The sequence below is a fragment of the Macrosteles quadrilineatus genome, unplaced genomic scaffold (assembly GCF_028750875.1).
Source record: "Macrosteles quadrilineatus isolate MER2022 unplaced genomic scaffold, UCM_ALF_1.0 Scaffold_4__1_contigs__length_99947679, whole genome shotgun sequence".
NCBI lineage: Eukaryota > Metazoa > Arthropoda > Insecta > Hemiptera > Cicadellidae > Macrosteles > Macrosteles quadrilineatus.
This window is the reverse complement of record NW_026542597.1, coordinates 50,325,943-50,470,121: the sequence shown is the minus strand read 5'-3', so window position 1 is coordinate 50,470,121 and position 144,179 is coordinate 50,325,943. Positions and strand designations below refer to the sequence as shown.

The window sequence follows — 144,179 nt, the reverse complement described above, 5'->3', positions numbered from 1 at the left end:
GGAGGGTTTGCATATTAAGGAGATCTATTAAGACCAAAGGCATTTCGACCGCAAAATGCAATTGTAAGGCGGGAAACGCACACAGGATTCAGCTAAGGAGGGGGCGGCTGAGTCCAAATCCCCGATCCGGACCACAACCCCCCAAGAATGGAGCGCGTGGCTCCAACGAATAAAAGATTTCCCTGTCTCGACCAATCACGATGTTGTTTCCCTCGATACAAGACCCTTCGTAACCGTAGAAATTTTCAGTCGACCGTTTAGGGCACTCGTGGATACCGGCGCTATGGTCAGCCTCATTGGTGACCGTCTCGCAACGTTTTTACAATCCCGAGGGGTCCCGCCTATAGACAGCGATGTCGATATAAGAATGGCGAATGGCATGCTGTCTCACATCACGACTGGATACCGAGTTCGCGGATTATTCGGCGAACTCGAATACGAATGGGACGCGTTGCATGTGACGGGATTGGCTTGCGATTTAGTCTTAGGAATATCGCAAGTTAACGACCTCGGCTTGGTGCGATTTGAACTCACTGTAGAACGAGGTCCTGGAGAATGTTCCGGACCCACCGACGACGTAGCTGCGGTGAGTAGGCTGTCGGTTGATCAGAGCGTGCGACTAGAGACGTTTCTAGCTAACGAACTCGCGCTCTTCGATAAGGTCAGCGGCAAAACCCACCTTATAGAGCACGTGATAACTCTTAAGGAGGGTGCCGAACCGGTGAAACAGCGATCGTACCCACGTAATCCGGCAATGCAGGATATTATTAAGAAAGAAGTCGAGACCATGCTTAAGGATGGGGTTATCGAGCCTGCGAATAGCCCCTGGAGCTCTAACATCGTGATGGTTAAGAAATCTTCCGGCGGGCTGCGACCTTGTGTAGATTTGCGACGAGTCAACGAAGCCTCGGTGCGTGACGCATATCCTTTGCCCCGAATAAATTTTATCTTGGAGAAATTAAGGACGGCAAAGTTTATCAGCACCCTCGACTTGAAGCAGGGCTATTGGCAAGTTCCTCTCTCGGAGAATAGTAGGCCAATCACTGCTTTTACCGTGCCTGGACTTGGTGTTTACCAATTCACCGTGATGCCGTTTGGCCTCCATTCCGCTGGTGCTACGTTCCAACGACTCCTAGACCGAGTGATAGGCCCGGAACTTGAGCCCTACGCGTTCGCCTACCTCGACGATTTAGTTCTGGTATCTACTACTTTCGACAAACACCTTGACCTGCTACAGGAGGTATTCGGTAGGCTAAGAAACGCCGGATTACGACTAAACCCGGAGAAATGCAACTTCTGTAAGACGGAACTACGATACCTCGGACATATAGTGAATGATCAGGGCATAGGCACCGATCCCGAGAAGGTAGCTGCCATCAAACACTTCCCCCGACCTATCAACGTCAAAACCCTGCGGAGCTTCCTTGGTTTAGCCTCCTGGTATAGACGTTTCGTCCGTGATTTTGCCGCCACTTCTCGACCTTTGACTCAACTTTTACGCAAAGATTGTAAGTGGAATTGGGACACAGAGCAGGAGCGGGCTTTTGAATCTCTGAAAGACAAGCTCGTTACCGCACCGATACTTGCGTGCCCCGATTTCTCAAAAACATTCGTCTTGCAAGTTGACGCTTCCGATTATGGTCTAGGCGCGGCGCTCACTCAGGACAACGACGGGAAGGAAGCTGTAGTAGCGTATGCCATTTTACATTTACATTTGTTGTCATGAGAGCCGAAGCCCCCTGACTGCTTACCCGGTACCTATCCTTCAGGACATACCCGGGCCCCATGATGTAGGCCGAAGCTTACGCATCAACCTTTAGCACATCATGGGCGGATGACTTAAGGTCATCAGGCTCGCCGGCTGCCGAAGCAGACCCTTCGGAAAGAGGGTTGCCCCTCAATCCTAACCAGGGATTCCGGCTGCTTGTTTAAGCGTCACTCCACCTGGGTTCCACTAGGTCGGAACCTAGAGGTCCATAGTAGAGCGCCCCGACGCATTTAGTGCAAGCAACACTCGGGACCTATGTCATCCCTGACAGGCAGAACCCGCCATCAATAGCCAGGAGGAAGGGGACCATCAGCACGCTGACGGGGGGAACCCCAACCTCCCATTTACACCGCTGCCCGATCGAGGCCTGACCCATTGCTGGGAACCAGAGATATCCAGAGCGATAGATCCCCAGATACCCCTGGCGGGCTCGGACCCAGCACCCGATCTACTTCGTTTGCCCGTCAGACCCAACATCACTGCCAGGCCATCAGGGTTTCCCAAAAGGAGGCAGATATAGAAGTGGGACCCACCCGGATGAACCTATCCACCAGAGGTGGCGACACCCTTGACTCAATTGAGGTTCCGGGAAGAACCCCCCACACTCAAAATAACCATACCGTCCGTGCTCAGAGACAGGGATAGGTTTGCATAAGTACCTACAAACCGTTGCCCTCACACTGCGGAAAGTTACGTTGCCCTTGAGTGTCCCCGTGAGCTGCGGGTACTTGCCCGTTTTCACCTCCAGGAAAGGTTACTTCCAAAGTCGAGGATTTGCCCACTGAATGCTGGTCGCACACAACAAGCAGGCCGAAGCCCAAAGAACCACAGACACAGGTAGGTTAGAGATTATGATGTACTTCCATCTCTCCTAGAGCTAAACACCCCTCCATCCTGGATAAAGGAATGTCACTGGGACCCGATGCCCAGTCGACCATGTCTGTGGCCAACTTGAAAATGCCGAAAGCGTATGCCAGTCGTCTTCTCACTAATCAGGAGAAGAACTACTCTACGACCGAAAAAGAGTGCCTGGCACTCGTATGGGCAGCGAAGAAGTTTAGGCCGTACCTCGAAGGTTACCGGTTCGTAGCCGTCACCGATCACGTGGCTCTCAAATGGTTGTTGCGACATCCCGAGCCAACCGGACGGCTAGCGCGCTGGATAATGGAGTTACAGCAACACGACTTCGAAGTTAAGTACCGCAAGGGGACCCTTAACCGTGTTGCTGATGCCTTATCCCGTCAACCGAACGTCCCGGTAACCCCCGACGTGAACGTCACGTCAGCCGAAGGTCGAGGCGGTACGGAAGCCTCTAGCGACGCCGCACCCTCTTCACGTGACGACTGGGTAGCCGTCCTGTCGAGTAAAGTTAGGGCGAACCCTACAAAGTACCGGCATTACAACGTTCGAGGGGATAAACTTTACAAAACGAAGACCAATAAGAGCAACGGGGAATTGAGCTGGAAGTTATGTGTTCCAGAGGACATGCAGGCCGAAGTTCTGCGCGAGACCCACGACCTGGCGATAGCCGGTCATCTCGGTGTCAAGAAAACCTTGGCGCGTGTGAACGAGAGATATTTTTGGCCTGGCTGGAGGAAATCCGTCAAGGCATACGTACGTTCCTGCCGAAAGTGTCAAGCATACAAGGTCCCTCAGGATAAGCCGGCCGGACAGATGTATTACCGTAACCCTAAGGGCCCATGGCACGTTATTTCCACCGACTTGATGGGCCCGCTGCCTCGTTCGAAGAGCGGAAACACATTTATTCTGGCTTTCCAAGACGTATTTAGCAAGTGGACGGAGATGTGCCCTATCAGATCGGCTACCGCTAAGAACGTAGCGTCCAAGTTTAGGGAGCGAATTCTCCTGCGATACGGGTCTCCAGAAGTCTTACTTTGCGATAACGGGGTCCAGTTTGTGTCGAAAGTGTTTAGAGACTTGGCTGAGGATTGGCGCATCGAATTTCGCAACACGGCGCCTTACTCTCCTCAGTCGAACCCCATTGAGCGCCAGAATCGCGTGATCAAGACAATGGTGTCACAGTACGTGGGCGAAGACCATCGCACTTGGGACACGCATCTGCCTGAGTTCCAGTTCGCGTTGAACTCCGCGATTCATGATTCGACTGGATACTCTCCGGCGGTCCTATTACTGGGCAGACAGCTGCGCCCACCGCGAGCCCTGGCGGATTCCCACCTGGGTCTAGCCGAAGCGTCCGTCGACGAGTCGTTGGAGGATATCCACGACCAGCGTCAAGCGCGGTTCCGCCATATCTACGACAAATGACGTAAGAATCTGGAGGCTGCTTTCCGGCGACAGGCCAACTACTACAACCTACGACGCAGGCCCGCGAACTTTAACGTAGGAGACGTGGTGCTACGCAGAGTACGCACGCTCTCCTCAGCCGCTGATTCCGTCGTAGGCAAGTTGGCACCGAAATTCCGAGGGCCATGTACAATACGAGGGCGGATTGGGGCGAATCTATACTCCGTCTCAGACCCCTCCAGCAGATCTTACGTGACGGTCCATGCAAAAGATATGAAGCCGTTTGTCGAGCGCTAGAGTTAAGAAGAGTTTTTAGTTTCAGTTTTGTTTTGTTTACGCTCGAGTGAGCTTCGCGGCAGACGCCGACAATACCCTAGGTTTGGGTATTCTTTTTTTTCTTTTTTTCCGTTTTTCTTTTTTTTCTCTGCGAAGTAAGAAGGGGGTGTAACGACCCAAAACCCGTCAAGGGGTAAAAACCCGATTTTTAAAAGTTTCATTTTAAATATTATAATTTTCTACGTTCGGGGTAAGCCGCGCCCGCGTTGTCAGCGGCATCGTAGGGGCAATGGTCCTACGTCATCGTAGAGGGGATGACGCTAGTTACCTACCCCGCCGCCAGGGGCGATGGCGAAGAAGGACCAGAAGAGCAGACCTCACGGTCAGTCGTCCACCCGCTACCGAACCGTCAGTACGCTTGCTGTTTGGAGACAATCCAACAGTCTATAACCTCCTAAATTCTGGTCAATTAAAGATTTCCCCCGTTCCTGGTAGAATCATAAGTCATCAGGCTAGTGTGCTACCGAATTTATTTTGTTTAATCTCATTTTTAGAGAAGTTTTATTATTTTTATTTTACTGTGCCGCAGTCGCGCGCACCCCGCACGCTTATTCACGTACGAGCACACTACCTTTTGTCTTAAACCAGCTTCGGAAATCAGTTAAGTCGCCGGAACGGTTTACATACGACTTACCCCGTTACCCCGGACCGTCCTACGTAAATTTGGTTTAAAAACCCCGTATCGACTCTGGTGATCGACCGAGTCTAATTTTCCCGACAAGTTTACTTTGGTGATTACCAAGTATAACGACCGAATCACGTTTTAGTTTAGTTAGAATTAACTAGGCTTATTCGCATTTCGATAGATTATTCAAAATTCTAAATTAACTTTACATATTTTTCGAGTGGCTATGATGAGCACTTGTTGAAGGTAAGCTTAACATTGTAAGCATTATTGTTGTAATTAATATTCTGAGCCAATAAACTCGAAACGATAATTAATTAACGAACACGTTAGAGTCCTGGACTATCTCATAGTAGGCTAAGCTATCTGGTCAAATATAGGGTGTGACCTAATATCTGGTGAGACGACAATCACGTACTTAAAATCTCAATTTTGTCTCTCAACCCGAAATTTCGTCATATCTAGGTCAGTGGGTAGAGATCAGGTGGTGCAGTGTGTTGTTGTGCAGCGTTGTTCAGACTCAGCAGATGACGTGGGGTCGCCGCCTAGTAGAGCAGATGACGGAGGTCAGGTTCTGATGACGGCGCGTTGTGGAGTCGTCACTCGTTGGCGTTGTCTCTGTTGAGCTGAGCTGTAATTACAAAACAAAGAAAAAATCCTGCTGCTTTACTACTTATGTGGGGGGGGGGGGGTCATTTTCCCCTTTAATTAAGAATAATGAGTGAGCTAATAACTAATATGATTTGAACTATTTTGACATTTGAGAGTAGTTTCAGTGACACGAATTGCTGATAAATTGTTCCTTGTTCTTATTGTCATACACATATGTTTAAACTACAAAATTATTTGTTTTATGAGTGTTAAAACCCTTTATTCCTAGCTAACATTGTTATTTATTACTACTTTATTTGTAATAAGTTTATAGTGTTCCATAATGTTATATATATATATATATATATATATATATAAATTAGTTTATCCTTTTTGACTTAAGTTATATGTATAAGTTATAAGTTTATATGATTTATGACTTTACTAGTCTCATATTGGTATTATTTAATTGCTGAGCTCAGTCTTCATAGTGGTTTCTTCTCTTAGAGAATAATTTCCCTAGCCAAATAATTACGATTATTCGTTGATCAGGCTAATAACATAATATGGTGAGAAAATTCTCTTATTTTAAGAGAATTTTTTATTGTCTAGTCAAACTAGTTTTTTTTGTGTTCATAATGTAAGGTCATGAACATCCTCATGTATATATTGATTGTCTTGGCCAAGTATTTATTTACAATATTGCATTGAACTAATGCTTAAGGCGTCACTATCGGGAATGTATTTGTCATGTAAGTTGTCGTTTATACATTGCATGGTTAAGTCTCAACATATTGACATGGTAATCACGTTTTGTTTAATATAACTAAGCACACTGAGTGCACTAGAGATAATGATTAAAATACGATAATGTGTTCTTAAATATACTTCCTATTCTACAGTGGCCACTTTATTTACAATTATTTACATGAGTCTCCATTTTCGGTCGTGCGTGAAGTGTGGTTGTGTTTTACAAACTTAAGTTGCTTATCTTATAACAAGGAAAAACTTATATTTTAGTTCAAGGTTGTTTATATTATTGTATTAATATTTAACGTGTATTGACTGTTTCTCTAAGAAATCGTTACAAAGAATAAAATAAACAGTTATTTAGGCTCTAAATGAACTCGGTGTCACTGAAATACTGTTGTTTATCACATTCTTTACTTACTTTTAACACAGTTGTTTTAATCTTACTCAATGTGATCACGCCTATGATATAGTTTTAATCTCTGTACATGTATATTATCTCTAACTAATTTGCCATTCTTGAGCATTTCTATTTCGTAGGATACTGGAGTTAATTTTCTTATTATCATGAATGGACCTTTATATTTATAAGAAAACTTTGTTGTACTGTCCCTTAAGTTCTTCGGAAACCAAACAAGAACTTCGTCTCCTGACTTAAATTCTAAATCCCTTCTATATTTATCATAATAATGCTTTTGTTTAGCTTGTTCTTTTCTTATCAAGTTAGGAACCGTTTTTCGCACACCTTCTATTATTTTTAAACTATCTAAAATATCCTTTTCTATGTTTGGGAGAACTAAAAGTGTGTCACTTGGCATTTTGGGCTCAAATCCAAAGAACAGGTAACTAGGCTTATAATTATGGGAACTATGAGGAGTGTTATTGTATACAAAGACTGCTTGTTGCAGGTAACTTGACCATTGTGAAGGTTTATGCGTTACATAGTGTGAAATTATGTTAATTAAAGTTTTATTAAAGGATTCAACTAAGCCATTCACGTTAGGCGAATAAATTGATGAGAAAATCTGGCACATGCCTAAAGCTGTATGCAAATTGTTAATTACTTGCGCTGTAAATGTTGTGCCTCTGTCGGTTTGTAAAATGTTAAATACACCGTAAGTATGAATGAGTTTTAACAAACATTTGGCCACCGAGGGTGCATCAGCTGATATTAAAGGAAATACAAAAGCCATTCTTGTGGAGACACAAGCTATGAAAAGAATATATTTATATTTATTACTGGGGCAAAGAGGTCCAATTATGTCTGCTTGTATTCTAGTGAAAGGGTTGAGGGTTGGGGCAATGGGTTGTAGGTAACCAGCAGGTTTTAGGTTAGGAGTTTTTCGCTTTTGGCAGCTATCACATGATCTTATATATTGTTCAATGTCATTCCTCATTTTGTACCAATAATATTTATCTTTGATTTTTCTGTATGTCTTGTCGGCATTTAGATGTCCTCCTGACATAAGGTCATCATGGAAGTTTTTAAGTACTTCTGCTCTCAGTTGTGGAGGGAGTACTACTGCATAATTTATATTTACCCCTTCCTTTGTTCTGTAAAGAATGTTATTTAGGATTTTGAATTTTTTCAATTTATTTCTTGCTTTTGTCAATGGGTTCTCAATTTCAATTATAAGTTTGTTAATCTTGTCATCTTTTCTTTGGAGCTCTGCTAAGTCGACATGAATTAATGCATTCAGGGTTTCAATTTCTATTGTATCCGGTTCATTCTTCTCTTCTGTGGAAATAGGATTTCTGCTAAGAAAGTCTGGTAGTGTGAGTGTTTTTCCTGCCTTGTGGTTAATTTCCAAATCATAATCGGCAATATGAAGAGCTAATCTTGTTAATCTACTGGAGGAACCTTTGAAGTTTTTGTAAAACTGTAGTGCTGAGTGGTCCGTATAAATATGAATTTTTCTCCCAAGGCAATATTCTCTCCATCGGTTTAATGCAGTTACTAATGCGTAAAATTCCTTCTCACTTACACTCAAGGAAAGCTGTGTAGGTTTAAGTTTTCTGCTGAAGTACTGGACAGGATTTTCTTTTTTGGTTTCTGGGTCGTAGTTACAAAGAACAGCGCCAATTGCAAAATTGCTTGCATCTGTGTAAATTCTAGTTTCTAGTTTGGATTAAAGTGAGCGAGAAGAGGTGCTGTTGTTAATATGGTTTTCAGTTTATTGAAGGCGTTTTCACATTCTTGCGACCATTTAAACTGTTTATTTTTGTTGTACTCTTTAATGAGGTTAGTGAGCGGTACAGCTATTTCGGCAAAATTTTGAATATGTGATCTAAAGAAATTAAATGCACCCAGCGCTGATCGAACTTGTTTGATTGTTTTTGGCCTTTCAATTTTGGAGATTGCGTCTATGTTCCTTTGAAGTGGTTTAATTCCGTGTTTTGTTATTTCATGGCCTAAGATTTCAATATTTTCAGACATGAACTCTGACTTGTTTGTATTCAGTTTTATGTTGAACTTGTCCAACTCTCGTAGAACCGTTTCCAAGTTATCTAATTGTGATTGAAATGAATTTCCGAGAATAGCCAAATCGTCAATGTAAACTTTTGAGAACAAATGTTTTGATAATATTTTGTTTAATACTTTTTGAAATATTGCTGTGCTGTTGCACAATCCTTGAGGTAATACTCTATACTGATATTTTCCTATTTCAGATGCAACAGTCAAAATATGTCTGTCTCTAGGATCTACTTCGATTTGAAAAAATGAATTTTTTACGTCAATTTTGGTAAAGTATTGCATGCCAGATAAAGACGCTAGTACTGTGTCGATTGAAACCATGGGGAATTGTTCTTGTGCTATTCTTGAATTTATTTGACGTAAGTCAGATATTAATCTTTGTTCGTGACTAAAAATATGGGAGATTGGAAGTCTGTGTATTCAGTTGCTTCCTCTAAAACTCCAGCTTTAATCAGCTTATCTATTTCTTCCTGAAGAGCTTGTCTTTCACATATAGGTTGTCTGTAGGGAGGTATATAACAAGGTTTGGCGTCTTCTTTAAGTTTTAATCTTACAGGAGGCCATGTGGATTGTGTGAGATCCTCTGTTTTGTTCGTAAACATGTGATTGTATTTGTTTAAAACACTAGCTACTTGATTATGCTGGTCCACGGTTAAGTTGGGATTGATGTTTAACTTGTCACCGTTTTTGTCAGTTACTTGAGTTTTGTCTGGGTTTTGAGTATGGACAACGTTCTGTTTACATAGTTACTCCGTATACTCGCACTTGTAGATGAAGATGATTGGGGTTTTGCGTTGCTGGGTTTAAAACCAGTTTTTAAATATCCTAATAAAGCATTTTCCCTAATCTTTTTGCAAGAGCTTCCTGAATTGTAAACTTGAATACATTTTTTGTCAGTATGAAAGTCAGTGCCAATGTATACATGTAATTTTCGTCTATTTTGAAGATCCAAATTCTGTTCAAATTCAAATGTGTTGATACTATTTGGTAAATCAATTACTTTTAAATGTTGTCTGGGCTTTACAAAATATTCTTTGTCTGTTCTAACTTCAGTTATTTCTTCTGTATTGGACGAGTCAATAACGGATGAAAGAATATGTTTCTTACCCAAATTTAGTATCCAAGACGTGGACATAGGAATGATATCATAAATGTTTCTTTCGCTGTTGTAAATACGAATTTCCTTATGTTTGAAGGAAATCTCAAAGGTTATGTTCCAGTAGAAATTTATTTCCAATTATTAAGTCGAGTGCTAGGTTATGTACTACTAAAAATGATGCGGTGTAGGGTTTGTCATCTATAATCATAACTAAGGAAGTTCGACCTAATATGTTTATTGGCTGATTGTTTGCTGATACTATTTTGGGCAAATTATCTGTTTGCATAGTTCTGTTGCCTACTAAGTTTGCATTAATGAATGAATAATTGGTGCCTGTGTCAATGTGACATTGCAAATTGCCGCTTAGCCCATCTATTAGTACATTAAAGTTTAATGTAGAGCAAGCTGCATTGTCTTTGGTCCCAAATAATATGTCATAAACTTCTACAAGAACAGATTTAGATTCTCTTTTATTTGTTTTAATTAGGCTTCTTAGGTTTAAGGTTTCGGCTTTTGCCTTTTCATTACTGTTATCTATAATTTGAGATAGTGTACTTGCTTCATCTAGTGATAGAAGTTTGTGGGTTGATACATTATCTGATTTCATTACTGAAGACTGATTTTGAAAGTTAACTTCCTGTTCTTGAGTTAACAGTAATTGTTCATTTGTTAATGTAGTTTCCGAAATATTACCTATATTATTTTCTTGTTTGTTTACATCATGCACGGATACTGAAGAAGGTGTTATCTCAAATGGGGAGGTGAGCAGTGAGTCGCTGCACTGTCGACCTTGCGGACTCATGGAATTGTGCGAATGCGTGTTGTACACAATGTCATCTCGTGTTACGCACTGCCGTGTTGCCATTTTGTTTGATTCAACCAGTGTTGCCAAGTCTTCTAGTTGTCGACTTGTGTAGTTTTGTTTACGCTTTGACTTGAATGATTCATCTAATGTGGGAAATGTTTCATTGTATGTTTTACCAGGAAATAAGACTTGATGGCAGTTATTCTTATTTTCATAACATAATGTTTCACCCTGGTATGGAGACGAATCATCATTAAAAACATGATTATTGCTGTTCTGTGTATACATTTTGTCGTAGGACTTATTATGCTAATGGCGAGATGCCTGGTTAAGAGATTCGTTCCGGGCGTCCCGCCGACAACCTAGTTTTTTTGATTAGGTTGGCTTGGGGATTTGTTCCGATTTCTGTCATAACTGTTGCTTCTGGGCCTCGATCTGTTTGAGTCCTGGTTACGGACTGCAAAACTTGTAGCAGATGGATTTCTTTTATTAAAATAGCAGTTTTGAGTTGAGTGATTATCCATTTTACAAATGTCACAATTGAATCGTCTCGCCTGGTGTCTGTAGTAGTTGGACGTGTAGTTTCTCTGATAATAATGTGGTTGTTTTTGGTTATAGCTTGGATAGTATTCTCTTCTGTTATAATGCCGTCCTGGAGAAGGTGAGTTTCGTCTGTAATATGCCTGACCAGTGTTTCTTCTGGGTGATCGACTATAACGTCGAGCCGAAGAATCATGCTTAACCTGAGATATATCCATCCTGGGTGATGGATCTCTGCTAGTTTTATAATTTACTTTCAAATCATTTACAGCTTTTGTTAAATCAGTTATTGCGTTTAGTAGTTCAGGGGTTTTAGCTTGTTGTTGAGTTGAATTTGTGTCAAAATGTACACTCTTTGGCTTGGGAACTTGTATTGTGCTGGTACATTTTTCAACAGGGTTAACGCTTTGTACATAATCAAATCCATAGTGCAAGTTGTATTTTCTAGTGTTTTGTTGCTTGAGGGCATGGCTTGTAATTTAGTTAGTCTTTCTTGGAATTCCCGCAAATTTGAATTTTCCATCCTAACAATTTCATCAAAGTAGTTAGGACGTAAGCCTTTAATAGTGTAACTGATTATTTTTTCATCGTCCATGGATTGATCTATTTGTCTACACAAGCTACGAACTTCAAAGAAAAATTGTAAGGGTGTTTCATTTTCATTCTGAATCATGTTGTCAAGGGTAGTTTGAAGGTCAAATTTGAATCCAGCTTGGCCAAATGATTTTTCAAAGTTACTTTTGAGATCATCCCAAGAACTGGTGGGCTGAGTATCCATAAAATCGGAATACCATTCATATGCTACTCCTGTTGTGTAAGTTCCAAATAAATCTAGTTTAGTTCGATCTGACCATCGATTGCATTTGGCTGCTAGTTCGTACTTTTTTAGAAATTCTAAAACATTCTCATGCTGTTTACCACTAAATATTGTAGGCTTTACAAGGGGTATGTTTTCAGCATTGGGGTCCCTTGTATTACCCAAATTTTGTATGGATGCTAGTCTAGATGTAAGGATTTTCTTTGAGATAATAATCTATCGGGTGAGCTAGTCTTAGTGTTTTCGTAGTTAGGAATGTTAGAAGCGGTGTTAGAAGTTTGCTGTATAGGTTGTATATAGCTTTCGGCTATACTGTCGTAAATATTCTCTGATGCTTCTCTCAATTAATTGTAAAAGTTGTGGATACTCTTCACCATCTCTTTCCGAAATACTACCGCCTTGTAGGAAATTGTGTTAAATTGCTTGAAATACAACATCTCGTTTAGCTTTTTTGTAAATTTCTTTAACAAGTGATAGTTTCTGCCTAAGCTCAGCGACAGTAATGGATTGGGGATCTGATGGGATTTTTAGTTTATAGTCCCTAGCTAATCTAAGCGCATTTTCTTTGTTTAGAGCGTAAACATCAATATCAATAATTGAAAAATCCATAAATAATTTATCATTTAAAAACTTAATTGACTATTAACCTTGTTGTTTAAATAAAGGAAAAAAATTGATTTATGTGTTTAAAACTTATTATTATAGTGGCAGAAAAACTATTTATTCATAGGACCTTTATTTTATTTAATTCGTTTAACTACTGATTAGTGTTTTTATTTTCATCTTAAATATAGGTTTTGTCATGCTTTATTATACATGATCTGAGATTTTAGGCATTGTAGACCTACATGGACATAATCATTATCTTAAATTAATTTATAGCTATTGTGCATGACCACATTGTGCTCGCAAACTCAGGAATAAATTCCTATCAAACTCCAATAACCATTTATCCAGAAATCATTCCGAATTAACGGAAAAAAACGGCCTCCACCATGTAACTCATACACTTTTCGTGCATGAGTTGTAATGTGTATCTTCATACACATTGATGCATCGGCAGCTGAACGTTACACCACCGTGGGACAGGAAATGTATAGACGGACGGGAAGTCATGGATAGGATTACTGAGATCCATGGAAGTATATGATGTAGTTACCCGGCGCCTCCACCATGTAACTCATTGTTGTAATTTTAGTATAAATAGTAAATACAAAAAGTTAAAATACTCGCTTGGCTATTGCGTAAGGGCCGGGACTGTGAATAAAACTAGAGTTACTAAATTAATTTACAATTTAATGAAAAAAGGAGAAGATAAACTCAATCAAACAAAATACAATGATAATATATAAGTCTAATACAGTCAAACAAGGGGGAATGAACCAGCACAGTGAATAGTTAAATTAATAAGGTAAATTAAACTTTATCCTATCAAATAAATTGGTAATTGGAGTTTAAATAAATAAAAAATGTAAAACAAAAAATAAGATATTAATTATCGTTCAAATTTAAGAAAGTGAATTGAATAGAATTTAATCAAAGTTTGAAAATCTAACTTCTAAAGCCTTAAATCATTTATCCCTGAGTAAGCGAGCAGGACTTACATTTTTAATTTAAATAATTATAAAATTGACATACTTTAAGGGTTGATGCACTGGACACTTCACAAAACAATTTTTAATCTGCCTTCAAAGGCAACAGGCCATGGTAAAATAATTAGACACACTTCACTTCGCGAATCACTCGCGACCGAAAACTTCGACTCCCGAACGCGGTGACCCGACCGAAGACTTCCTGGAGACTCCCTTTCCTGGGTTTTTTGGTGGAATAGACGTCCCCCTTGTCCGCCTATAGAGACAGCCAATCAGAGGGTGTGATCGTTGGTTAATCTTCTCTGATTGGTTAAGACAGTCCACGTGGACTTGATGTGCGGATGTTAAAAGGTACATAGCTTGCAGATTGTCTTCTGTCTCTCTCCACGATTGATGCATCGGCAGCTGAACGTTACACCACCGTGGGACAGGAAATGTATAGACGGACGGGAAGTCATGGATAGGATTACTGAGATCCATGGAAGTATATGATGTAGTTACAAAATAGTTTAAGTAAATCTGCATTTCTATTCATAAAATTTTACAATTCAATTGAGATATACTGCGAAGTATTATTTTATTTGCTACTAAACCCAAAAGCCCTGATCGTATTTTTCCTTTTTAAACCTTTAATTTATAAATTTTGTTTTTCACATTATTATTTGATGATAAAACAATATAAACGTTTTTGAAAAATGCTTAAGTACCTGAAAATGTGACCTAACCATTATACCATGAACCATGAACCATGAACTGAATCGGGTCAGTGAATATAACAACATTGAACAATCTAGTAGGGCTTACATGTGAAGCACTATGTGAGTTACTTATCCATAACAATCTTAGTTTATTTAACTTTTATTTAACAAACGTTTTATTTCGCTAAGTTGAGATTTTATTATAGCGTAACAGCAGTTTGAAGTTAATTTCAGATAAAAAGCATTTATACTAAGCTTGAAATTGCAGTCTATAGTTGGAAATAAGACAGTTTTTAGCAAATTAGAAGTAGGCCTACAAAAAATACTTTTTACAATATTTTATACATGTTTCTTATCATATATGAGACTTATAAGAAATATGTTTAAATTTAAAACACTACTATGCATAAAACAACAATTATAGGATAATTTTTTAAAACATAAGACAAACATTATAGCAAATGTTTATCCGTAAATTATTAATTTGGGAAATTCTAGTAATTTATTAAACAACAGAAATTGAATTATTAGTAATAAGAAATATCTATATGACCTATTTAAGGGGCCGTAAGCACGAGTACATTATAAAGTTGTTGGACGCATTAGTTACTAATGTGCAAGATATGGGGAGAGACATCTTCATAGTCCTAATTAATTTACTCAATTTTGTCACAGCCAACATTTAAAGCTGCTTAAGATCACAATTAGCTTCTCTCTTAGAAACGAATCAGATCCAAGCTAGTGACGTTTCCCTTCAAGACTAATTAGTGAAAGACAACGATGTAAATAAACTCGTTACACAAAGTGATTAGCACCAGTTTCACTTTCAACACAAAATAAATCTAATATAAATACACAATCATTATAGACTTCCTTTTTTATTTCTAGTACGTATTTCAATATGATTGTAATATTCAGTTTAACCCAGTGATGATAATGATCCATGTAAACATATAATGGTGGTTCGGAGCTCATTGACATTTCATGAGTCCATCTTGAGTTATTATTTTTGGCAAGAACTAAGGTAGGGGAGTTTTTTTTTGTTTTGAAAATATTACTGATGAATCAGTGACTTCCTTCCACTAACATCTACATAACAGCTTTCCTTTTATAACAATAATTTATATGCTACTGTTTATATATACACTAAATAATCTGCATGGGTGTGATGCACTCATTATTTGCAATCCGTCATGTTTTGGTGGACATTACGCAATTTATATACTGATTTTATGTTGTTAAGTTTGATAAGTAGATCTAAATAGCATATCCTTGTTGTGCGCATGGATCATACCTGACTTACCCTGATTATGTGTGTTAAATATTATTTTCCTAGGGCTAGTTAAAGTAATTGAAGATTTCATGACAATTCTCGCCTTAGAGGGCTATATTTTTTACTTGATCAGTGAATCTATGGTGGGATCTGAAACAATAGGTCCTGCTATTTAATAGAGTATACAAAAAATTTTTGTTGGAAGATATATCCACCTAAGCTTTCATAACAACATTTTAATATTATTCATATAATTATTTATTGTTTAATTTACATTTTTTATGTTACAATATTAGTTTTGAATGATTTTTTTATGTTTGGATATTTATCTTGAGACAAAAACCAATATTTACTGCAGCGAGAATAAATTTCCTTACAATTTTGTACGGAAAAAAGATAAAGTAAAACATAGCTTTGATTTTAATAACAATATTATATTAAGAATGAAACGTACGGAAATCTTAAATATATATAACATTTATTTTCAAAATATTAAATTATTTGTGTACTAATAAAACAAAATGCTATATACAACCACTATTATTTCAAAGTTCATTTGTATGGGAAGTTTTCATAACAAAGTCTAGTAAATTAAGGACCAGCAGAGATGCGGAAGCATAGCCCCAGTTTTTTATAGTGGTCATAAAAGAACGCCACCACTTGAGGCTGGCTGAAGTGGCACGTTTTGTTTCTAAATTTATAATTCATGGCGAGCCGTACTTCTTTATAATTCGGCTTCAATGAAATGTAAAAAACGTTGTCTTCATGTTTGTTATCATAAGGAAAATAAGATAACATTTTTTTCAATTTAATTACCTAATTAAAAGTGCATAAATAATAGGCTACATTACAGATAGTAAAACATGTAGTAAAACTGCAAATTCATTACATTTGTTTTGTATATGTTTAATGTGTTAATGTTTAATGTCTTATACATTGTAATGTACTACTTTTAAAGTTAAGTCCATGTTTTTAATTTTTTTTCGAACAAAGTCTACACAATGAAAAGAAATATTGAAACTACACAAGGGATTGATGTCATTTTATAATATAATTTAAAAGGAGTGTGAATAAAATGTAACGTATAGTTAAATTGACTGTAAATCCTTAAACTAAATAAACTATATATTTCATGATCCATATACATCAACATTACTCGCTACAAACACTATCAACAGCAGCACTATGAGGTAGTGAGGCAGTTTCTCTATGTAAGATCTTTTCGTCAATGTCTTGTTTTGCGAAAAGTATACAGTCAAAGACTTTTCTCATAGGTACCTTTGTATGTTTATTTAAAAAAATTTGTAATACTGTATAGCTGAAGCTATATAATTCACGATGGTTCATCAACGTAATAGGTTTTTTTACCACTAATCAGCTTACAACGAGTAGTCAGCCTTCCACGAATTGTGTATTTCATTTATATTTGCGTTATTATAAATTTTGTTCTTGATGATGAATCTAAGTTCATTTATATATCTCTTTATAGTTTACATAAACATCAGGCCATGTCTAGTAAAAATTTCACTGAACGACAAAGGAACATATAAAGTACCGTCAGGAGGACGTTTGTATCTGATGCATATTTATACACGTAGCGTGTTGCTTGTAATTGGCATTAGCTATTCATTGAAACTTGCAGAGCGCTTGCCGTCACATCAACTTTCAAACTCAAAACTACTATTTTTAAGTAATTATTCTTCTAAAAGTTATTAAAAATAAAACTGGTAAAATAAAAAAATAACATGAGATAACTTTTTACTAACTGAATAAACTTCTTAATTAATTTGTAGTGTAATAATTAGGTTTTTGCACCAACTATTAACAACAATATTCACTACCACTTTTACGTAAAAGAATTCAATCCGTGACTATCTGGACGTTATTAGTTGCTATAATAGTTTTTCGTATTTTTACATCCTAATGATTAATAACTGTCCATATTGAACAATTTTGAAAGATCATAGTATAGCGTTATGGTTTAAAAACAATAGGATGATAATGTTAAAGGAAAAACAAATACAGCTTACTGTTTTGTAATAAAGTGTAGCCAGAAAGGCCCTAACGGAAATAAACAGAAGATTTATAGCCGGATACTTTGTACTTTAATGCATTCTGTGATGTAAAACGTTATTTTAAAATACGTTGATATTGGCATAGGTTTTCATATAAATTTATTACCATACTAGGTTTTTAAAAATATTTTTTTTTTACTCTTTCATTTCCTAATTCCTAATAAGGGCCATGGATAAATTGATACATTCAACCCCTATCTGGAACAATCAACCCACAGTTGTCAATCTCAGAAATGACAAGTCATTAATCAATCATAGCGTGTGTCAATCAATGTTTCAATCATGTCAACCACCTGACCTGGCCTACTTCAAGTTTATATAATCATATTTTACTCAATAAGTATCCCATTACATGAGCTATGGTTTAATATTGTGTTCCACAGTCTCAGTTATTTGCTGAAGAACATTATAAATCAGCATGATACATCTACATATCACACCAGCCGGAAATATTTAGCTTACCATTGTATCGTATAAATACACTATTTCTTTCTAATGTTTTGTACCATATTATAATTATTTTCAAATATATTGTTATTCCTAGGCCAATCTAACCAACGTAACAACAGAAATAAAAAAGTCACTTACAATGTTGGTTAATTTACATTTTAGGCAACGTATAGTTACGAAAATAAATGCAATATTTTTTTATTTAAAATATAACATTTGCACTAACGAGTTTTAAACGACAATAAACTTTAAACACTTTTAACTCAATTTATAATTGATTGTTTTAGTGAGTGAGGCTAATAAAGAGAATATCCGTAGAATATATATATTTTTTAATTCTAAATGTAGTTTTTATTTCGTCAATATCATTTTTCTATTCACTATTCTAAACTACTTATTCTGTACATGAGATATGTCTAGGATTTTTATTTAAGTTGCCCTAAAATATTTTATGAGAGTTGCAGATTATACAATCCTCTATAAAGAGGAAAAACGTCTTAAATATAAAAAATCTAGTTAGAAACCGTATCTTTACTTCCGCCTTGGTCGCTTGAGGCGACCTTATTACAAAGATTACACATTAGGAGAGCGGGTTTGGATGAGCTCCAATGATTCTGAAAACTGCAATCTTTGCTATAAAAGTTTGCTATGCCTATGAAACACTGTTTACGGTACTTTGGAACTATTTCTGTCTACATTGTTCATATTTAGGTTAATGAATCAGTAAATAAATGGGGTTTTTTTTACTGCGGGAGCATGATTATAATTATCATTGACACGCAGCATTATGTAGGATTGAAACCAGTTTGAAAACTATTTCCGACTATTAAAATCTGGGTTTATTTAAGTATTACTCTATCTTTTCTCTCTTTTTAAATGAGGTATGTTACATTTTATTTATTTATTGTTCTTGGCAAACAGATTTTTCCAACACAATAGTAGTCTAGATATTAAAAAAAGTATTTTGTAATATATCTTACTTTCATGTGGGTGTGTAGGGGATAAAAGCTAGTCCTTTGTCCCTCAAACCGTTCCTTTATCTGAGGAATACATCAAAACTCAGACAGTTACCTTGTAATTGAATATTTTGTCACAGTGGAAGAATGTCATTTGATAAAATATTTTCTCGTTGTTATTTCAACTAAGCTAATGAAGACTGATGGGACATACATGAATAGTTTAACAAAAGTTTAACAAGGCTTTTAATGGACAAAGGATTACCATGCTGATTTGATTAGAAACAAGTCACAAGTTCTGTTGGTGTGAATATTTTGTATTTAGATGTGCAAGTACAATATACCTGTAAAGCTTAATAAAAATGAAAGAAAATCCAGTTGCTATTGATTTGAATTATTACAAGATTACGGTAATAACTCATCTGGACGATAATAATATTATATCATTTACTAATAAACAGCACACACTGCTGAATGTATGTAAAATAAAATAACACAGTTATAAAAAAGCTAAATATATTTTAATACTTTCCTGGGAGTAGGCCATATTTCAGGAAGTAAGGCTTACATAGTAAATAAGGCCGTATTCATAAGCCAGTAAAAAAACATTCACTGTAGTTGTCAAGAGTTTTAAAAATCTATCTTGGCGTACTTCTCTTTAAATCAGTTAACTATCCCAATTATTACATAAATAAAAATTATCAGTAAAATATGTCAAAAGTTATAAATTATAGACCAAGTAATCACGTATGATTGTGTTATGAACATTTGACATTTACTGACAAAAGTTAAACTACCCACTCTATTTCAGAAAATGTAATCACTGTGGAAAAATAGCTGCCATTGAGCTTACAGCTGAGTCCTAGCTCATCTACTGTTGTTACTTTCACCGAACGTTATAAATGTATTGCTAAACAAAACCGGATCATATAAATGGACAGTTTTATCTTTTTCCTTATCTATGAGACCCTTTTGCCCAAAAATTATTCTCGTCAATCAATCTATAGTTGTGGTTATTGTTAAGGGAACTAAATAAAACTAAAGATAAGCTTTTAATCTACAGGTTGTTTCTTACGGCAAATAATCATTAGTTTTATTTATATTTGAACTTAAGTGCGCAAGCATAGCCCTTTCTGCTAATAGCTGAAGCGTCAGGAGTCAATTCTGTAAATAAAAGACTAAATTTATATAAGTTTATACAATATTGAGATGAATAACGTTGGTGATATGAAACAAGATTCTACGTATTTTAGTAAAAACGCATCACTTTGGGTGTTTTAAAACTGTATAACTGCTATAAATATAGCAGTTAACGAACTTGCAACTGGGTTTTAATTACAGATTATTCTTGGAGTGGAAAAACAGTAATGGCATTTTATACGTAAATTTATAAGAGAAATATAAACATAATGCTACTTGAAATATAGCTTATCTATAATTTATTTATCATAAGAAACGTTTTCTCCATCCTCAATATACAGTTTATTGTTATCTTAAAGATACATTTTAAGGAAGATCTATTTACATGTGCTTATCAAATTTCTAATTGGGTTTGAGGGCTAGTTATCAGTAGAACTGTGCTGAATCTATTTAAGAGTATCAAGGGTAAATATCTTCAAGAGGAGATATCTTCAAGTTGACTGAAAGCTCAACTTCTAACAATTTCCCAGAATGAATCAAATACCATCGTGACAGTAATATCCTCAACTTGACAATATACCTTTGTGCAGTAATAAGTAATGATTCTCTAAATTAAATTGAAATACTGTACACATTTAGAAGATATAAATTACTGAGAAGGGTTATTCTCCAATATGGCCGACAACTTAAATATTCTTTATAGGAACACCCTTTAAGATTATTTTAGAATGTAAATGCGATTTTAATACGTTTTTATCAATGACATTTCCTCATCTGTAAAACTATGAACTCAGGAATTACAGCGTGTTACACATGAGGAAAATGGCTTTTGGTGAACATTATGCATCCTACAGTTCATAAACAATTAAGTTTAGAAATAAAATACAAAGAGTAAATAGGTCTTAGACTTTCATCCACATTCCAAAAACACCATACAAATTACTAAGTGCTCCAATTTTATTGAGGCCAGCCTTAGTGGAAAATGGGGGTCAGATTTTTGAAACTTTCGGAACCATCCAAAAAATGCATCTTAAAACATAATAGGAGTGCCCTATAAGATATTAACTATCCTTCTCATAATGAAATGATAGCCATTAGTTCACATATGAGACAGTCTGTATTAGTTTGACAATTCTTAAGATTAATGTATTTGCGTTAAGTTTTACAACAATGATTGTGGGTTTACGATTTATTATGACTAAAATAATACTATGAACTTGTATTTCTATTAAGAAACTGCTTGCAACATAATATCTCCTGTTTTCATATTTGTGACAAAGGCCCTATAACTGTTTAACCTACAGATGTAAACTATTTAAATGTAAACTGTAAAAAAGAACCATAAGGCCTTGAGTTTGCCTCAATACTGAATGATTTTCATTTGATTCCATTTCATTATCGAACACCATATCGAAACAGATTTGTGAAAACCAAGGTTATTGTCAACACCGGTCGATAAAATGATTAGTCTAAAGCGTTCAGTACGACTATTACTAAGAATACATACTTAATATGGACTAAAAATGTGTAATATTTTTTCCATAATACGACTTATTAATGAATCACTAAAGAATCAGTTCATCCTTAAGGAAGTGGACAATCAACTACTTTGAGGGGATTTAGAGAAAGTAAACATATAAAATAATGATAACGATGTTGAATATTAATAAAACTAAAATGCTATTTAAAAAAAATCAACATTTAATGGCGTTGTTTGTACAATTAATTTACATCGTTTATTGATTTATAGGCATTGGACGACGATGTTTGGTTTTTGTAAAGCTTTTGTTTAGGCTTAGAAAAAGAAACGTCGTGCAAGCTTTTTGTGTTCCAATAGAAATATATCACGGCCTTGCAAAATCTTGAGAGTTGTGTACGACTTTTAAGTCTTAACTTTATATACGAGAATTTTTTAGAATAAATAGAAAAGTTAGGTATAAAGTGAAGTTGGGATATAAAACTGGACCAAAAAGAGCGCTGCACTCGCTCTTGAGAAATCGTGTTGTTTATTTTGATTTATCGCTTTAGGCAGGGTAGGGGGGTAAAACCTCAACTTTTCATGTCCAAACACAGCCAAATTTATAAACAGAGAGTTTGCCATATTACGTTAAGCAATTAAAATAAAGGTCTTAACAATATTTGAAATTTGTGTTTGTTATTAATCAGTAGTTAAGCTACCACTTAATTGTACTATCTCAAAAAAAAAATTGTCGTTAAGTTTTAAAAGGATTTTTGTAAATTATTATTTGAATCAAAGTGAACTAATGAATTAACCAATGCATGAATTATTACAAAAATGCATTTTAATAGGCCAAGTGGTGCACGTATTTTAGAATGACATTGGTAGCAAAAGAACAGGAAAATACATTATTAATTTCTTTCAATGTTTTTTTTTCTTTTAAAGTAAAATATCATATTACTACGCGCACTAAGTGTACGTTTTATGGTACAGGAAATTTGAATTGTAATATTGATTATGTTTGTATTATTTCATTAAAAAAAATATCTATTGCGATACTGTTATATCGTTTAAGTATTTATGCAAAGATGGTGGCTGACGCTTTTATAATAACATGTCATCTGCACCCAAAGTATCACAAAGATAAATTATTTCAGTTCAACAGATATCTAGTTCTGTATAACTGGGAATGTTGTTGGATACACTTGTACACTTGTACAGTTGTCTTTCATGGAATAAACCTTTTTAAAGAGTAACTCAACTAATTGCTTAGAAAAGTATAGATGGTTATAATAAATATTTCAGATAGTTTAAAATAGTTTAAGTAAACCTGCATTTCGATTCATAAAATCTTTCATTCAATTGAGATATACTGCGAAGTATTATTTTATTTGCTACTAAACCCAAAAGCCCTGATCGTATTTTCTTTTTAAACCTTAAATTTATAAATTTTGTTTTTCACATTATTATTGATGGTAAAACAATATAAACATGTTTGAAAAATGCTTAAGTACCTGAAAATGTGACCTAACCATTATACCATGAACCATGAACCATGAACTGAATTGGGTCAGTGAATGTAACAACATTGAACAATCTAGTAGGGCTTACATGTGAAGCACTATGTGAGTTACTTATCCACAAAAATTTTATTTTATTTTACTTTTATTTAACAAACGTTTTATTTCGCTAAGTTGAGATTTCATTATAGCGTAAAAGCAGTTTGTATACTAAGCTTGAAATTGCAGTCTATAGTTGGAAATAAGATATTTTTTAGCAAATTAGTAGTAGGCCTACAAAAAATACTTTTTACAATATTTTATACATGTTTCTTATCATATATGAGACTTAAGAAATATGTTTAAATTTAAAACACTACTATGCATAAAACAATAATTATAGGATAATTTTTTAAAACATAAGACAAACATTATGGCAAATGTTTAACCGTAAATTATTAATTTGGGAAATTCTAGTAATTTATTAAACAACAGAAATTGAATTATAAGTAATAAGTAATATCTATATAAACCTATTTAAGGGGCCGTAAGCACAAGTACATTATAAAGTTGTTGGACACACCAGTTACTAATGTACAAGATATGGAAAGAGACATCTTCATAGTCCTAATTAATTTACTCAATTTTGTCACAGCCAACATTTAAAGCTGCTTAGGATCACAATTAGCTTCTCTTTCAGAAACGAATCAGATCCAAGCAAGTGACGTTTCCCTTTAAGACTAATTAGTGAAAAGACAACGATGTAAATAAACTCGTGACAAAAAGTGATTAGAACCAGTTTCACTTTCAACACAAAATAAATGTAATATAAATACACAATCATTATAGACTTCTTTTTTCAGCGAATTTCCAATATAGGGAATAAGCTATTACCGTAGTACTCATGGTAAGACCTGGACCCGGGATGGATTTAATTTTTCATTTTGAGGTCCCTAGAGGCCAAAAACGTAACATGAATCTGTTCAAATTCATATAAACACACTAAAATCTACATAACAGTTTTCCTATTATAACAATTTATATCCTACTGTTTATATAAACACTAAATAATTTGCACGGATGTCATGCATTATTATTTGCAATCTGTTTTGGTGAACATTACGCAATTTATATACTGATTTTATGTTGTTAAGTTTGATAAGTAGATCTAAATAGCATATCCTTGTTGTGCGCATGGATCATACCTGGCTTACCCTGATTATGAGTGTCAAAATTTATTTTCCTAGGGCTAGTTATAGTAATTGAAGATTTCATGACAATTCTCACCTTAGAGTGCTATATTTTTTAGTGAGTCTACGGCGGGATCTAAAACAATGGGTCAAGTTATTTAATGGAATAAATTATTTAATTGTAGATGCGATTTCCGCCTTCGAATGCCCATTACAACATTTTAATATCATGCATACAATTATTTATTGTTTACTTTACACTCCCAATGTCATAATATTAGTTTTAAACTATTTTTCATGTTTGGATATTTATCTTGTGACTAAAATCATTATTTTCTGCAGCGAGAATATCTTCCCTTACAATTTTGAATAGAAACAATGATAAAGTTAGTCAAACATAGCTTATTTTAATATATTGAAAATGAAACGTATGGAAATCTTAAATTATATAAACATTATTTCCAAAATATTTAACGAGTTTATGGTGTACCAATTTAAAAAATTACCGTGTACATTTTGTAATGATTTCAAAGTTCTGTTGTATGGGAAGTTTTCATAACAATATATGGGTATAGTAAATAAAAGACCAGCAGAGATGCGGAAGCATAGCCCCAGTTTTTTATAGTGCTCATAAAAGAACGCCACCACTTGAGGCTGGCTTAAGTGGCGCGTTTTGTTTCTAAATGTATAATTCATGGTGAGCCGTACTTCTTTATAATTCGGCTTCAATGAAATGTAAAAAACATTGTCTTCATGTTTGTTATCATAAGGAAAATGAAATAACATTTTTTTTCAATTTAATTACCTTATTAAGTGTGCATAAATAATAGGCTATATTAAGGATAGTAAAACATGTAGTAAAACTGCAAATTCATGATGTGTGTTTTGTATATTTCTTGTACATTGTAATGTACTACTTTTAAAGTTAAGTCCATGATTTTAAGTTTTTTTCCGAACAAAGTCTACACAATGAAAAGAAATATTGAAACTACACAAGAGATTGATGTCATTTTATAATATAATTTAAAAGGAGTGTTCAAATGATTTGTTAAGATGTATTTATTCGATAAATGTGTCATAATTATTCACTTTTTTGAACTGTGAATAAAATGTTTCGTATAAATAAACCGTTGACTGTAAATCCTTAAACTAAATAAACGATATATTTAATGATCTATATACATCAACAGTACTCGCTACAAACCTTATCAACAGCAGCACTATCAGGTAGTGAGGCAGTTTCTCTATGTAAGATCTTTTCGTCAATGTCTTGTTTTGCAAAAAGTATACAGTCAAAGAATTTTTCTCATACTTTTGTATATAAAAAATGTGTTATACTGTATAGCTGAAGCGATATAATTCATGATGGTTCATCAACGTAATAGGTTTTTTTTACCACTAATCAGCTTACAACGAGTAGTCAACCCTTAACGAATTGTTAATTTCACTTATGTTTGCGTGATTATAAATCCCGTTCTTGGTGATGAAACTAAGTTCATTTCCTTAAATATCTCTTTATAGTTTACATAAACATCAGGCCATGTTTAGTAAAAATTTAGTTGAACGACCAAGGAACATAAAGTGCTGCCAGGAGGACGTTTGTATCTGATGCATATTTATAAACGTAGCGTGTTGCTTGTAATTGGCATTAGCTATTCATTGAAACTTGCAGAGCGCTTGCCGTCACATCAACTTTCAAACTCATAAACTACTATTTTTAACAAATTCTTCATCTAAAAGTGATTAAAAGTTAAACTGGTCACATAAAAAAAACAACATAAGATAACTTTTTTACTAACTGAATAATCTTCTTAATTAATTTGTAGTGAAATAATTAGGTTTTGCACCAACTATTAACAAAAATATTTACTACCACTTTTACGTAAATGAATTTAATCCGTGACTATCTGGACGTTATTAGTTGCTATAATAGTTTTCGTATTTTTACATCCTAATGATTAATAACTGTCTATATTGAACAATTTTGAAAGATCATAGTATGCCGTTATGGTTTAAAAACAATAGGTTGATAATGTTTAAGTAAAAGTAATTAATACAGCTTACTGTTTTGTAATAAAGTGTAGCCTGAAAGGCCCTAACGGAAATAAACAGAAGATTTATAGCCGGATACTTTGTACTTTAATGTATTCTGCGATGTAAAACGTTATTTTAAAATAGGAAGATATTGGCGTAGGTTTTCATATACATTTATTACCATACTAGGTTTTTAAAAATATATTTTTTTACTCTTTCGTTTCCTAATTCCTAATAAGAGCCATGGATAAATGTATACATTTAACCCCTATATGGTAACAATCAACCCCCAGTTGTCAACCTCAGAAATGACAAGTCATTAATCAATCATATTGTGTGTCAATCAGAGGTTCAATCATGTCAACCACCCGAGCTGGCCTACTTTAAGTTTTTATAATAATTTCAGTTAATAGTAGGAAGTATCTCACTACACGAGCTATGGTTTAATATGGTGTTCCATTGTCTCAATTATATCCAGAAGTACATTATAAATCAGCATGATACATCAAAGGACCGGAAATATTTAACTTACTATCATATAGTATAAATACACTATTTATTTTTAATGTTTTGTACCATGTTATACTTATTTTCAAATATATTGTTATTCCTAGGCCAATCTAACAAACGTAACAACAGAAATAAAAAGGTCACTTACAATGTTGGTTAATTTACATTTTAGGCAACGTATAACTACGAAAATAAATGCAATATTTTTTTTTAATATAACATTTGCAAAAACAAGTTTTAAGCCACGATAAACTTTAAACACTTTTAACTCAATTTATAATGGATTGTTTTTAGTGAGTGAGTCTAATAATGAGAATATCCGTAGGATAAATATTATTTTTTAAATTCTAAACGTAGTTTTTATTTTGTCAATATCATTTTTCATGCAACACTGTGCAAAACTACTTATTCTACATAAGGCTTCGTATGTCTCCTACTTTTATTTAAGTCGCCCTTAAAATATTTCATGAGAGTTGCAGATTATACAATCTACTATAAAGAGGAAAAACGTCTTAAATTTAAAAAAAAAATCTAGTTAGAAACCGTATCTTTACTTCCGCCTTGGTCGCTTGAGGCGACCTTATTACAAAGATTACACATTAGAAGAGCGGGTTTGGATGAGCTCCAATGATTCTGAAAACTGCAATCTTTGCTATAAAAGTTTGCTATGCCTATGAAACACTGTTTACGGTACTTTGGAACTATTTCTGGCTACATTGTTCATATAAAGGTTAATGAATCAGTTAATAGATGGGTTTGTTTAAAACTGCGGGAGCATGATAATCATTATCACCGAGAAGCAGCATTTTCTAGGTTTATGAACATTTTAAAATTTATTTCCGACTATTAAGATCTGGGTTTATCTATTGCTACTCAAAAGAGTATCACTTTATCTATTCTCTCTTTTTAAATGAGGTAGATTACATTTGATGTATTTATTGTTCTTGGAAAAAAGATTTTTCCAACACAATAGTAGATATTTAAAAAAGTATTTTGTAATATATCTTACTTTCATGTGGGTGTGTAGGGGATAAAGGCTATTCCTTTGTCCCTTAAACCATCCTATATCTGAGGAATGCATCAAAACTCAGACAGTTACCTTGTAATTTCATATTTTGTCACAGTGTAAGAATGTCATATGACAAAATATTTGCTCGTTGTTATTCCAACTAAGCTCATGAAGGATGATGGGACATTCATGAATAGTTTAACAAAAGATTAGCAAGGCTTCCAAATGGACCAAGGATTACCATGCTGATTTGATTAGAAACAAGTCACAAGTTCTGTTGGCGGGAATATTTTTGGAAGCATTCATTTATATTTGTATTTAGATATGCAAGTACAATATACCGGTAAGCTTAATAAAAATGAATTAAAATCCAGTTGCTATTGATTTAAATTATTACAAGATTACGTTAACAACTCATCTGGAAAATAATAATATTATATCATTTACTAATAAATCCCACACACTGCTGATTGTATGTAAAATAAAACAACACAGTTAAAAAAAGCTAAATTTCTTTTAATACTTTCCTGGGAGTAAGCCATATTGCAGAAAGTAAGGCTTACATAGTAAATAAGGCCGTGTATTCATAAGCAAGTATAAAAACAATATTTGTACTGTCAAGCGTTTTACAAATCTATCATGGCATTGCTTCTCATAAAATCAGTTCACTATCGTAATGATTACATAAATAAAAATTATCAGTAAAGTATATCAAAAGTTATAAATTATAGACCAAATAATCACGTATGATTGTGTTATGAACATTTGACATTTACTGACTAAAGTTAATCCATCCACTCTATTTCAGAAAATGTAATCACTGTGGAAAAATAGCTGCCATTGAGCTAACAGCTGAGTCCCAGCTCAACTACTGTTGTTACTCTCACCGAACGTTATACATGTATTGCTAAACAAAACCGGATCATATAAATGGACAGTTATCCATATTTTTCCTTATCTATAAGAACCTTTTTCCCGAAAATTATTCTCGTCAATCAATCCATAGTTGTTGTTATTGTTAAGGGAACTAAATACAACTAAAGACAAGCTTTTAACCTACAGGTTGTTTCTTACAGCAAACAATCATTAGTTTTATTTATATTCGAACTAAAGTGCGCAAGCATAGGACCTTCCTGCTAATAGCTGAAGCGACAGGAGTCAATTCTGTAAATAAAAGATTAAATTTATATAAGTTTATACAATATTGAGATGAATAACGTTGGTGATATGAAACAAGATTCTACGTATTTTAGTAAAAAACTCATCACTTTAGAGTTTTTAAAACTGTATAAATGCTATAAATATGGCAGTTAACCAACTTGCAACTGGGTTTTAATTACAGATAATTCCTGGAGTGGAAAAACAGTAATGGCATTTTATACATAAATTTATAAGAGAAATATAAACATAATGCTACTTGAAGTATAGCTATCTATAATGTATTTATCATTAGAAACGTTTTTTTCCATCCTCAATATACAGTTCGTTGTTATCTTAAAGATACATTTTAATGAATATCTATTTACGTGTGCCTATCAACATTTCTAAGTAAGTTTGAGGGCTAGTTATCAGTAGAACTGCGCTGAATCTATTGAAGAGTATCGATCTTCAAGAGGAGATATCTTTAAGTTGACTAAAAGCTCAACTTCTAACAATTTCCCAGAATCAAATACCATCGTGAGAGTAATATCCTCAACTTGACAATATACCTTTGTGCAGTAATATGTAATGATTTTCTAAATTCAATTGAAATAACCATTTCGAAGATATGAATGACTGAGAAGGGTTATTCTCCAATATGGCTGACAACTTTAATATTCTTTATAGGAACACCCTTTAAGATTATTTCAGAATGTAAATGCGATTTGAATACGTTTTTATCAATGACATTTCCTCATCTGTAAAACTATGTGCTCAGGAATTACAGCGTGTTACACATGAGGAAAATGGCTTTTGGTGTACATTATGCATTATACAGTTCATAAACAAGTAAGTTTAGAAACAAAATACAAAGATTAAAATAGATGTTAGACTCGCATCTACATTTCAAAAACACCATATAAATGACTAAGTGTTCCAATTTTATTGTGGCCTGCCTTTGTGGAAAATGGGGGTCATATTTTTTAAATTTTCTAAACCATCCAAAAAATGCATCTTAAAATATAAAAGGAGTGCCCTATAACATATTAACTATCCTTCTCGTAATAAAATTGTAGCCATTGGTTCACATGAGAGACACTCTGTATAATATTAGCTTTATAATTCTTAAGATTAATTTATTTGCGTTATGTTATATAACAATGATTGCAGGTTTCCGATTTTTAATGACTAAAATATTACTGTGAACTTGTATTGCTATTAAGAAACTGCTTGCAACATAATGTCTCCTGTTTTTCATATTTGTGATAAAGATCCTATAACAGTTTAACCTATAGATGTAAAATATTTAAATGTAAACTGTAAAAAAGAACCACACGGCCTTTAGTTTCCCTCAATATTGAATGATTTTCATTTTTATATAATTTCATTTTCAACCCATCCAAACAGGTTAGTGAAAACCAAGGTTATTGTCAACACCGTTCGATAAAATGATTAAATTGATTAGTCTAAAGCGTTGAGTACGACTATTACTAAGAACACATACTGAATATGGATTAAAAATGTGTAATATTTTGTCATACTATGAATTATTAATGAATCACTAAATAATCAGTTCATCCTTAAGGAAGAGGACAATCAACTACTTTGAGGGGATTTAGAGAAAGTAAACATATAAAATAATTATAATGATGTTGAATATTAATAAAACTAAAATGCTATTTTGAAAAAAAAATTAACATTTAATGGCGTTGTTTTTACAATTAATTTCCATCTTTTATTGATTTATAGGCGTTGAACGACGATGTTTGGTTTTTGTAAAGCTTTTGTTTAGGCTTAGACAAAAGAAACGTCGTGCAAGCTTTTTGTGTTCCAATAGAAATATATCACGGCCTTGCAAAATCTTGAGAGTTGTGTACGACTTTTAAGTCTTAACTTTATTTACGAGAATTTTTTTAATTTTTTCTATCAATTGGTGGTTCACAGTCCAATCAATTAGTTTGATGTTTTAGTTAAAGGTAAGGCGGAAACGTGGTTTTTTTCTTCAGGAAAGCTCTTAAAGCATTATAATATGTTGACCTTATGTTCAGAATAGAAATCTGTTACCTGTTCTATGGTAGCTTCCTACTACAGAAATTCAAAAATAACTCTAAACACCTTAACTACTAAAATTGTGTGAATCAACATTCAATTTTATGGCTTTGTAAACGATAAACCAGGGCAGGTATTTACAATTCTACCGAGTAAAAAAATACAATGTGATTTTTTCTGTTTAGGATCATGTAAGCATGTAAACGTATACAGAACGGCAACGATAGAAGCTATTGCAGCTAAACACACTACACTCTCCTCTGCGTGTGGGAAAGAGGCGTGATGTAGAGTAACAATAAAGCCAAACGTAAAATGTATTGATCTTCACTCGTTGGCCTTTGAACTATATTTGTCATACAGTATTCATTAAGTCAATAGAAACGAAATAATATTGTATTAAGTAATTTTATTTTACATTTTGTACAAAAAAGCACATGTTAATTATTGTCGATAATTGCTGTTGTGTTTTGGTTTGGTTTTATTTATTTAGGACATCTAGTAATAAGCCTTAAGAAACACGGATAAAACATTACCATAACATCCTTATTCAAGATCAAAAATAAGTTAAAAGAGCGAATTTCTGTGCTACTTCATCAACCCCATTTTTGTTTCTGTATTGTTACCTGATTATTTTAAATCCTCATAAATATATTCCATGTATGCAGAATTTAAAATTCTATTTAACCTGAGGGAAGGAAAACCATAAAGTTCTCTTAAAAAGGAACTTTGGCATTTTGGCATTATGGGAAGATCTTTTAAACACAATAACCCACTTTCCAAAGCATAACAAACCACCTACACAATAAGTGAGGATTATGTATTATGTTAAGCTAAAAATAATGAAAAAATTGCTCTTGTAAAGTCTCTTCGTTTGTTTTAGACTTTTATTTATTGCTCGGAGCAAGACAGGTTGGCGAAACTATCACTAACCTTATCGTTCAAAGAAGGAAAATCTTGCAAAAAATGTATATTCGTATTTTCCTTTTTCATGATAGTTTTATAGAAACATTCCATAAGCTCAGTCCTAAATTGACTTTAAATGTAATAAAGTCTAAATATAGAACAAGATTTACCATTTTTATTATTTCGTGTTGGTACTACTTTGAGATTTTTGTGTTTTCTTTGTTGCTCTTAAAATAATCAATGTAATGAATTGTTGGAATTATAAAAGTTTAATGTTGGATCAAACAGAGTGACCATATCACATGCATATTTATAGGCTTGACGTTGAGAGACGTTTATTAATATAATATCTATTAGCTATTCACTATTCAGTGTTCAGTGTCCCAAGGGAAAACTTTTAATACATTCACTTTTTAAATTTTACAAATGTTTTAAATATAAATATTACAACACCTATATATGGTAGGCAAAAGTATTTTTCTACTTGATTACGATACTGACTGTAGACGACAGTCCTGTAAAAACTTAATAGAAACTTAATTTGCAATTTGTTTATTTAAATAACTTACTCAAGTTTGGGAACATATCTCATTACAGTTTATGAAATGCCGTAAAAAGGTGTAATTAAGTGAACAATACATGTTGTCGCGATTGATTCACCGAATTGTTATGCTTCTATTGAAAAATTTGGTGATTTACAATTGGCCAACATTATTACTTTTTGAGGCGACTTATTATATGAATGTAACACACATGTTGATTTAATTCTTTTTTACCTTACAACTATTGTAGACTTTACCATTTGTTGTAACTTTTTATAACTTATAAGTCTGTAGCTTGAAGTTTTAGAATAGTTTGTCATATGCACTCGCAAATACGCATAACGTATATATTTACAAGGATATATGTCGGTTCAACAGATAAGTGGTCTAACACATAGTTACTGTAACAACCTCAATGCATGTCGTGAAATGCTGTTAGATACAAATATATTTGTACTTCTTGGAAAACCCGCTATATACTCTGGAAATAAAATATTTGCTAAGCCAAAAATAGTTTTCCTCCAATTTATGGTTTCTATTTGATAGAGAATTACTCTGCAATGTAATATATATCTAAATGAAAACGTAAAGATCGAAACACACAAAAAAAGCTTAGAGTTATTTAGATTCTAACATTAAATATTAAACATAGATTGGTAACTAAATGATTAATATTTGTTTGATAATATGCAAGAGCACGAATAGTTAAATTTCTTTTACTTTTTGACACTTCAACCTCAAATTCTTCACTTTCCTTAAACACTTTGCCTCTATGACGTAGGTCTAATAGTTTTTAAAACCAAATATAGCCATGATTCTTGATATTAAAATGTCTTAGAATAACATTATATGAACACGTCTTAGCAATAAATTACAACTTTAATATCTCTCATTATAAACCAAGTATAACAAATTTAGGAATAATACACGTCCAAAAAACAATTAAAATTTCAAAAGTGATCGAAAAATTCAAAGATGTATAACAAATGGGAATGAGATATCGTATAATCTTAATTAACTTCAAAGCTCTACTGGCAACATTTAAACCTGCTTAAGATCGTAATAGGCTTCTCACTTTAGAATGAGGCAGATCCAAATTAGTGACGTTTATCTTTAAGACTAATTAGTGAAATGAAAATAAAGTAAATAAATTCGACACTTCGCATTCGCAGTGTTGGCATACTGAGCACCAGTTTCACTTCATAATTGTTCAAGTTAACATTGAGTTAACCAATGATTGTAGTCAACGCTTAGAATACCCTTATGTAGTACAGTATATTGTATACAACCATATTCCTTGTACATACTTGAATACTACATATTTGAATTCGTACTTGAATAAATGTAAAGCTCACACTATAACCTTTATGAAAACAAACATCTCCTTCTAATACTACTCAAATATTCACTTGTTTTGTGATGTATTTGTACATATTGTATAAGGATTCAAATAAAGAAAAATGCGTTTTAGGTATTGGCTGCATCTTTTAAATTCTAAGTGACACAGCAGTATTTTTGGCCGTTTTACGAACTAACATACTCTTAATAGGATGCATTTGAATTAAATAACAACCTATTATTTTAGTATTGTTGAAAAATTGATCTTTAAAATTGGGTATAATTGATGTGTTTATTTCTTAACTAAGAGATAAGATGAATTTTTGATAATAAGTAACAAGCAAGAGATATTTTTATTCTAAAATTATACCTTTAATAAAAATGTATAGAAAGGACCATTTGCTAATTTAGCCTGACGTTAATTTCAACTCAATACAAAGTACTAACACAATTGTACTCTAATACATTTTAACACAGAGGAGGTAAAGTTTATCGAGTGGAAAGCTAACAGTTCCTGCAGGAAACCCATAACGAAAAAGCAGGTCAAGGATTACGATTGACATGGACATAAGTATTCCCAGAAGGAAGAAGGTACTTCGTTTCTGATGTAGGAAAGATGCGTAGGCAGGGGTGACTTCAGCGCTTCGGTGGCGGCGTCTGCAACTAAAGACGGCGACAGCAGGCCAGTATGCCGCCAGCGCGGCGTTCGGCAACATTGAAATACACCGCGCCGATCTGCCATAAAATACTCGCGAGTTGAAATGTGAAAAAGCCAAAATTTTGGTAATGCTCGCTGGTGTGATTAAATTCAAACTATGGTGAAAATGCATCAACGTAACCGGATAGTGGTGTAATTGTGGATAATTTTTGTGTGGAAGCTGTTTAAATTCGTGTAACCTTAATGATTGGTAGATATTATATAACTGTTTAAAATGAAAAATATATTGCTAAAACAAGGTCGTGGTTGAGAAAGTGTGTGGAAAGTTGATTAAAACAATACAGAAAATTCTTACGCTTGATTCAGCTAAATAAAAAACCAGGAGAAAACTGAAAGTAAGTGTTTCAACATTTCAATAATATTCCTAAGTAATAGTTTTGTTAAATAATATGGAAACACACATTTTTTTTTCAAACATATGTGATCACCATATAAATAAACTTAAAATAGCAACAAAAAATTTGTCTTAAAAACTTCAAAGAATACCACACATGTAATTACAGAGTATAATATATTTCCGATATAATTTGCTTAAAAAAAATATTTTTTCCATTACACAAGTCAAAATACAATTTTTGAATGTTATAAAATTTTAACCGTATTTATAAAAATGCCAATGTTATTTTACACAGATCTAACCATAATGTGGATATAGAGGAGCAGTTCTGGTGGAAACCGGTCGATAATTGTGTTAAAAAGTGGCAGGGTCAGCTAGATTAGTAGACTCGTCAAGCATGTCTAACATATCCCAGATCTTAGCTGGCTTACGTCTCGTCATAGTGATGCAAGATTTGTCATAGTTGACATTGATTTTAAGTTGGTCAATGTCCAAGTCATCTGCTAATAGGTGTCCATTTGAATTTGTATAAATAAAGCAATCATATAAAAATAGCCGGACTAAAATAGTGATCTAGTAGCAGCCAGTTAGTTGTTGAATGATTAAGTAATAAAATCTGGTAGAAGTGACATTTTATAAATGTAACAATGACAATTATACTGTAGCTAATATAAAATACACGTATATAGATCCGAATATTGCAGATAGTTAATTATAGTGATTTATTCCATTTGAACATATCTATATTCATTCAACAATACAGTTTACACAAACATCAATGGACAAATATAATACATAGTTTAAAAAAACACAAATTGTGAATGAATGGTGAGGTACCTATTTTTTTGTATTGAGGTACCATAACTTGGATTATTCCAATTACTCCCCTAATAAGTATGACTAAAACCTACTTACCAAAAAATCAAAACTACAATAATTTTTCGGATTGCACCATATAACTTTATTTTATAAAACTATACTGCAATGCATACTTGCCCTATATAATTTTATTTGAACTAATACTTTGATAGTAATTATTACGTAACGGTTACATATTTACGATTGATATTTTACACTGTAAGTAGATCTAAATTTAGCACTTTGTATATCTACGGTATATTTACTTTGTAATCTGCAGATTTGATTAAGGTCAAGTTCCCTTGTATCCTATGACAATGCAGGCAATTAAGACTAGCTATCCTAACTATTGCTATTATTACAGAACTGTTAATATAGTTGGTGCACAATAAACTAATTCCATTTAATCCTTTTAAATCCCACTAAAATTACCTTTGAAAACAACTCTATACGAATATGAGATACAATAACTCTAAGTTTACTAAATATTGGACTCGTTACAAACGTTACGAAACTACGAAATACTCAGCCTTTACCATATTCTAGGCCTGCGTGTAAATGTATTCCAACGTATTTCGAGTTTGCTGCCTTCTGTTTCCCCAAATACCACACGCGAATGGAAATAATAGACTACATGGAGAAAATTCAAAAGTAAGAAAAATGCTACGGACACAAGTTAAAGAAAACCTGATATGTAAAATATTGCTTCATGTATTTCTTTTAGCAGATAATAATCTTCTGCAAAAAGAAAAAAAAATCCAACATTTGAATATATATGTATACTTAGCGTGAATAAAAGGTATGTAGACAAATAATATAAATCAATAGACTTGACTTCATTACGTTGTAAGTTAATTAGCGTCATTGGTTATTTCCTCGATTATAAAAAATAAAATTTAATAATATTTATTATTTCCTTCTAAAACATTAATATATCAGCCTAAATTACCAGTTTGGTGGCTTAGGAGTCAAGAGACAAATGTTACCAATCTACCAATGTGTAAAACGTGTACAAATTTTTGGTGTTTCGTGGCTTAACTTAATCTAACTTAATGATTAACTTAACTTACTGAAGTATCGAAAAAAGCGACATCCCACAGACATAGAATTTTTTTTGTTTGTTTTATGGTACTCCCGGTAAACGGGAAAAAATTAAACATGCCATGAAATACGTATTAAAACACTCCACCGTCTTTTAATATTCACAGTTGAAATACATTATGCAATAAAGAACATTTCCTTTATAAATTTTCATATTCCACGTTCCTGCACAACACTCATAAGTTTCATTTCAAATGCGAACTCACGAATAGCAAACACTCTTTGAATAATGGCATGCTTAGTTCTGATTAAACTGTTAATTTAGCTGTAACAATCATTTCGGAAAGTTGAATATTTTATAACATGTTATACATGTGTTGCATTGGTTTCCACGTTTGAAAGATTGGACTGAATTATTAATAATCTATTGTCAATGCTGTGACTGTGTTTATGTCATGTTCTATACATTTTACAGGAATCTATAATTCATTGTTTTACATTTTCTTTCGTAAAAAATACATCATGATATTTAACCATATCTAAGTGATCACTTTCGCCGGTTTCAAGTTTTATGTATTCATTCCGGTATGTACGACTAAGGCATAGATTAGTATTATCATAATTTTTCTCATTATTATTCTTTTTTTGACGGTTACTCATCACTAAATAATATACAATTACTTAAAAAGCGGTAGCTACTTTTGTCATAGCTAAATAAACTATGACCTACGATTAAATATAGCACTTTTTTTTCTAAATAGTGTATTATTTAGTGTCGAGTGACCGAAAAAATAACAGTTTCATTTGTATAATTTTTTGTAGTTTTATAGTACATTGTTTTACTCTGAGTAACTATTACGCCACTAATAATTAATAAGTAAAGCGTAGTAATAATGCAACATATACGACTACAAGTATCAGTAATTCGTCATCATCGTATATTCGTCCAACAAGAGAAATCAAATAAATAACTATTACAATTTAATAAGTAAAATAACTAAAATGTTGACAAAAAATATATTTTATGATTTAATGTGATAACATAATTAAAAAAAAAGTATTTGATCAGCTTTGATATACTTAACATCAAAATATGGGTTTTGTAAGAAATGTTAAAAATTGAAATAGCTGCGTGTTATAAGCTGCGTTAGCTCCAATAATCTTGTGAAAGTTAACTAAAGTGAGCTCAAACTTTACTTGTCCTCTAAAGTACTCTTATTGAATACTCAGAAGTTTTAGAATCTCATTATTAACAGTTTAGGAATTCACTTGAGGTTTTCAATCCTCTTGCTGGATTTTAATTGAATTTTTACAAGAGATGTTTTTGCAACCCTTGAATTGGTTTTAACTTTAAAACTCGAAAGTGACGCAGCTTGCATTATAAATATAGGGAATAATCATTCGTTAAGGATACCTAAGGTTTGTGAAAAATCTAAATCAATGATAAATCCTTACGAATAGTTGTAACATTAAATTAAATGGTGATATTATGTAGGTTGTATCATTATAGATTTTATAATCTAAATCTGAGAAATTTCGACGGCAAATAAGTAAATAGTCAACTGTTAAATAATTTATATCTTCCCTGACTAGACAATGTCTAGAAATCATTGACTAACGTTAAGAAAATGTAGAACATCATGAATTCTACAGAGATTCAATTACATACATTCGTTCGATATATTCCTTTAAATCGTATTCAGAAAAAAATATTACATAGGAATGTTGTATGGGTTTATAAACTTATTAATACTGTTTTTAAATGAGCTTAAGTTTTCAAATCTCTTTTTTATTATTTAAATAGTCTTCCTCAATAGATTTAACTGATTTTAGATACAGAGTTTATAACTACGTGAGTCTGAGTTACCCAGTAGCACAAGCATTATATATTTCCAGTTTTTTAAGAAATTTCGGTGTGATGTCACTTTCTTTTTTATGTTTTTATTACAAAATGTTGAACGATTTTTACTAGGTATAATAATTGAGTACTATGTTTTTATTTGCATGTGAATTAAGTATTTCGGTGTGAAATAAATATATAAAAATATGTAAAACCAAAAATAATAAAAGTACATGTGATTGATGCATTAGACTACAAGTGAAACTGACATATATTCAAATAGCTAATAGACTACAAACATCAAATTGCTTTCAAATAAAAAAAAAACAATTATAAGCAAAATTATTTACGAAAATATTGTCGGGTATTGTGACGATTTCTTATAATTTATTTGAAACAAAAAAATATAATTGTACGTTAATTAAACTACTGTAACTGCTGTTTGACTATCTAAATTTTAGAGCCCATTATACAACCGATTCAACTCCAACGACTTTCATAAGAGCCAGGCCAAACCGTGCTACTACTCTAGTCGCTACACTTTTGTATATTTTACACCAGAAACTTAATCTTTATTCATGATCCGAGCTCGTAGGTGATGATGTAGGTCTTGTATCCACTAGAAGTAGGCCACCATGACTTATTGTGTCACCCCGGTCCAACACTGGTGCGATGCCAAAATCCGCTTCTAGGTTCCACATTCTTCTCGACCCGCCCGTTGTTTACTACGCTTGGAAACTAATCCCTTGCGTAAATGTCCCCTGAAGTGTAAAGAGAAGTTAATGTTGCACGTTGAAAGCTGGGTGAAGAAAAGCGGTACTTTACATTTCATGGTGCAAACAGATACAATGTTGCAAAAATAGAATACCGTTGATAGGTCACTTAATATTAAAATTATCGTGGTGGATTTTGACATCTATAGTGCAAGTGAATAAGCTAAAAATTAAGTGCATTGAAGGGTTCTCTTCAGAAATTGAGATTTTTAACATTATTGTGACGTAAAATGTACACAATTGGTATGTTATGAGTTCTAGTATGGATTTTCGATGCCAAAGAAACAAAACATTAAACAAAATAAATAACTGGTAAGGTCTATTCCTGTTCAACTATACTCTACCAAACAATAACGAGGTCCAACGATTATGACTTTAAATCATCAAACAAAGTATTTATTGGTTCCGATTGATTGTTTTAGAGTGAGGTTCTACAACTATACACTTACCACTTTGGGAAAAGTTCACTTACTACATAGAGAACTGTCCGTTATACAGAAATTTTTTTTTACATAAAAAGGGGTTTGGTGATTTCTTTATAATCGGAGCATATATAAACTATAGGCCTGAGCGTGGAACCTATATTAAAAAAAATAATAATAATATGTAGGTACATTTATTTCAAATTATACTAAGTTAGAACTGATGTGCAACCGGATGTGAACCCACGCTATTAATGCCGTTTATCCGAATTATTTTGTGCTATTAACTAACCCACCACCTCATCATTATGTAATAAATGATTTTATTTCAATAAATATATATATCATTTTGAGCATTAGCCTTCAGGCAGTAATAAAGAGAAACTCGAGGGGTCGACCTCATGAGAAGTTTATACATCGGCAAACGAAGCCTCAGTAGGGTTTATTACACCCTAAGGCCGCCATCATGACGACAAGGCTAGTTCTTTAACTCCTACTCTTATTACAAATAAGAAATTTGACCTGCTTCGCAATGCTACAGTCCGAGAGTATGATATCAGTATATGTTAAAAAAGTTATAATGATTACTTCCTCACGAATACTGAGACATATTTTTTGATAATTTAAAAGAGTATTTTGCAATTAAATATTTCTTAAAACGTAGTACAAGTAATTTTGTCCGCTACTTTATATATTTAATTATTTTTATCACATAAGATTTGAAAATATATCAACTTAAAATATAAGATTAATTTATATTTGCAGTTACAGAATTTGGTTCACCCAAAAAGATTTTGAAGCAGCAAAAAAATCGTGTTGTTGGCCTCCAAAGCTCTTGCAGTAATTAATAGTGGGCTGTAATAGTAGTTTACGCAACGATCACGTAGAGATAGTGATAACGACACAAGTATGGAATTTTGTTCATTGAAGTCCGAAGAATTAAAATGTTACTTCTTTTCTCGCAATTCTTGAACCTCATTGGTCCGTTACCCGTGTTGTTAAGTAAAACTATGCTGTTATTACAACGAACAATGCTTTTAAGTGAAACTTTTTAATTCCTAGCACTGAACTGAAACGGCTACTTTAAAAAACGGTCGTAGGTCATACTGCAATAAAGAATGCTGTTTTAATACATGCGTTGTGGGTCTGAAGTAGACTTTTTACAAAATGTTGTTTTTAAAAGGTCATCCTTACATGCAAAATATATTTATTTTATAGATTAGTTTGTTTATTAATTATGCAATATGACAAAATATTTAGGGCAAAGAATGGTTTTTAAACTATCACTCATTTTCCGTCCTCGGTCCTCGGCTTCGCCTCAGTCCCGAAACCTGAGCTCGGGTCGAAAAGAGTTACTTTAGTGATGAAATATAGGCTACTATTTCTGCCGGCGTAGACAAAGTGATTCGTGTAGTCTGTCTAGGCTACTAGTTTAGTTTAGAGTCAACGCCGGTATGCTAGACACAGTCTATTTTTCCATACGGAATTCACTACAGAAACAAGCTTGCAATTAATTATCATATTTTAATGATATTACGGTACAAGAATTCTAAATTTAAACTAAAACACATACTTAAGGCTTATTGTCATGTTTTGTTTGGACTTTAGACTATAGATTGTATTTACATGCTTCGACGAAGTTTTTTATGATCTATAAGCAGAAAAAACGTCCCATTTTATTTATGACAGGGAGAACAGTGGGTGAATCGTTTTCTAATTTTGTAAATGTCTCCTTAATACTCATGATTTAGTCGCGAAATAATAAGCGAACTTTAACTGTTTACTTTGTACCGTAAATCAAAAGAAATACTAAGGTAACATTGGTGTAACCATAGGGGATTTTATTATTTTCAAATTGTCTATATGTTATAAAATGTTTTGTAATATTCCCAAACAAAATTAAATATATGTATAGTTTTTCTTAAAGTTTTATAATACAGTAAACATTAAATTAATTTATTTTACTCAGAGAATTGTATTATTATTTCGGAGTCAAATTAACTTAGTTATAAATCCAGCATGTTTATTGTATCAAAGCAAATAGTCCAAGTGTTAACTAACTGGTTAGGTAAGATATTGTTTTTATCCATTAAACTTCCTATAATTAATACTACTGGATTTTTATTTATAAGTAAACAAAGTTTATAAAACATAGAATCTTAAAAAATTTACCTCATGCAATATAAAATCAATATTAACTTGATTTTATTTAATACATTAGGAAAGACTTTTGTAAAAGGATATTCAAGCATATTCAATCGATAGGCATTACACTTTAAAAACCCTTCGACACTTTTACTTAACTTAAGATAAAAGTAAAACGCAAGAAAGGTCAGTTTGCCTGCAAAGGCTAAGTGCTAAACCCTTTTTCCATCATAAAGAGGCTTTCTAGGAATATATTTTTACCTTGTAAGAAATATGATACTTTACCCTTAGTGTTCAAAAGCAACAGTTGATTGCACTCCTTTTGAGAACTTTAGAGTGGATTTATTACTTGTTTATATTGAACAATCTCTTGTTATTTGTAAAAAAAATTCTATTTTGTGTTTATAGACTAAAGAAAAATTCAAAAATCGCGAGCAAATATGTATAAAAACATTCCTAAGTTGATTTTTGTAAAATTGTGTAGCCTGCTGACATCATATTTTTACACTTTACAATTTGTTGAAGGAGTGTATAGTTTTATATATTTAATTAAACACCGTATTAAACAAACCTATCTACATGAGCTGACTGAACCTATAGCTTACAAAATTACGATAAATGATAGTATATTACAGTATTACATATTAAGATGATAACTACAATATAGTGACCAGTTTTCAACCACATAACAAGCTCTATGCTGGCAGACGTATGGTAATCTAGCATTATATTACAATACGTAAACCCGTTATCAAGTTGTCAATGTCACAGGTTAAGAAGGCTATTTTCAACTTGACAAGTTGAAAGTCATCAGATATCGCCACTATACGAGAATTACATGACAACTTTCTCAACCCATTGCTTAATACACTACAAATCAAATCGAACCGTTGAATAAAATATAATTTCTTAAGAACTATACAAATCAAACTGAATAGCTTCAAAAAGTGATAAATCATATTGAAACATAACTTGCTCTAAAATATGTGATATTTAAAACACTCAACAAACTTTAAAAATGCCGATCAAATACTGGAATCGTTCCTTAAACGCAGCCAACCCTTTTTTAACGCCTCGTTTACATACATTACATTATCGCCGGCTTACGAGACAAAAAGTACTTTTTAATCAGCACTTTACTTGTAATTAATTTTTATGCAAAGTAAATCACATAAGTATTATTAACACCAGAATCAGATATTTACACTTAAATGATTTAACAAGATTAAATTCGCCTACTAGATCTGATGATGATTGGAGTGTCCAGTATCCAATTAAAATCAACCATACTATTATATTTCATATATATTTACGGTCTCGTGTAAACAGTACGGGTTTAAATATATGTTTCAGGGGTTATTAGACGTATTTCATTTTCTTCCCACACAAAGCACATAAACGATCTCGTCAGATATATAAGCATTCAAGCAATGAAATGTTAAGCTTGTAAACCATAGATTCGTTCAATAAATTAGCATCATTTCAGCTAAGTATTAGCGTGTAAATGTTTATGTTTGTTTTAACTGCAGTTTTATGGCAAGACACGTTATCTGCCATTGAGCTTTACCCTCTCACGATACCATAAACGGTTGTTAAACGGCAACAAAACAGTTAATGGATCCTAAATACGCCATTTATTCTTAATTTTATTCGCTGCTATTTACAACCATATCTTCTTGTTATACTAACTATTCAGATTTCTTAGTTGCCTCCATAATGGTAAACAGTTACTTCAAGACAACATGTGGTGAACGATATTATAATTTACAATCAGAAAAAAATTACTCTGCAACAAATTAGGTTGTAAAAATAATGCTCAACAAAACATAATGCAATAATTTTACGGTCTTAATGAAATAAAGTACTAAAAATGAATCAAAAAATGATAACACAATTAAAAAACTCAAACTATAAATAACATTTTGTCATACTAATAATTTGTCTCATTAACTCATTTTACTATAATCGTACAATGGAAAACGGATATGTAATTTACAACAATCCATCAGTTACAGTGCTGAGTTTTCTGTTGTGCACACTTCATTGTTTTATATCACCGAAATAAGTTTGAGAGCGTGGTTAATAAAAAATCAACCTGTTTATTATTATTAAACCATCGGTCCCAAACTTGGGAAGCACATTTGGTTTACATAAGTAAATAGTGTTCAACTACGCATGTAAATATTATTACTAGCTAGTATTCAACATTTAACATAGATATGTATTATAATAAGTAATATGGATTTGAAAAGAGTATTTACAGTTAGTTGCCTAATAAGTAAATGCAGCACTAAACACGAAATACCAATCAGGCCTAAGTACATTTTGACAATCAGAAACCAAGCAGAGTTGAGTTAAGGTCACTGACAACATTTGTTTTGTCACTGGAAAGTTTTGGCTCCCAATTCTGGTAATATTTTACAGCTAAGTAGGACAGACTGACTTATTTTTCATAATGACCGCACTGCTGGTCCCACTACCCGCTATATTCTCGATACTCTGTATTTCTGTATCAAAAAATATGAAAGGGAACGTACTGTGATATCATTGATTGACTTCGATTTAGTCAATTAAATTAAACAATTCTAACTAAAATAAATGTGTGGTAAAACGTGTTAGAAAAATTCTTAAGCTGAGAAAATCGCTTTTAATATCAACAGTTTAGGGACCTGTAATCCTAAATATGCAATAAAAACTGTTATAAAAACTGTACTCCCCATGGTTTGGTTTACGTGTTTTGCTAATTCTGCCTCACTAGGTCAACCGATTTGTCATATGTTTGTATCGCGAAATACTTAAAAGTTGCACAACAAATGTTGAAAAAAATACTTTGTTTTGAATTTGTATAAGTATTATAATGAACGTTGAAGGATAGAATATACAAGCGAACTATTCGATATAATACTGGGTTAGTTAAATATAGGAAAAATAGATGTCAAAACGGATGTGATTTGTCATCTTAGCAGCATTTTCAAGTTTATCTTAAGCAGAAGACAGCCCTTGAACTAGGATTTATGGAAGATTCTTCGCAGACACCATCATTAAATTAATTGGAACTCAAATTACTGAAAAGCGTCAAAAAAGTTGCAAACTTTTTATAAACGCTGTTTTTATAAAATTATCAAAACATTTAATGGCAAGAATTAAGTTTATTATTACTTTTATTAATCTTTAGTTTAATCTTTATAAAATATTATAAATTATAAAGATATATAAAATATAGTTTATGACATCCTGCTTTATTACATTTGAATGTAAAATAACACAGTTACAATACTAATGATATACATATGTTTGCTTGACAGTTTTTTTAGATTACCAGTTAGCACTAGATAGTACTAGTAGTATTTGTATGATTGTCGGTAAGTTTCAGATTACATTATAAGGAACTTATTACATGACCTTTTTCAAAACAAAAAGACCCAAGTTTCCATAAAGGATAGGACTAAATCAATAATTTTCGTGAAACTCAAAATGAAATGCCTCATAAATGTTGTATAATTAACAGCTACATCACTGAAATATTCTGATACAATGGGGAATTATTAATATTGCTTAAAAATCTTCTCAAATTAAAATTAAAGCATGTTGGTATCAACAAAGGATTTTTTTTTCTTTTCACAGATTAATTTTGTTCTATCCGTAAACAAAACCTGATATGTTTTAACTTTAATCTATGTATGTACTATAATTTTTTCGTCTTACAGTCTGTAAAAATACACGTTACAAAATAAATTTATTATTTTGAACTAAACTCGATAAAAATAAGTTTATGTTTGCCCACAATGTGCAATAGAGCATTCCCTGCAATGTCTGACCAAAATTCAATATCACCAATAACATGTGATATTAGCCTTCATATTTCATCCTTTAAGACGTGAAAATGATTTTGCTCCTACACTATTACGAATTTAACATTATATTGTGTCCATAATGTAAACAACATGATCAATATTCTGAATGTAATACAAAAATACAATAAAATGAATATAATACAAAATAATAGAAATATGTATTTTTTTACCATAATATGTTAACAAAAATTGCTGGATTATTTTTAACTATGCAAACTGAGGACTAGACTGTTTATGTATTTTTTGCAACATTAACATAAGGTAAATTTTGTGTAATGGTTAAGGTATAACATATAACATGTAACGGAATAACATATAGTTTCTTATGTTTTCTCATAAAAGGTCATGGTTTGTTAACCTAAAATTGAATCACCTATTGACTATTGCTTATTTTCAACATTCCAAGTTTTAGTCATAACAACAAAGATTTAATTTCTTATAAGTAGCTTATTTATAAGGTAACAACTATATTTTTTTTCTGTGTGTGCAAAAAAGTTGTGTGACTGAGTATACGATAACATTATCAAATCCACTGGTGTTTTTCATAGCTTGAAATAAAAAACAAAAATCAACCTACTAACGCAAATCTATTATAATAAGGGCTAAATTAGTTTGCATCTAATCTAGTTTTTTTTTATTTACTAGTTTTATTAATGTTAGTTACTTATTGACATAACACCATAATATAACAGTTTAGTTTAATGCAGATTATACAAACAACAAAATATTATTGATGGATTCCTAAAGTTAAGGTTGTTCTGAAACTTTGTAAATTAAACTAAATTATACTCAAGAAAACAAAGGTTTATTCCACTCAAGTCGATAAATAGTATAGATTTCATAATATGATATATTGTACGTCTATATCTTATGTACGAATAAGGAAATGGAAGATATTGTATAAATATAGTCGCTGATACAATCAATGTTAAATGCACTGCTACATACTACATGCGCTGCTGTGGCACATATAAACTAAACTATAGCTTTTGGAAACTAAAACAACCACTAGTTTAAGAGGAAAAGTGCCAACAAACGTTCAGGTTTAAGCAGTGCTTATCCCTGGTAAGTCCGCCCGTGTATTGTTGTGAGCTCATAGGATTGTGAGGATACCGGACCTGTCCACTATAGTAGCCGTACATTCTCTATCAACTAGTACTGTTGTAATTGCACAATGTTGTTCATAACTTCAACTTTATCAACCATCCTAACAAATAATTCTTCCCATCGATTATGATATGCAAGATATGTGATGGTATGTCAGTTTATACATACAGTTTTCCCTGCCAATAATTTACGAGATAGCAATTATTCCAGCATAAAGGAACGATTACTTCAAAGGTGTTCGATTTTATTGATACTAAGAAACGTGTAAAACAACTTTTGCTTGAGTGATTTGGTGTGGTGAACAAATCCGATCAGATTATGGATGGAAGGTGTTTGCACCAGGAAAAATCTTTTTTATTTGCTATTATCACTATGAATTTAAAAAGTAATTTTTCTACGGTTTGAATCAGCTTAATGAAATGCAGAATTAGTTTTACAGTGTGTTACCGAAACTCATTAGCTACTTACGCGTTAAAATTATTAAAACTGTAAGCTTATTCCAGTGTAAAAAAATAGAGATTGGATTGAATGTTTTTTGTTTTGATCTACTCTTGTACCGAAATGCCCTATTTGTTGTAAGCATTGGGAATAAAAAATAATGCCTTTGTGTTCCTCTTAGAAAGCATTTCTAGAGAGTCTAGTAATAAATTTAATATTCTCATTTCTTTTATTATAATTTCTTTCTTAAATTTTAGTTTTAAGAAATCAGCTAAAACCCCTTTGCGTTGCCAGCCTTGTTTGTGTTCAGATGATATTTTTACTGAAAAACATTTAGGTTTATAGGAGAAAAATTATACGGTGAAGTCTGCGTTAAGCAAATTATTTTCCTACAGTTACCTGACAAATCAGGGTTTATTGCACTTATTATAACACGCAAAGTAGCTGATTCCTTAATTTACTTACTTTCCCATACTCTTTTCACTTTTACGTACACATTTATCTTTCCTGCACTTCAGTAGGCCTATTTAAACTAAGCCAACACAAAACGTTGTGCATGCATTAGGTCATAGGCTCATCTAACGCAAGGCCGCGGCATTGGTATGTGGCAACGTCGCAACGCCATGCCTATTTTCATGGTAATAAAAAAATAACAAAAGTGTTTACATAAACATTTCATATAATGTCCATTAAAAATTAGTGCAACAGCTGTTTGGGTTTGGCGTGACGGCGGTAATGCCACTTTTTTCTCACGGCCTTGTATTAGGGAAGGCTATGCTTAGGCACGTAATAAATGTGCCTACGCTTAAAAACACGTTGACAACACTAGTACTGTCCGCGAGAGTAAAGAAGTCCCTTGAGCCAGAGCGATACGCAGCTATGTTTGGAGGGTATCGCGCACTATTTGCAGGCGCTAAGCATCTAAATGCCTCGCCTCGATGTCTGTCTGTAAACATAATTACTCATATCTTTGTTTTGGTAAGTGGATTATCATCATGTGGTAAACAGAAACACATCATGTGGTTTGTTATTTTTCAGTGCAGTCTCGTATGATTGCGTATTGGAGTTCTGTTTTGTTTTGGACAGTCCTTGCAGCTATGGATTTATCAAAATGTGGTGCTACTATACTGTATATATTGTGGAGAGAGGGATTTAATTAGACGGGTGATTTAGTGTTGTGACAATGAATGTAAAGACAAAAAGTGATCAGTGCCGACAGAAAAGGCAACAGAACGTGCCGCAAACTATTGTAAAATGTCATAAAAAACTATTAAACGAATTAGAAAAGCCTGCAAACATACTCCGGAAAACTTTGTACACTCGGGAAAAAACGCAAGAAGGCTGATCATTATTTATAGACCCACTTTCACTCGTGTTTTTAACGTTACTTTCAGAAAATTTAAACAGTTGATAAAGCAATACCAAATATTGGTTTGTTTATGTAGGCAAAATCTAAAAAAGATGGTTAACACTCTTTTGCCGTGGTAAATAACGTAATGATGGATTTTCGCAGTTGATAAACATGGAACGAAAACAGGTTATTTCACAGTAGTGTAGCGAAAAAAAACTATTATCTGTTTTGAGAGAAAGGATTAATTTTAAATGGTACGAATGGGCACTTTGGCGTCTTTTCAAAGATATAGGGTTAAAGTGGAAGAAATGCGATTCCAAAAGAAAATGTTTGATTGAAAGGCCTGACATTATTAATTGGAGGTTTAAGTATTTGCGAGAGATGAGGAAGCTAAGGGAACAAAATAAGAAAATGTTCTATCTGAACGAAACTTGGATGGGCAATAATTTAACGTTCCAGAAATGTTGGCAAAGTGTAGACGTCGATGGTGTGTTACCTGATATGAACGCGTCATACCGCGTGAAGAGTGAAGACGGCTCTAATTGTCCCGCGAAACGTTCAAGCGTAACGCCTTCAAACTACGAATAGGCCGGAGCTCAGGGGACTTCTTTACTCTCGCGGACAGTAAGTCAATCAGCTGCTGCAGTACTTATTTTTCATTCAACGCTTTAGACGCTTGGCCTATTATTATGGAGTGTTAACATAACATTACCGACCAAAATTATATTAGATTTTGATTTATTATGTTGTGAAACCTTTTAAAAACCTTTCGTGCGTCAACATTTCTCTCAAGTGCAGCATAGTCTATTTGAGCACTAGTTGTACAAATAACCATAGTATGCATCTACGTAATGCTAGGAAACTCTATTTAGAATTTTCGACCACCCTATCCTGAGAAAGAGTTAACCTTTTTCTGTTAACATATTTCTACTTAACAAGGATAATGTAAACATTTTATAAACAGATGTTGTCCATGGTTTGCAAACTTACAAAATTTATCATGTTATAAAATTTTTCTTTTTTCATAAAATTTACATTTAACGTTTTTAACTTGAATCAGTTTTTAGGGCTATGGTTATCTTTCCGAAAGAGCTTTTTAATAAAAAATACTTTTGTAATAATTTTAAGTAATTTGATTTTTTATATGGATGCGAAATAGTTTTCATTGTGTAAAAGAAACTATAATTGTAAGAAACTATTTTTGTGTAAAAAATAAAAACTATTTTCATTGCAATTAATTACTGATTTGTTTCAAGTGGTTTAAGGATTAATACCTTGAGTAAGTTGAATGCTAGTTTATATCGTTAGAACTTTGGTTTTTATGAAAATTCAGTAAAGTATTGAAAAGAATTTATTGACGAAAGACATTATATCATAATTGCATTGATGTGTATAAGTCTAGTTAATCATTTAATATAAGCGTATTTTAAGACGTTGTATTGACTTAATCTGTATCTTAACGATGCAATATTATAGACAATTTTAGAGTAAAAAAAAAAACAAATATTTTGGTTATAGTAAAAAATATAAATTATGATTGCAAAACAACGTATACTAATTTTACGCATTAATAATAAAAAAAAAAATAAAATGTAATCCAACACTAGAACAATCCAACACAAGCGAAAACGTAAATTAAATACCAAGGTTTCAAATGCCAGAAAAGTACAGTATAAACCAAAATTTGATAAATAACCAAAAGTGTGTTTAAAAAAAGATTATTTTATTACCTGTGATGGTCAATTAAGATAATATCATAGTTTAACTTGGTGTAACATTTGATTAGAGATACGTTTAAAACGAATAGTTGTTATTTACTATATGCTTAAAATAATATAATTAACACGACATAATTTCAAGAAGCAACATATTTAAAACAGACAAATAGGAGTCAGCTGATGTAGCGATGGATTTGTGTAGCAGTGCTGGCCATCAGTTTGTTAACAATTGCGTTTAATAGGCTTGGCTTGTGTAGAGGCTGTTACAATCACTTGGAACTAGAATATTGGCAGTTGGTGGTTGAGAAGGTTTACGTTTGCATACGATCTTAAATAATAATCTTGATCAAGAAGAACGGTATTCTGTGACTAAACTAAGAACATTAAAGTGACATTTGACCCAAGAATATAAGTTTATAACAGCTAAAAACAAAAAAAATAAATGTTACCGTTAATATCATTAAAGAATATATTTACATTTACTATATGCAGATGTAAATATAAGTTTCATAGTATTTTAGAGATATTTCGTTGATTTAGCTCTTTCTTACTGGACAGCTGCCATTTAGCTAGCGGTTCGAGCTCATGAACCATTAGGCAAAACTAAACCCGTCCATTACCCACCGACAATGTTTAAATAATCATTGCATTTCATTTTAATTTTCATTTCTTTTTTATTTTCCACGGCAATGCCATTTACAAAATACAATCAGTTAAGATTATAATAAGATTATATGAATATAAAATATTAAATTATAACAAAACAACATATCATCAGCAATAACAACAATACAATCGATCAACAATAACAGCTATAAACTATGACATAACAAAAACAAGGCATAAGAATAATAATAACAATAACAATGATAATGAAATGTGTCTGAATCGTATGGTAGGATGTCTGAGTTTGATCTGTTGTATTCTAATGTAAGTGGTGTAGTTCTGTAGTATATAGTAGTATGAAGTCTGGTGTAAATCTGTATTTGGATGTGAAGTGTAATGTGGTGTGAATTAATTAAACGTGTAGGATTTTATGTTTAAGGGAGGCTAGACTGTCGCTGTAGAGGTCAACGTGAGTTGAGAATTCGTTTCCTAGCCGTTGGAGTCGGATCATCGGACTATTACCTAGGTAGTTTGTTCTGTACTGCGCCCTGAAGAAAACATCTGTAGACCTGGTACTGCCTGGAACTCGAAATAACAGCTTTTCCAACAGCTGAGGAGAATCAATTTTACCATTGATCAGTTTTAACAATAAAGCCAGGTCTGCAACATCTCTTCTCTTGGCCAGAGTATAGAGGTTCAGCAGGGACTCAAGTTCTTCAACTGGGACGTCTCTATAGTTGTAGCCACATCTAACTCCCATCATTCTTGCAAATCTTCTCTGAATTCGCTGTAACCGAGAAACGTAGATGTCATGGTAAGGTTTCCAAACCACCGACGCATATTCCAAAATCGGGCGTAGGAGTGTCTTGTAAAGGGTAGTTAGAGTTGTTATTGAAAATCCATTTTTTGACACTCTGAAGATCAGACCGAGGATTCCACAAGCTTTCCTGCAGATTTCATCTACGTGGTGCTCAGGCGTAAGGGAAGAATTCCAATAGACTCCGAGGTCTTTAATTACGTGGCACCGGCTCAGGGGAGTACCATCCAACCGATAATCTATATGTACAATAGCTTCACGTCTTGTAAAGGATATTACATTGCACTTAGATACATTGAGATACATCAAATTCTGCTTGCACCAAGACTCGATGCCAGCGAGAGTTCTCTGCAAAGATTCACCATCACTAACATTTCTGATCGTTTTAAATAATTTTATATCATCGGCAAATAACAGGTATTTGGACTCAATTACTTCCCCTATATCATTTATAAAGATGTTAAGCAGACAAGGCCCCAAGAGAGATCCCTGGGGAACCCCTGATAAAACTTTCATGGGTAGAGACTCAGCATTTGCAAATCTGACTATCGAGTGTCTATTCCTCAGGTAGTTGTCAATCCACAATAGAAGTTTGCCAATAATGCCATACGCCTTCAGTTTAGCAATAAGATGATCGTGGCTCACTTTATCGAAAGCCTTACTAAAGTCGAGAAACAAGGCATCAACTTGGGCTCTATTATCAAAGGATGAATATATGTACTGCTCAAAGGTAATTAAATTTGTTACTGTAGACCTTCCCATAGTAAACCCGTGTTGTTCTTTAACTATGAGACTTCCAAGTAGAGGTCTGAGTCTATCTAGGACCAAAGATTCAAAAGTCTTAGCAATGGGTGACTGGATGGTAATTGGTCTATAGTTACTGGCCTCAGACATGTCACCAGCTTTAAAGATTGGAACAATGTAGGATGTTTTCAAGGATGAAGGAAAAATGCCCTGGCTCAGGCTGTGATTGAATAGCTCAGAGATAATCCCACAAAGAGGTTCACTGCATTCACGAAGAACAATAGCAGGTATGCTATCTGGACCACAGCCCTTAGCGACATCAAGTTCTTCCAACTTCTTCCTCACCTCTTCCGGTGATGTCTGGACACAAGCAATAGAAATGCTAGAGGGTTTATCAGGATAATCAGGAACGACAGATGGAACATTGTTGTAGACACTAGCGAAGTGGCGGGCGAAAATGTTGGCCATAGTTCTAGGATCTGATGATTCCTCAGCACCCAGTTTGATTCTAGTTGGGATGGATGTTGACTTCTTCAGTCCGTTCACATAACTCCAAAATATCTTGGGATTGGTAGGAATAACACTATCTACATGTGCAATATCATCATCATGTAGCACTCGTACATTGGGGGAGGAGATTCTAAAGCGAAAATGTTAGTTCTTTGAAAATAACGTATGAAATGGTCTCATTGTCACCATTCAATCAATAAACTAAATCCCACAGTACAGTACTGCTTATTTTGGTAAACTTCGGTTTTTTTTATTGGATCAACACATATTTAGATTCCTGGAACGATATGAAATTGGTGCTGATGCACCTGTTGTAATATTGTTTGTATATTGTAATCATGTAGCACTCGTACATTAGAAGACAGGGATACAAGAGTGAAAATGGTAGTTTTTTTTTAGAAATGCCGTATGAAATGGTTTCACATTCACTATTTAATCAAGAAACAAAGTCCAACAGTAACACTTATTTTGGTAAACTTCTGTTTTTGTAACCGATGGGATCCAAACGTATTTATATATCTGGGGCGATATAAAAGTGATGCTGCACCAGTGAAATATTGTGTTTGGGTCTTTGAAGTATAAATGTTTCGAGATTATCAAAAGATTCTTTCAATTGCATTTACCTTAAAAAATATCAATATTTCAAGTCAATTATTAGCCAAAATGGACATAACATTTTAAGGTACTGTAGTGATAAAAAAATAATTATTTTTTTTAATGTCACGTATTGAATGTGATATTATCATTTACTTATTATAAATTGGTTTAAATACCTGCTTCTAGTAATCCAATTGTTGCAATTTCTGTCACGCAACTAGTTTCGACTTCATGCAGAAGTCATCATCAGGCGTCCAGTGGATGTCAAAATAATCACTTCATCTGAAGGTCGTCGATTCACACATGGTACATTCACACGCAAACACGCACACGAACACGAACATAGACACATAAAAAAGGTACTTCTACATGAGGACTTCTGCATGAAGTCGAAACTAGTTGCGTGACAGAAATTGCAACAATTGGATTACTAGAAGCAGGTATTTAAACCAATTTATATATTCAACGTAATCCGGAGGCTAACATCAAAAATGAAATTACTTATTCCTCATTTAATATTTTTACACATATACCAAATGTTCTTTAGTCAGCAAAACGAAATTGTTAAATTAAGTCGATTTAACAGTGTTGTTCTGTTAGACAGTCAATGCGAATGTAAACGCTATGAATTTTCCAATGACTATGAATACAAATCAATATTTACTCTTAAAAGCCAAACTTAAGAACTTTGAAGTATTGAAACGAGAATAGTTCTAAAAAACATCACCAGAGATATCGCTTTATTTGTGTGAAATTTGAGTCCAATAAGTTTCATAATTATTTCATTTAGTTCGTACAAATACACCGACTGACAGACAGACAGGTATACACACAGATACCACCTCTTCTTTGTAATATTATAGATGGATTGCACTTAACCGTTGTTTCATAGCTATTCAAAAAACTTTCTAGGTATTAGTTAACAATCAATTGTCAAATTTTTTTATAATTGATACAATTAATTGACAAGGTATGGATAGAAAACCCAAATTTTACTTAATAATGATAATAATGATACTTGGATTTATTCTCTATATCCCAGTCATTAGCAAAATATGAAACGACTGTGAACAAATGGGACTAATATATTGTGGGCAAGTGTTAATGTAAAATCAATATTGGTTAATGGGTCTTATGGCTTGGACTTCCTCACGTTAACTTGTTGAAGTAACTTGTATCGATGTAGGGACTAAGTGATATTACATTTACCAGCTCTATGTATCAATTTGTATTTCAATAATACTTTCCTTCTTTCTGTAGCTTTCATATCTCGAGGAATGTAGCGTTGCCAGTTTATACATTAGTTTATTATTTTTATTAGTAAATAGTGATTTGGGTGGTTTTCTTGTATATTCATAGTGATAATAGTATATTTAATCACTAGGGCCAAGAGTGACTGTTTTCGACCCAAGCTGAAGTTTTTACTATAGTCATTATTTGAATAATTGCGCATTATTACAGTACACGATGATTTCATTCTCCTATTATATCTATTGAAGGAGAATCATGAATTATGAAATGCTTGCTTGGTATATTGAATGTGAAAATTGGTTCCTATTGAAATCACTTGCCCACTTAGCTTTGAGTGTGTAGATTATTATAGCATATGCCCCTCCTATTATGAACTTCTTATTTTATAATTCATGTTATAAAAGGACTAATGGTAGATGATAACATCTTTTCACGAAGATATTTAAGAAATAAAGTTGGTACGGAATATACTTGGTATTTTAAGTTTCTCAACACAACTTCTGGCTTTAAAAGCAAGCCGCATGGCATTTTTTTAACCTCTTATAATATACTCGTGGACGTATATGGACAATAAATAGGTTGAGTATGTGCCAAAAACATTTCCAATTTTAAATACCATAAATAAATATGATAAATTACCATAACACAAACCTAAGAATATTGTTTTAGTAAAATAATTGCTTAAAATGTAAATTAATTAGATAACGTCCAGATAACTTATCGCTGAATAAGAAATAGGAGTTTTGTAAACTAGTTTGTAAGCAGGTTATGTCAGGTAATTTAAGGGTTATACCCCATTTTAGAGGATATTGTTTCAACGTAACCTGTGCTAATAGAATATCAGGTCTATCATCGGACATCAAACTTCGTGATTGAGTTTTGTTCGTGTAATGTACGAGTATACTTGTTATAGCAATACATTTTTAACAGTCAATTTTAAACTAAGACAAAAAAAAACAAAAAAAAACTATAGCTTCTATTATTACAAACTAATACTTTCATACATACTCGCTGAGTTAAATAACTAATACTGGAGTTAATTAACGAAAACAAGAAACAAATGCTATCAATTTGCTAATAAAAAGGGTCAAGGAAGAAGATAAATTAATTCATAACATTTCCAACTTTAATGCGACATTAAAATTATTGCTACACAAGGAAGCCCTATTCCATATCTGTATTTTGAATGTGATTGTGATTTTTCCCACAATATGTGACTGGTGATGAAAAGAAGTATATTTATTTTATAAGTGCAAATCAAAGTGTTATAAGTTAAATAATAAAAAAAATAATAACAAAAAACATGATAAGAGGTAGTATAGTTTTACATATTTGACGTTTTGTTAAATCCTGATTTATTTATTGTAAAAAACAGTAAAAGTAAATATCAACAAGGTATTAAAACATCACGTGCAATGGGAAATTTAATACACAAAGGAAAAGTTTTCAAGGCTAAACTGATTTAACACTGGTGCGTGTGAACCGTCCATACTAGTAGTCCTAATTGGTGGCGTGCTCGACAACATAAATCCTTCTGGTGTCTTTTTGATATAAAAAAACATCTTTGCCAAACAATTATGGGGTTAGACACTTAATAGTGTTTAAACAAAACAAAGTAACTTCGACTCAATTAAAAATGCCTCTGGCTTAAAAAAAAAAACATTGATGAAAAAAATGTAATGCCTAATAAAACTACATAGCTTTAAAGACAATTTATTGTAATTCAAAAATCCTTATACAAATGCGATTTTATGCCTCCATTGTGATGTTTGCTGTATCACTTAGTATCGCTTCCGCATTGTTCATGCTTATTAAGACTCTTTCTGCCTGTATAAGATCATAAATGAGATAGAACACTGAACATTTTTATAAGTGAAATGATGAATATACAGAAATGTCTGCGATCAGTTCGATTCACAAGGAATTGTTTTGATCTTCTTCAATTAAAATTAAAATTTTATTATTCAACGATTAGTTCTACTTGATTGTAATGCATTTACATACAATAAGGGATTAATTTTGTATTGTGGATGATTGAATCGTTTACTCCTATATCCTATCCACACTCTTTTATGGATGATATTATTGTAATCACTCAAAACACATTCATCGATTTTCAATGATCTGTTCTATTTTATGAATCACTTGAATTCAATTGGGACTCGTTTATTGTTTCGCTGGATATATTGGGGGAAACCCTTCATGTGAACTGTGTAATGAAGACAACAGCTGAAATGTCCTTTGTTGTATTGGATGTAAACAATTAGTTAGTTATTTTAATTACCTAGTCCATCCATGACAGTTTACTAATCTATAACGATTCTCATATCTGATCATCAGCTCTAAACATCTGTATATCTTTAAAAAAAAATATACTATTAAACAAATTTACACGTTATAACTAACGTACCGTACTTTAGATGAGCCTGTCATATTTTGTGAGAGGAAATCTACTTCTTTATTGTTTGAGAAGCTTAAGATCGAACTTTAACCAACTAATCCTACGAAATGTTTTAATACCATTGCACTACGTAGTCCAAGCGGCGTGTAATTTCATAGAACCATATATTTTAATTCATTTTTAGCAAGAATCTTGACGTTTACAAAGTATACCTCGTTATATAATAAAACTGTACATTGTGAAAGGTAACGGTTACAATCTTTAGACGCCTTAGTAGCTGCAGTTTATCTCTTGTCCAACTTAAGTGCTTTGTCTGGCAATAATGGAACTGCCAATCCCAACCTAGCTGTGACAAGGAGTCCGATCACCATTCTTCATCTCTAGTGGCAAATTTCATGTAATATATTTATAACTATCGAGTTTATTAGTTACGGTGGTAGATTCACTAGGAATTAACTAGGAAATTCACTTAGGCCGTTCAAGCGATTAAAAAATATTGTATATATATATTCAAGCTACATACTAACTTTTTGTAAAAATTATTAGAAAAAAATCAGTTAGATAGCCACATTGAGGAATTAACAGGGGTTGACACTCAAATTTTCATTACTGTATATATTTTTACGATTCGCAATACTTTATACTTATAAAAAAAGAATCATAATAATAAAAGGTATAAAATGCGTTGTAAAGATTTGCGAACCGTTTTTAAGATCTGAAACTACTTTATACGAACCAGTCATTAAGTTACTTTTATATTTAGGTATTTAAGTAAGGTTTTTGCTCTGTGAAGTTTGCTTACCATTACTTCTGTAATAAAACTTTATAAATGATGCACCTTTGAATTGATCACAGATATAATATTTGTATTTAAAAACAGTTGTATTACATATGTGTCTCTGTCACGTCGTCCAAGCAATGTTGCCAACTTTAGACTATGTGGAGCCATTCTTTAGATGCACAGACCCAACGTTGCTTGTAATATACGACCTGTGCTGCGACAAGAATAATAATAAGGACAACCCCACGACTAGGGGTATTTTATTGTTGTGAGAGTTTAATATAAAAATATTTAATCAGAAAATAGTCGTTAAAATATATCTTTTTATTATGTATCCTCACCATTTATACTTTTGTAGAGTAAAACATATAAAATTTGTTTTTATTTATTTCAACAATATCATCTCTAGAAAATCGGTTAATATCTATTAACGTGACGCATAATCATGGATTACATTTTTAACTAGTTATATTGAGCTAATTTTATAAGGTGAATTTAATAGATCGCCTTTCCATCAACCGTATAAGTTTCCAGGTAAATAAAAGATCCGATTTTAAAAGGTTAAATGGTAAAAGGTTAAAAAACGGGAGGCCTAAGCAACCTCCCATCTGAACTTATGCAAAACTAACAATAAAAGAAAGAATGATGCTAACATAAAATATACAGTAATACTGTATTTTTAGTATGTAATTATTACTGTTCCAAAACAGCTATTTTACATATTGTCTTTATTTATTATGCTATTAACTATGAGTTATCATCTGTCATAGAAAGTAATTTTTAAGGCTCACAGGCTTTTGGTGGGATTACACAGCCTATGTATAGTGCAAATCCAACCGATCCAACTGCATCCCCGTGCAATCATAATACACTGATAATATGATGTTACAGCCTTTTTACTATATTCTCCTGCATAATTAATATTATTGTCAAAAATTTACAATACCTTGTGCATGTCCAATGAAACCACGGAAACCTTTAACTCCAAACCGCCGCCTTCGAAGTGGCAACGTCACAAGTATAGTTGTAACAGCTGTTTTCCTTAGAGTCAGCTAATGGTATTTGTGTATTGTTTTACAACACAAAAGCACTTCAAATGTACAGAAATAGATTAAATTTATATTGTTTTGGTTTTCAATTCCATGTTTTATTTTCAATATGTTAATAATTTTAGTGCATCAATTTAAATGAATAATACACCAACTAATGAGCTGGTGTCACCTGTCTGCCATGTTATCTAATGGGATGTCTAGCGTTAAGCAACACTACTTGCGACGTTGCCAATTCTACCAGGCTCACGATAAACTTGTTTTATTGTCACCACTGCCTAGCGACTATTTATTATTATTTTTGCTGATTCCTTAAATTATTTCTTCACATAGCTTTAATGTTGTGGTTGTGTTGACTACTTAGTGTGCATAACTATTGTGGTAAATAGCGGCAATAGGGTATAAAGGTGGTGAAAAATGGCGTTCGTACCACCGACCGAAATGGTTTTGCAGCCCTCGATCGTTTTACGTTCTCGACTTACCGGTACGAAATATACCGTAAGGAATACATTTTAGGAAATTGTTTTGGTCATGTAACCACAAAACTATTGTACAACGTAACTCTGCTTATAAACTATAACTTAACACAATTCATCAGAGCTATAAATTGTCAAACCACGCCCCTGATAATATAAACTCGGTAGCGTCATTTATCTCATTGAATTATATTTTTCTTTAGCCATTGTAGTTAACAAACTATCACAACATCAGTTTTTCTGAAAATCAAGCATCTGTTTTTAGAAATATTTAATTTGTTTATAACTGTAAAGGAAATACCTGCAGTAAAAATTTGTTCCAAATATAAAGTAAATATAAAGAGCTCTAATATCAAACAAACTCTGTATTGAAATTCAATACATCGCATCGTCTTTGAGGCTAGAAACAGAGCCAAAAATGTTTTTTGGCTTTATTTCTAACCTCAAAGAATTACTATATTATTACATGCTGTAAGGTGAGCCAGAAATAATAATCATTACTATTATAAAATTATATTTTCTTCATATAATACCGGGTATAAAAAAAAAAAAAAACATTACCATTACCGTCACGAAATAAAATGCAAAAAAAAGGCAAGTCATGCACTTCGATACCATGGTGACTTAACTGTTATTTTCAAAAGTGTATCCTACTAATTATGTGGTGTTTATAAAGAATAGAGTTAAAACCTCTTCCATTATGTGATTTGAAGATTCGAGATTGGTCATGTGCCAAATAAGACGGGACACCATCCAAATCTCCACAGAAATAACAACCACATTAAAAGGCCTTTCAAAGTCATAACTTAATTGTCACCTACAAAGACCCAGTTCATTTAAGTAAATCTATATTTCACTAAGAGAGAATTTTGTAAACCTCATATTAGCATTAGCAATCGTTAGTGGGATGCCTATTTTAACCCTGTGTATCATTTTACAAACTAGAGCCATGTGCATTTAGATAACATTTTATTTAAAAGTTGGGTACGTACAATATATGGTTTAGAGTAACAAGTTGAAACGAAATAAAATAAGGCAAAATTCAGTGGTGAATCTCATTTCAATATTTTAGCCTCCTATTCTACTCATTGGTCAAACAATAGATGGAATAATGAGTTCAAAGGTTACTATATTTATTTCTCTTTGCAATCGTTTAGCTTCAGCAAGTTTATATGGCTGCAAGCTGTAAATTTTGTACTGGTCTCTTTGTACAGTATTTCTAAGGTTGTAAATCTACACCAACTTATCACAACGGGTTAATGACCCTCCATATGAACCAGTGTCATGTAGGATTACAGATTTGTCATACGGTCACATTGCAACAAGGAAATGGTAGACTGATAAAATTAAAGTCCAGCGTGAGGCAGCGTTTACGCATTTATTAAACCGAAGCAACACTTTCATAACTATATGTTTTTATTGATCAAATTTGCATAACGCTCTAATTACATAAAAATAATCTGTGAGTACAAGTCTGCAAACTACTTAGGATGAATTTATATGATTTCTTCAAGCTACTACACTATAAATAATTAGGAACTAACATAAAACATTTTAACTAGACATAAAAATACAAAATTTTTAAAATATTACATTAAAAAGTACTACCAATGCAGCTATAACCTTTACTCAATGGTGTAAAATATTTCAAAACAATTTAATTATTCGGTAATATTTCTTTAAATAGGGTCATAAAATTTACGGATATAGGTAACAGTACTTTAAACTGTATTTTTTTAGGTTTCTGGATTGCATTATTTTTTGCGTAAAAAGTAAGGCTCCAACCAATATGATCAGTGACTGAAAAGAAAACTCCTAAGGAGAAGATTCGGCAAGCTGCCAGAATAAATGGAGAGGCAGAATGGATTTGGTTCCGGTTGATTCTATCTCGAGAATTTGATGTCTTGGATTTTATGTCTTCCCTAAAAAGAAGAACCATGGTGTCCTTACAACAATGTTTTTGTATTCATAATATATTTCTTAAATTAGGCTAAGCTTTAAAAATGATAATATTAAAAGAACTTTGCTTACTTAATTTTGTTTCACAAATCTAATACAAGAGTTGTAACATATTATAATATCTTTGAATATTTGATGGTTTTTCTTGATGGTCACACACTCGTAATAAATACAGTATATATAACGTCAAGAATTATAAATGTGCTAATTCGATCTATTTATAAAGAAAGCTGCGGGTTTTTATCCATGATTTAAAATTTAAGTTTTTATGGAAAATATCGCAAAAACCTCAGTAACTTTTAAAACGTAATTCTTACAGGAATTGAACGTTTTGTTTAGAGTCGAATAGACTAGCATACTAAATTGTAATTAATATTGCTTTAGCCATATTTTTAGAAAATGCGGTTGTTTATTTTTTTTTTTTATTTTATGAGAAATCACATATACAAATAAAAAATAAAAAAATGGATATACAAGCACCCACCTCATACTAAATTAATGTCATTAAAATCGGACGGGTGGTGTAGTCTGCAGCTCCACTAGCTGTACACAGCCACACATACACAGATATTACTTCAAAAATCACTTTTTTGGGATCAGGGGAACCCAAAATGAAAATATCCACAAAGAAAATTCAAATTCACAAATTTCGAGAAAAACAATACTTTACCTATATACAATGTTTGGGAGGGGGGAAGTAAAAATGTAACCATGGCAACATGAATGTTCAACACTATTATCGTCAGCTGTTGTTTACTTGAAAGTAAGGAAGAGTTATTGAATTAGGATCTGCTCGGTAAAGAAATTACACAAAACCTGTAAATTCCATCTCACTAAACCAAAATGGTTATCTCTACATTTAGGGGAGTAATATACTGAAATGATTTTACTTAATTTAGTAATTTAATTTGTATGTGCTTTTTTACAATGAACGACACTTAAATTATATCGACTTATCAGTTTAAATATACTATTTTCATAAACCTAACACAAAATTGTGTTTTTTATACACAAATACTGTAATTTAACTTTAGTTTTAAGCTGTAAATGGAAACCCTTACAATTCGATCCGAAGAATTAAGGTTTGCAATAAAAAAAAAATACAATTTTTTTTACAATGTACGTATAGATATTTAATTAATAATATAGGCTAATATTATGGACTATTACAGCGACAGTAAAAATTATGTTTAAAGGCGTGATTTACGTTTTAATATATTATGATTGGCTGTTGAAATTGTTTTACTTCTTAAAGAATATATATGACTTAAAATATGAATTAAAAGGATTGTTTTTATTTCTAGGTTGTAGGCCTAGGCGTACAAAAACCATGTAGCATGAGAACTTGAATACGTAGATTTTCAATTGAATAAAAAATTAAATGTATAAAATGACCAGTAATCATATGCATGGTAGGATTATTCAGGGTTTCGGGGGTTCGGATTTTATACCTGTAAAACATCACATCTTCATTAGACTACAATACCTTCAAAGCAAAGTTGAGTAGATTCCAATTATAGAATAAAGTTTAAATAGTTTCCCCAATTTATTAAATAGGTCCAAACCTAACTCTTTGACTACAAAATTAAATCTGGATTAAGTACCTAATATTATTTTGCATTTATTTGCTAGAAATACTTCTTGTCTGGATCCATATATTATATATGTTTTTACCAGCTATTTGATTGGGAATAATTTGATCACAAGATGTAAAAAAGTGAAATGTATACAGTTTAAAGTGTAAAAGCCAGCACATGCCATCTTCGTATCAAAGGACTTTTAAGATGTCATATTGAATTTATAAAATTTAAAAAAGAAATTATTTCGATAGTAATAGTTATGTGTTATCCTTCTAAATATGTGTATTTAATTGTTCATTTCGATGTTCTAAAGTTTGGTAAATCAAAGCCAGAAAGTAATACATTTTTTACCACAAGGTTCGTTTCAATTAAAGATACGAAATGTGATCCAACTTCAAAGATAATCTCTATGCTACGGAATAATGATCGTTAAATTACAATTATAATCCTAGATACTGTATGTAAGTTTAACGAAGTCCATGCACTATCATGTGACAAAGGAATAGAAATTCCTAATCTTTACTTCACTACAATACTAAGGTATCATCGTTCGGTCGAACCACTTTAATTATTAGTGTTATAACTCTACCTCTATTAACTACCAGTTAATACTCGGAGGGTAATTTTAGCATACAAAATCCAGGTGCAATATACGTAATAAGCATGATACACAAATCTGTTTCAAGTTATTGTAAGTGAGCATTAGATACACGGAATGTAACCTAGACACATTTGTACAGTAATTATTGTAAAATATTTCATAACAAGGCCTACTACAGATTATTTTGCATTTAAAAGAACATATTTTGAAGTAAATAAAATATAGGTTTTATCAGGCTGCTCATTATTACTCTCAGTAAGATATAGATTGTTAACAATGCAGGCCAGAACAACGAAATCCTTCCATCCAAGGTGCTTGACCTGATTGACTAGCAATCTAATATCTCTCTGTACAGATCTCTCAAACCATCTATATCTAGCTTTTCACCGCAAAAAATCCATATAAAAATAGCTGGTGAGCAATCCACAATATTTCTCTCACTACTTATTTGAAACAAATCGACAACTCTCAATAACTGTATTACTAAAAGGTTTTGTTTGGAAAATCTGTAAAGAGGAAACATCAAAAAACCGATTATGAAGTTAGATTTATTATAACGCAAGATTATAACGTTCCTGAAAAAATCCTAATATTTCAATCACCATGGTTGTATAGTGAAGGATGATACAAAAGCTACAGTAGGTCTCATGACAAGGACCCGGACCGATTCGCTTTTCGTTGGTGTATTAACAGAGGCAAAAACTCATGTTTGAAAAATATTCATGAATTTGTCCCATGCTTAATACATAAAGTCTATGCTTAAATATGGTAATCAGAATGAAACTCATTACATTATGAATTTTGGGAACAGAGCTTTATGCTATTTCTTATATTTGACACCAAGAACGTGACATTATGCAGTTTATTTTCGAAAACATTTAATACCTTAAAACAAATTTCGTGTAACATAAATTTAAATTGTTCAGTAGTTAGCAAATCTACACCAAAATTATGAAAACCATGCGATACATGTTAAACTAATATAGTTGATAAGCAATTATATATTTCTAAATGTTATAAAATAATATTCAACACACCTGCTTTACTGGTGTAAGCTTGCATTAGCCTATTCTCCTGGCGCAGTATTTTATACTATTTTAATAAAAAGTATAATTTAATGCGAACGTTTTTGTCGTCGGAACAAGTGACTCCCAGAGGTGATGCTGAATAACTGGACAAACGTTGCTTAATGTGCTGCAAAGTTCGTTTGGTGTATTAATGTGTTTATATTGTTTGTTTAAACTGCTCATACAAAAGTTTAAATATGTTTTAGTTATTGTTTAGTACATACGTACACTTACCATCTTTAAATTTAAACTTATCTTTATATTTTCAAACTAAATATTTCGATTTATATTTTCTAGCGGTTAGCTCAAGTTTTGGGGTAAATTTACGATCTATTTATTTTAACAGGATGAAACTGATTTTTTTGTTTCGTTGTCAAAGAGTTTTGGCAAGTTATATATAGTAAAGACATATAATATACGCTTTATTATGAAATATGTATCGTCTTCTTATGCAAAATTTGGAACTGCATATTCATGGGCATGCCACACAAACGTTCACCGATTTATATAAATAACGGTAATATAGAAAATATTATAAACTTGCATTATTATAATTATCACTGACTTTCGTATTCAGTTCAGTCATTGAATGAAAATATTTATCCCCTTTCTTGTAAATAATTTAACTCAAACATTAAGATATAACCTTCGAGTACTATGAGTATGAGAGCATTCATTGAGTTGCAAAAAAACTATTTCATTCTGCCAGTGTTCGTCAATGACGTCATAGAGTTGACCTGGCGCCAGCGAATTGTGTCTTAGCTGCTCTAAGTCTAGACTCGTGTCTGAATATTCCACTGCCTTGAAAAAAATGACATGGTGTAATTTGAAATTTCTAGAATCAATACTTGTAATATTAAAATTATCAATAAATTCAGGGGAGGAACAATATGATACTGGCATTTAGACGACACATATACTTTATTATGAAGTAACATAGTTGACTTATGACTATACTTACGGAGATAAGTTTAGTAGTTTATGTCAAAGAGCTTTTGGGCATCAGCCAATGTAATGATGTGTGATTTATTCAGGAAACGTATTGGCAAAAGATATTTCCGCTCCGTTGATTTTCTGAAATATTTCACGGATTATCTTACTTAAATATTTAATAATAATGGATATAAATTAATATTTTACACAGACTTACACGCTAGTAAATTAACGCTATAAATAGGACTTGTAAGTTTCGGAAGCTCATTAGCAGTATTGCCTTGAGAGCCCTGCGAATGTGCTGCTCAATCTTTTTTTAATTGTTAGATTAGACCAATTTCCTGACATGGGCAAATAAAAAGGTTTCTTTCTTTTAGAATCCTTTCTGAAATGAGAGGGAAGAAGTAAATCTCTAAGTAGTGTTGCACCATGGAAATGAGTCATTAGTTTTAGGTGAGCTATATTATGGTTGCAACATCGACAATGGACAACATCAATTGGACATACCTAACTAATAGTTTTAAAGCACAAGAAAATTAATGTCAATAGAAGAACAAAACTTTGTGACATGCAAGCTATTATTGTTTGTAATTAATTTAGGACAATCTTGTTAATGTGTCATTTTTTCAATGCCATTTATGGTTGTGTTTAGGAATTTAGAATGACACTAATGTTCGTTGTACAATATTTTGATAAATTTAAAACTTAAATTGCCGTGAGAGTGCATTGTGGTTTTTTTATGCTAACATGAAATTCACTGTTGCCAGGCGTTTCGAAAGTTGCATCCTTAATAACTACGCTGAGTTCAGGTCTCAGGCTTAGTATGCCCCTTTACCGTAGGCATTACTACTTTACCCGAGACGTAAGGGCGAAACGTCTGGCAACAGTGCTTTAGTGACAACGTAGTTGACACCAAAAAATGCCACTATCAACTCTCAAGACACCAGCTGGGAATGTCTACGGCAGAAATGCAAGTGAAAATAATTTTTCTAGGTTATGTATCATGCCAAGTCACATATTCGTCCTATTAGAACTATTAATACTTAACAATGCTGTGAACAATATATTAATTGTACTATGTCATATCAGACATAGTTTTTCAAACTTGGCCTCCTTAAAATATGACCTAATGACAGAGTATTTCCATTGTTGTTAGCTGTTATTTGACGTAAAGCAACATAGGATCTGCTAAAAAATAAATAGTAATATAATTTAATGAAATTTACTGAACCAACCCAATTTTCTTGCTCGGCAGCCTAGCCTACTTGCCTCAGAGATTTGGTACTTAAATGTAAATTTTAATGTTTAATTATATTTGATTTTCAGAGGGTGTATTTTATTTGCCAAACAAATTGTATAGGATCATAATTTTATAAACAGAAACCAATCTAAGTATGTCTTCTTGAAGTATCTTATTTTTCTTATAGGCTAACTTAAACTATGTAACCTTCTTTAATAGAAATTCAGTTATGTTTGTATTAAGCTTAAATAAAAATAACATGCTCCTATTTATAGGTATTGCGAAAAGCACACATATATGTGTTATTAAATTAATTTAACAGGTATCGGTATCGAGTGAGGAATCTATAATCTGTACCAATGTTCTGGAATCGGAATCGGTATCGGAATAGACCAATTTTGAAATCAGCCCACCCTTTTGTAATTGCACTGTTATTTTGTATACGATTTACCCGATCACATTTTACAATACAACATTGTAAAGTGAAACATTCGTACAAACGACTGCGGTTACTAATGACTTTGGAGACAAGTAAAGCTCAACTGTGAGGAAATGAGAGCGATAAACTACAAACTTTGTACACACGGTTGTTGATCTACTGCATCGTTAGACAAATTATGTTTCGAAAGTTTAAAATGTATTGTAAAATTCAATTTACCAAATACATTTATCTAATTAAATATACTACAGCTGCATGGGAATTATATAAACTTGCATACCGGCTTTACTTTGCTAAGTTAAGTCATTTTAGTTCTTTGTTTTATGAATATTTTGTAAGATGGTAAAAAATAAAAGTAAATGAAATAATAATTAAGACTTTTCTTAATATATCCTTAAAACATGAGTATGATAACTGTAAGATAGGTAATATGGTTTATCGTTTTAATAGATATAATGGACGCAGAACATTTAGTAGTAATACACCAGAAAATAGTTTACTGAAAACTATGGTATTTTCCCCCCACTCTGAATATAGCAAAATATTTTGTTGACATTCTACATCGTCATAGGCTTTATAATATATTGTCGAGTTATCTATGATTGTATCAATTATTTCCGTATTTTAGAACCATATGAAGGCCCATACTTAAATTTCCTTACTTTTGTGCAATAATATATAACTGTTCGTAAAATGTTAGCATACTCACTTACTCTTTGGTTTTCTAAATAGACCCAGGAGTTGTGCCTGTTACGAAAAGCAAGGTGTGTGTAAATTAAGCACAATAATTGACTATATTGATTTGTTTTTGGTGGCAGCTGTTTTTCACTTTATGACCATTTCAATTTCGTATATTAATTTGAAAATTAAATTCTTGTGGGCTTGAACCACCGACACCAATTATATTTTCATTTATATCACCGTAGAAAATGAGTCTCCTACTCTTAATAAACCGTATTAATTTAAATAAATAAATGCATAACCTTAAATATAATGTAAGTTATTCTAGTTGTTTTTACAACCATATACTATACATAAATACAGGTGTTGATGTACAGGTGAATATATATATTTGTAGGTGTTGTGACATTAATAAACTACAGAGTCACTATAGGCGTTACTGCCGCGTGTTATTTCAGCGACACTCTCGGCTGATGTGTTGCCAGCAGGTTTCATCATGTCTGAATTGGTAATGATTAATGTGACGTGGCGGTGAATTTGTGGCCAGGCATGACTGACAGTAACTGTCTTAAATGGTGCCTAAGATAATTGAATGGATTTATTCTGTGAAATGTATCTTGTGATAGTATTTTTTATGGGATAGTTGTAAAGACGCAACTTATAATGGGAAAAATCTAATTGGTATCCAAAATAAGGTAATAATTTAAAACACAGTGCAAGCGTTTGATCAGGGATTTTAATCGAAATTTTCATACAGTAAAATTACAATTTTTACGTTTGTTACTAATTTAAAATATTTTATTCAACATTTTCTTGGTATTATGGTTCATTCGTCTTAAAAACAGTCGAATCCCTACTTATATTTAACAACTTGTCTCTTAGATGATACAGTACCTAGATAAAAAGAATATATAAATATTATTAGATTTATCCGGCTGAAACAATACACTTCTTATAAACCAGAATCCAATGCGTGTAACAGTTTCGGAAAAATGATTGTATGCTCATACTTCTAGTTACATTCAAGATACTGTTTTTAAAGTGACATTACAGACAAGATCGTTGCGAAGAACTCCCATGGGGACAAAGGAAATGCCGGTTTGTGATATGATCAGAATGCAATCTCTGTTACCCAAATTCATTCCCATCCACATTGTATTGTTTATCATATTAGCCTCTATCATAACTCTGTAAAACAGAATTTCCTAGACCGTTTCACATAACAAAAACAGTTTTCAAAGTATGATTCGCACTTTTGTTAGATTTCATCATAATTATGACACCCAAAGACACAGTAAATTTAAGTCCAATGATCTTGCTTGGAATCAAACCAGAGAACTGCGGATATAAATACGAACGAATTACCTATTCGGCTAGCAAGTGTTTTAGAATATGTATCAGAAAATAAGTTCGTTTGAAAATGTATCTTGAGGAGAAAAGAAAATTAATCCTTTCCATTGTAAAATTATACGGTAGTCTCTAAGTATGGAACCAATAAAATATACATGCAATAATCTATGATTACAGTACAAAAGTAACAAATATATACACCTGAGCACACAGCTTAAATTGAAATAGGTTAATGATGTTGTAAGGAAAGCCAAATATAAATATCCAAGTTAAAAGCACAATCACAATAAAGTGAGCTACGACCCGTTTAAACTTAAGTTTTGCCAACTTTCCGTGAAGGAAGATTTCATTTTAAGAACATTATTTCGGTTACTTTAAACGTTGATTCTAAAGAAATCGTGGCTTGAGAGAACTCAAACGGTTTATTCTGATAACATTTTGTATACCAAGCTCAGGTATCCGTCGATTAGTTGAAAAAATATCCCGTAAAATAAACTTTTACATCAAGTAAACTTTTTGTATGTTACATAAACTATATTTTATTTATAAATGTATAACGTTAAAACAAACCACGTTTCGTAATCACAATAATGATTTTTATCTTAAGAATTCCAAGATTTTTCTAAAATCTTCCTTTCCATGTTATGTATTACATAAATTTTCTTATTCTATATCTGTTTTGGTTTTATTTCTACATAACAGAATTACATGCACCCTACTAGAGAAATAATGTAAGGGAAATACAAAATGTTAACCCTACACATTATTGCAAAAACTAAAGGCGCATTTATATTTCTAAATTACAATGTTTATCCTTTAATTTAACTAGGCCTATATGATGTTTAGTATCGTTTGATGTAATTAAACATGTAGGTTTCACAATGATCAAGAGACATAGTCGTACATTGTGCTATCAGATTTTTAAAATTTGTGGATTGATGAAAAACACTAAAATATGGAACGAAAATTTAATAAAAGCAAGGTGGTAAATATAGAAAACTTATTCAATTCTCTGCTTTGGATCATGTTTTTGAACTTTTATTTTTTAGATATATTTTTGAATACACTTTTTATCATCTATAATTTTATCACCACAAGAAATCTTACAAAATCATCTGAATTTTACCAATAATGCAGAAGACTATTTAGACTTACGATCAGTTTATTCCCCTTATTGCAGTACACAATTTAAATAGAGTATATTTAGTTTGTAACCAGTTTATAAATAGTCTGTATTCAGTGGCATATACAAAAACCGCTCTCTTACTTATTTTTAGAATACATAGTGTTCAAAGTTGTCTGGATCTTTCACCGGATCCTCTTGATAAATATCAATGACAGTAGCACGCTGGTTCATTGGAGCTTTGCCAGTTTCTATCTGACTAACACATATCAGTAGCGAAGTCAGCCTCTGCCACCACTCATGCAAAGATCAGTGGGTTTCTTGTCAGCCACATACTACGATATGCCTTTTGATCGTGTGTCGGTGAACCTACTAAAGTTTCATTGGTTTCATCATAGCGATTTCCTAGTGTGGAGGGAAATCATAATTATTTTCTTCCATAAAATAACTAAAATGGTGTAGATTACAAATCATACAAACATGTGAACAAACAAAACGTAATAATTGAAATATAACTTCTAACCGTTGCATTCACTGCGTGTTTCTTTGTGTTAAGACAGTAAATATATTATTTTATCATATTTTATCCTATTACTTTTTAGTTAACCTTTTAGTGGGCACCAGTGCCCAATAACTTACGAATCAATATTATAATTTTCTGATGACACATAATAGTTCCTAGCCTCCGAATCGTGATTACACGTAAGAATCATAACCTCCCATTTGCCAGTAATACACAACACAACTGGTATTACTGCTAAGCTACTCATTTGTACCTGTAAAATATCTTGTTTAAATTATTTTGAGAACATGTTTTATTAGCGAGTTTTCACAACAACCACAACTACAGCGTTGGTTGACTCGAATATTTTTCTTTGGGTTCGATAACAGCTGTTGATATCCAAAGGGAAAAAATTAAATAAAATTATTACGGTATTGCTACATTTTCATGTAAAACATGAAAGATAATATTATGTGCGATAACTTAACGTCTATTATTCGTATTCTCTAAGCACGGTTTGGCTGACGTCCAAATAAGATTGGCGGATTTCCATTCACCAGCTGCTGAAATAGAAACAATTAGGACAATGCGTTTATGATGACCGTTCACCACAGTTTTATCTTAGGTGTTTTAAATAGTATGTAATTTGGTTTTTTGCGCTAAAATAGTATACCTAAAGTTTAAAGAAACTGAAAAGCTGTTAAGTTTTTACTGTATTAAAACTGCTACCTTATGATTACTAGTTGAGCACTATTACCACATAGATAACCTTGTACAATGGCATGGATTTGATTCAAAATACATTTAATTACTTCATTTACGAAAATAGCCATTTAATGCGTAAAAAGTTTAATAGTGACGACAATTATAAGGATACGTAATTCCTTTTTGTACAGATAAAAGTACTGGTTATAATTTATTTGTTGGCATTTGAAAGATAAGTGGAAACAAATTTAACTACTCATTCCCAATAGAGGTCTGCTAACTGAAAAAATTCGTAATTTACTTAATATTTATGTTTACGTTGGTTATTTTTTATACCGGTACTGAAATAATCGAAAGTTCAAGTGTCTTTGTTGTCAAAATATTCCACGAGCCTGCCCCAAGCTGAAGCTCTATAAATATCTCAGCTGTTGGCCGAAGTGTAGACTCTCCATGTTGTTGCCAAGTTTACAAACACAGAATGGCAATGAACCTTGCTTTATCCCAGCGTTTGGATCATTAAAACACGATTTCCATTAGGAATACAAGAAATACAATTTGATTGTTCCACAAGGAAGAAGCAATTTTATTTCTGTCAAACAACTTTTAAATACTATTTTTTCTATTTATGGAATAATTACAGACATGTAAAACCCATTTATCTAAAGCATATTCCACATCTTGATCGATTTAAAAGTAATTGAGGCTATGTGTAAACATTTAAACAAATCAAATCAAAGCAACATTTTGTAACATAATAACGTTTGTTGACACAGAAAAAGGCTAACGTAATATGGTAAAACCAATAGATTTTCTTGAAGTTTATTAGTGTTTGAAATCAAATATTAACTGGTAAGTATGTATTAGAAATAACTGATAAATGAATAGCTTTAAACGGATTTGTTGATTTAAACCAATTAGGAGTTTAGTACAACATTTATGGTAAAAAAGTTTTAGTATTTCATCGTAAGCTGATCAAAAGTTTACAAGGATAATTAAATCAAAGTTTATCCTACACAAAAGTGCCAAGTGGAAGGAAATCACCAACCCGGGGAGATTTGAGTTCTGCCAACTTTCCCTCACGCTACATTTCATTGCAAACACTTTGGAGTTTACTTGCGAAGTTCCAATTGAAAAGTAAATTATTTTAGCTTCGATAAACCTGAGTGGAAGTCACTACTGATACAGTGAATTTGGTGAAACATTTAATCGTTTTGACGATATAACACTTGATTGTTTGAAGCGTAAACATTGGAGTCCTACTATAATTTTATACTATACTGCTACTAATACTTACTGCATTTACAATATTTTTTAAATTTAACACGGCCGATTTATTGTTATATCAATTATTGATAAAACCCGTACGACATGAAACCTAGACAAATTGTTTAGTCTACATTACAGTAAAAAAGTCGTAATTTGGTAAAATCAATAATTATATTTAATGATTAGTGTATGGTGTTTTTAGCACTAAATTGATTATTAGATTCTAATTATAAAATCTAAAGTAATTCAGAAAAATACTAGTGTCAATAGTAAGTTCTTGACTACTTGCTTACTTCTATACATAAAAATAACAGAAACCTAAATAAATATATTTATTTTTTATACATATTTAAGCAATAAGACTCTTTTTAATGAATTTTATATTTTTAAATCTAATTGTTGTTAAACAATGACTCCTTACTTAACAACAATGTTGATAAATAACATTATACTTTACAACAAACAAAACTTCCCAAATGGTAATTGTCCAAAGCAATGCGTTGCTTTTGGCACCAGATGCCAACTTGTGGTTCCACTCACTGACGATTTATTTAATTTATCTTTAATATAAATGAAGACTGTTTTTGTAATTAATTAATTCTATATGTTTTCTTTGGCCGTTATCATTACAAATCTGATCTGAATCTCAAAATGTAATGTTAAAAATAAATTGTATGTTGTATTTGTATAAATATCTTTTGCATTAACTTACTATACTCTATATTATAATGTAAAACTATTATTGTTATTAGGGCAGACTATATCGAATATATATATACAGACATGTTATTAAAGTAATTATAATCCTTTCATTATAAAAAGGAAATATATAATTATAAAATTATATCTATTATATAAAAAAAACATATCAAACTGTTTCATTTATTACAACGTCGTCCTTGACTATTTCATCTTTGACTATTTTTCAGAAAGCACAAATGATTTGTTAACAATTATAATGTAATAATTTAACATATTTCAATAAAACATTTAATGTGCCTTTCCATAATTTTATTTCTATATTACGTTTTTAAAATTGAAAACACTCTCTCCATCGTTGAAACATTGTTATGGCTAGTAGAGGTATTATCACTTTGGAAGTATAATGAGGCGAGTTGTTTAACATGTAAAGTTAGTTATCGTGTTGTATCAACCATAGCTGATGCCCAAGCTTATATTGTACAATAAACCAAAGCAACATTGGCTTATAAAGTAAACAACTCGTCAATGTTCTAGGTATAAAGTTGTGGATGTACGCTGACGCTTTATTTGTTTTAATCAAACTGCACTTTGCTATTTTATAGCCATCGATATTTATCAATGAAAGTTGATCGCTAAAGCTAATTTTAAACCTTATTAGTTTTAATTAAAATTTGATGAAACATGCAAAGAAACTGTGTTATGAGCCGATATTGAAATATAATTAGGAAAAATAATGAAGTTTAAATTATGCTGGAAAGATGGCATTTAACTTGGTTAGAGTTATGCATACATTTCTTTCTAGATATAGCATATCTTCTTGATATTTTAACAACAAAATAAACATCATACATGCCAACCATAGGAAATAGTTGTTAGTGGACTATCCAAAGGTTAGGCTTCTTTCTGCTGATCATACTTTTTCTGTACATTAGTGCGTTTAACAAACATACATGAAATTAAGTAAACGTGTATGGGTTGACTAGTCCTTAAAATGGATACATTCTTAGATTTGAAGACACGTAAATACGCTGTGAGATTTAACTACGAAGTTACGGAAATATTTTAACCTGCGTATAGTCGTAGACCGTTTTTAAAGTAGCCGTTTCAGTTCAGTTATTAGAATTGAGAATTTTCTCATAAGTGCATTGTTTACTTTCATGACTTACTACTTTCATGTTTTACACATAACAACACAAGTAACGGACCAATGAGGTTCGAAGATTGAGGGAGAAGAAGTAAAATTGTAATGATTCTAACTTCAGCTGTTCAGGCCAATTCAATTGTTGAATGGTGCAATTAGTGTTTGGTATAATGTTTTGTGGCATCAGAGAGAACACAGTGTTGGTTGTTTGTTGTGGCAATGAGAGGTTATAAACGAAAACATTAATTCTCTTAAAAGCTATGAGCGATTTTAGTAAATAAAACACTGTCGTAGGTAAAGTTGTGTACCCAAATCGCGTAAATAGTGTTAACGACACTCGTAGAAGTTTCGAAGAATTTTCTACTCGTGTCATTAACACTATCTTTGCGCATCGTTGCGTAAACTAACATTAAATAAGTTCCAGTAGGAATAAATGTAGGTACGAATAATCAATTATAAATCATAAAATGACAAGCGGATATTTATAGACTATAGCATTTACCGAAAACCTTAATCGATTGCATAAAATCCTTTGAATATTTATTTTTTTTATACAGTTGAATTTAAATATTAAATAATTTCTAGTGGTCATTTGATAATCACGAATTAAAAAATGATAATGTATGTAGTTGTGTATTTAAATTACTGCTACTGTGGTCAAAGGCTTTGACTACACGTCTAGCCTTACGTCTTAGGAAGTTCCATGCAATTATTGTAGCTTGTGTGATTAAATCTCATCAACCGTTTCTACTATAGAGATTTTATTTTAATAAAGGGTTGGTCTCAATGTAGCTTAAATAAAAGGTGCCAATGTTGGAATTACCTTTTTACCACCAAAACTAAACTATTCTCCTTGGCCAGCATCCTTATATTTAAATTGTGTTATTCTATGGCAAAATCAATAAATGAAGCTTAGTTTAGAAACAGTATTATTTCATAACGTTTTAGAACCCCATATTTAATAGAAGAAAACGTAAAAGTGTGCTCTCTAAATTACCGAGTTTGTAAACAAACTTCTAAAATGATTTATTGCGTATTATATTTCATTCACAGATGTGTTATATTTTATGTGACAGCGAAAAAGAATTCAAATACGTAGAACCATATTTGTTAAAGCTTGCCGTAATTATTTCGATATCAATAACGCAAAGCTAAATTACTTTCAATTCATCATCTTTTAGAAGCTGATACTGGAAATTGATTGGCTTATAAAGTGATTAATTAATTGAATAGAAGTATAGTATAATACCAAAGTAAAATACACCCAATAAAAGTTTATTTTCATGTTATGTGTTTTATTTTACAGCAATTATTTTATACGGTAATACTGTACAACTACTGTTTCCTTTACCCACGGTGTTTTTTTCCTTCAAATATTTTAATCATTAAAAATAACTTTGCTTAAAATTTAGTTAAGCTTTTACGTTAAGCTAAAACGTAAGCGTGATGCCTAAACAAATGAACTATTTTAATGTAGTAGCTTTAGAACTGTATGCAGTATACAATTGTTTATAAATATTTATTTCTAAATATAATATAGGTTGCATAATTTGGCCATATAAGAACTTTGCTACTTTATTGATTTTAGTTTAAGTTCTAAGAAAATAAAAGGAAACATCCATTACATCTTTACGCGTACGAAGAGTAATAAAATGACGGGATATGGGCAAACTCTTACAAGGCGTAAAATAAACATCAGCTTACATCGTCTCCGTTTAGGGAGCAGATAACTTGTTCCGAGAAATGTTTTGTTTACAATCGTAGAGCACACCAATTTATAAGTGTTGGTTAGTCTTTCTATAAGTTTCTTGACATAAACTATGAAGTGGATTTTATAGAATAAATGTGTTTGTATTGATATAACCTGGTTGTGGGTGGTAAGCAAACTTGGTAAAAGAGATTTGAGTAAGCTGATTTAGTATAAAAGCCTCTTTTGACCTTTCCCAGCTTTTAGTCGTCATGCATTTTAAATAGGCTTAAACTAGAATCTATCTATATATTAATAGGCAAGCATGTTTCTTTAAAACCTTTTTTCTCAGCTCGTGTGCATCGTGGGGTAAATCTACGCATACCGTTAGAAAGCTATTTTCCTGTAGGTGTGCAGAATCCCTTTATAAATTTAAATAGGCTCAAAGATAAGCACAAAAAATTAGTTTAAAAATTTGAAAAAATTAACATGGATCTTATGCGTTGCCATGCTGGTGACGAAATAACAACGAAATATAAACAGAAAATCAAAACAAATGGAAGAAACTCCAATCACATGTTTTATTTACAGTGTGGGGTGAAAATAGAGAAGTGAGTAAGTTTACATTACATATTTTTGGTCGAGTTTCGACCACTGGACGACCTCTCGTTCAAAATTAAAATGCGAAATATACTTTTTGCTTTTTTCTACTCAAGTATTAATTAAATATATTCCTTAATGTAGAATGTTAATATATTCTTGAAATAGAATGAATTTTAGTTTAGCTAATACACGGGACAAACCGACACAGGTTTTATTTCGGACACGACAGAAATATACATTGTTCAGTTGGTGACATTGACCTTGGGCGAGGATGTACGTCAGCTGATAAAGATTTGTTGTAGCTCTGATGTAAAAATGTTAAACTCTGTCGAATAAATATTTTATATGTTTTTAAATTCTCTAAAATGTTCGTAAAGGGAACTTTACTGCATTTTTTAAACACCTGTGCCGTTGAAATACAATTGTTTAGGGCTAAGTTGTCTCAAATGTTCGAACTTGCTTGATGTTTTTTTTTTACTCACCTATTGTAATTTGTATGTGTATTTTACAGAGTTTTACATATAAAAAAAAATACCTTTATAAGTTCATTTCGCGTTTATGTTTATAAAAAAAAAAACTACGCCAGATTTTTTGTTCAGTTTTCCTCTGGAAAAACTATTATTGGACAATGTTCAAATCTAATCTCAGATGACAAAGGACAAAAGAAAATTTCAGAACGTCAACACAGTAAAATATTGAGAAACGAGCAAAATAATTCTTTGCAGATTTGGTTGAAAAGTAGGGAAGAAAAGGCTTATTCCATTCTATTTTTTTAAATTATAATCAACGGCTGAGTAAGGTGGACGATTTTTTTGCAAGGATAAAGTGATTGTAATGTTCTTTATTTATCTTGAAAAATTATAATCCACCAACCTGGGGATGGGAAAAACAATATGACGATGAATCTGATGAAAATAGTAAAAAAATTCGGTATTACAGTCAATAGTTAATCCTGATGCGTACGGATTTTTTGTCTTAAGACTTCATTATAATATTTAAACTTTATACAATTACTAGCGGAATACCCGTACTACCCGTTCGCTACGGAAACTTTCAGATTGGTTGAAATTTTTAATAAATTAGTTAGTCCAGGATTGGAATTATTAGACAGATAATACACCTCTGAAATACAATAGTTTGCAGTAGGTTGGATTTTAAAATTATTTGATTAATGAATACAGTTACATCAGCAAAAATAGTTAATTACGAAATGCAAATCTCTGTCAGAGTTTTATGCTAATAACGCTACGCTAACGAGATAGCGGACTGCTAATAAATTGCCATTTTTCTTAATATGTTATATTTTTACACCGAGTGTTTAATTATGCTTATCCAATTTAATTATGCTTCAGATTATAAAAAAATTTCATTGATAATGGTTTGCGAAAACACATTAGAATCTTATCCATTAATTCTCAGCGTTTAATTACAAATTAGGTCACAAAACTAAATCCCTTTTTAAACATATACTAAAAAAAGTCATCAATCATTTTTACCTCTGGATTGCTTATATATAATAAATTGATAATGTAAATTCTTACCTAAGCAATCCTGACTGTGGTTATCCGATTTTATTTCGGACCCGTAGGTCCATCTTCAAATGACAGATCTGCTGGCAACGTGTTCCCTGACTAAAGTGAATCCATCCCACTTTTTTAAAACCATGGTTTTTACCCCTAATCTTTGTATATATTGTTTGTATATTCATGTCAACTGTAATTTGTATTGTGTTAAATGTCAACACACTTTTTATGAAAACCATCGGGTGGATACTGTTTAGATATTTAATATTCTATGCTTTTAAAATAACATATGATTCTTCAGGTTTGACTTACATCTGTTTACAAATAAGTTGTTGTTATGTTTTTGAGAATAGAAACTTTTACTGTTACTAAAAAATGTCTCCTTTATTTAAAACTAATTAATAAAAACTAAACATGGCGCAGTCGTGCATTTGAGTGTATTTATATTTTGTTTGTGACTGCTCAAAAATGGAAGATAAGTTATCATTAATAGGCAATATGCCAGCAGCTTCAAGCAGTTCAAGGAAGACGTTGAAAACTACTTTATAGCCACAGAGACAATGAAGAAACCCAATCCTGTAAAAGTGGCACGATTGAAGAATTTGATAGGTAAAGAAGCTTTACAGCTGTACAATTCTTTAGTCACAGATGTCACTGATGAAAGTATAGAATCCATCATGGATGTTCTGGGAAATTATTGTTTGCCAAAAAAGAATGAAATTATGGATGTTTTCAAATCTATCACATGCAGACAATCTGAAGGAGAATCATTTGACAAGTTTCTAGCTAACTTAAGGCATCGTGCAAAGATTTGTGATTTCAAAGATCAAGAGTCTAAACTAATGAAAGCACTGATAGCACTTGGAATTTTTTCCAGAGAAACCCAGGCACGTTTGTTAAGGGATGATGCATCAATAGACAAAATTATTGAATATTGCAAGAGTATTGAGCTTGCTGAAAATAATCTGAAGATTATAAACAAAGAAAGCGACCGGGTTCCTTTTTTCAGTACTGACCAGATAAAGCCAAAATCATATAACATTTCCGAACACCAATGTAAGAAATGTGGAAGGAATCACGACTATAACCAGACCTGTCCTGCGTTAGGCAAATTTTGTAATTGGTGCAAGAAGCCAAACCATTTCAGCAACGTCTGTTTGAAGAAACGTGCTCCAGCAACAAGGCAGAACAAAGACAAACCTCAACCTTTGTATAATATTGATGAAAATCAACAAGAGGCTGAAGAAAACGAGGCTGATTTGATTGACTCTGTACACTTGGTAAACGCCGTCAAACAAAAGGTATGGTTCAAAAACTTACTGATAGACAATACCTTACGTGTCAATTTCAAACTTGATACGGGTGCTGAGGTAAATGTAATACCTTATGATATCATTAAGAACTCTGGCTTATCATATAAACTAAGAAAAAGTAAGGTACGACTAGAAGCATATGGTGGCTTTAAGATAATGCCTTTGGGAGAGATTACTGTTCAAGTAGAAATAAATGAGAAATTAGATATAATGGATTGTATTGTATTAAAAGGCAGTTCCACACCTATCTTAGGGCTTGAAGCATGCACTAGATTAGGGTTGATACAAAGAATCGATGACCTAGGTAAAGTAAACTTGAATACGAGTGCTTGTAATGGCAAACAAAACTTATGTGATGTTTACAAAGATGTATTTAGTGGTTTGGGCTGTTTTCCTGACCAATGTTCTATTAAGTTGACAAATAATGCGGTACCTCAAGCCAAATCAGCTTGGCGTATCCCATTGAAAATCACCAAAAAATTTATAGACAAGCTTGATGATCTCATAAATAGAGGTATAATTGAACAAGTCAATGAGCCTGTAGAATGGGTGTCAAATGTAGTGATAGTTGAAAAACCTGATGGCTCATTGAGAATATGCATTGACCCACAAAATTTGAATAAGTACATCGTTAGAGAGAGATACACGATTCCCACTATTGATGAGATATTTCCAAAATTGGGTAATAAACAATTTTATAGCATCTTAGATATAAAAGATGGCTTCTATCACATCAAACTAGACGAAAAATCTAGTCAACTTTGTAACTTCAGCACAATATATGGAACTTATAGATTTTTACGTTGCCCATTTGGTTTAAGTAATTTGCCTGAACTATTTCATAAGTGTGTAGCAAGATATTTTTAGGATATTCCAGGAGTAACGGTCTACTTTGATGATTTATGCATAGCTTCTAACTCTAAAGAAGAAAATGATGAAATACTCAAGAAAGTCCTAGAGCGGGCCAGAAGTCTGAATATTAAATTCAATATAAACAAGTTCCAATACTGTCTACCTGAAATTAAATATTTAGGTGTTATTTTTAGCAAAAATGGTATGCGTCCCGATCCAGAGAAAGTTGAAGTTATAAAAGCTCTAAAGAACCCTTCTAATAAGAAAGAACTGCAAAGTTCATTGGGTATGGTAAACTTCCTTCGATCTTTCATCCCTAATTTATCACAAATAACTTCGCCACTTAGGGAGCTCTTAAAGAAGAATGTTCATTGGCAGTGGACTGTTCTACACTCAAGAGCTATCGATAATATTAAACAACTAATCTCTAGTGACCATATTATTGCTCCCTTTGATATGACAGCTCCTATAACCATACAGTGTGATGCGTCTCAAGATGCTCTTGGGTGCTGTTTGCTACAAAACAACAAACCTGTTTACATGGCGTCTAGGTCTCTTAACTCAGCTGAGGTCGGTTATGCCCAAGTTGAGAAGGAATTGCTAGCAGTATATTTCTCCTGTTCAAAACTACACGCTTATGTATACGGACATGAAGACATCACCATTCAATCTGATCATATTAAAATCTGATTAAAAAGACTTAGGCTAAAGTTATTGCCCTACAATTTCAAAATACAGTACTTGGCTGGAAAGTACATGTATCTGGAAAGTGTACCATATCTAGCATGGTGAGGTCAACTGGCTCATTTGTTTTTACGCCACATCGTGACAAGAAATCAGCTATATAGCTATCAGCTATAACTGGATCAAATGAGCCAGTTGACCTCACCATGCTAGATATGGTACACTGTGTAACCGAAACAGGAATTGTAAATTTTTCAGATGAACGCCTTGAAGAGTTCAAAAAAGAAACTGCAAGTGATGACGTTTTGGGACAAGTTGTGAACTATTATGTAAACGGATGGCCTACATCATTGCCTTGTGGTGGAGATCTGGCACATTATTTTAATATCAGATCTGACATTGAGTTGAATGATGGCTTACTGTATTTCAAAAACCGTATAATAATTCCGAAGAAACTGAGACCCATAATTATCAACCGACTGCATGAGACCCATCTTGGGGAAAGGAAAATGAATTCAACTGTCTCAAATTTCTATTACTGGCCCGGAGTAAGAGCAGTTTTGAAGAACATTGTTGACAGATGTAATATTTGTCAGAAATATAGAAGATCAAACATCAAAGATTCACTCATTTGCCACGAAATACCTAATGTTCCATTCTTGAAAGTTTCCGCAGACATTGCTGAATGTGCTGGGAAGATATACTTGATACTTGTTGACTTCTACTCTAGATGGTTAGAGGTGGTCAAAATGAATAGTAAAAACAGTTCATCCATGAAGAATGCATTAGTCCAAATATTTGGAAGATTTGGGATTCCACAGATTATGATAGCTGACAACATGCCTTTTGTTTCTTACGAACTAAGAGAGTTCGCAAAGGAGTGGAATTTTAAAATACAAACTACAAGTCCTAACTATCCTCAAGCCAATGGCTTAGCAGAAAAAGCTGTAGGTATTGCTAAAAAACTTATAAAAACGTCCTCAGAATCAGGATCAGATCTAAGTTTGAGCCTACTCAACTACAGAAACAGTGTTGTTGCAGGACTTGATTATTCTCCAGCTCAGTTACTAATGGGGAGGGTATTAAGATCAAAATTACCTCTTCCAAATCACAGATTAGAGCCAAAGATAATTCATCAAGATGTAGCAGATCAAATGCAGACAAGAAGAATCAATCAAAAATCTTATTATGATAAGATGACAAAACAAGAAAGAGTATATAATGAAAAGGATCCCATTTATGTACAAGATGTTCGGACCAAGAACTGGGAGCCAGCTATAATAGTAAAAGTTGGTGAAACTCCAAGATCATAATTAGTGCAAAATAAAAATGGAAAACAATTCAGAAGAAACTCATTTTTCATCAGAAAAAGAAAATTTGAATTTGTCAAAGGGGAAGATGTTTAGATATTTATTATTCTATGCTTTTAAAATAACATATGATTCTTCAGGTTTGACTTACATCTGTTTACAAATAAGTTGTTGTTATGTTTTTGAGAATAGAAACTTTTACTGTTACTAAAAAATGTCTCCTTTATTTAAAACTAATTAATAAAAACTAAACAGATACTATTATAAGTATTTGGTCTCCCTAGACTACCAACTGAAAATGGACCTACGGGTCCGAAATTAATATCGGATAACACAATAGGGATTGCTAAGGTAAGAATTTACATTATCAATAGACAAAAAAAGCTTATGTTACATTACATGTGATCCCATAACCATTAGATTAATTATACCATATTTTAAATGCACGAATAGTATAAGCTTTTCTTCCTTTGACTAGTGATAATTGATTTTAAACATTGGAGTTGATTGTGTTAAAAGATTAAAGTAAGATCCTACGTCTAACGAGAATTGTAAGGGAATGTAAAAAAATTAATAAAGTTGTATTAACCATAAAAAAAAAAAAAAAAAAAAAAAAAAAAAAAACACGTATAGCCATCACTTGTATTTGTCTTTTTCATAATATTAGAAATGGACCATATATAGAGTAATGAACTATTGAAGCTTGTTAGGGTAATTCAACCTACAAAATAATTTATTATAATTTAAAATAATTTGTTATGAAATAATGACACTTTTCTCCACACCATTAGGATGCAATTAGCCTATAATTTTAGCCATGTGCAAATATAAGATGAAAATTTGTATTAAATAGCATTAACCAACACATAACCGTATCATGTAAGTGGAATTAGTGGAATTGGAAACCAATTTCATCACCTAATGTAACGTGACTCGAGGAGTTGATCCTTTAAAGCTGACCAGACATTGTTTTTCAAAGAAATGTATTGGATAACTCACAAGCTAAAATGATTAGTTCAGTAATTTGAGTTATTTAGAAATGTTGATTAAATTGGCTATTTCGTATTTTTCTGAACCGTTTTACGTTTTCTTAGGATTACGATTATAAAACAACTAATGAATATGTTGTTTCTCAACAAAGAGTTTTTATGATTTTAGTACAGAAAAAAGTTGATTAGTATGTTTGCATATGTTATTCCAATAGGGTGAATGAAATGCTATTTGTTGCATGGTCTTGTTTAGTAGACATCTTGGATCACATGATATTATAGAGATGAGCTAGAAAGTTTCTGAGTGAGATTTGGCGACTTGCCATGTTCAATGGTAGGCAGAATGGATTTGATCTTGGTAAATGTGTCTCAAACCTTTGGCTTGTTTACCAGAATATCTTACTCTTAGCGATACAGAAAACACACAAATAAAGAAATAAAAATAAAAGGTAATAATGAGACGTATGTAGGTTTAAAGCAATATTAAATTACTTAAATTTACAAAGAAATATTTTATAATATAATTGAATGAATAGATAAAAAAATAGGAACAGTTAATACGTTTTCATTAAACTTGTTGAAAGCTTTCAAATCGTGTTAATTGGACGATAGCAGAACAGATAAGTCTGTATTCAGCCTCTTTACAAATACATAGATCATATTTCCTCATACTTGTTAATGATATAAGAAGACTTATCATGAGCTAGTGTGTAAATTTTGTTTATGCAACCACTTTCTTTAAGTAACATTATACCACCAATAACTCATTTTGAATGACTACAAGAAGACAACAGAACGTAGGTTAGACGCAAGATTTAACGTTCCTCCCAGATATTTTATGTGGTCATCTGTTACAAATATAACGTCCATGTGGGTGGGCGTATCAACGCTACGCATCAAGTTTTTGTGTTCAATGTCTTTTGTAAACAGTTTGCGTTTGGAACATAATGTTTTTAAAGCCAAAAATTGTATCGGGTATTTTTTAAATAAATTGTTTTCTTATCTTATACATAATTTGTGTGAAGTAAGGTTTTTTAAGGGGGATATCGAGTATTACGATAAGGTTAAGTATTTGCGGTTAGGAAATCATACCTTTGCCATGTGCTACGTGCTAGACACAACCTTGGATACGTTTTTCTCACTATTCACCTACGGCATAATGGATTAATCACCTGCGTACATTGCATAACCCATTTGTGGTTAGTGGTTAAGGAACATGAGGCATTGGGACCAATGTCATCTACTCTACTGCTTGACCAACTCGTTTTACTAGAGAATCACACAGATTGCGAATGTAAAATTGTTTTTGTATATTATTAGTAGTATTGTTATGGGTGCTTTGCGCGATGTGCAATTGATGTGCACTGATGTGCCAGACCACCCACGGTGGCACCTCCCCCCCCCCTCCCCCCTGCACCTCCCCCTGCACCTCCCCCTGCACCTCCCCCTCCCACTGCACCTCCCCCTCCCCCTGCACATCCCCCTCCCACTGCACATCCCCCTCCCCCCTGCACCTCCCCCGCCATGCACCTCCCCACGCCACTGCACCTCCCCCTCCCCCTGCACATCCCCCTGCACATCCCCCTCACCCTGCACATCCCCCTCACCCTGCACATCCCCCTTAGTCATCCTGCACCTCCGGATGTGCCAGACCACCCACGGAGCGAAGTGCTGGTGGCTATCCCTTTGAAGCTTCGATACAATGGAAAGCAATTATCGGTGGCGCTCTCTTTGATGTTTCGATACACTGGCACATCCTGGGATGTGCTAGACCTCCAACGGAGAGAGGTGTAGTCGGCTATCCCTTTGATTTTTCAATACAACGGAAAGCAATTATCAGCGGCACTCCCCTTGATCCTAGGATACAAAGAAATCCACTTAACAGGTGATTGACAGATCCATTAGTAAGACCATTACATTTGACGAAGGTGAGCAAATCTTGACAAGCATCTAAAAAGCTTTGTTTAGTTCACTAACAAAGGATCCTTTCGAGAACGTTCCTTTGATTGTCGACGACAAAGGAACACCTGTTGTTTACCACTGGATCTTCGTGGAGTTTCCACCCTCCGTGCGTCGTGTCTCTGCCTATTGGCACAGACAAAGAAATCCACTTAACGAGTGATTGACGGATCCATTATTTGAGTTTCTAAAGGCTCTTAGTAAGACCATTACATTTGACGAAGGTGAGCAAATCTTGACAAGTATCTAAAAAGCTTTGTTTAGTTCACTAACAAAGGAAACCTTCTAGAACGTTCCGTCGATTGACACCGACAAAGGAACAAGTGTTGTTTACCACTGGATCTTCGTGGAAGGTTCCACCCTCCGTGCGTCGTGTCTCTGCCTTTTGCCACAAGAGCTTCAGTTAGGGTTTGGAGTTCGCTGTGTGCAGTTGTTAGTTTCTTAGCTACCACGCTCAACGGAAATTAGTGAACAGTGTTGTGCAAGTGTTTGTTTGGATTAAATCGTAAGTACTAGAGTTAATATTAATACATAATAAGTGTATAATAGTATTACTACACATTTTAGGAGATTTAACAATTATAATAACTGTCTTTGGCATATTGTGTAATCATCAAGTCAAAGGCAGTGTTTATTTTTTTAAGAGTCTATCTCATGAAAAAAAAAATATTTTAATATTATTGTACTTTAAACAAATTGAAATCCATTAAAATCAGTTGTAATTATTATACATGTCTTTATCATATTGCATAAACGTCTAGTCAAAGTCAATGTTAATTTTCTGTGAGTCTATTTTGAATAATATTTTAATATTACTATTTCATTTTAAAGATAAATTTATATTATTAAAAGAAGTACTCCTGTCTGTAATACGAGGCGTTATCATATTGCAAAATCATCGAATCACATTAAACATTACTATGTTTCTTTGAACAATATTTCTAACACATATACATTAAAAATAAGTTCAAATTTTTTCAATTCAATTCAATTCAATCAATTTCATTCATGCAATTCTTAAATTAATTACATAATCCCATGTGCCATGCAAAGCACGCGCGGGATGAAAAACACATTTCATTTTCTTGTTTCTGGCAGCAAACAGTTCATTTTTCCTTCTTTGTAACTTTAACAGAACAGTGAGTAGACATTTCCTATTGCAACGAAATCCATTAAAATCCGTTGTAATTATTATACATGTCTTTATCATATTGCATAAACGTCTAGTCAAAGTCAATGTTAATTTTCTGTGAGTCTATTTTGAATAATATTTTAATATTGCTAATTCATTTTATTTTAAAGATAAATTTATATTATTAAAAGAAGTACTCCTGTCTGTAAAACGAGGCGTTATCATATTGCAAAATCATCGAATTACATTAAACATTACTATGTTTCTTTGAACAATATTTCTAACACATATACATTAAAAATAAGTTCAAATTTTTTCATTTCAATTCAATTCAATCAATTTCATTCATGCAATTCTTAAATTAATTACATAATCCCATGCGCCATGCAAAGCACGCGCGGGATGAAAAACACATTTCATTTTCTTGTTTCTGGCAGCAAACAGTTCATTTTTCCTTCTTTGTAACTTTAACAGAACAGTGAGTAGACATTTCCTATTGCAACAGTTTTAATCATATAAATAACACTTATGTTATAAATAAAAAAAAAAAAAAAAAAATTAGAATAATTTAATAAGAACACGGTTTTTAGAAAGACAATAAATTCTACATGCAAATATAAATATAGTTATTTATCTAAAACAAAGCTAAAAATAAGTTACAGATTATTTATGCTATATTATGAATGATAGGAAGCAACAAAGCTTTTGACTTTATAAAAATTTTAAAAATAGTTTGTTGTGTGGGTGCGCGTGCGTGTGGGTGCGCATGCGTGTAAGTGTCTCCCCCTCACCCCTGCACCTCCCCCTGCACCTCCCCCTCACCCCTACACCTCCCCCTGCACCTCCCCCTCCCCCTGCACCTCCCCCTCCCACTGCACCTCCCCCTCCCCCTGCACATCCCCCTCCCCCTGCACATCCCCCTCCCCCTGCACATCCCCCTCCCCCTGCACATCCCCACCGCCCCTGGTCATCCTACACCTCCGGAACTGAGTGGTTACTATATACTGCATACGGTATTATTATTTTTTTTTTTTTACTCAAATGCTATTCTATTTTTTGAATATGTGACATTGGTTCAGGACAGGTTTAGCTTAAATTTTAGACTACACTGGCATAATCAAAGATATTATTTATTTTTTTTTATGAATAATTAATTATTATTTCTGTCGCGTGTCTTGCTGTAGATGAACGGAGACGTGCAATCACCACCACCGTCGACGTACCTCGGTCCGAACGTGTGTCCCGTGTGCGATCGACCATTCTCGTGTCATGAACACGCCCTGCACCATTATCAGTCGGTCCACCTACAGACCGGTGGATACGAGTGTGAATGTTGTGACGGGACGTTTTCTTGTCATGATGATGTTCGAGAGCACTATGCGGTGACTCACGCGTCGCACTGTGGTCCGTTACCAACTCCGCCGCAGACTCACCATCAACGGTTTGAGTCGCCGGAGATTGACGACGATGACGTCATTGTCATTGACGACGATGACGACAATGCATCGGGGACGATCGAAGAGCTGCTCGACGTGCCTATGCTTACTGATAGTCAGCTAGAACCTGAAGGTTTGTATATTAATAAAATAAAAAAAAATAAATAAAATAAAGTTAATCGTATGCATTCATTCGTTTTAATGACCGAATTTTTTTTTTACATTGACAGGATAGAATTATTCTTTCACATCTGAACGAGGAGAAGATTATTTATAAATGGCTCATAATTAAATTTTAATTTATTTTAACAAAAAAAAAAAAAATAAAAATAAACTCATTGCAAATAGGTCAAAAGAATATATATTTATTTAAATATTCTTTCAAAATATACGACATTAACTATTCTGGGGATTGTTATTGTTTACTATAGAAGCAGAGACAGCCACATGTCGGTGCTGCATGGCGTCGTTCGGGAGCCGGCGTGGACTTCGGGATCATCTTCGGGTGACCCACCTCGTCAGCGTCCAGTCGACCCTGGACGAATGGGCCGGGCTCAGCGAGGACGAGGACGAAGACACCAACGGGGCTCGTCAGATGCTCGTCGATAATGTTCGGGGAGGTAATAAGGATATGATTTATATATATAAAAAAAAAAAATAAATAAATAAAAGATAAATTTAGTTAATAGACTAATGTTTCAATACAAGATTCATTGTTATTCGGTTTATAACATAAATTTTATTTATAAAGCAATTTATAAATATTCTTTTCTACTCAGTTTATTATCTACAAAAAGAAATATTTATTTAAAATTTCTTCCAAAATAAATAGATAAATTATTTATTAATAAATTCATTCAATTCCTTTCAATTTAGTTTATATATAAAAAAATATCTTTATAATTGGATTTATTTCAATAACGATTGTTCTTTACAATTAGCTACTATAAATTAACAATCGATTGAAGAAACTGATCATTTGATTTCAGAGAGCCGTTCTGCCAGTATGCGAGAGGAGGCAGACATAACGGCTGGTCCATTGTCCAAAGGAGACAGTGTCAACGACGTCGACGACGACGACAATGTAGACCACAACTCGTCACCCGACCATTCTATTATCGGTAATTATTATTTGTACTTAATATATATATATCCTATTTGTGAAAAAAAGTCTTAATTATCTTAAACATAAATAATCAAAATAAATTAAACTTGATTAACGTAAAGTAAAAAAAATATATATATATATATATATATATATATATAAAAATAAAATAAAATAAAAATAAATTAATAACATAATTGAATAATAAATTAAAATGTATTGATTGAATTGTAAATTTAAATGAAAGGATTGAATTTTAAATCAAAACTAATTGACTGAATAATAAATAAAAATGCTATTGATTCAATTGTAAATAAAAGTTTTATTGATTCAATTATAGATTCAAAAAGAGTTATTAAATAAATCAAATATTAATTAAATATTTTGTTTGTTTGTTTATCTAAGATTTGACGACCCCGTCTCCCACCGGCGCTTCATCGGTGCCATCGCCGTCGCCGCCGCCGCCGCCGCCGCCACATCAGCAGCAGCAACAGCCGCCGCCGCCACCACAGCCCCATCAACTCTGGCGTCCGTGGCAGCAGCAGCAGCAGCAGCAGCAGCAGCAGCAGCAACCGACACCCCCACAGCCATCACCACCGCCCCCAGCGACGCGATACGTTTGTCCGGACTGTGGTCGAGCCTTTGGCAGAAGATTTTGCCTCAGAAGACATATGGAGGCCAACTGTCCGGCAGCGATATCCCTCAAGAGATTTCGGTGCCCTGAGTGCGGCCGCCAGTTCAAAACAGAGTTCAGCTTGAACAGACACTTGCGTTTTCACTGTAGGTCGAAGAGGGTGAAAATATGGGGCACCGAGGATTCTCCTCCACCACCCCCACCGCCACCACCGACACCGCCTCCACCAACTGCAGGACCGTCCAATCAACATGGAGGCGGTGGCAGCCAAGGTAGTAGTAGTTACAGCCCTAGTGGTAGTGGTAGTGGTAGTGGTAGTGACGAACCGTCAGAAATTCCGGGGAATATTGCACCTGAGAATTTTGAAGAAGTCGAGACGGCGTTTCGCGGACGATTAAAAACGTACAGATTACGTGACGAAGCGCCTTCTCGGCTTACTATCCCGGAGTTTCTGACTCAATTGTTTGAGGATATTGTAACGCTTATGCACCGCATATTGGAACACGTGACAGCCATCAAGACCAACCTGTGGCTAGATTGCGAATTCACGAACGTTCACGACCAAACGTGTCGACGCGCCTTTAAGACAAAGAATGTCGCCGTTCTCCGGTCCACCGACATAGATGAACTGTGTAGTAATTTGTTCCAAAAGTTGGTGGACGAAAAGGAGGCGTGCGAAATGAAGGGCTCGGGCTGGACCTTCGCGAGGATCGTAGACATGGAGATCCGCGTCAATGTTTACCGACCTCTCGGAGGTAGCTCGTACGTCCCGTTGCCCCAAAGCGTCGCTGCTAAAAAGGCCGTGATCAACGTGCTGAATGATCGGGATCAAAAATGCTTCATGTACGCCATTTTGTCCAAATTTATTCATAATCCCTATCGTCACCAGCTAAACGCCACGGACTTTTCACCCGAGTTCCGTGCGCGAATTGATTTAGATTTTTCCCAATTAACTTTTCCTGTACGGCTGGAGCAAATCCCGACATTTGAGAAGAGAAACGTTGGAGTAAGCGTAAACGTGTACGGATTGGATCGGGTCCGGACTACACGGAGAGACGGTCAATTAACATCAAAGTACGAATACATCGTATATCCACTCCGTGTAGTAGACCGAGAACTCGATGACCATTTCGACCTCTTGTACCTGTCAGATCATGAAACTACACATTATGCACTCATCAAAAACTTCGAGAGATTGGTCAGGAGCCAGATCACTCAACACCATGGTAGATTGTTCATTTGCAAGCGCTGTTTCGCTCATTTTGACAACACACCGACAGTTGACGGTAAACGGGGTGAGCAGCGACTTGCAGAACACAAGAAATATTGTTTAGACCATGCGCCGTTGCGCACCGATCTGGCTCCTAAGAAACACATTAAGTTTGATAGGTACGAGCGTACACAGCGACAAAGATTTACTATTTATGCCGACTTTGAGTGTGCGCTCGTACCATACGATCAAGAAGACGACCAACAACCTCTCACAGATCCACCGACAGTCCCCCCTCCGGATGAAGATCCAGCAACACAGCGAGGGGGAAAACCACATAAAAACAATAGACCGGATTCTGATCATGTCAGGACAAGGAAGGTTCACAGACCGTACGCGTACGCTTACTACGTTCGTGATAGCCACAGGTTAGGAGCCAATCAAGTAGACCGCGGTAACACGTTTTCGGAACTTCGTCTCTATAGGGGTGAGAACGCTGCGCATCATTTTATGGAATCCATCAAGAAAGACGTCCGGCGTATAGGAGATGTTTTGTACAAAACACGCCGGACCGAACCACAATTAGATGCGCAGCAAGAAGCGGAGTTTCGTGCCGCCACCAGATGTCACATCTGTAAGAAACCATTCGTCGACGGTGACGGTGACGGCCGAAACGATCCAGCAGTTCGTGATCACCAACACTCACCCCCCTACACGTTTCGAGGTGCAGCACATCGGTCTTGCAATTTAAAATTCAAGGAGCAAGACACGATACATTGCTACTTCCACAATTTGAGCAATTATGATGCTCATTTTGTGGTAAGAGAGCTGGCCATAGACGGGGGTGACGTAAACGTACTCGCAAACACAGAAGAAAAATACATCTCCTTCAGTAAACGATTCGTACATGACGGTGCGAATCGTCACAACCGACTCACACTTAGATTTGTAGATTCTTATAGATTTTTGTCCCGAGCCTTGTCAAATTTAGTTTCCCTTATGCCAATAGAACATCTTAAAATCACAAAATCCTTTTTTCCTGCCGATGCTGACTTTGCATTAGTACATCGCAAAGGAGTTTTTCCATACGAGTACGTAACGTCACTCTCGGTATTGGACGAAAACGTGTTACCGCCGCCAGAATCCTTCAGAGACAGCCTACGCAAGGAGGACGTAAAAGAAGAAGATTATGCTCACGCCCGACGCGTATGGTCACACTTCAATTGCACAACCCTCGGAGACTATGCCGACTTGTATTTGAAAACAGACGTGTTGCTGTTGGCGGACGTCTTCGAGGGCTTTCGGGACCAGTGTCTGGAACATTACGACCTCGATCCAGCCCACTGGTTGACCTTACCGTCGTACGCTTGGGACGTGATGCTCTTCAAAACTGACGTGACCCTGGATACCCTACAGGACGTAGATATGTACCTGTTCTTCGAGAAAGGGATCCGGGGTGGCTTGACCCAGTGCGCAACCCGACACGCTGTCGCCAATAATAAATACACCAACGCTACCACCGTCAACAATCCTTCAACATCAGCAGGTGGTAGCAGGAGTAGCAACAATAAGAGGCGAATTGAAAATGGCGTCAGCCGAGACGGTCGGTTCGCACCTTCGACTAGCGTTAGCGCCGTAGATAACAACAACCACATATATGGAGATTATATTATGTACTACGACGCAAACAACCTATACGGATGGGCCATGTCGCAGTCGCTCCCGTACAAAGATTTCGAGTGGCTGTCGCGTCAGGAAATAGACGAATTGGTCATCGAGGACATACCGGCAGACGGAGATGTAGGCTACGTCTTGGAGGTGGATTTTGAGTATCCACGAGATCCTCGACTCCATGACAAACACCGAGACCTGCCGTTCTGTCCGGAACTGCGGAAAGCGCCTCGAGACCAATTGCCATATGCGGACGACGTCCTCCGCACATACAGCGTAGGCAAATCTGCTAAACTAATGGTCACCCTGTTTGATAAAGACGCATACGTAATCCATTATCGAGCACTTCAGCAGGCGATGGACAACGGATTGCGTGTGCGTCGGATACATCGTGTTCTGCGCTTCAAGCAGCGAAAGTGGCTACAACCGTACGTGGCGATGAATACCAGACTCAGGCAGCAGGCCAAGAACAAGTTCGAGGTGGAACTATTTAAGCTTATGGTCAACGCTGTCTATGGTATGAGCCTCCAGAATGTAAGAAAACATATTAACATAAAATTGGCTACAAACCCGAAAACGTACACCAAGTATGTGGCCAAGTCTAATTTCAGTGACCGGACGTGGTACAACAAAGACTTGGCCCTACTACACATGAAGAAAGTCCGCGTCATCTTGGACAAGCCGGTGTACGCGGGTATGTGCATTCTGGACCACAGTAAGACGTGGATGTACGGATTCCACTACCGTCTGCAAGAGCGGTATGGAATAGATCGGCTCAGACTTCTCTACATAGACACAGACGGGCTGATCTATTTAATCCGTACCGTAGACGTCTACGAGGACATGGTGAATCACCTGGACGACTTCGACACCAGCAACTATCCCCGGGACCATATCTGCTACGATCCAACCAACGCCCGGGTCCTGGGGAAATTCAAGGACGAAGCCAATGGGGTGATCATTAGTGAATTCATCGGCCTGATGGCGAAACTGTACTGCTTCATGTTCCTGCGGAGCGATAGCAGCGAAGACGGTGTCGGCGACGGTTTACCACCTGTGAAACGGGCCAAGGGGGTGAATCGCGCCGTAGTGGCCAAAGGCCTGACTGTAGACGATTACAGACGATGTCTACAGGAACAGCGGGTCTTGTACACGGATAACGATCGGTTTCAGTCCCGACACCACATAATATACTCCGTTGTGGTGTCGAAACGATCGATGGCGCCGTACGACGACAAACGTTATATCGAAGAGGACGGCGTCAATACGTTACCGTGGGGTCACTATAAAATTCCAGCGCACCGGGCAATGCTTTTGGCTCCAGAAGACAGCAACGGGAACTCCAGTAGATGCCACAGTCGTCGCAACATTGCATCGTCACCGTCAGCGACAATGGATGCGAGCGATAACGACGTTGACATCGAAGAAGTAGATTGAAGCAGTACAACAATAACATCTACATAGTGCGCGTGTTTGCGGTGCATAAGCCTCGGATCGTCGTCGTGGTGGTGATGGCAAAGACAATTGACGGACAACAACTAGTTAATTATATTAGGAACCAAATATACTAGGAATTAAATTTTATTAGGTAGCAAATTCTAATTTATTTAGGAATCAATTAGTAACAATTTTTAGTTACTAATTTCATTCAGATTTTATATTGAATAAAGTAATAAATTATTTTAACTGTGATATTAGATAAAAAAAAAATTGTTTTATTTTAATATTTATTTATATAATGTTATTATAATAATAAAATATATAGTGAATTGTCACTAACTTGTTTTGATTTATATAGAGTCATAATGGTAAATAAAGCAAAACCAAATATTTTTCAATATAAACATGTGTTTTTATTTTTCCCAAATTTACTAATTCTAATGTACATTAGATAATTATAAATATATATTTTTTTGCAAAAATTCAATTCGATATCTATACAATTCAAATAGAAAAGAAAAGAAAAAAAAAACTCAGGTAAGTGTATGGTATGGTCAGTGGTGATAAAGCATATGGAAGAGTCTTCGGACCAGGAAGTCGTTGTTGGCTGCATCGGTGGGTGTGATGACAGAAGATGTGTCACCGTTGAACAGCTGTACAAAATCGTTCATTGTCTTGTCGTACATTATGCGACAGTACAGGTAAGTTAGACAGTAGTGTCCACACACGGAAGTGTCGTGGCGTTGGAGTTGGTACTTGTTCGAGACGTAACGACGAGAATTTCGTCTGAGAAACTGTTGGTATTCGGCCAAAAACGGTTGACGGCCGAAACTGTCGAAATATTCTATATGCGTAGCTTCACTGTCCATGTAGAAGGCCACCCAATGTTCCCCGCTTTCCGTGTGCGGCATTGTGTTGACTACTATGGCCGTCGAAGGTTCGATACGTGTTGGCAGGCGGTCTGACGCGTACACTCCTGTGTTCGCTATTTTCTCGCGTGGTAGTTGAGACAAATATTTTGTGATGTCGGTAGTATTCATTATCATTTAATTATTATAATTCTTCGTAGTCGTAGCCGTCTCCTTCTTCGTATTTGTTGTCCTCGTTCTCTTCTTCTTCTTCTTCGGAAATGGTATCGAGACCGCTGATACCACTGCTGTTGATCGATGTAGTCGTCACTGTCATCGATGCTTGGGTTATCAGTGACGGTGATGATGCAGCCGCAGCTGTTGATATACCGTTGTCAACTTCGTCATTGTAGCAAGTCCTCAACTGTTGTCTACTACAAAGGTAGCACGACGACAAACCGCAGTGTGCGTTCTCTTTTGTGGCAGCGGAAGTAAGCAGTAACCAACCGCGTAAGAGAGTGCAGTTAGACAGTGAACAACGGTGTTTTACGCTCTTGTGTTGACCGCATCGCAACACGTTGGCAGACAGTAGATTACCGACCGAAGCCAGTGATCCACAACCCATATCACTCAAGTCCACCACAACCGTAGTCGAGGTGGTAGCAGCAGCAGCAGCAGCAGCTATCTCGTTGGTCCATCTGTCGTACTTGTTATTTTGTGCGAAAATCTGCCCGATAGTCATACCGTCCGACGCGGTGACGATTAAATTCTTGACTACATATTCTTTCTTTTCCACTCCTTTCACATAGACGACGCTGCGACGTGAGAGACATGTGCGCAGTTTATCAATCAACACGTAGTAGGGCACGTCACCACGATTCCAGTCGAGTCCGTGACAGTGTTTGGACAACCAGTAGGACTCTCTGAGTTTATCTGCGGACAGTGAATCACGATCGAACGGCGCACGTGCTACGTGATGTAGTAACAAAGTACCTGTTGACACGTCGACCACACTGGCCTCTTTCACTATGAATTCGTTGTTGTTGTCCTTGAAACATTGTAAGTCCAAAACAACTGCTGTAGATTCCTGTTTATAATTATGTGTTGGTGTTTGTGTCTGCTGGCGCGACGGAGCGTGACGGTAACAACGATCCATCACGGTCGAATGTCGATGTTAGACTGAGCTGAGTGGCGGTGACGTAGGCATGAGCTGCGGATGCTCGTGTATTTTTGTTTTATTTGTTGTTGTTTTTATCCACTAAAATCCACGGACACGTTGCGGTGTCGATCCACTTCGATGACGTTGTCTAATTCGGCGTACACTATACAGTTGACGGACGCGGCCAACGCTTCTTTGAATTGCAGTTCGATGCGTAAATTACCGTTACGCACCAGGTTCCAGTGACTTGATTCACCGGCCGACATGTCCGGCGTCAAGTCGAACGCCATCAAGCAGTAGCCATTCGGATACTCCGTTCTGTCGATCTCGTTGCCCTTGTCGGCGAACTGTATTCCGGTGCCGGTGAACAACGTATGATATGCGAGAGCGTACAGTTTTGAGTCGCCCGTGAAGGCCGGTGTCAACGCCTTACAGGGCACTTGTTCACCGTCGATGTAAAGAGCGAAATAGTTCAAATTGAAATGTTGAAAATTGAACGGGTTCTTCTTGAAATCGCCGTTGAACGCCACGTTGTCCACCAGTCCTACGATGATACGTTTCGGCAACTGTCCCAGGAACACGCTGTCCAACGTCTTGCCCAGGATACCACTCGGCAGCGTGATGGATTTCACGTCCACGCGTGTAATCGGATACTTGGCCGTGCCACTCTCCAGCGTCTTGCTGTGCGCCACCAACACGCCGGGATTGATCTTACAACGACGGACGAACAGATTCGCCTCTCGAATGTGCACCTTGCAATCCGTCGCAGTTTTTGACATGACGGCAAACGAGTTTCTCGATCTGACGAGACGCAATCGCATTTCGACACCGTTCAACATGAACTTGTCTTGATTGCACAAGTCCAGATGTAAATTGCCCACCATGTCGACGTATGTGCTCTTCTTGACGAATCCTCGTCGCTTGACCAGTCCGTCATTGGCAATGTCGCAATCGTCCATTTTGTCGGCTTTGTCTTCGTAGAACAGCGTAGTCGTGAGATGTGACTTTTTCGCACTACCACCGTAGTTCAGTAGGTTTTCCAAATAGGCACGATACGCGTACGTATTGTTTTGCGGTGACACCAGTTTGTGATTGACGAACAGATCCACTTGACTGAACAGTGAGTGCAGCCAATTGTTTACCGGACCAATTTCTTCCACTAACGCCTCTTCCACTTTTGTGCCGTCGCCTTTCACTATTGTCGCCTCGACGTGTAACAGTGTTTGCGTCAAGTCCGTGTATTCTTCTCCGTTAGCCGGTATGACGAACTCTATAGGCGAATCGTCTGTCAAAGACGAGATAGGCTTGTACTGAATCCACTTACCGTTCTCTATACTAGTCTGAGTGGGTGGTAACGAGAATAAATCCAATTCGGTTTTCACACATTCGCACGATTTCTGATGGATGAACGACATGTTGTTGTTGTAGAAAAATTTTATCACGTCTAATTGAATATATCTATTGCCGGTAATCCTACTCGTGCTCTCGTTCTTTTCGTAGATCGAATCTTTTTAGACCTGCTCCTGCGCGTCGTCCTCCTCTTACTGCCTGTTGTAGAACGTCGAGTTTTCGTTCTTTTAATCCTTTTGGTCGTAGTTCTGCGCCGTTTATTCGTTTTCTTATGCTGTCTCTTGGTGGCGGTAGAATATTTTCTCATGCTCCTCTTCCTCCTCCGTTTAGTGGCGGTAGCAGTGGACGTCCGTACTCTTAGAAGTGTCGCCAACGACTGTGGCGTGACGCGACGTATTCGTCTTTTCTTATACACCGCGCCACCGCCACCACTCAATACACGTTCTACTTTGTCATCAGCTCTGCGTTTCAGCGAGCCGGTAAATTCTTTGAGACGAGCAGCAGCCGCGTACTTGGGATGTTGCGTACCACCGGCGGACACCAAGTCACCCAAGAATCCGACTCCCGAACGTAACGCCTCCTTGCCGACAGTGGTCGCGCCGGACTTCAGTAACGGTGCCACAGAACGTACGAGTCCGGCGAGAAAACTGCCGATACCGTGTCCACGCTGGAATGCCGCACCTCTGTACACGGACGACACGCCATGTCCCGACTGTTGCAATTGTCGCCGGTAGTATGCCAAATACGGATCGTTCGTATTCATCGTTGCTGCTGCTGCTGCCACTGATGTTTATGCTATCGTCGTCGTCGTCGTCGTCGTCGTCGTCGTCGTCGTCGTCGTCGTCGTCGTCTATTTAAGCTGTCGCGAGCGATCGGCGCAGTTGTAGCTTCATGCACGTAGTCCCGAAGTGGAATGGCAGTCGATCACCCGTGCTGCCCCTTAAGTCGATTTCCACGTTCTCGAACGCACTCTTGATGACGGGCACGTAGTGTGGATCCGTGAAATGAACGGTCTTGTGTGCGCCGTACACGTAGTTTGACGTATCGATGTTGACGATCTTCAATAACGGCGCCACCGTATCGCCAACCAATTGTGGCTCGACCAAATCGCAATACACGTACATGTCACCCGGCAGTCCGGCTTGTATGTTGGCCGGCAGTTTTGCTTTCTTGTTGCTCTTCAAGTCCGTCTCGGCGGGATCAAACCCCATCTGCAGCGCGAGACCTGTGCTCAATTCCATTTGTACCACGTGACTGCGAATCGCTATATCCACCACTTTGGTGTTTCTGTCGTAGACGAACGTGGCGTAAAACTGTAAGCTTTCCATAGTGTTTATCACTCGTATCAGTTCTTCGATATCTTTGTAGTTGCCGGGCTCAACGTTGAGAATTTTCACCTTGACTTTGTTGGTTTTGTCGGAACCACCGGTGGCTATGTCGCTGAGACCTTCGTAGTAGATGAATATTTTCGCGTCTTTGCCCACCGTCAGAAACGAACAGGGATAATGCGCTTCGACCAGTGCCACTTCCCATTCACCGTCCGTCAGATGTATCGACGTGGGCAGTTGAGTGATATAATCGGCCACAGTGTTGTTCGGATAGTAGTTCATCGAACTGTTACTGGGCAGTGTCAAATAGAACTGACTGTGTTTGCTCATTTTTTTTATTATAATTATTATTATTTATTTATTTTGTTTTTTTTTTGCTGATGCGTGCCTTATAATTGTTTAACTTCCGACGCCGGTATCCAAGAGTTAAACTCGTTACCGTAACCTATCCACTTGACGAGGTAACGCTTACTGCGACCGACACCTTTGGTGTCAAGTATTTTATCGATTTCGTACAGACGGTCCGGTGGCAGAGTGATCTTCTGCAATTCTTCTTCGTAGAAACGACCGATCAATGGTGATCCATTCAAATCACGCAACAAGTACAACGGCAACGGATGATGGCCGTATTCGCGGTCCACGACAAACACTTCTTTACTCCAGTTCGTCTCGTATCCTTTGGTGAACGTACCTTTTTCCTTAGCGATACGCACCGTGTCACCCGCTATGAATTTCGCCTTTCTACGCTTAGGCAATTTAGTCTTGATGCCGCTGCCACTGCCACTGCTGTACATGTTCTTCCACACTCTATAAACGATTTTCTTATCTTCTTTCTTCACGTCTATCGGCCGTAAGCCTCTGCCACCGTCAGTGCCCAAACTTCTGTGTGCACTTCGATTGTAGGCGTTCACCAGTTTTTGTAACACGTTGATGTAACGGTGCGTGTTTTTGTACGTGAGATAGCGCCACATGCGTGATTTCAAAGTGCGATTGACACGTTCAACGACCGCCGATTTCACGTCGGGGTTCTGTGTCGTGACGTATCTGACATTGTATTTTCTGAACAATTGTTTCACCTTGGCGCCGGTGAATTCCGTACCCTTGTCCGTCTGCAGACATCTCGGAGGTGTGACGGTGGTTTTTTTAAATATGTTCTCGAACGCGTTGGCCACTTCTGCGCCGCTCTTAGTTTTCAACGGCACCACGTACAATCTTTTACTGAACACGTCTATCGCCGTCAACAGATAATTGATTCCGTCGTTGAACGCACTCAGACCGCGCATGTCATTCAAATCTGCTTGCCACAATTCGTCCGGACCGAATATAACGTAACGGTTGCGTGCGAATCGTTTACGCACCGGCTTGTGCAATGTGTAAGTGTCTTGTGTTCGTAACCAGTCCAACACCACTTTTCGTGTTGTCTTTTTATTTTTCCCCTTGTTATTGTTTTTCTTCTCAATCCCGTCACGAATCGCTCGCACTAGAGGTGTGACGCCACCGTATGATGCCGGATCTTCGGGATCGTAGTACAATCGTTCCATGATTTATCCGCACTATGGTGAAAACGGTTCCCACCTGTCCAACGGTGAAAGTGATTGATCTCTATCTTGCTGTTGTTGTGTTCGTTGTCTTCGATGAGCCGCCAACGAGGGTAACGGTGACGTAGGTGATAGCGTCCGCTGCTGATTAACGTAAGCAGAACGTAAACGATCGCGCATAGGTGTTCTCGGTGCCGACGATATGATCGGACTACTTGCCGCAGCCGACGCCACGTCACCACGTAACGATCTGTATCCCGCACCCAGATACTGTAACGCCGTTGAATTGTTTATATACTCCTTGGGCACATTCATGTCGCGTAACGCGTTCATGACTTCGTACCAACCGGCGGGCATGTAATCCACCATACGGACTCTCACTATGCAGTGTAATATGTCCACGATGTTCGAATCGGGAATTTTTTCATTTCGCACATACACCGCAAAGTCCTTATCCCAATTTATCACACTACCTTCGCGGACGATGAATCGTAACAGATTACGCACATCCGGCTTGTACGTTTTAGAAAAAGTGTCCACTATCTCCTCCACTGTACCGGGTGGCGGCGACGACGCTGATGCTGCTTGCAGTAATGATGCTGCTGATGATGATGATGATGTTGATGTCTCTATGATGGGAATACTGATCGGTTGTCTATTGACAGAGGCAAAATGTAAAAATCTTTGCAACACCTGTTGATATTGCTTCCATTTTTCGTAATCGCTCAAAGTTTTATCCGTCAATATGCGATGCATTTCATTATCGATACTGTTGCCTCTGTCATCTCCGAATCGATTCGATGACGACTTTATATTATCATTGTTGTTGTTTTTGTTGTTGTTGTTGTTGTTGTTTTCACCACTGTTGCGTAACCGCTCGATCAACTCTTGCGGTACGACGACCATTTTCTTCGCGTACTCCATTATTATTGTGGGATGGATTTATGAAGTATGGCTTGTAGTACGGTGCTCAACAGTATGGGCAGTAGGAAACCGCCTCCTTTCTGTACTAGATATTGGCGTTTCTTAGCCCAAGTCTCACCTCTTTTTACCAATCGTCTGAGATTCGTTTTATACTTGTTCAATTGTCTCTTGCGTTTGTCAGACACCGATACGTTACCGCGTAACAGGTTGTATGCGCACTCGCACACCGACCGTATACGACTGATGTCGCACACCTTTAACAGCGCTTTACGTTCCTTCGGTGTAGCGTGTACGAGTGCCGACAGTAGAGCCGCGTCTTTCCTCACACACTGCGACATGACGACTGATACTTACCCGATGTGGATGTGTTCTATTTATTATTAATGTGGCCCCTGCTACCACTAATCTTCGGTAGGTATACAGAATTAATCGGATCGTCCGGAAAGATAGTCGAACGAATGCGCATCTCATCCGGTGTAGATTGTTTTAAGTCTATCAGCAGATATGCGTGTGGATCGCGTGTAGCGTCCGCGTATGCTTCCTCTATAAATTTAGTATTATCCGGATAGATTTGACGAGCTAAATGTTTTATCTGAGCCCGATCTCTAGGGTTCTTAAAACACACTATGTAATGAGCATTAAGGGAAATATCTCTCTGACCGCGACCTTGATGAAACAGATTCTGCGTTATAAAGAAAACACTCAAGCTTTTGTGATGTGATCCTTTAGTGAACAGATCCACCACACTGCTGTCTGTTTCACGCATCATATCGTCCACGATGATCAAATTAGGTACACTTCCGTCGAAATCGTTCATGTCTGGCAGACTGTTTCTGTACTGGACAATACCTCCTCTGCCTCTGCTGCCACTGCTACTGCTCTGTTGGACAATATCATTCGAGTGCGGATGATGCCAATATATGTTAGCAAAATCCGTATCACAAATTTCATTTGAGTGATCTATGAATCGCATGACGAATTGTGATTTACCAGAGCCCGAAGGGCCGGCTACTATGGCCGAAAACGGATGTTTCCACCTCAAGTCCATTTTGCTTACTGACTACACTAACAACACCACAAACTAATTTATGATAATTATTTATAACAATAGGGAAAAAGGTGTGTAAATAAAAAGACTATTTGATTATGCTGTGAACGTGACTATACGTATTGACTTACAAAACCTATCAAAGTTACAATTTCATTTTAAGAAAATTACAATAATCATTAGTTTTTTGAGGTTAGTAAAAATGATAATAAAAACAGTTTTGTACATTAATTTAAATTTATTTCAAACAAACTCCAATGGAGTATATTTACTGCCAGCTGGAGCGCTTCTTCTGACGAGGCATAGTCGATCACCGAATCCCCTGTTGTACTGCTCAATGCGTTGATCTGTGATCGCCTCGTTAAAGCGTCGTGGTAGGTAGACACGGATGTAGAGCTCATCGCCGAGTAGTCCTTCCAGCACAACCATGATAGTCTCTCCGTACGGTGTGGTCACTCGTTCGAATTTCACAATACGATAAGCGCACTCTTCACAAAGATCGATGATCTTCGTGTATGGCGTGTTTAATTGCACGGCGTTGAGTTCATTTTTTAAGTCCATCACATCACTGCTGCCTCCACCTCCACTACCACCGACACTGACTGACTCGCATTTCGGCATAATAAATGTTTTAGTGAAAAAAGTTTAAGTCAAGCAAAACTGTACACACGTTCGATCCGCACAGTGGTTAGACGATGAATGAATTGTTGTAGAAGCAGCGACAGCGCAGTGGTGGGGTGAAGAATGCAGGTGTGTCTCAATATTTCTCAGAATCCACCCCTGTAGGAGAGTCTAGCACAGACCGGTTTTTTGTAGTTGTTTCTTTTTGTTTCGTCCCCTCGACTGCAGCTGCGCATCAACACGTGGCTTCTTGGAAACGCTGCTATTGTTGGTATAATCTTTTGTCTCATCCGATTGCATCATCTTCTCTGGAGCCACAGAACGTTTCTTCCTTTGTTTTATTCTTCCGCCGTTTTCGATTGCGCAATCCATTGGTCGGCGCCACGCGGGTAGCGGCGTCATTGACTTTCTCACACCGTGTATTTTCGGGACTCCTGTCAAACGATCGACCCATAAATTCTCTAATTGTGACAGTAAATGATTCACACTGTTGTATATTTTATCTCCTTTCTTTTCATTCAAATATATGCCGCAACTGTGTGTTTGCACTCCTTCCTCAAATAAATGTAATTTCAATAAAACTCGCCCTCGATTAGCGGGATTCTGTACGGTGTATTGAAAATCTTCGTCAATCCACGTAATGGCTGGCGAATCGTTAGCCGATCTAAACACCCATCCTTCGTCTTGCCCTTGACCTAGTTCATCTTCTTTTTCTTCTTCTTTGTTAATTTCACTACCAATATCAGCTTGCACATTTACATCACGAGTCTTCTTCTTCTTGTTGTTATTAATTTTCTCCTGCTTATGCTGTTGCTGCTGCTGTAATTGTTTCAGCTCAAAGTCTGGCTGCTCCACATGTTCTGTAGAAAAACCACTGATTGCGTTATCCTCCAAAGCTTGTATCTCCTCCATAATAAAACGTATTGTTTTTTCTGTATCAGCAATATTAGACATACCGACGTCACCAGTAGTAGTACTAGTAGTAGTAGTAGTCATAGTGAACATAACACTATGAACGCACGACACGAGTTTACTCAACGCACTCACAGAACTAACTGAATTGTCGGCGGTTGTATCATGTGATATTGACACCACCACTAGCGTTTTGCTGCGGGTAAACCAACAACTAATACTACGATATGACGTCATCACAAGGTGACGTCAGGACCTAGATACGTGGGTGGTCCAACTCGAAAACTGTACAGCACGACATTGCACCTTCCAGTTTTCTCGTTACAGTGCACTTAACTCACTAAAGCTTAGGTGGTCTTTAAAAAGACCGTTTGACGCCGAAGGAAAAGGGAAAGGAAAAGGAGGCGAGGTGAAGAATAATGATATAATTGTCTTTTTATTTCTTCAGCTCCTCGATTTCATCGTCGAGTTCTCTCATTCTCTTAGAATCATCTGCCCACCAGCTCCATTCAAAGTCGTCCCTGGGCTGACGGGACCAAATACGAAAAAATTTAATATGCAACTCTTTCTGCTCCTCCAGCAGCCGAAGTAGAGTCGCCTGACGTTCCCGCTCCCGCTCCTCTGCCACAGCGCACGCCCGGTGTAAATCGGCGTCGTCTATATCGCTCGCCCACTCTTGCTGTTTCTCTTGCTGTTGGTTGGCCATCTCGTGTGAACTCCAAACCCTATCTGAAGGTAGCGTATGAGTAACGCAGTATAGCCAGAGAGAGGGGGTGGGGATAGGATGCACGACGCAGAAACGATGGAAGTTTCCACGAAGGTCCAGTGGTAAACAACACGTGTTCCTTTGTTGGCGTAAAGCGATGGAATGTTCCAGAAGGTTATCCATTGTTATATTGGACTAAACAATGCCTTTAGAAACTCTTCTAATGGATCTGTCAATCATCCGTTAAGTGGATTCCTTTGTATCCTAGGACCAAAGGGAGTGCCTACCATAAAAGCTTTCCATTGTATCGAAAGATCAAAGGGACAGCCGCCAGCATCTCGCTCCGTGGGTGGTATGGCACATCCTAGGGGTGCAGGATGGGACGGACGAGACGATGGGTGGGGGGGGGGGGGGGAGGTGCCTTCATGCCTGGGTGGTCTGGCACATCGCTCCGTGGGTGGTCTCAAAAACTAAACAGTGCGAGTATGGACCATATAGTTTTCTCATTAAAGTGAACTTAACTCACTAAGGCTTAGGTGGTCTTTAAAAAGACCGTTTTATGATGAAGCAGGAGGAGGATTAGGGGAAGGATGATTTAAATTCTGTTTATTTCTTCAACTCCATAATCCTATTTTGAAGTTTTGCCCATCGTACCATATCTGCATCATGATGAGCCCACTCTACGTCGTCCCGAGGCTGGGAGCACCAAACATGCTCTATTTTGTAACTCAGCTCTCTCTCCTCCTCCTCCAGCAGCTGAAGTAGAATCGCCTGATGTTCCCGATCCCGCTCCTCCGCCTCGACGCACGCCCGGTGTAAATCGGCGTCGTCGATATCGTTCGCCCACTGTTGTTGTTTGTCAGCCATCTCGTGCAAAGTCCAAACCCTAACTGAAGGGAACGGGCGAGTAACGCAGTGTAGCCAGAGAGAGGGGGTAAAGAATGTGCGACGCAGAAACGATAGAAACTTCCACGAAGATCCAGTGGTAAACAACAACAGGTGTTCCTTTGTCGGCGTCAATCGAAGGAACGTTCTAGAAGCTTTCCTTTGTTAGTGAACTAAACAAAGCTTTTTAGATGCTTGTCAAGATTTGCTCACCTTCGTCAAATGTAATAGTCTTACTAAAAGCTTTTAGAAACTCAAATAATGGATCCGTCAATCACCTGTTAAGTGGATTCCTTTGTATCCTAGGATCAGAGGGAGCGCCGACTACACCTCTCTCCGTGGGAGGTCTAGCACATCCGGAGGTGTAGGATGTGCAGGGGGAGGGGGATGTGTCGGGGGAAGGGGGATGTGCAGGGGGGGGGGGATGTGCAGGGGGAGGGGGATGTGCAGGGGGAGGGGGAGGTGCAGTGGCGTGGGGAGGTGCATGGCGGGGGAGGTGCAGGGGGAGGGGGATGTGCAGTGGGAGGGGGATGTGCAGTGGGAGGGGGATGTGCAGGGGGAGGGGGAGGTGCAGTGGGAGGGGGAGGTGCAGGGGGAGGTGCAGGGGGAGGTGCAGGGGGAGGGGGAGGTGCATGGCGGGGGAGGTGCAGGGGGAGGGGGATGTGCAGTGGGAGGGGGATGTGCAGGGGGAGGGGGAGGGGGGAGGGGGGGGGGGGAGGTGCCACCGTGGGTGGTCTGGCACATCAGTGCACATCAATTGCACATCGCGCAAAGCACCCATAACAATACTACTATTATTTTTGTTTTCAAGATGAACAGTCGGTATATTGATTGTTGGAACATTTTCAGTTATTGCGCAATCATTAAGGCCATATTGTTACTATACAATAATCTTACAAGAGTATTTTTATCAATTTTATACATACTCTTTTCATCTTAGTTAGGGTTTACGAAGTAAAGACAAATTAATACTGAAATAATGATCAAGCATATAAATTAAACATAGGTCTAAGGTTTCCTACTACATAAATTGATTATATTACTATTATATCTTAAATTGGTCAAGTGTAACTGGTTAAAGTAAACCATTTTGCGTCAACGACTATAATCGCTGATGGTCTTCTGCTACAGTAAAATTTAGCAGCGAGGAAATGAGAGCAATAAACAACAAACTTTGTACAAACTGAGGAACAGATTTGATCGTTGTATAAATTACATCATTAAACAACCACGCAAAAGTTTGTTGCGTGTCATGCTAGCTTCCTAAAGTATTACGGAAATTGATGCCTACTACAAACGAATAAGTCAACGGATTGTAAAGATACATCCTATTAATATTTTCGGGGTCCTAAACTTCCAAAGGCTACCTTACCTGCGTACGCTGCTGCTCCAATATGATTTAATAAATTCTGCTAACAAATTCCATTACAAGTGCATTTATGGACGATACTTAGACAATAATGCGTAACAAAACAAGTCTGCATAGGTTTTTTTTTTCCGAACTTGATCATATTTACATGTGGTATTTTGTTGAACCCAGTACTATTGGTTATTTATTTTGAACATTCATGTCGAATCAAAGAAGTGCTGAAATACGAAAACAAACCGTGGTTTAATCTATATTCAACTATTCACAAACAAACCTTGTATCAGAAATATTTTTTTTCATAAAGGGTACAAATATGTGGCATAAGTTTGAACACCCTTTACATTTACCTGTAATGATTAATTTGAATTTTCACCCACTAAATTGTTTGCCTTCTCAAGTGTATCTCTGGTTATCAGAGTACCCGTCCTTTGTCCGGTTGACGTATTGAGTTGACGTCATTCTAGTGTCTTGTATTTGCAACGAGTAGATAACAAGGAAGGGGGCTATTTGTTCTCTGAAATTTCCTGTAGGACATAGTTACACTTCTACCATTGATTTGATAAATTTTACAGAATAAAAGTTATAATGTATAGCTTATTTTTAATTTTGTTTTTAATTTTTTATCTTTGATTATAATTAAGGTACGTGGTGACGAACTGTTAAGCTACTTAATATGATGTCTAACTTGCTCTGATGCACGTCGAAAATCGAACAATACAATACATTATTTCATTATAACGTATTGAATTATCATAAAAAGAATCAAAAGATAAAAATAATCTTCACACTTACAGACTCCAACAGACCTTTATATAATAGCATGGGTTAGATACGAGGTTTGTATTTCAAATAATAAAATATTGGTCTTCTTTGCAGTAGATTAAAAAAAGTATATTGGATCCTGAAAAACATTCAAAGACATAAATTACTACTGAATAGCCCTCAGTCTTCTAGCTATTTTTATGATCTGGAAATATTATTTCTAAGTCATGGCTTCAATCTTAAATTATATGTTAAACCTCTCCTCTAGTCTACGATTGATTCGTTTGTACAGTAAATGTTTTTTAATATTAAAATATAATTTATCATTGATTAAGCTATACATTATTAAACGTAATGTGACAAATAGTATTATATTATTACAAAGCTCACGTCATACAGTAAAGGAGCCTTTAATTAATAGATGGTTGATTGGGAAGATAATCGTTCATAAATCAAGTTAATTGATGAAAATGTCCGTCAATCTCTGTTTTTAAATTATTTTACTTACAATTACTTCATTTAATGAATATTTAATTAATCATGACCCAATATTTAGCTAAATGAGCACTAATCAGACATTTGGTCTAAAATTAAAAATATTGATGAGATACCTTATTTAAAATTGGCAGTTATTGCAATTAGCAAGCAAATCAGCTTTGGACAAATTATAGAATAGTATGTTTTAGTTGAGTAAAACTGTTTAGTTACTAAATTGATATTAAGTTTGACGTTATTTAAATGATGTTCAGTTCTTAAAAACTGCAACAAATAATCGTCATATTCATGTCAATGAGGAGTAACAATTAAATTAGTAAAAGATACGATTATGGTAGAAGCATATTTATGTAAGCCAAGAGCGGGTCTTGAACACATTACAGAACACGTGTTTATCTTGGTAGCCTACTTGTCCCATTGTGTTGGTTTTGGCACAAGACATCTCGTTTGTTACTTGTCCTGTATGGCTTACATTATAAGCACATTTAATCAATTTTATGTTATGAGTAGATACTTATAAAATATAATATATTTCATATCACTGTATAAAACGTATGCAAAGTTGGACTCCTTACAAAATTACACTACTTAATACTACTAAAAATAAAGGAGTGATTGATATTTCCAAACATTGTGAATATTAGGTTATTTTTGGATTTGACATATTGGACCATCCTAAGAGTGAATTAATTCAGCAAAAAATAAGTACTTTTCCCCAATTAAATGTTACAATGTATACAATTTTTTTATTGTTGAACCTAACATTTGAAATTGTTTAATGTTTTTTAAGAATCTATTAGATATTTTCCCAGTTTTAACTACTACCTAGGACTTTCTTTCAGTCCTGATAACATATAATTTACGTCAATAAGTTAAACCTAGTATATTTAACACTGCGAATGGGGCATACGAAAAAGATATAAATGATCAATAATATTTTCGTAATTTACTACAAAACTACTAAATCGAATGTAATTAAATATGATTGCACTTCTTGCAATCAATTATAATAAGCATGAAGTGCATCTTTTATTGAGCGTTTCTACAGCATGGTTTGAAAACATCTTGCTCACCAACGAAAGCAAATTATGAAAATATTTCTTTTCGATATTTTGACCCCTTTTTAATTAGGAAAATGTATTAACAAAGAAGTATACAACTGAAGAGGGCTTTATTTGTAAGAAATTTGATTGAAAATTTACTGTGATTGTACATGTACAGAATTTTAAATCATTCAATTATTATTTTTTTTATTTTATTTCGACTCTCACGTTCTTACATAATATTTACTGTTAGATTTAATTTACATCGAAGAATTAACTCTTGTATCCGTTGAAATGCGTTAGTTATATTAATAATATTCAATAGTAAGACTATTGAAACGGATGAAAATAATTTGAGCTTGATTACGGTTAAAGCAGGAAATAACCAGCCATTAAAAACACACTTTCGAAGCATAAACAATAATAGAACTTTACAAAGTAAGATCACCTTACAAGACGTTAAATTATAAAAAGTTTTAAACCTTTTACAAAGATGTTCAACTATTTTTAAAACGAATCACGAGTAAAACCACATCTTATTTACCAAACAATCATATCTTTAAAACAATCTTTTAATCTAAAACTAAAACAATGGTCCAGTTATGTTGACTGTTCAAACAAAGACTACAATATAATTACAATATTTTTTACATTATATAGATTGTCCCGGGAGTTTTTATACGGAATAAAAGAAATTTTTATTTGATTTGATTTGTATTTGAAGTCTATTAATATATTAGGGCATTTTCTTTTTGATTAAAAAACACATCTAAATATGATATTTAAATTTCAAAGTCCTTAGTTTGTCACACAGCCAAAATTTCGTTTTTCCCTTTTTTTTAGTGGTTAATATACGAAATTTAAACTTATTTATGACAACTAGACAAAAGTAAACAAATTATGACAATTTTTCAAAGTCATAAAACAAAATAGCGGCCATTTAAAACGTTTGTGAAATCATCGGTTTTTAGCTATTTAAGAAACAAAATTTTATATTAAAAGCTGCAATGATTGCTTGTTTTCAAATGCATGTACAACTTTCGAACCTCTTTAATGATTTACTTCAAACTAGAAAGATATCAGATTTATATGTACAAATTTAAAAGGCTGCAATTATTTAAACATTTCAACCTTTAATGCATTGAAATCAAGTTTTTAAAGCGTAGATTTTCCACCTTAAAATGATTTTGACACTTGTGTTTATTGTTCCAGACTGACCGTGATAATATGTGAGTGCCACTATGACGTCACCTCCTACTATGACGTCACTATCTACGGAGACGTTCTACTTTTATCTCACCTGGGACGTTAACGAAACCTAGACCTATGGAGGTTTCCAACTCCACCAACGACAGCTACTACAGCCTGGACGACCAGGATCCTGATGAGGTGTTCTTCGAGTTCATCGCCTACGGGGTCCTTCTCAACCTCATCGGGGTGATGGGGATCATCGGGAATGTCATCTCCATGATCATCCTCTCCAGGCCGCAGATGAGGTCGTCCATCAACTACCTACTGATAGGCCTCGCTCGGTGTGACACTGTGCTCATAGTAACATCTATATTCCTGTTCGGGATCCCTGCTATCTACCAGTACACGAGGACAGACATCTTGTACAATTACGAGTTCTATATTTACCCCTTCCTGTGTCTCATAGTGTTCCCTGTAGCTTTGATAGCGCAGACAGTGTCAGTGTACTTGACCTTGACGGTGACCTTGGAACGATTCGTGGCTGTGTGTCACCCCCTGCAAGCCAGGTCACTGTGTACCTACGGTCGGGCCAAGCTCTACGTGGTGCTAATTATTATTTTCTCAACTCTCTATAATTTATCGAGATTCTGGGAGATCAGTGTGGTAGAGGTGTATCACCCGTATACTAACACTACTGTGTATATGACGCAGCCGTCAGAGCTTAGGAAAAACAATATATACATATCGGTGTATATTCACTGGCTCTACATGGTCTTCATATATTTTTTGCCGTTTAGCTGCTTAGCTGTGCTCAATGGTGCTATTTATAGACAGGTAATGCTTAGAGTGGTTTTATAACATATTAGGATCGAGGCTAAGAAACCGAACTTGAACTTGGTTGAATTTAACTGAATTCTGACATAGCCAACAATCCCAATTAAGACTAATACATTGAGTAGTGTTGTAAACTATTATAAAATAACAGTACTATTACGAAAATACTTAGTTTTCAGCCAGTCACCCATCATTTGGTATATCACTTTGGAGAGGTTTAAATACTTAACATATTCTATCCATCGTAATTATTTAAATATTTTAAACTTGTTAACCAAGTAACTTGGTTTGTTTAGGAAACTTGCCTTGAGGTGGCAGTTTGTTCATGTACGTTGTTAATTAAAACCTGCACAAAGTTTATATTTTGAATAAAAACTGCTACATAATTACCTGTTCAAATTTCAATGCATACAATCTTTTGCAAGTTGTTATCGTACTTGACTGTAAAATACAGATAAATGCACATGTTGTGCAATGTTACTATTCAATGAAAACTAAGCACAATAACCATGAACTTACTTCCTTATAGTGTAAAGATATTTTTCAGGGCATAGACCACATCAATCGGTAGCACTTGATATTTAATTCATAGTAAGGCCACCCATAAGTGCTTACAATTAACTAACTATCCTCGCAGAACACGTATAGTAGGTACTTGCGAACTGTGAAATGAAAGTTTAATAAAAGAGAAAATATATTCTTCTTCCATCGTTTTACAAAATTAAAAATGAAATAACTACAATGTATCCATAAACCGGTATTGAAGGTGTATTACGTGTTGCAGGTACGACGAGCAAACCAAGAGCGCCAGAGACTCTCTCGCCTCCAAAAGAAAGAGATTGGGCTGGCTACCATGCTGCTGTGCGTCGTCGTAGTATTCGTCGTCTGCAACATCCTCCCCCTGGTGAACAACGTGCTTGAGAACTTCTACGGGATAATCGTGGACCAGCTGACCAAGACCAGCAACCTTCTGGTCACCTTCAACTCCTCCATCAACTTCGTCATCTACGTCATTTTCGGGGAGAAGTTCAAGAGGCTGTTCCTCAAGATGTTCTGTTCTCACGGTATGTTGACCTGTGCGAGTGCCCTGGGAGGAAGGGACTCTCCAGATGGCGCCACCCACGAGGACAGCCTCATATCCAACGGGGACGGTAGGAACTACTCCGTCAGAGGAACTCACTTGTGTCAGATCCACCGATCTGGGACGACCATCGTGAGGAATGGACGTTCCGGCAAGAACTTCCACAGGAGTATGAGAGTAACGCGCACTCTGTCGCCCGGACCTTGCGTCTACTACCCGGCCCGCTCTGGCAAGGCTAGTGACCAATGGGAGAACGAGGTCACCACGACGACGACGCTTAACCAGCTGTGAGTCATCTGTCACTGGGGAAAAGCTACCTGCTCTTTACATGTACAGCATATGTGTTACCTGTCGACCCGTCTAGTCATTAGCTTACCTGTAGTGTTAGGGGAGTTTTGCTATAGGATATTCAAAGACCGTGAAATTCTTTCTTGTTTTAAAACAAATTTAATTATTGTAAAAATAGCTTTTTATCATATACATCTGCAGACACGTACTACATGAAAACTATGAAAAAAACCCACGATTATTCAGTCATAATATAAAATCCTATACAATCAATAGCATTATTATATTACTACGTATATTATCCCACCACCACAAATGAAGCTTTGGATTTTAAAATTATCAATCACTATAAAAGGAAAAACTTAAAGAAATGTCATCAGATATTAAATATTAAGTACACCTGCTAAAAAAAAAAAAACTTATATGCATTGACTTTTAGAAACCTTTTTTACCAGCAGTTTTTGATCAAGCAACGCATTTTTGCAGTCTCCAATATTCGTCAATGTTCTTATAATAATCTCTCCGTTCGCTATGTAAAATAGGGTGTTATCACAAAAAAAAAACTGTTTAATCAATTGTTTTAATGTTTTTTTTTCGTATATGAAACTTTATTTTAATGTGGTGGATCATGTTTTTTTGCACACTCTTGTAAATATTATTCTTAACCATTTACACATTATAGACCTCCCTAGAATCTCTGACTGATCACATAGCTTACGTATACGTTGTAATCTTGTAAGTATGTACATATTTGATATCTCTAGTCAGTATCATAAATCTGGTCTCATTTGTAAACATAGATGTAAGTCTTTGCTGTGCTAAATTACTTAGAGCTGTAAAATACAAGCCGCAATATGGCTATATATCAAAGCTGATCTGTTTACCCACAAAGGCCACAGGGTATGTAATAAAGTTGATGTAGATTTACTCAAAGTATTTTTATATACATTCTCTTCTACAGTACTGTTTCGTCTCTATTATCGTGCAAATATACTTATAAATGTAAAGAAAATGCCGTGTAAATTTCCTTGTGATAAACGAAGTATGGGATATTCAAAACTTTAGCTGTTAACAACAGACGAACAATAAAAAAGATTTTTAAATGTATGGAGTATAATTAAATTCCAGATAGGCAAAAATTATCTAAAACTTTTTGTTATTTTTTATGGGTAAACTATACGCATTATGAGAGAAGTTTCAAACGTAGCTTTTAAAAGGAGTACATTAAACCACAAAATATGATCATCGAAAAATAACAATTGAAATACATATTATTTTATTTTACATTTTGTAGATGGTGTATAGTTAAAGATTTTTTTATATAAGTAGGAGATGTAATTGAAAAAGGAAATATTGTTTCTTAGTTAACAAAGGTAGATTTATACCCCAATATTGTATTATATTATAAGATATTTAATAAAATAATAATGAAGTTTAGATTTTCTTCATCAAGCGAGCTGTGATAATATAAAGGCATGTCCTTATTACTTTCGATATATTCTTGCTGTAATAACTACCAAGATTGTATTAGGCATTTTAAGTGTACACGCACTAATAAATTGTAAAATAACTTCATATATTCTAGATATATATGATAGGCAGTTATTATGTAAATTAATGACCGAAATTATTTATGCTATAACTCAAACCATTCGAAATCTAACGTGTTGTTTAAATATTGTTCTTTTTGCCACTATCAGTTTATATATATCATGTATAACGATGAACCTCAAAATACACAGAATATCATAGCATGTGTTTTCTTATAGTTTCCCTGGCACATTACCCGTGACCACAGATTTTTAAAAATATATATTTTTGTGTTCGCTGCACATTACCCTATGTCTGAGAATTTGATCTACTACTATGCATAAACTTACCTCGCAAACTTATTTCTCTCTTGTGCCAACGTTTAATATAATAAATTTGAATGATATAAAGTCAACAGTATTACACTCGTTGATCGATAAATGTAATTTGTTATTGTACGCCAAAAGGAACGCTTGAAGGCAAGGATAAGAACAATTTAAATATTTCAGAAAGCAAATGCGTTTTATATTTTGTATATGCTGTATTTAGTCGAGCTTAACGAATATTCCATACCTATTATTTACACGATACTCTGTAATATGGTATTTACTTTAAAGTGTAATTGAATATAAAATACATCAAGTTACTTTCCCCTAGCGTAAAATCAAGATGAAACAAAATAATAAATGATAAATAATATGCAAGAGGCAGGAGATAGTATGCGATGGAAGGTGGTATCATTGACTAGGTCTATACACTGCTCAATTGACTATTACATATTTACTGTAGGTTACTTACTTAATCAGTGTGCGTCTGTGCAAATCTTCTCTCACTTCAACGCTTTTCACATCGTCACAATTGCTGTTTTATTGTAAAATTATCGGATTTGAAATGCGTATCGTATAGGCCTATGATGGGATAAAAACCTATTTTGTCAAGCAACATTTGTTTACAAGATGATTTTTCACACAAAAAATGCAAGAATGCATGACAATTTACCTCGTATTTCGTCGTTTTTATTTATGCGTAAACTGCCTGTTCTGAAGTGTACACAGTTTTAACTGACTACTCAATTCCCGTACGTAGGACGGGCTAATACCTTGTAAATATCAATTTACTAATTGCTATTGGATTTCACAATGCAACAAATTAGAATTGTAACAAGATAGAAGCACGTATTTTGTAAAACAATACACCATAAATGTGTTAATATATGAACTCACTAATAGGGCCATTTAAATAAATAAGTTATATGAAAATAATTTTAATTAATATTTCAGAATTCCAATACTTAAAGCTTTTATGACTTACTATGGGACTTTATTGGTTATTTGGTGGTGCAAGGTGTTAAAAGTAAAAAAAATCAGAGAACGGATCTGTTGCTTGGTGAAATCTTTACATCAAAGTATAACATATCTTAATTATTTATTCCTACTATGAACGGGTAAATGCATTCACTTTCGTTCCCTTACGACATGTTTTTTTTACTTTGCTTATTAAAACATATAGTAAATACATATTTATTTAAATGTTTTATTTTAGTCTAAGCTACTTTAAGAAAACATCTGGCAGTAACCAGTTCATATCAAAATTATTCACAGGTTACGTCCGTAGCTACAAGAAATCTCAGGCAGGATAACTTCACAGAAGATAACACAGTAAGTGAACACAAGTGAGTTAGTCACCAAAGACTACAACAGAAAACATGACAAGTAGTAAATAAATAAACATTAAGGATAACGATAGGACAAATAGGAACAATAACAAACAAGCACAAAAACAAATAGGAGCAAAAGCGAAACACAAATCTGCATCTTTGATATAAGTTAAATATTTTATTTACTCCTATAAGGTTATACTTCCTTATCGGGAGCGCTAAATTAGCTATGTGGGTCCGAACCTAGCAAACCTGTAATAGTGTTAACATATAATATAAACTCATGATGGATCGGAGCCATCAAAGCATTACTCCTTTTATATAGAAAAAAACATTTTAAATAGTTTTTTTAGGTTTCCTATGTTTAGTAAACGTTACCTTTTAGCGAATTTCCCTATAGGGAAGTAGCTATTACCGTAGGTCTCATGGTAAGACTTAGGCCCGGGACCGATTTACTTTTTCATTTTAATGTCCCCAGAGGCCAAAAACACCATTCGTTCAAATTTGTATATATGTATATATATATATATATATATATATATATATATATATATTTATATATATATATGTGTCCGTGAACACGATAACTTGAGTAATTTTTATCCGATTTTGATTAAATTTGGTTTGAAGGTGTAAGGCGGGATAAACTTGAATGAGTTCGCGATCCAGCATGATCGGACCATGGGAACAGGGTTTTATGGGGTAAAAATTGGTTTTTCTCACTTCTTACCCTCAAAACACAAAATTTCCCAACTTTTCTCTAAACCTTCTTAAAGAGCTTAAAAAAACAAACAATTCAGTATATCAAAGTGTTTTTGTACGGTTATTGGTTACGGAGAAAACTAAAAAAATGGTAAATTTAAAATTACCATGTTATTCTTATGGAGAATATTGTAAAATGTTGTAGTTTGCTTGTTTATGGATATATTTTAATCAAACTTGGCAAATTTATTTATTTTATAGTAAGCTATCAATATTTTACTAAAAACACACTACTTTATTAGTTTCCTTGTAGCAGCAAACCTAGGTGCTCGTTAAACCTAATGTTATTTGAATAGATCAATTGAAAATCAATTCGGCCACATGGAAATTCGCTTAGACGGCAGGTTTGCTGCGGCGGGGGTATTTTAAATTTAAAAGATATATTAACGAGTGTTATACAGTATTAAATTGACAAAACGGGATTTGTAATACCAATATATTGGTTGTTAACTATAATGTTGCTATACAATTCAATTCTGATAATAACCAATTATCAATATTTAACTACCGTGAAAAAGCGACTAATATATTGTGGTCAAGTGTAAATGTAATATCAATATTGTTTGGTTAATGCTATGGCTTGAGCTTCCTCATAGTAACTTATTGGAATAATTAGTATCTATATTTTGACTATGCTATATTAACTATCACAGGTTTCTATATCACTTCCTTAAAACTCTGGAAGAATAAATCATCCATATGTGGAACCAATAATTTAACACAGTTGAAGTATTTCTTTTATAGAAGTTACTGTGGACTTTAAAACATAAAACGCTTTCTTTATTTAAGCAAAAGTAAAAGTTTGAAATAACTTGATTGGTATATCAGCATATGGATATTTATATTAAAGTAGTGCCCAGTGACGAAATAGAATAAATCCTCCTGAAACATGGATTTTTCCAATTTGAAGTTCTAAAATGAATAAAAAAAACGAAATATATCGCACAAACCACACTGTACGTAATCCTTGTAAAATGGAAACAAACAAAATTTAGTTTTGAGATTGTGTAATACAATAAGAGCTAACATTTTATCAAAAAAACAAGAAGATTGGTTCTCTTGAATAAGTGCACAAAACTGTTAACACAAAAGTGTGGTTAACTGTTACTGGTCTCAGGTTGTTGAAGTTAATGTTGAAATAGGTTCATATATCTCAGGTTTTATTTATTATACTTAGCTCCAACGATGTACACTGTATCACTATGACACCCTTTTTGTTCTGATTTCGGTATATATGTTTTACTAGCTTATTATACTTCCACTTATAAGAAGTATTATAAGAAACGTCATGTAATTCTTATAACTTATTTACAAGAATGGATTAATAATACAACATTAACTTAACATTATTACACCACAAACAATGTCCTAAGATTATATAATAGTTATCAGAAAAATTGCCTACTCAGAATTTTGTTTTCATGTAAGATTATTAACGGGATATACACCTTATCTTGTGTATGTGGGATTTTATAACATATTACGCTTTTTAACCAAATCATCTTTATGTTTTAAGATTATGTCAAATAAATCATCTTGTATTTTTTAAATTCATAGTCTTCACTGTACCTTCTTTCAGCTATAAATCTGAACTGATAAAGTTGTATTATAAATCATACAATATATTAATATACGCATATATATGCATATTAATGCATATTGTTATAAATATTAATTAATAAATTCTTTGGTACAACATTAAGGGCTTTATGTACTTGCATTGGAAGCAGATTATTCCAGTTTATTAAACTTTTAACAATGTAATTTAATATTTAAAGCGTCCTATAACGAACAAAGTATTGCAGAATGGTAAGCTCATATAACGCAACCTGTGCTAATAGTATATAGGTCAATCGTTTTAACACCAAATTCCACATAATTAGGTTTAGTCCAAATAATACAATACATTTCTGTTGTAAACAGCTTTAACCAGACTGAGATGATTAGTATGAAATGTAGCTATGAAACTTGATAAGTTATACTCTTGTGTAAAGGATTTCAAAACAATTTTAAACAACGAGGTTGATGAAATGTATCCAAACATAAAATATCAAATTACACAAGTTTCTATTTCAGTTGTTAATTGGTTATCAATAAAGTTGAATTAATAAACAAATGCTTCAATTATTTTAGAGGTTAAGTTATTATCAATTTAATTGTGGCCTTTCTCTCAAATTAAAAAACTAAAACTTTCTTTTGTAATAAAAGAATCTGTAAATTTATCAATAACATCTTCTTGCTTTGTAGTTCATCTAGTTATAACTAGAAATCTTGTAAACGTCAATGTGGTGGTAAGTGATGATATAACTTCACGAAATATTTAGCCCCATGTTAAATCCTATTTAGCTAGTAATAACCAGCATAAATATATACTTTTTTAAAAGCATTTCGTGTTATAGAACGTTAAAAATAAAAAGGAAAAATTTCCCAGAAATTAGGGGATTTGACACTCAATGTGCGTGAGGTCCCCCGTTCCATTTGTCCTAATTGATGACGTGCTAGAACACATAAACCCCCGGGTGTCTTTTTGTCAGTAACAAGCAGATTTGTTAAGAAAACTCTTGGTAAATAAAAGTTGCTGACTACAGTTAAAATATCGGTAAGGTTTATTTTACTGTAAAATGTTTACAAAATTATATTGTATTATCTCTTTACAAAGTGTGTTAAGCTATACACTGGTTTTTTAATTTTTATATTTTACCTTAAATCAATGATAAAACCTGCAAACATTTTATTGTTGAGCAAACCAACACAGCTCCAGAAGTAATGTTAAGCTTAGTAACACTTATAAAAACTCATTAAAATATTAGGTTAAGATTATTTCTCACAACAAGAATCGTACATTGTGTACTTACGTATCTAATCAAAATCGACTTGTGATTGGTTTTCCCATATCGTTTGACTCAGGTTCTATTGCCGTTTGACCAAGAAATGTCATTGTAAAATTAGATCAAATTTCATAGATTTAGATCAGTCTTTTTATCGCAAATCACCGGAAACGAATCCGGACATGTTTACCGTTCGACCAGTTCTGTTTGATTAAGTCCCTTTCTATAAACTACTATATGAAGAAAACAACTGACAAGTTTTTTGGTCGAATTAGATATTACAATTGACATTAAAAAGTCTTATTGTTCAATCAAAATACTTTTAGCTAGATTCTAGATTAGCCACACAACAGTTTTAAGAAGGTATTTACAAGACAAATATAAATCTTCAGAATCATCTCCGTAGCAAAACACATGTAAATTAGCTAGTATACTATTAAAAATGTTAAATTACTCAGTCAATTTTAAGTGTAGCGTTTTGTAAACTGAGAACTGCTACAAAATACTTGTTCGAAAAAGTGATTCAAGCACAGTTGTATTACATTTGTGTCTTGCCGTCAAAACAGTGCTGCCAACTTAAGACCGTGTTGAGCCATACAATATAGTGCACAGACCCATCGTTGTTTGATATATTGGCCTCTGCTGCGACGAGACTAATATCACGGCCATAGCTACTACTGAGGGGATTTATGTTTGTAAATTAGCATTAGAATAATTAATAGACAAAACAAATTTTGAAAAACTTATATTCCTGAAATATATTTCAAGTATTCACTTTAGTAGTTAGAACCATCGACATTTTCATTGCATAATATATTTGAAACAATTACATCTTTCACTATCACTCCACCCATAATAAAAGTAATGCCAATTAATTAACAATAATTTTAAGTTTTGAATGTTTCTTATGTAAAACAGCCAACAGGAATATAACCTATATAGGATATTTACCACAGGGGATCTGGACACATGAATACCTATCAAAACCCGTTACATCGATGCTGGGATGAAAAAAAAAAACTTTTAATTGTAAGTTTAAAACCCATGCCATACAACTTCAGTAAAATGTATCGCATACACACAGCAAAAACATAATGTGGATTTTACTGTTAACTACCTTTTTTATGTCTGGAACCTCATTGTCCACCTTTACTTTTTATAGCTTCTTATTTATTTTGCAGTAACACATGAAACTGTTTTGTTCGAATAAAATCAACAGTAATAGTTAGTGCACTATCCAAACTTAAAACCTTTCACATTATTACTAATCGGGTCAAACAGAATTTTAACTATAAATTGAAATGAAAACATCGTTATCAAGGTGCAGATACTAAACAATTGTCTGAAAAATACAAACAGTTGTTACATACTATAGAATGTATATAAAACATGGCAACGTGCTTATAAGTAATTGCCTCTACAACAGTGTTCTGTTTCTAACCAAGCCACAATTACAGAACTTCGCTGAACCAATTAAAAGCCATTGATGTACCTTATGTACCCGGAGAGTCATTTTGTCCTACTCTTCAACAAAGAATTATATAACGAAGAGTTAGACTTATTAAGTTCGTATGTAATGTGAATAATTCGAATCTTTGTATGTTTATTTGTAGCACTAAATTAATTTTACAGTAATTTAGAAAGTCTTAGACTTTCATAAACGATTATCTATATGATAATAATCCATGAATATGTTACCACTAGTAATATTATAAAAAAAAACTATTGACTTACTTATAGTTATTGTTTTTGTACATAAAATTGATATCAAAGGTTTGTTATATTATTTCCATCTTATAACTTATAGGCTCAAAACATTATTGTTTTACATAGTAAAGATGACAGTAGGCCTATCACTTTGAAAATAATATGGAAATCTAGCTGGATAACAAACAAAGAACTTAAATTGCATTCATTCATTTAGTCAGTCCCTTATTCAAGGGGATATCTAAATAATAAAAAAAATTACTGGGTTTTATTTTCATTTTTTTATGAGTTCTCGTCACAATCCAAAGACGTATATTTTGCCAACGGTAAAGATTCGTTTCACGTATAAATTGCCTATAATATGTAAAAAACCATATCAATAATTAGTCTTTCAAACTTTGAACGACATGGTTTAGGTTAAGTTAAATCCAAGAGTTTCACGGAAATAGAATGTCAACACAAAACGACAGGTTAATTCATAGTATCAAAATGCAAAAGGCTGTGAAACGCTGCACCAGCTGATTATAGTCGTAGTATCTTTGAGTCGTGTTGCCAACTTATTTCCAAGCGTACTACACGTATTACGTGCCTGATAAAAACACTGTATTGTGTCGTTTGGTTGGAATACTGGAGTGCAGCAAAAAAATGAGTGCTAAAAAATGAGTGCGGCAAAATTAAGTAAATTCAACAAATAGCTACTTTGGTCAGTTCAAGGAAAACTAGTTCCTTGACAATAACTGTAGAGAAAATATTATTTAACATTTACCAAATTTACCCAAATTTACCTCATCAACACCATTGAGTAGTTAGACACTTTGTTTCAATCATGATAAAATAGGGTTTCGCATTAAACATTAGGCTGTTTTAAAAATTAGAAAATTTTACCTAATTAGATAGTTGTGATTGATCTTCTATTTTGTAAACAATAATCTTGAACTAAGTCATCAATTTTACCAAAAATGCCAGCAATGCAGTAAAATGTAATTATGTTTCGTGATATTTACACCCCGCTTGCCACATTCAAATGTCGTAGATTACAGTCCAAGTAATTATAAATCTTTTTCCTTTTGGTCAACTTCACTTTGGGCTCTTAACCTCGTCTTGCCAATTTACATACTTACATTATAAAAAGGTTTTATGTCATATTTTAAAGAAAAGAACAACCTTCTTAATTATAAGTTAATTGATAAATCTAATGTAGATTTAGTTAAATATGTCATCATAACCTATCACATTATCATTACTTAACAATTGACCAGTTTTTAGCACACTTACACAGTTATCTTGTCCTGGGAAGTTATGATTTTGCCTGAAATATTTTAACTTTAATTCAGGTTAGATCTAGAGGCCGCACTATAGCACTTAGATAAATTCCATTGGTGGCAGGATTTGAACCCGATACTAAAATCATATGCTTTACAATTAGACCAGCTCGTTTCCCTCGACAGCTTAAATATGAACATGTATTTTAGCTACTGTACGGTATACTGTATATAGTCCCAAAAAGATTTCCGTAATATATCAAATACAACAGAATATCCTAGGCTTTAGATTTTGAGTGTTATTGATATGTTAATCCAGTTACCATCAGTTGCATCCTTCTTTTCCACATAGGGAGATTTTTATCTCATAGCTTGCGTTTGAGATATTCCATAATGTTATTTTATTTTTATTTTTACTTTTAAGCTCATTCAAGTAAGTGCTCAGGTTAAGTTTCTAAGCGTTTTAATTCACATGGGAAAATATCCTGATAGTCAATTCGTACAATTTGTATCAATACCTGTACATAGTTGGTTACTGTGACTGTGTTACATTTCTTGTGGATCACTTCAGCCGTTCAGGAAGAGTTTGGAAAACAAAACCGGGAGTGTAGTATAAGAGCTTTGCTCGCTCTTCTCGACTATTTATATTTAATTTTATAATAAAAACAGTAATAATATATCATAATAATATTATGATAAAATATAATCTGCCTACTCTAGTTACAAAAATTTTATAAGCAATATATTATTATTAATTTTACAAATAAAATTGATAGTCAAATATTTAAAATATTAATATTGAAACTCAAAGGTCTAACAATATTACCATTAGCTTTTGTTTACTTAAAAGTGAGCAAGAGTTATTGAATTAGCATGTGCTCGGAACTGCAACGACACGGAATGTAAGCATTCCAATTCACAGGACCAAAACAAGTTGTGTCCACTCATGGCTCCTACCTCGGGGATTAATTTACCGAAACAGTTTTTATAAATATATCAAGTAAAAAAGCCTATCAGAGTTTTTTTGTTTATAACATCAGAAAATAGCTGTGTGTTCCACTGGATAATGCTCTCCTAGCAGCTCAGACAATTAATTAAGTCATGGGTCTTCATGATATTACATTTTTTGCGGGTTCAATACTGAAGCTAATAATTTTCAGTAAAAACATATTAATAAATAAATTAACTTCTCCTTCACGATTCTCCATAAATTATTAATTTATTTTGCCGTTTTATTTATGCCTTTATTCATTTCCTAAAAAAATGTCCATTCTGTCTCTAATCTAGAGTTAAAAAAACATTAAAGTTCCAGCTTCAGATTCGGTTTTCTAGATGGTTAACTTTGTTCATTGGATTTTTTAAATATTATTTTATTTACACGTATTTATTTGTAAATCTGGCCTACAACTGCTGCGTATAAAAGAGCACAGACCTTATTAATTTTTATCCCGAGTATTGTTTACATACAATAGTTTTGTTGAAAGAAAAAAATATAAAACATATTTTCTTCAGTGCTGAGAAGAAACGATTTGTTTTACCAACCAATATCTACTCTTTTGTATATTACACATTGCACAGCTACATAAACAATGAGTTTATTTTATGAAAATTACGAAAACATCTGTGGTCAAACTCACCATAGATGAAAATATAATGCTACAAGGAAGGTGAAACGTCAACAACAGTATCATCATAGCAATAGTCGTTGTCGTCATAACCATCACAGTAAAAGGTCAGAGGAACAATGTTAATGTGACGATAAGACCTATGACTTTGTGATGGGTTTTTTGAATCCCTTTGAAAATTAAAAAAATTCATCACGATAAAAATTATTACCATACAATTTGACAAATATGCATAGTAAGCATTAGTGATTACTCATAAGAGTTGAGCAATTTCGATGAGGCTGAAGTAAGTAGGCCTAGATTTTGTTTTGCTTAAGATGGCTTGTATATATCAGTATTTTTCTCAGGCTATGAGATTGGCATCTTTTCTAGTTTTAATTATGAATTTGAAGCTTCATTAACATCTACCCTCCTCGATAATGTTTTGACGTGGGAGGCAATATCAAGGAAGATATAAATCAGATTGTTGAGTAAAATAAGCTTAATTTGGTCCCAATATACATAAAATAATAAATTATTAGTCAATAACTGATTGTAATTAAACAAGGTCATTACCAAGAACAAAAAGTCTAACTTGCAAATTATGATCAATAAGATGTTGGAGTTTTTCGTAAAATGAGACATTAGCTTAAATCTCTCTGTCAGATAAGCTAATTATGAAAAAAATCTTTTCCTCCAAGATTTAATGATGTTTACCAAATTGTCTTGTAAGATATACAGGGAAGTGCTTAGACTGGAAACACATTTGGACATCTGCCAAAGTAGTTTAGTGACTGATTGTATTGTATCTGGACGTGTTTTGTAAGGAGAAGATCCATACATTGGTTTTGTTACTATCTAACATCGACCTGATGTTATAAAGCATAATTAATTTATAGCATTAAAAGCATCTGCATCAGGTGAAGATCTTACTTTTAATAGAACAACCAACCTTCAGATTTAAAGGTGAACAGTAAGCACTATAACAACTCGGCTTTTCAAAATATACTCATACAAAAAACTCTGAGATTTAATACCTGGTATTATATGTTCGATTCCTTCGGTTCATGGTTTAAGCGATAAGCTACCCTATAAAACTGCATGGGAATAATAGGAAACTTTATAAAATTTAACAACACTAAATGTAGTAATTGATGAAGACATCAGTGTATATTTCACGCCACTCCAAAACCACATGAACAACCAAAGCAACCATAATCATGGGTTTGGTTGCTATAACCACGCAGAAACCTTTTGCAAATAGTGGTGGTGCAGTAATGAAGATAAAATTGTGTTTAGTGGTATATTCACCATTTCTTTATTTACGTGTTGCAGATTACAAGCTTAGCTGTAAAATACCTTAATCTTCACAGTAACAACTATAGGGAGAAAATATAAAACAACATTTTATGTGATTCATGCTTGGCGGAAGCGTAATTTTTTAAGACTTTATGCGAATCAAAGTGATAGAATGTGTTAGAACTTCAAAGATAATTTCCCTCTTTGTTGTTTAAAATTTATTGCGGACATTTTCAATCATAATTTGATGCATTGTATTTTTTCTTTGTGATGTGAAATGTCCAAAATAAACTTATAACATTAACTTACCATCACCAACAATGAACTTCGACCAAAGAATATTTTCTTTGAGATAAAATATAGATCAATACATTGCAGATATTATATTGTAAAATTAAATAATATTCTGCACTAACTTGTACCAAAGGAAGTTATGGAATTGAACCAACTTCAAAGATAACATACCTCTCAACATAACACTTGTGATAGAATATTAATCGATACATTCCATATGCAATCCTAGATATCGTATAAGTCGTATCCGTTTGCTGATCGTATACGTTTGCACTATAATGTGTCTAAGTAATTTAAATCCATAATCATTACTTCTAAGCATTACAATTTTTTTAGTATCTTTCTTTGATTCCTTACTCTAATTTTCAGAATTGCACATTAATTTGATGTACAGATATTAACTCTCGCGTATTATGGATATGAGTCCTAAAGTTTGTAGCCAACAGATATACATGTAACTGTATATGTAAATAGATCTTGAGTTTTACAACATTTTTTGAACTTTAAATGAATATGACTTGTAAGTAACTTATACAAAAAAAACAACAAACCAAAGACGTGTTTACCGTTTAATTGTAAAACAATCTTTCATTTTCTATTTTAGCATGTTTAACACTCATTTTGCAGTAAATGTAACGTTTTGAAGTTAATCTGGGTTCGGTTGTATCAGGTGGCTCATCATTATTCTCAGTAAGGGCTCGTTAGTTAATAATGCATACCGGAACCACAAAATCGCTCTATCCAAGGTGCTTGACCTGAACTAACATTCTAACATACAGCAGTACAAAGGTCTATATATGCATATCTATCTATATCTCACTCTTTTACAGTATCAATTAGCGTAAAAACTGCTTCAAAAACGAACATGGAAAATTCCCTTATATCGTATATCCACAGCTCGTATTAAATACATATATCCATTTCGTTCATGTATTGTTCAATAGTTTGCAAATAACTCATTTATAAACATAATTCTGTTCCTGTGACTGTGAACTATTACATGGTGTTCTCGGAAAACATAGCTATTTTATATTCAATATAGTATTTTACATGAATTAAATGTTTTAATGAAAATTGTTAATATGTAAGTAACAATATGACATTTGCTAATTTACTGTTTTTGCAATAATTAGTTTACCGAAGGCCTAATAGTATATTTCGTACCTGAGGCCGTAAGTGAGGTTTTGCCAGCTCGAGATATTTTTTTAAGTTCAAGAGATACAAAACGTTTTCAGTCAATGGAACTAACGCTATTGTTCACCACAATAGACAAAGTTTTGTAAATATACACAATAAGCAAATATATATATACACTTGCAGTCAACTAAACTACAACTTTAAGTTTATACAGTATGGAGAAACATTTAGAAGAATCAGCAAAAATAACGATTAATAGTTATTAGGCAGTGGTGGTAGTCAAATTTAGATTCATATTAAAATTATTATTACGGATATTAGTATAAAATACAGTTAAATTATTTTAGATTACTTACACTTTTCAATAAGGAGCTATTGAACACATCAATGAATTAACATAACTTAATAATCCTTTATTCTAAGTTCAACTGTATGTAAATAATTTTATTCTTATAGTGATTGTCAACAACTTGGGAGCTGACCTGATGCCAGCCAATTGGTGTAAAATGATTACATGCTTAAGACCACGTAAAATGTGTAATCAGCTGTAATTTAATAAACAACATACTTGTAATAATTATATTAACATTATGGGATCACTCAGAGTAGAAGAGTGCAATAATGGCAAGTGAACGATACAATGCAATACTCAGAAAGAAAACATACTTAACATACTTACTTAAGTACACATAGCTACTTGACTACTAACATACTTAACTAAACATACATTAATTTTAGTAACCTATATCGTAGAACATTTGGACAGACAAAGTAATGTATAAGGTTTATACAGGAAACGTCTTAGGACAAGATAATTTGGCTCAATTGACGTTTTGACGTTTTCAACGGTATATTTTTTATTTTAGTATTATGATATCAGAATAAATTTGAATCTATTTTTAAGTTTCACAGGCTAGTTTTAATAAGTTTCGTATATTCGCCTATACGTTTGCGTTCATTATAAAAGATGTATTGTTATACCAAGTTGTTTAGTCTATTAGTAACAAAAACATATCCATAATACTAATTTGGCAAGCAGTTCTAGTAGTCATGATTTACACATGTTACTGGTTTGAAAAATAATCTATTTTTTGCAGTCAAGCTGCTGGGGATGAAAATACTATAAAATAAACTATAAAATATACTAATCACATATTCATTCATATTTACTATTTATTTAATTAGGGTTAAATTTCCTGGTTCATCAATCCGATTTATTTTAAATTTTCGAAAACGTAAAGTGGGCAATGCATATATACAAACCATGAAACTAATTAACTTTGTTTATTACGTTGTCTTTATTTATTTTAATCGGTTGAATTTTGTTAACTGGAATCCATGCGTTGTGGACATTGAAACATCTGCTCAACTAATTTGGATTTAATTACTATTGATGATTTTCCAGAAAAAAATAGAGTATGTAATTCGTTAACTCCATTGTACTGGACTAATTTTCTTGCCTCAAAGCTATAGAGGGAATGAGAATGATTAACTGAAGCAGTTTTATTAGTGCCGAAGCGTGTATGTGTCATGATTACTATATTCACTTGTAATTGTAATTTTAATACAAATTAAATTTAGATTACTCGTATGGTATTAAACCATGAGGATATGTTAAAAGCAGCTATTCTGCAACTACACACATAAATATATTTTTTTACTTAGATACTTCTGCATTAGTTTTAAAGTCGTGTAAATATTGATGTTTAGCCTTCCATGGTCACAATACTATTATCTTTGAAATTGGAAAATATCCTATCATTTTTGGGATACGACTCTTTACCCGACCCAGGAGACAGTTTGAGTTTGCCTTGTATTGATCGAACATCGCAATATAATATACATTATATCAATAAATTAGAAATGGTTGAGCAGATTTAACAATGAGTTAAACATTAGTCGTCTACAAAATTATGGTCGTTGCCGAATTTGTATCAAACTTTTGCAAAACCGAGTGCTTTTTGATAGTGCCAATAATTTACACAAAATGGTTATACAAGGACAACACGATGTAAGTTGGAGGCAAAATTTATTGCTACTCCCGGACATTTTACGAGGTCTATAGTCATAAATATGACGACTATGGAAGTGACTGTATTACTGTATTATTGTGTACTTTATCGAGCCCGTTTCTGTATAACGCAACGATTTCTATTGAATCACGTTTTCAAAAACCTTCTTTTTTATATAGGCTACACTTTAGTTTCATGTTATTTCAACAACGTTTACTTAAACACACCGGAGAAATTGCGATGTGTATTAATTTAATTCAACATAAAACGAAACTAGGCCCTTTTAGAGTCTTAAACGTTTTATAAGGATTTCTCTATATTACATTTTAGTACAACATTGTAAAGTGAAACATTCGAATAAACGACTGCGGTTACTAATGACTTTGGAGACAAGTAAAGCTCAACTGTGAGGAAATGAGAGCGATAAACTACAAACTTTGTACACACGGTTGTTGATCTATTGCATCGTTAGACAAATTATGTTTCGATAGTTTTAAAATGTATTAAATAAAAATATAATAAAATAAAATAAAAGTAATAAAAGGTAAAATAAAAGCATTTCAATTAGAAATATAGAAGTGGCGCACCCCATGACGCACCATGGTATCTTTTTACTTTGATTTAATGTTATGGGCCCAACACTAAAAACAAATCCAAAAATCAAAATTACCTAACCGTTTGCATACCACAATGTCTTATTTTATTGGGCTATACATTCTAGTGTCAAAACGTTTCTCGTAATAACAAACAAAACTTTCCCTTGGTAATTGTTTAAAGCAATGCATTGTTTTTGGCACCAGATCTTAGCTTGGGGTTCAACTCACAAACAATTTATTTGTTTCCACGTTAAACAAGACGTTTATGAAAATTATTTTAAGTATTTAGAATCATGGAAAAAGCTTTCCTTAAAATTAGTATTAAATTTAATTATAAGGTAATTTTGAAAAATTATAATTTACCGTAAATCTATTACATTATTAAGAGTGATACAATCAAATTTTATGTAAATTATTAAGGACATTAACCAAAGAATCCATAAACTCGTTGTCCATAAATTGTTTATTTATAACATTTCGGGGGATAGAAGAGCTAATATCAGGTAGGAAGTAAGAAGGGAAGTTGATTAAACATGGAAATTTAGTTAACTTTGTTGTATTAATCTTAGCGTATGTTCAAGCTGATCATATAAATAAATACTTAACAACTTAGGATTTAAAAAGATAAACACTCCGGTTGGCTTTCTATGCTGTACTAAGGGCATCCGTTGATGTGTTTTATCATCTCAATCATAGGTAATTTTTGAACAAGGATATCGGAATTTTTTCAATGAAAGCCGCTTGTGGAAATTTATTTTAAGATATAGTTTGATTATGTTTCATGTTGATTTATATGTAAAAGAGTTTGTATGACTAGGTGATATTTGTCCTTAAACAATAATTGCATCTTATAACAAAAAAATAAAAACAACTATCTAAATGCTCGGTCTTAAGGACATTTATTACAAAGTTAATAGATTATTGCTATGCATACTTTCAAGTTTTGGGTGGAGCATAGGAGACTGTTTCAAGAAGTAATCAACAACTACACTCTAGTTTTCCTTTGAAATAAAAACACATTTTAAAGTTTTGGATTCGAAAATAAACAATTTAATGTTAACGGAACCATTTTTTAATAAATGCTTAGTTAGTTTCTTATAGAACTTTCTAAACGGGTATAGTCCGAACTATCTACAATATATTTAGTTTGAACAAACTTATCACGCAATTAATCTTGATCGAGCAGTATTGATATTGATATTGATCTAAACTCTTTGCTGTCAAATTCACAAAGGCTTTTAATTATAAAACAATCCTCGCTTTTGTCCTAGTTTTCTGGCAGTTTTCTATGACACCGTTTGTATTTGCTATTATAATCAGAATTAAATATGAAATTAGGTTATTAAGTGTAAATAAGACGTCTTTAAAAATGATTTTTTTAAATGGACAGTTGGCATTCATTAAAATCTATTTCCATTCTTAATTAAAGCTCCTACAATAACTAAAGAAAATGAGATAGAAATAAATAAGGAAAATGTATTAATAGAAATATGTTTTTTAATCCACTCAACAAAAAACCGTTACCAGAAACAATATAAGAAAAACGTATATTTGTAAACATTGTTAGTCATTGAACCGGATTTTTTGTGGCGTTTTTCTTGAACAAGCATGTCAGCTAGTCACACCTTCGAAAAATACTTGTTCAATAAAAAAACCCGTAGAAATTTCGAGAAATTTAAAAAATTTTTAGAAGTAGGGCAATTTATGATGGTGAAGGAGTGGGATTTTCTTAAAACGCTTAAAAATGTTATGTAGAAAATTTACTACGAACTATAAAAATTCTTCCAAATCTTTGCTAGCTCTTGCCGTTTTTGAGTTAAAGCCGTAAACAAGTGTTTTTTTAATGGGGCGGAAAATTCAAATTTTGAACTGCCATAACTGTTGAAAAGATTGACGTAGATATCTCTAGTTTCCACCATTCTATTTTTATAGTTCCCTCACATTTGATTTGATATGTCAAAATGGGTGCCTTGCAATTTAACATTTTTAATCAAGGGTAGGGGTAAGGGGTCAATGAGAACTTCACATTAATTTCACAACAATTGTCCGTTAATAGACGATTTCCACAAACTGCATTATATTTCTATCTACAGTATTGCAATTTTTACATAAATAAAGAAGCAAGTTAAAAAAAAATTATGTTTGAAACGTTGGTAAGACGTTTATAACAAAGGTTTATAAGCGTAGTTTATTGTAATTGTAGAAACGATGAATAAAAAACAAAATTCTAATTAATCTCTGTAAAATATAAATTATTAAAGAATGTATAAGGTAAAATGTGATATTTAATTTTTTTATTGATCGTGGTTGATAAGCGAATGAGGTAAAAATCTAAAAGGGATTTTACAAAGCTGATTTAGTGTAAAAGCCTCTTTTGTTCTTTCACTACTCTTTGGTCGTCATAAATATGAAAACAATTCAAATGGGAGGTATTGTATTTTTCAAAATCTTTTACACCTTAAAGCACTATTTTAGAAATATTAGCAACTTTATGAATCAAATGAATTTTACTTCAGTGAATTACTTGCGAGATAATAGTTTTCGTAGTTAGTTTTAATAGTTACTCGTATTTTCACCACTAATCTATAACAATTAAATTTAAAGAAGTGTTGAACATTGTGTTTTTTTATAAATATTATCTATTGCCAGAACATATAACAATGTATTTTGAAATACCTGTAACAATTACACATATATATTTTAATATTCAATAACTATAATCTGTTTTTCTGTTAAACCTCCATAATTACATTTTTTGATTAAACAATTGATACTAATATGATAAAACTGCATAAAAATATTTCTAAAATATTTGATTTATAAATCTGCATTCAATCAAGTTAAAAAGAAAACTTAACGTAACCGTAAGGATGAAAAATAATGCGACGTATGAGTATAATTATGGTATGAAATTAAATGTTCATTTAATTGAAACAACACTAACCTTAGAAAAATAAATTACAATACTAGTCATACTTCTTTTTTATTAAAAGTATGAATATTAGGCTTATGTTGTGATTAGTTTTAGTTCGAATTAAAGTATGTGAATGTGAAAATTATCTTTTAAATAGATACTTTTAAAATAATTTTTCTAATGTAATAGCCCCTTATAGTTGTAATAAAAAATTCAAATAACCTTTAACCGAATCCTAATGTTATTCTAAATTCGTTAATTGTACGAATAATGGTATCACTTATGGATATTTTTTTAACGATAACATTAAAATTAGTTTGATTTATTTTAGTGACGTCAGTAGCAATAAAACGATGGGTCTGGTAGAAATAATAAACCACGTTGAGCACGTTATGAACAGTAACTAATCCAGACGCCTGCGGTCTCTGCTTTTTATAATAACTTTTGAATAGTTGGTAGTTTATATTAAAGCACGTTTTTCTAAAAAGTAAAAAAGAAAATAATTTCTTAGTACAGAACTTAGAATACCAATTGTTTGGTTATATCTATAACACGATTTTGTTCAATCTGTTGGACTTGCAGGATGATTAATTAGAATTACATCAGCTGCCATCTGATAACTAAAGCCAACTCTCGTGCAATGTTTTGTGTTAATGACGTCACACTATCAAGATTAGCTGACCATTAGTTATAGTTTAATCGCATATAGATGTTATGTCCATACAACGAGTAATTGAAAGTTTTAAGATACTCAACACATTAAAACAAATTGTTGATAGATATTATTTATTTGAATATACTAGATTTTTTTAACCTCACCGATATACTTACAATCTAGCCTTCGTATTAGTTAATGCTGATATCGTTTTCTGGAGGTTTATGTGATTTAAATATTATAAGATAGCGATAGAATTGATGATATATCTGGAAAATTTACTGATTATACTCTAAATTCCTTTCAGTTAGAGATCAATGACTAAATTGAGCTTGAAGTATTAGTGGACTTACAGATGTAGTTCAGATTCCCTGTGTCCTCAAAGATAAGTTAAAAGGCAAATTTCAACGATTGGATGTATTCAAATTATTAAAAATTATTGTAGTAGCCATTATAAAAAAACATTTTTTGCTATTTAAACGTTAAATTTCAGCACACGTTCTTTTTTTCTGCTTGTGCCATTTTAAAATTGTTATTTGTATTTATTGAACACTAGTATTAGTATTCCATAAAATATAATTTTTAAATAATCTTCCTGAGGAACCTGGATGTAATTATGATATAAATAAATTTACTATTGAAACACAGGAGTGTCATGTTCAGTTGCATATAAAATAATTAAATTCTGATAGTTTTTAGGCCATTTTGTATTGATATTCTTGTCCTGGTAAAAACACATGTACCACGACAATCACGAGTCACCTCTATTTTAGGTTCAACTGAGGGACCAGGGTAAAATACTATTTTCCTTCAAAAAATATCTTGCTTTATTGTAATTTTTTACAATGCTAAAATAACGTTGTATAATTTATTTCAGACTTATTTCTTGTATAACAGGAATTTTTGTACAGAATGCTCCGCTCATGAAATACCTCGAAGAATTCATGGTAGCTTCCACAATAATATTCAGCTGTGTTTTACTATATACCATAATCTATGTCAATTAAAATTATATTCACGACGTTTGGTTGAAGGATATACGGTTTTGCATATATTATTCTAAACAAATTTCTAAACGTAGCCACCAAAAACAAAACTCAATCGAACTTCGATGTTTTTTGTATTATGAAAATATTTATGTTAATTGGGTCAAAAATTGAAATTCACCTTTTCTTATGGAGATTTAATATGGGGCTGATTCTATATTAATAGACAAGCAAGTTTATTGAAAACCTTCTTTCTCAGCTCCTTTGCATCGCACGGAAAATCTACGCACACTGTAATTTTAAATAACAAAAAGTACATGGATCTTATGGATTGCCATGTTGGTGACGAAATAACAACAAAATCTAATCGGAAAATCTAAACAAATTGAAGAAATAACAATCACATGTTTTATTTACAGCGTGGGGTGAAAATAGAGAAGTTTGCACAATACATACTTTTGGTCAAATTTTCGACCACGGTTCGAAATTTAGTTTTATAGTTAAAATAATTTCATTAAAAAACATTATGACTATACAACCTTTTATTTTATACTTCATAATTCTTATTTTAATCTTAGTAAAAATAAAATGTGACAATCAATGTTAATGACACAATATTTATAGTCATTATTTTTAAAAAAATGTAAATGGAGGGAATATATCTGTTCTTATTTGATGATTGGTAGTAGTGCAAATACATTTAACATAAAATATTACAGTGTAAAGATAAAGAATAGTGATCGGTCTCCTTATCACAGCTAGGTTGGGATTGGCAGTTCCATTATTGCCAGACAAAGCACTTAAGTTGGACAAGAGATAAACTGAAGCAACATCACATTAATCGGTTTTTGTTTAAAATTATTTTAAAATTATATCGCAAAATCTATATTTTTTTAGGGTACATTAATAAATCTGTAATATACTGTATCTATTAATATATAAGGATACATATATCTGTCCATTATAGATAATAATAAAGATCTTACACTACTTAGCTGAGTTTAGTATGGTTTGTAGAGTCTTAGAATTTATTTGTTTAGTTTTTATTTATCATAAAATTCCTATTCTAATAAAAATGTACCTAAAAAAAAAACCTTCACAAAAGTAGGGTTCATTATGAATCCAATCAGTAGTATATATCGTAATAAAAGATTAAAATTTTGAAGGCAAGACTTTAATTAGTAACAGACCCTTCTCTATAACAGTCCCCTGCGTTTATATTTCAGCTATGGAATCATTGGATTGAAATTTGCGTAGAATACTGCTAATATTGCCACCTATATCCCGAGGTGTAAGTGAGCGAAGTTTGTGGAATCGGAACCAATTTCCCGGCCTAATGTACCGGAAATTGGATGAATCGGTTCTTCTAAAGCTGACCAGACACAATACAATAAGGAAGTTATTGATAACCGTATATTTAACACGACTAGCTAAGTAATTTTGATTTTCTACAAGAATGTATTTTTAAATACTTTCTTTTTATCAATTTTTATGCATTTTTAATCAACACCTTTGAACTGTTTTCCCACAGAATTCCCCAATTGTTGAATTCAGGAATTTAATCATTCAGTATTCAGGAATTCAATAATTCAAAAGCTATTAAAACACTGACAACCTAATAAACGTACTAGTTCACCATAAGTACAATTAAATCTTTACTCAAGCCAATACAAAGGAATTATTCAGGAAGAACACAAGAACGATCTAGCTAGTTGTGGCTTGGATATTACCCGTCGCAGCCGGTGATTTCACAAAGTGCATTCGTTCTTCCTTACTAAATACCGATGGGTAAATGAGTATTTGTCTTGCAAACTATATACGTAGTTTCGACTAAACGACGTCCAATAGACTGAACAAATCTGAGTGGAATGCCTGATGATTATTTTGAACTGGACACTTAAGGTATTTAAACTGAAGGTATTTTATTTAAAGATATTCGCTTTATAGGTAGAATTAGTTTTTCTATACCCATTGTAGTTACAAGAAGTTGTTTCAACTTAGCTAGTTCCAAAACAGTTCAAGGGCAATTCCTCATCTCATGATGCCTAAGAAAAAAAAAGAAAAAGAAAAGCAATTAACTTCCTTATGAGACGTATATCTCGGTGTATAGCTTTGTTTTGATAATTTTTCAGGGGATTTCATAATGTGGAGATGAGCTAGAAAGTTTTTCAGGGTTAGATTTGGCGTCTTTCCAAGCTCAAGGGGGAGGCAGAATGGATTTGATTCTGAGTAAATGGTCTCAAGCTTTTGGTATGTTGACTGGACTATCTACTCTTAGCTATAGTTCAAATAATGAAATATTAAGTAAACGAGAAAGGAAATTTTATGAAACGTAATAACCGAGTTCAAGCAACAACCCTAATATGTTTATTGGTTACCAGTTTCAATAGCATATTTTTACAAAATAATTATTGTATGGCTAAGGAGGGATTTGGCTATAATAAAAAAAGTTTTTAAAAATATTTTTTTTATCATTTTATGGAGGATGAAACTTAAGCTAGGTGCAAAATGTTATGTCTCTCCTGGTTACTTCGTGTGGTCATCTGTTATGAATATCACTTCCATTTCTGTAGTCGTCTTCGAATATCCATCATGTCTGGCAAATTAAGCGCATTTTTGTAACCTATTATTTTTTAATAATCTAGTAATAAGTTAGTAGATTTAAGAACCTGCTTAGACTATTCAATGGTATTACAATGACTAATAATTTAGGTATACTATTTTTCTATATTCTACATACAACGTCAATTACGTACTAAGTGAAACTATTGAATACATCTTAATAAAGGGTTTGTTACGGTATTTTTTTGTATTCGGGATCAAGCGATCTTACCTTTTTAATATACAAAATTTAAGGTTCTATCCGGTATCAGTTTTCACTTTACTTTTTTGGGGCTACGGAACTAAAACAATTCTTAATCTATTATTGATTGGCGGTATTTGAACCTGTAACTTTGGGAACAAGAGCCTTAACGATACTCATTGACCGAATCACCCCCCGATAAATCATACGAATTATATTACAGTAGTATTGTATTTTTTTATATCTGAAAAAGGCTGTGACGAGCAGAATAATGCCAATCAATTGCATCGTAAGTGTAGTACTGTTAATTTTGAACTTGTTCTGCCTTATTGGTATGGGGCCGTCATTTAAAACGTAATTTCTTAAAGATTTGCAGGTTTTATGCTTTATGTTACTAAACGTTATTGGGCACAAAGAATCATTGTTTTTGTCACAAAGCAAATGAATCAATCAAACAAAAGTGTTTAAAAATGTTGAAAACCATTACATTTGGAATGGTTATCACAATGTTCCAACCGTATAGAATATTTACTCTTAAAAAGTAACATTCAAGTAACATTTAGCTACAATTACTACGCTTGTTGATGGTTTGTATACAGGAAATGAGAGCTATAAAAGTCAAACTTTGCTCAAACTAAGGAACAGAACTCATCGTTGTGTAATTGACACCGTTTAACCACCAACGTTTATTTCATATCGTTTTAGCCTAATCAGGTCATTAGCGGACATCCAAAAATACTATGAAATATATATAGCAAAATTATTAGTAAAAATATCAATTGTCTGTTCAGTACATTTCTGTTTTATAAGCACTATTTAAACAGAACCCTTATAATTTAATAAGATGCAGACTATGATCAATAAATTTCGACACAAATTTATTAACCAAAAATTACATTGGATTTGTTTTACAATTAACTTCCTCAACACCACGTGTAGTAAATTTATCAACAAAATACATCAGAAAGGTTGAATTGTAAATTTTTTTTTTATCAAAGCATTTTTTTACTATTTCACTCACAACTAAACTAGCATTTTGTAAATTTTGTACAGTTTATTTTGTTAAAAGTTAAAAACTCTAATAATCAACTACTTATGCGTAATTTGCTTTGGACTTCTAAAGAAATGATGTAGCTTGCGGCCCTACTGGTGTCGAGTTTTCCAGTGTCATACCGTTTCCTTATACCTGGACCGTCACTGTGTGTTAGATGAAAATGTAGGCCTACCCTTCTCCTCCCACCAATGCAGTTTATACTTCTATTGTACTTTTTCACAGAGCTCGGTAAATGTAGCTAGTTGGAGTTAAAATTGATAAAGATAGAAAATCCGTGTGTAGCTATAGTTCAGCTAGGGTTTAATGTAATTATTTACAAACCAATTGATGTTCTTTGATGGCGTTTTAAGATGGTATTGTTCTTGTTTGGTTATTAAATTGTGAAAAAAATCAAATCACTGTACTCTGGGTGTTTTCTGTTTAAATTATCATATCTTAAACAATTTAATTATGAGTAAATAAGTCATGCTACATCAGTATTTAGTTACTCTATGTAAAAGAAGTAAAAACATAGATTTCAAACCAGATGAAACAGAAACACACAGGAATTAAGTTAAATTTATTCGGAACATTCCTATTAAACCACATAACCTCAAAACTACAAAAACATCCTCGGAGGTTCGGTCCATATTGAACCATCGCAAATAATCATAGTGTAGAATTTGTTTTACAATTGAGAGCACACATAACAAAGGGGTTCCAACCCTTTTAAGTTTACCTGCAGTATTTAATTTGATGAAGTATGAACTAATGTAATTTCCTCTTTGGAACCTAATTGTTTGTCGCACCATATACGAGTTCTGAATTTAAAATTTAAGTTTCCGTGGGAGTAAAAGGTATTCCAAGATTTTTGGTGTTAAAAAAGAAGGAGCTTCGTAATGGATCTACTCATAAAAGTAAATAAAAACTTTTAAACTTTTGTTTTAGTGAAATAGGTACACAAAATGACTAAAATTTGAAATCACCCAGGACATTATAAAGATGAGATCAGCCAGTGATAGCGACACTGAGGATAAGGTACTTGGTACAAACTCTTATTACAAGCTTATCTCTACAAAGCAAGCACAATCAGTGCAACGACCTCCAGTTTTACTCCTCTGTTATTTGACATCGCTTAAATTTGATAGATATTTTTGGAATTACACTCTTAAGCCCTTACGACTGTATAAAAGTTCAACAGCAATTTGCATCTATGCCAAAATGTTAATGTAAGTATAATAGTAAAGTACAAGGGGAAAGTGTTCAAAAGCCACTCAGTCAAGGAGTATCCTTTGGAGGTATGATAACAAAACAAGTGTCATACATCCTAAGTAAACATTATTTCTCAATGACCCTACTTCTCTTCACTGTGAGGCATAAATTTATTGATCATGTACTAAGTTAAATTTAAACCCAAAACTGTAAAGTTAATAACATTTTGCCAAGTACCCAAAAATTGTTTATTAAAAAAACGAGAAATGTTTCAATCGCATAAGATTGTATAAATAGGTTATAGTCTTACATAAATAAATATTTTTTTGCAAATAAAATTTTCCATGAGAATTATAATCATGTTTTTAAACATTGCATTATTTCAAAACTGGGTGTTGTATAACCAAAATTATGTTTCTCGGTCCTAAAAGGTGTACCAAGATCATCAATAGCAATCAGAACAGATCCATTAGCTGGTGAAAGCTTTACATCAAAGCTACATATAGATGTTAAATGCTTTGTTTCCAAAATGAACCGCTAAAAGAACTCACATTTTGATTCCCAGTACAATTACCTTCGATGCAAAATTGGTATTGTGTAATGTGTAGATCTGAACACATAAGTTTACGTTATATAGCAGGTGTTTTCAAAGTAATTGGTAGGTGCCTTCGTAGTACTTTTCGTTTTCCTAATTTTTAAACGGATTCATTAATATATTGAAATGTATTGCATTATATGATTCTTGGTAAGTAATATCAATTATCATTTATATTTTTAAATAAAAGAAATAACCGAATCTTAGAATAAAACGATTGTGAAAATATTTTTTGAAGAGAAATCTGCTCTTTCCTTGAACAAAATAACAATACTAAATTACTAGTTTAAATTATTTGAAACATAAACGTTTGGCTAAAAGTTACATGAAATAATGGTTATATTGAACTAATTATATTTCCCCAAGATTATACAGAATGCGCTTAGACCTTTCAAAGGGTGTAAACTACTCCCTAGGTACTTATATTAATATTCATGAAAATGATTAATGTGATCAGATAATGTCAGACCAAAAACAATTAAGAGCCAAAGGACAGTTAAGCAGCAGGTATCGAGGACGGAGAGATTACAATTAGATGGTGGTTACAATATCTGCTTGTGGCGATCCCCTAGAGAAGTAGTTTCTATAGACGCCATCTGGGTTGGCACCGAATCATTGAATCCTTTCAATAACGTTTAAATTGGTTTACACACTAAATGACACTACCTTTGCCTAGTTTTCTGTAATTATACGTATATGTGTATATAGTCCTTAAGGAATAAAGGAGAATCACATGGATTTTCCTATCCCCGAAGAATATTTCTTGGTAATTTAAGGTCACTCCTAATACTTTAAACAATTAACAATAAAAACCATCAAGGAACAAAATAGAAACCTTTAAGTCTAAGTTAATATGCCGTATAAATTACAGTATTTGATACATAACTGAATTCTACCAATGTCAATGGCAAAATAACTAAAGTCAATTTAAACAGCAACATAACACTTTGGGATTTTATATTAAATTATTTTGTGACTTTCTTACTTTAAAGTGTTAGTGATATAAACAAATGCATTAATTATTTGTATTTATTACTTAAACTACTTATTTTTTATAGACACAAATGAAAATAAACGTTTACGACATAATAATTCCATACATTAATAATATGAGTATCATAACGGGAATAATTTCCTTACAGACATAATTGAATAAAAAGAAGCCAAACAAGTATAATTAATTAGAGTTGGATAGTATGTACCAACAGGAAGTACCGTGGGATTTACGGTTGTTGTCACCTTATAAATATTTGATTTTATCACATTGTTACCTTATAAAACTAATTAATATATGGGTCAGAAAACCTTTTTGAATACAGGAAAAAATAATAGCGTTGAATTGTGTTACCGCTTCTTAAAAAAAATATACATATTTACTTATTTTATATAAATTCCACTGTGAATATAGTGTTCTTGAAACACTCCTTATATTCGAAAAAAGACTTAAGGTCGATTCACACATATCAGTTACGGCAAGTCACAGTTAACAAAAATATTCTTTAATGTATTTTCTATAGCGCTATCTACACTCACCCGTTGCAGTTCCGCCAGTAGCTCCGCCAGCGTCCGTCAGTCAATTTCAGATTTCTTTCCACCGATGTTTTTAAATTATTCGGACGCCTGCCGGTCGTTTTTGAGGTTAGAAAAATAGTACTTTTTTATTTAAATGATCGAATTTATATTTTAAGTAGTGTTTGTAACAATCATCAGGACGGACGATGAAAATTTGATAGAATATTGTGTTTCAATTAAACATGTTTGACTTTAACAACACCGTAAATAAAGTGATGGAAGAGTGACTGCCACCAAATGACTGACAGTTTGACAGGGAAATTGCGGATACAACTTTGACTGGACTGTAACGACGGAACTGTGACTGGACTGATATGTGTGAATCGACCTTTATCCTTTACCATACAGTCATCTGCGAAAAAAAAACTTTTCTGTCTAGATCATGTACTTGATTTACCACTCAAATATTCATAAACGTGCAGTTACTAACATTAGTTAACGGCATAAAACTCACAATAAGTAATCATTATTTGTGATATTAATAAAATAATAAGTGATACCATTACCATAAACATTATCGGATAATTTAAACTTCACCTGTTTTTCGTATTATCGTAATAACCTATACTCTTGAGGCAGTATTTTATAACTCCAAAATTAAAATGTTACGTTTTATGTTATTTAATGTTAAGCGTTTTTGCCGTCCAAACGAATGACTCCCTGGGGTAGTGCTGAATCACTGGAAAACATTGCTTGGTTTTTGCAGGGTTCGTTAATATTACGCTTGATTATATTATATCTATACTTATTTAATACGCAAGCAGGATATTTGTGAAAATTACTCCTCCGAAACTACTGAACCGATTGACATGTTTTTGGTCTCATTGGAAAGAGCGTAACGTGAAGTTGTGCAGGAAACTTTCTTTTTAGGGAAATTATTAGAGAGTGAGGCCCTGGGGCCCTTTAAAGTTTCGTATTTCTCCATAAGATTAACATGGGAAACAAAAATTGTTATGAAACTCCAGCTGTTGTCAGAAATTAAAAGTGAGGAGAAGAACATATGTTGTAAACCGTCAATAAGTTTGCTAATTTAATTTACTGTTTGAATTTGGGTTGGCGTAAATATTACAATGGAAATGTGAGAGAGCCTGTATAAATTGATATCTTAAAAAGAAAACTGAATTAACACTGTGCTGCATTTCTTATTAATCATTGAAAGAGCCCATTTGCAAACTATGGAAACATAGGAAAGTCATAGAACACCACCAAGGAGAAGAAATAGAAATGTTTTTTTTTTTTACATATAATGTTATTATGGGTAACCTAATGCGGTTATGAGTAAGGCTATTTGTAGAAAACACTAAAGCTTTTAAAAAAATTATAAGATATTTACAAGAAATTTTGATTATATCGATCTGTTATGTACCTACATCATGAGTATTTCGAAAATCTTTGAGTTGAATCTTTTAAAGTCATCAGAAATTATGACTGTTATTGGTTTTAAAATAACGCCTTTAATACTTAGCAATTGCTCGAATTCGAGCAACAGGGACACTAGTTTGTTATATTGTTTGTTTTAACCTACAATATTCAGTCGTTGCTTACTTAAAACGTAGCCTTGCCATGGTACTCCTCTTGATATTTTATTTGGAGAACTTCGTTAAATAAATATTTTCTAAAAAAATTGGCAATACAGCTAAAATTGAAAAAAAAAATTAATTTCAAATAATATTGTGCATAAAACTGCTTTAGACCATCTTTTATATTTAATTTCTAATGGAATATTGATATGAATTGAGAAATTTATTTTAATAAAATCCTTGACTACTAAAATTCATCGGCTACTTTCAGTCTTGTTGATATTGATAGTTTATTGTTAATTTAAATGCAGACATCAATTAATATAAAAATAACACGCGAGAGACACTAAGGATCATGATATTGGATATTGTGTACGAAAATACGCCAGCCGTTGTTCACTTTTAAGTAGGAAAGGGAAATTTAATTAGGATATGATTTTAACATAAATAACGAAGAATTATTAAATTCTATCTCATTAAACCAAACACCCAATTTCGTCTTGTAACCTATGCTTAAATACAGTATATAAAAATTGAATCACTGTCAATAAATCGCCTAGCTTGTATTTTTTATGCTTACGATACAATTGCATACTCTATTTAAGAGAGAAAACTGTGTCTTACAAAAAATTCAATGAGAGCACTTCCTCAATGTTATTTAAACTAATTACTTTAAATATAAAATAAAAACTAGGTAATTCATTATTTGCTATTTTTTGTGTAGATAACAGTAGAATCCAAAACATTTTGTATTAAAAAAAATACCGCAAAAACGCCATACTATTGAATCTATCACTTGTGTAGGCGGGGTCGTTGCAAAGAAATCCCACGGGGTCACAAGAAGAGCGGTTTATATGATCGAAATTCAATCTCTGTTACCCAGACGTGATCGCCTGAATACTGTATTGTTCGTCGTGTTACATCGTAAGCTCTTTAGAAGCATATATGAATAAACAGATCCACGTGACACTAAAAAGGTTGATTAGTCTACTGAACTAAGTAGGAAACCTAGCCTAATTGTAAAATATAATGAAAAAATATTATACTGTTCTATGAAATGGATACCATACAAAGTAGGTATTTTAAGCCAAGTATGAATGGAGTGTAGGATGAGGGATGAGTGGCGTGATCTTATAGTCTTGTTAGTGACTAAGGCCGACATTCCTTAGACACAGCTGTTAATTAATAGCTAATGGCAACTAAGAGACCTACAGTTTAT

The 144,179-nt window shown here is 33.8% G+C and overlaps 3 protein-coding genes across 3 annotated transcripts; 1 reads left to right on the top strand and 2 right to left on the bottom strand.

Annotated features, from left to right (window-relative positions):
* Positions 1-34,632: 34,632 nt before the first annotated feature.
* Positions 34,633-114,726, top strand: LOC128991873 (FMRFamide receptor). The gene is made up of 3 exons (XM_054415120.1): positions 34,633-34,982; positions 110,801-111,613; positions 112,398-114,726. The coding sequence occupies exons 2-3, from the start codon at positions 110,915-110,917 to the stop codon at positions 112,983-112,985; spliced, it is 1,287 nt and encodes a 428-aa protein (XP_054271095.1). The 5' UTR covers positions 34,633-34,982; positions 110,801-110,914; the 3' UTR covers positions 112,986-114,726.
* Positions 96,700-98,022, bottom strand: LOC128992921 (uncharacterized protein F54H12.2-like). Its single transcript, XM_054416666.1, has one exon. The coding sequence runs from the start codon at positions 98,020-98,022 to the stop codon at positions 96,700-96,702; it is 1,323 nt and encodes a 440-aa protein (XP_054272641.1).
* LOC128992920 (uncharacterized) lies at positions 99,675-100,826 on the bottom strand. The gene has a single exon (XM_054416664.1). It carries the CDS (start codon positions 100,824-100,826, stop codon positions 99,675-99,677), a length of 1,152 nt encoding a protein of 383 aa, XP_054272639.1.
* Positions 114,727-144,179: the final 29,453 nt, after the last annotated feature.

Excerpts from the sequence above, each read along its gene's own strand:
- LOC128992921 (XM_054416666.1), bottom strand. The coding sequence starts at position 98,022 with ATGTCGTTCATCCATCAGAAATCGTGCGAATGTGTGAAAACCGAATTG.
- LOC128992920 (XM_054416664.1), bottom strand. The coding sequence starts at position 100,826 with ATGGAACGATTGTACTACGATCCCGAAGATCCGGCATCATACGGTGGC.
- LOC128991873 (XM_054415120.1), top strand. The coding sequence starts at position 110,915 with ATGGAGGTTTCCAACTCCACCAACGACAGCTACTACAGCCTGGACGAC. Across the intron at positions 111,614-112,397 it reads ATGGTGCTATTTATAGACAG|GTACGACGAGCAAACCAAGA; the intron begins GTAATGCTTAGA and ends TACGTGTTGCAG.